The sequence below is a fragment of the Panthera tigris genome, chromosome X (genome assembly GCF_018350195.1).
Source record: "Panthera tigris isolate Pti1 chromosome X, P.tigris_Pti1_mat1.1, whole genome shotgun sequence".
Lineage (NCBI taxonomy): Eukaryota > Metazoa > Chordata > Mammalia > Carnivora > Felidae > Panthera > Panthera tigris.
Window position 1 is genome coordinate 106,556,640 of NC_056677.1, and position 139,189 is coordinate 106,695,828.

General features: G+C 44.7%; 3 protein-coding genes across 6 annotated transcripts; 2 read left to right on the plus strand and 1 right to left on the minus strand.

Moving 5' to 3' along the window:
- Nucleotides 1-30,692: 30,692 nt before the first annotated feature.
- On the plus strand, nt 30,693-57,420 carry XPNPEP2 (X-prolyl aminopeptidase 2). Its single transcript, XM_007085437.2, has 21 exons — nt 30,693-31,111; nt 33,639-33,715; nt 35,391-35,501; nt 36,645-36,708; nt 37,579-37,683; nt 37,928-38,014; nt 38,931-39,077; nt 42,028-42,129; nt 42,800-42,881; nt 43,167-43,362; nt 43,966-44,055; nt 45,320-45,429; nt 46,186-46,263; nt 47,369-47,440; nt 49,701-49,761; nt 50,971-51,040; nt 51,557-51,661; nt 52,124-52,183; nt 52,678-52,754; nt 55,252-55,341; nt 55,947-57,420. Exons 1-21 carry the CDS (start codon nt 31,063-31,065, stop codon nt 56,139-56,141), a joined length of 2,028 nt encoding a protein of 675 aa, XP_007085499.2. The 5' UTR covers nt 30,693-31,062; the 3' UTR covers nt 56,142-57,420.
- Nucleotides 57,421-65,278: 7,858 nt separating this feature from the next.
- Nucleotides 65,279-78,966, plus strand: SASH3 (SAM and SH3 domain containing 3). 2 transcript variants are annotated; one of them, XM_042973794.1, is made up of 8 exons: nt 65,281-65,533; nt 72,222-72,317; nt 73,033-73,179; nt 74,680-74,818; nt 76,063-76,211; nt 76,361-76,570; nt 76,721-76,871; nt 77,440-78,966. In XM_042973794.1, exons 1-8 carry the CDS (start codon nt 65,477-65,479, stop codon nt 77,628-77,630), a joined length of 1,140 nt encoding a protein of 379 aa, XP_042829728.1. In that variant the 5' UTR covers nt 65,281-65,476; the 3' UTR covers nt 77,631-78,966. The 2 variants fall into 2 exon arrangements, with proteins under 2 accessions (XP_007085523.2, XP_042829728.1); XM_007085461.3 differs by lacking the exon at nt 72,222-72,317 and having other exon boundaries at nt 65,279-65,533.
- Nucleotides 74,826-119,913, minus strand: ZDHHC9 (zinc finger DHHC-type palmitoyltransferase 9). Of its 3 annotated transcripts, XM_042973791.1 has the most exons (12): nt 119,715-119,913; nt 119,302-119,369; nt 117,820-118,121; nt 107,817-107,977; nt 103,060-103,218; nt 97,415-97,552; nt 96,411-96,459; nt 95,554-95,656; nt 94,217-94,320; nt 93,717-93,813; nt 89,752-89,847; nt 74,826-75,877 (listed from the first exon to the last, which is right to left on the minus strand). In XM_042973791.1, the coding sequence occupies exons 3-12, from the start codon at nt 117,984-117,986 to the stop codon at nt 75,797-75,799; spliced, it is 1,155 nt and encodes a 384-aa protein (XP_042829725.1). In that variant the 5' UTR covers nt 117,987-118,121; nt 119,302-119,369; nt 119,715-119,913; the 3' UTR covers nt 74,826-75,796. The 3 variants fall into 3 exon arrangements, with proteins under 3 accessions (XP_042829725.1, XP_042829726.1, XP_042829727.1); XM_042973792.1 differs by lacking the exon at nt 119,302-119,369; XM_042973793.1 differs by lacking the exon at nt 74,826-75,877 and having other exon boundaries at nt 88,287-89,847.
- Nucleotides 119,914-139,189: the final 19,276 nt, after the last annotated feature.

Sequence of the window (139,189 nt, forward strand, 5' to 3'; positions counted from 1 at the left end):
GACTCTTCCTACCCAGGCCTCCTTCCTTTCTTTTCTCTTTTCTCAGATGTCAGTCCTGCATGGTGGTAGGAAGGTCTCCCCGCCCACCTCTGCTCCTGCCTCTGTATACTTCACAGGTGATCCCCCCAATAAATCACTAGCACATTTAACCCCATCTTGATGTCTGCCTCTCAGAAGACCCACACTGGCAGAAGACAAAGATCCTGTGGGTGGGAACAAGAAACCTAATAGATGCATATGCCCCCTGCAGCCCAGAAAGTCCAGTACCTGCTAGCATGAAAGCATTGTTTCCTCAAATCTGGGGAAGGAGGATGAGAATGGGCTCTTCTCTCATGGCCTAGAAGGGGTCCCAGCCACACACAGCTCTGTCCCACTGAGGAGAACGTGCACCAGCTCTCCCTGTCTCAACTCAGAGGCCTCCAGTTTCCTCAAGTAGAAGTCTTGGAAAATTCTCCCCCAACGTGTCAAAATATTTATTCATTTGAACTCAAAGAAATCCAGATGTACCTCACTTGACCCAAGAGCTGTGTCCTTGAGAAGTGGAGAGCAAATTGAATTTGGGAGAATCAGAACCTATTGTCCACACCCCAGGAGGCTCACTATTAAAAAAGAACTCTGAAGTACATCAGAGTCAGTCAGCATGCCACATATCTGAGTTGACAGCAAAGTTGACAGGACAGCTGATGAAGAAGAGTCCCCTTTGACCTGCCCCAAATCATGTTTCCAAGGTGGGTATACTGTAGAGAAGTTGAGCAAACAGTAATTGCAGCAGGTTCCTGGCCTTGGGGAGCTCCCAGCCCACAGGGGAGATAGCATCCAAATGGAGAACGATAGGCCACAAAGGATGAATTTGAATGATATCTGCACGGCGATGCCATTGCTAGTTCACTAGCTCTGAAGCAGAAGTGTATTTAGGCAAGAATAGTCAGGTAGGACGCTGAGGCTGGGCACCTGGGACGGGGCTCCGGGCATCCCCACCACCACTGCACAGACTTGTCCCCTTCCTGTCTCTGTCCATCCCAGTTGCTCCTTAGTCTTCTCACTGGGCTCCCCGGGCCTGGCCACATGGTTGGCTGCCCAAGGAGGCCCTGGCGTGGTTCCGTGCCAGAGTTGGGGGTGAAGATGTGTGGGCTGGCTGGAGTGTGGCCAGTCCCCAGGGCCCAGCTGCAGGGCTGGCAGAGATACAGTGGCAACTGCTGCTGCCTCCAAAATACCAGTTGAGGTTTTCTCCTACTTTGGGGTTTAGAAACAATCTCCAGTTCTATTATGCTGTTGTTTTGCCCTAGTTTTCCTTTTCTTTGTAATAATGTTTATGGTTGTGCCTGGAGGTGAGACAGGGAGGGCAGACAAGAGCCAAAAGAACAGTGAAGTCAGCAGAATGTGCCCTGTGGTGAGGGGGCGGCAACTTATCTTCCAGCACCCTGTCCTCCCATCCCTGGGGACCGGGCATCCTCCGCAGGCCCTCCCAGGGCTTACTCTCAAGGATGAGAACCAACAAGGCTCTTCCCCTATCCCATTTCCCGCCCCCCCCCCCATCACAATTCCCCTAGGCAGTGGCCCATTCTCTCAGCATCTAGCTCTCTGCTGGTAAACAAGACCAGTCACTCTGTCCCAAACCACCTTCTCATCTCATTGGACTTCCTCTTCCTGGACAGTCTCACCCATTCCATTGGCACGGTTATCACGTGTATGTCATAAACTCCACATTTATTTCTCCAGTCCCCAGCTCCCCTCTGAATCCCACATCTACATATCCAATTGCCCTCCCCACTTGGGTGGCTCACAGGCACCTCAAATTCCACATGCCCACAACTGAATTCACCATCTGCACTCCACCCAGCCACCAAATAAACAACACAACCCTCTAGAAAAGAAAAAAAAAATCTTTTCCTGTCCAGGTCTCAGTGAATGGCACTAGCATCCTTCTAGTTGTTCAAGCCAGAAAACAGGAGGTCCTCCCAGACTCTGCCCTTTATTTCACCCACAGCCCACATCCAATCTGTCATCAACTCTCATCAATCCCACCTCCGAACTAGCTCTCAAATGTTTTCACATCTCCTCAGTGCCACTGCCCCTCTTCTAGTTAAGACCACGATCAGCTCACTCAGAGACAACTTAAACTTTAATTTGTTTTTCTGCCTCAATATTTTCCTCCCGTCCATCCAAGAGACCACCAGGTGGCCACCAGCTTTTCCTTAAAATCAAATATGATCATGTCTCTCCCCTGCTTAAAAATCTCTACTGTGACTTCTGTGTCCAATCATGTTGAGGTAAATCGTATCAGACTTTTTCTCCTAACATGGAAAAAAACTAGAAAGCTAAACAAAAGATATGAAGAGATGTTTTTAGACTTTAAACAACAATCAGTGCAGAACTGTGATCCTTGAGAAAAGGGAAACAAATGAAGTCTATCATAGCCTTTGGTTTCTGCCTGAAGGCACTTTCTGGACCAAGGTATGGGGCAGGGAACCCCCAGGAAAGCTTAGTGGTCTCCCAGAGTTAAAGAGAAAGACATGGGATTTGCAGGGCAGAATTCTGGAAAGGAGGGAGCAACACAGAAAGAGTTCCAGAAATCTACATAGGGATCCTCTTAATTGGGTTGCTGAGTACTAAGTTATATACATGTAGGGCAAAACTCCACAAAACAGGCAAGAACTACCAGAAAGCTGTAAGCTGAAGTTCCCAGAACCCAGGGCATTCAGTAGAAGCCCCAAGAAAAGTTGTATCTTAGCAGTAGGGATAAACCAGTCCTAGAATAAATGCTACTCTGGATCTGTTGTAATGAATCTTAAAAACAAGTCTGGAAAGGTTCATGGTGATAAGCAAGTAACTTAATTGCCTTCCAGAACATAGTTAAAGGAAGACTGAAACTCTAGATACTTAAGAATGAAACATTCACATTCACCTAGGATTTAATTTTTAAAAAAAGAAGCAAGAAAATGTGCTCTTCCATAACCAGGGGAGAAAAGTCACTCAAAAGGAACAGCCAGAAATGACAGAGATGATAAAATTAACAAAACGGGACTTTTAAAACAGCTATTATAAATATGCTCAAGGATTTAAAGGAAAACATGAATATAGTGGGGAAAGAAATTAATATATATCTATGTATATATTCACACCAAATAGAATTTTTAGAGGTGAAAAATATAATATTTGAAATAAATAGTTCACAAGATGGGCTTTAACAGCAGATTAGATAATGCAGAAGAAAAGTTCAATGAGTTAGAAAAAATAGCAACAGGGGTGCCTGGGTGGCTCAGTTGGTTGAGTGTCCAACTTCAGCTCAGGTCATGATCTCAAGGTTCCTGAGTTCAAGCCCTGCATTGGGCTCTGTGCCAACAGCTCAGAGCCTGGAGCCTGTTTCAGATTCTGTGTCTCCCTCTCTCTCTGCCTCTCCCCCACTCACACTCTGTCTCTCTCTCTCTCTCTCTCTCTCAAAAATAAATAAACATTAAAATTTTAAGCAAAAATAAAAAATAGCAATAGAAGCTATTTAAAATAACTCACATAGGGAAAAATGGCTGATCCAAAGTTAACAAAATGAATGGGTAAGCAAAGAGTGGTATACCAAGATACTGGAATATTATTTGTCCATAAAAAGGATCAAAGTTCTAATCCATGCTACCACATGGATGAACCTTGGAAACATTATGCTGAGTGAAAGAAGCCAGAAACAGAAGACCAGAATGTACGTGATTCCACTTATGTGAAAATTCTAAAATAGGTGAAGCTATAGAAACAGAAAGTAGATTAACGGTTGTTTAAGAATGGGGCGATAGCTAAAGAGTGTGGGGTTTCTTTGGAGGTGATGAAAATATTCTAAAATTGACTGTGGTAATGGTGTGCATATCTACGACTATACTAAAAGTCATTGAATTGTACTCTTTAAATGGGCAAATTGTATGGGATGTGAATTATATCTCAATAAAACTGTTATTTAAAAAAACATTAACAGTGGCGCCTGGGTGGCTCTGTTAATTAAGTGTCCGACTTCAGCTCAGGTCATGATCTCGCAGTTCGTGGGTTTGAGTCCTACGATGGGCTCTGTGCTGACAGCTCAGAGCCTGGAACCTGCTTCAGATTCTGTGTCTCCTTCTCTCTCTACTCTCACCTCATTCACACTGTCTCTCTCTCTCTCTCTCAAAAATAAATAAACATTAAAAAAAACATTAACAGAGCCTCAGTGACCTGTGATTCAATATCACATGGTATAACATATGTGTAATTAGAGTTCCAGGAGGAACTGGAGGCAGAAAAAAAATATTTGAGCAAATAATGGCTAAATTTTTAACTATTAACTGTAGATCCAAGAAGCTCAACAAACCTCGAGAATGGTAAAAATGTAGAAAACCAAACCAAGGCACATCATAAGAAAATTGTTGAAAACACAGATATAGAGAAAATGCTAATATACCAGCACTAGAAAAAAGATGTATTATATACAGGGGTGCCAAGCTAAAGATTATCACAGACTTCTCAACCAAAATGTTGCAAACCAAAAGATAATAAATTGACATCTTTAAAGTATTCAAAGACCTACACTACAATAAATATTAAAGGAAATTCTTCAAGTTGAAGGAGAATGATCCTGGATGGAAACTCAGATGCACAAAAAGCAATGATGGGTGCCATAAATGATAAACATGTAGATAAATATTAAAAGACTTCCTTTCCATTTTAAAATTTTTCTATAAAAGGTAATTGACTACAAGAGGCACCTGTCTGGCTTAGTCGGTGGAGCATGCGACTCTTGATCTCAGGTTGTGAGTTCAAGTCCCACACTGGGTGTAGAGAGATTCCTTAAAAATAAAATAGGGGTGCCTGGGTGACTCAGTCAGTTAAACTTCCAGCTTCAGCTCAAGTCATGATCTCATGGTTCGTGAGTTTGAGCCCCACATCAGGCTCTCTGCTGCCTGCACAGAGCCCATTTTGGATACTCTGTTCCCCCTCTCTCTCTGCCCCTCCCCTGCTCATACACACACACTCTCTCTCTCAAAAATAAATATTTAAAAATAAATAGATAAATAAATAAGATAAAGTCTTTAGGGGCGCCTGGGTGGCGCAGTCGGTTAAGCGTCCGACTTCAGCCAGGTCACGATCTCGCGGTCTGTGAGTTCGAGCCCCGCGTCGGGCTCTGGGCTGATGGCTCGGAGCCTGGAGCCTGTTTCCGATTCTGTGTCTCCCTCTCTCTCTGCCCCTCCCCCGTTCATGCTCTGTCTCTCTCTGTCCCAAAAATAAATAAAAAACGTTGAAAAAAAAATTTATAAAAAAATAAATAAATAAAATAAAGTCTTTACAAGAAACCCAAAAGGGTAACTGGCTACTGAATGCCACTAATTGTTCAGTTTATTTTTTAATTTTTTTTAATGTTTATTATTTATTTATTTATTTATTTTGAGAAAGAGAGAGAGACAGAGTGTGTGCAGGGGAGGGTCAGAGAGAGAGGGAGACACAGAATCTGAAGCAGGCTCCAGGCTCTGAGCTGTCAGCACAGAGCTGGATGCAGGGCTCAAAGTCACAAACCACGAGATCATGACCTGAGCTGAAGTTAGACACTTAACCGTCTGAGCCACCCAGGGGCCTCAACTAATTGTTCATTTAAAATGGTTAATTTTATGTTCTGTGAATTTCACCTTAATACATTATTTCAAAAAAATATGTGACTATATAAAGCAAAAATAATAACAATGTATTTGAGAGTTTATAATATATATAGAAGCAAAATGTATTACAATGCCACAAAGGACCAGAGGGGAGAAATCAAAGTATGCTGTTTTAAGGTTCTTGTACATGAAGTCACATAAGTGTATTTGAAGTAGTTTGTGACATGTTAAAAAGGCTTTTTTTTTTAAGCCCTGGAGAGGGGTGCCTGAGTAGCTCAGTCAGTTGAGCGTCCGACTCTTGGTTTTGGCTATGAGGTCATTATCTCATAGTTTGTGGGATCGAACCCTGCATTGGGCTATACAATGACAGTCTGGAGTCTGCTTGGGATTCTTCTCTCCCTCTCTCTCTCTGCCCCTCCCCTGCTCACACTCTCTGTCTCTCCCTCTCAGTGTCTCACAAAATAAATAAACTTAAAAAAAATAAAACCCTAGAGCAACTGTAAAAAAAAATACTAGCTATAGCTAAATAGCTAATGCTTGTGATAAAATAGAATATTAAAAGATTTCAATTATTCCTTGACACTTGTCCCTTCAGGAGGTGGAGCTTAATTCACTCCCATTGAGTGTGGGCTGATTTTAGTGACTTGCATATAACAATAGAATTTGAAAAGGGAAAAACAGTAGTTTACAGTGGAGAAATCTGAAAGGCATACCTTGACCAAGTAATCAAGGTTAACATCATCAGTAAGTCATGTTGATGTCACATACCCCCCTGATATGATGGATAACAAGGGCACATACCTCTATGGTATCCTTCCCCAAAATCTATAACCACAGACTAATCAAGAGAAAACACCAGACAAACACTAATTGGGACATTCTACAAAATACCTGACTCATAGTTCCCAAAACTGTACAGGTCATCAAAAACCAGAAAAGTCTGAGAAACTGTCATAGCTAGGAGAAACCTAAGGAGACATGATGACTAATTGAAATGTGGTATCCTGGGTGAGATTTTGAAACAGAAAAAGGCATTAATGAGAAAATCCAAATGAAGTCTATAGTTAGTCATATTATACCAATGTGAATTTCTTAGTTTTGATAAATATGCCATGTTTATGTAAAATGTTAACATTAAAGAAAATTGGATAAAAAGTATATAGGAACACTCTGTACTTTCTTTGCAGCTCTTCTGTGAATCCAAAATTATTTCAAAATAGAAAGTTTCTAAAGAAAATACCCAATCCAAAAGAGGGCAGAAAAAGAGAGAAAAGTTAGTGAGGTATAGATGGGAAGAATAGAAAACAAATAGAGAAATTGATGACATAAACCCAATTATATCAATAACTACGTTAAATGTAAATGTACTCTAAGCAGTACAGTTAAAAGTCAGAGATTATCCTAATGTATGAAAAACAAAATTGGCTTCATTTTTTTTACTCTCTATGGGAAGCATCTTTTAAGTATAAAGACACAGTTTAAAACAAAGATGATTGATAAAAGTACACCAGGGAAAGAGCCACTTGGTTGGTTCAGTCAGAAGAGCGTATGACTCATGATTTCAGGGTCATGAATTCAAGCCCCACGTTTGGTGTAGAGACTGCTAAAAACAAACAAACAAACAAACAAACTTAAAAAAAAGATATACCAGGGATGGTTACATCAATTTCAAAGTAAGCTTCAAGACACAGAATATTACCAAGAGTAAAGACATTTATAATCATAAAAGGGTCACTTCATCAGGACAATATAACAACCTTAAATGTGTATGTACCTAACAACAAGCTTCACAATACATGAAGCCCAAACTGACAGAACTAAAAGAAGAAATAGACAAAGTCACAATTGTAGTTGAAGAGTTCAACAGTTCTCTCTCAGTAACTGATAAAACAAGTAAACAGAAAATCAATAAGACATAGGAGACTTGAACAACACTATCAATCAACTTGACCTAATTGACATGAATAGAACATTACACCCAACATCTGCAGAAAACACATTCTTCTCAAGCACACATGGAATATTCACCAAAAGAAACCATATGCTGGGTCATAAAATGAGGCTCAGTAAATTTTAAAGGACTGAAATCATATAGAATATGCTCTCTGACCTTAACAGAATTAAATTAGAAATCAATAACAAAAAGATGTTGGAAAATCCTTAAGTAGTTGGAAATGAAATGACACACTTCTAAAGAATCCACAGGTCAAAGAATACGTCAAAAAGGAGTTGGAAAATATTTTTAAATGAGAGAAAACAAAAACAACATATAAACATTTGTGATATGCCTCTAAAACAGTACTTATGGGGAAGCTTATAGCACTCAATATCTGTATTAGAAGAGAATGGTCTCAGATCAATGACTCAGCTTCCAATTTAAGCAACTAGAAAAAGAAGAGCAAATTAAGCCCAAAGTAAGTAGAAGGAAGGGAATAATAAAGGTTAGAGCAGAAATCAACGAAACAGCAAAACAGAGAGAGAGAGAGTGAGAGAGAGAGAGAGAGAGAGAGAGAGTGAAACCAAAATCTGGTGCTTTGAAAAGACCAAACTCATTGAATCGCATGCTTTTAATGGGTGCGTTTTATTGTCTGTAAATTATACCCAAAGAATGGACGCTTCACAAAAGATGACAGACAAATGGCCACTAAACACATGAAAAGATGTTGAACATCATTAGTCATTAGTGACATGCAAATTAAAACCATCATGAGATACTAGCACACACCCATAAGAAAAGCTGAAATTTTCAAAAATAACAAAACCAAGGAGATACGAAGCAATAGGCATCAGCAATTGGTATATAAAACGGTACAACCATTGTGGAAATCAGTCTTAGTTTCTCATAAAATTAAATATAATACAAAGTTTCAGCACAGTAATTTCACTCCTAGGTATTTTTACCCAAGAGAAATTAAAACATATGCCCACAAAAAGCCTTGTACAAAAATATTCAGAGCAGTTGTATTTATAAAAACCTCAAACTAGAAATAGCCCCAGTGTCCAGGAATGGGTGAATAGATAAACAAACTGTGATATATCCGTATAATGGACCAATGGTATGTTAATACAATGGTATAGCAAATATACATTATAATTAGTATCAATATGGAACATATACTATGGTATATTAATATAATGGATATTTAACAATAAACAGAAACAAACTACTGATACCTGCTACACCATGGAGAACCTCAAAAGCATTATGCTAATTGAAATAAACCAAACATAAAAGACTAGATACTGTAATATTTCATTTATTTGAAATTCTAGAATAGATAAAACTAACCTCAGAGTGACAGAAAGCAAGACAGTAGTAGTCAAGGGTGGGGAGTGGGAGTAAAATTAATTCCAAAACTCTTCAAGGAAAGTTTTTGCAGTGATGAAAATGGTGTAAATCTTGATTGCATGGGTGATCATACATACTCAACTACTCTTACGGCTTAGAGCCTGGGAAAATGCATTTTACGTGGCCCCTGTCTATAGACACTATTTGAATCATCCAAAACCAGTGTGTCAGTATCATTCTGGTGGCCCAATTTCATGCATCTGTGTCAAAGAAATACTGCATTGCTCCACTGGCCTCACTACCCTCTCAGAGCTAGGTACCAACCAAGAGTCCCATAGGTGAGAATCCTGGAGTTCTTTGGGACACCTGGTGGGCCCCAAGCATGGTGGGGGAGGAGTCTAGAGACTCAAAAATTCCTTGAAGGGGAGAAACATGTTATCATGTCCCTTGTCAACCTGGGACCCATTGTGTACTATGGGCAGCCCACCCTGATGATATTGCTGGCCATGTCTGCTCCCAGGAACTAAAAGGGAACTTTGAAAATGTTAAGGAAAGTGTTACAAAGCACAGAACTCACCCCACTGCCACGGCAAGATGCAAGCCATAGGGCAGGGGCTCCATTTGCCCAGGTCCAAGGTGGTACTGATTACATGAATATATGTTATTTATCAAAACTCATTGAAATGTACACTTACATTTGGGTGCATTTTATTGTATATAAATTATACCTCAGTAAAGCTGAGAATAATTACTAATGGTAAAAAAAAAAAAAACCCTCTATCTCAGATTCTCAGGACCCACTTCAGATAAAATCAGGTGGTTTTTTGTCTGGACACTCTGGGAAACCCTTATCTGTTGGTTCTCATTTGCCTATAGGATCAAATCCAAGTCCTTTAGGCTGACATACAATTGCACTTCCTCAGTCCTGACCTACCCTATCAGCCTTAGCTTCTGATACTCCTTTCCCTGCCCCATGCTCCAGACACTGCACTTCGAACCAATCCCTATTGCTGAACTTCGAACCAATCCCAATCACTCTCCTTTGCAATCTTGTGCCTCTACATACTAGGTTTCCCCTGCTTGAAATGTCCTTCTAGAGCCATGCCATCTCCAGCCCAGGAATTCCCACATATCTTTCAAGGCCATCTGGCATGTCATATTTTTCTGTGTAATTTTTTCCCTAACCCCCAAACAGAGTTGGATGATCCCTCCTCCCCAGTACCCCCATGAGTCTTGGGACACAATTTTTATGACTATGACACTTGTCAACAAGGAACTTTCAGTACCTGTCTTCGGGTTTTCCTATACCAAATTGCAAATTCCTCCAGGGCAGGGACCATACCTTCTTCAACCCAGCACCTAGCACAGTGCGTCTCAAACTGCTGAATAAATGAGTGGATCAGTGAGCCGATGACTGTATCTGTTCCCTTTTGTGACTCTTTAATGGGAAGCTTTGCTAGAGAGTGTCTTCACCACAAAGAGTGACCCGTAAGCAAGACATTTTATTTTTTTAACTTTTTTAAATGTTTATTTTTGAGAGAGAGAGAGGGAGAACAAGTGAGGGAGGGGCAGATGGAGGGACAGAGAGAATCCCAAGCAGGATCCAGGCTCTGAGCTGTCAGAGCAGAGCCCGACATGGGGCTCAAACTCACAGACTGTGAGATCATGACCTGAGCCGAAGTCAGATGCTTAACTGACTGAGCCACCCAGGTGCCTCAAGCCAGAAATTTTAAGAGCTGACCCAGCACAGAAAGGAGGGGTATTTGGCCAAGGGTCCATTTTAACCCCTCAGATGATGTCCCTGATGTATTTCAGCTTGTCCAGGATCTGTATTTGTAAGATGGTCAGGGCTAGGCCTCAATCTGTGGCCAGCACTTGTTAGATACCCACTGTCATCACCATCATTATCACTATCTTTTAGTGGACACTTACTATGTGTCAAGTGTTGACACTTTTTTATATTACCTCATCTAATCTGCACAATAACCCTGGGAGAAAGGTTGAACCAACTGGATTGAACCAATATGAAATTGGCAATATTCAACCTTTCTTAACTTACAAAATGGCATTTTCATAGGGTTCAATCTAATATTACCATTCCCTTTTTGGAGCTGAGGAAACCGAGGTTCAAGGAGGTAAAGTCCCTAGCATACATTTGATCATCTAGTGAGTGGTTGAGCCCAGAGTTGAATGTTCATGCATCTGACTCCAGAGGTCAGGCTATTTCCTTCACACTGCTTGGCTTCCATCAGCTGAGAATTCCTGCTATGTCAGTCTACAGAAGCCAAGAAGTTAGACAGGGGGGACCTGGCTAGGGTTTCAAACACTCTTTTGCAAGGGGGGGATGAGCTGTCTTGCCCTGCAAATGTTAGCCTTTAGGAGTCATGTTTTCTTTTCTTTTTTTTTTTTCATTGGTTCTGTCCTTTAGAACCCATTTCCTCCACCCATGTGTGCACATGTGTGCCCTCCCTCTCTCTGGCTTGGAAGGGAAGAGCCAAGCCGCTGACTCACACACCACACCACAGTTGCCTTGACTTTGTTCACGTAGGCTCAGCCACTTAAGACTCTTGCCCTAGCTTCAGTGCTGTCAGTCAGCACCCAGAGAAGCCACTGCATTTTCTCCTCCACATGGAGATGACTGGACTAAGTGCTATTGCCCTGGGGAAAAACAGCCCTAAGAGGTTGGTAGCAACCTAAGTCCAAAGTCAAAGGTAACACCCGCATCTTAAAAAAGCATAGGCAGCAGTGGGGAAGTCCTACCAGCTGAGTCTTTGGGCCTTGGGCAGAACCAGCAGCAGGTGGTAAAGACCTCAATCCCATGAATATCTCCCCTGCTCACTTACCAATCTCTGTGAGCCACTTGCTTAGACAACAGACTTGGCAGTGTTGGGGGCTGGGAAGAGAGGAGATATGGAACAGGATGCAATGATACCCACCCTCCCCCAAGAAAGGCTCGCAATGATCCCAATTCCTGGTATGATAGCACTGACAAGGCATTGCCTGGGGCACAGCTGGGTAAAGAATGGAGACCATGGCAATGCAAACTTGGGAAGACCCTTAAGCATTAGGTGGGCATGAAGGGTCTGGCTGGGGAATGGCGGAAGAGACTAGGAGTTCAGGCAGACCCCCATTGTGTTCTGCCTTGAGATGAATGCTGGTGGTTGGTCGGAGGAGTCAGGCTGGCTGGGAGGTGGTCTGAGGCTACAGATCCTGGGCCACAGGACAGAGGAATCCAGAAGGGCTACCTCCAAGAACTTTAGAAACCTCTGGCCTTTCCTGGCACAACTAGAAAGACAAGCAAATTCCTCTCAGGATCTTAATAAAATATAGTTCAAAGGCTTATCCTCCTGTTTCCTCTCTCATGAGGGGGCTCCCTGAGATGCCTCAAAGTATCCAGGGCAGCAGTTAAGAGGCCAGGGTTCTAGTCCCGTCCTTGCTTCCTGGAGCCTTCTCCTTTCTAGGCTTCAGTGTCCCCATCTGTACAGGTGATAAGGCAGGATAGGTAGAGTGAAGTCATAGTTTTCAAACTTTTTCAGTTTGGAGCATTTTCTTTAGACACAATCTTGATGTGGCAGCTCAACATGTAACACACCTGAAAATAGAGCTGCTCAAGCCCCTTCTCCTCCCTAGGGGTTTTGTCAGAATCTTCATGGTACCTCCCATCCCTGGGTTAAAGGGTTTTAAAGATCACCGGGTTAGAGCAGTGGTCCTCAGTCTTGAGCATGCACCAGCATCCCTTGGAGGGCTTGTTAAACCATAGATTGCTGGGCCCCACCCCTGGGGTTTCTGATTTTGTACATATGGGATGGGGCCAAGAATTTGCACTTCTAACAAGTTCCCAGGTGATGTTGATGTTACTTGTCCAGAGACCACACTGTGAGGACCACTGGGCCACATTACATCTACAGACTTTCTATGATTCATGCCAAATCATTGAATATTCACATTAATCCACCACAGATAAATTTTCTATGATATTCAAGCATGGGAGAGCATGCGGCATTGTGCCTGGCACAGAGTGGACACTCAGTCAGAGCTGGTGGGATTTAATTCTAAATGCCCTGCTTATAAGTCTCTTTAGGTGTAAAGCCGTGCTAGTGGCTGCTCAAGGGATTGATGTAGGCATAAGCCTTTCCTCTAATGAATTTACAGTCTGTTGTGGCCACTCTATGCTCTGGGAAATATAAACCCCACTAATTCCACCAAAAGAGGTTATTTCATGTTAAGCATTATCCTTTCTAGACATTCCCTTTTTTCCAGGGGAAACTCCCTGGGAAGAGGGTAGCAGTTTGGTCCCTGACCACTCAGTGTTTCCCATGGGTAGGGAGCACAGCTTTTATCCTGTATGAGCTCTTCCAGGGCAAAGACCTTACCTGTACCATTCTTCCCATCATCCTCCATGGCTCCTAGTCCACTGGCTGGCCCAGAAGGCATTTTTTTTTTCAATGTTTTTTATTTATTTTTGGGACAGAGAGAGACAGAGCATGAAAGGGGGAGGGGCAGAGAGAGAGGGAGACACAGAATCGGAAACAGGCTCCAGGCTCTGAGCCATCAGCCCAGAGCCTGACGCGGGGCTCGAACTCACGGACCGCGAGATCGTGACCTGGCTGAAGTCGGAGGCTTAACCGACTGCGCCACCCAGGCGCCCCTGGCCCAGAAGGCATTTGATACAAGTTTGCCAAATAGAATAAAGGAAGCACTAGAGCCCAGGCTGGACTCAGCCCATGCAGGCCACCAATTCCCCTATCATTCCTGGCTCAAAGCCCCCATTCCCAGCCTCTGGTCACTGGGGACTTTGGAAGAGCATTCAGGAAAGGGACATCTCCAGCCATACTCACTTGGGGTTGCCACCCTGGGGGGTTTTGTGAACTAGCTCCAGAAATGTGTGGGGTCTCCCATTCCCAACATCCTCCTTCTCAGCTTCGATACTTTCTTAAATAAATTGGCACTGACCCTGATGACAGACTTGATCATTTCCTTTTGCTCCGTGATTGTGCTAAGTGACTGCCAAAGGCCCTGTTCCTGAATAGTCAGCACATTCCTCAGGACAGTGAGTGGGAGCCCATCTGCTCCCGTGCTTCCTTTCCTTTATTGTGCTATTTTAGCTTCAATTTCCCATTTGGACAAGAGTATCTTCCAGACGCTGGGGAAGAGGAGAGGGTGGAGAGAAGCGTCACAGTTTTCCTTCATTTTTCATTCATCTTCCTGGTTTCTCTGGAAAGAAATCAACAATAATCATACGATGTGCCCAGCACTACTCTAAGCTCTCTACTCTACACGTGTTCATGCACTTAATCCTGATAACACCACTGTGAGTATGGTACAAATATGATCTCCATTTCCCATATGGGGAAACTGAGGCACAGAGCAAAAAAATGACTTGGCCAAGGTCTCACAATATGTGACAGAGCTGAGATTGAACCCAGGCAGGTCTGGCTCTGGAGGCTGAGTGCTTCCCCACTGGCTCTACCACCTTGCAGGACTTGGATTCTTGAGGCTCTAGACCTGGGCCCAGGGATATCTGAGGCCATGCCCTCTTTCCCTCTTCACTGTCTGTCAGCAGGACCTAAGGTCACTTGCATTAAAAATGGAATTCCTTGTGGCGCCTGGGTGGCTTAGTCGGTTAAGCGTCCAACTTTGGCTTAGGTCATGATCTCGTGGTTCGTGGGTTTGAGCCCCGTGTCAGGCTCTGTGCTGACAGCTTGGAGCCTGGCATCTGCTTCGGATTCTGCATCTCCCTCTCTCTCTGTTCCTCCCCTGCTCTCACTCTGTCTCTTTCTCTCTCAAAAATAATTAAAGACTAAAAAAAAATTTTTAATGGAATTCCTTGCATAGCTAAAGGTGCTCCCCATCCCTTGCCAAATGACCCACTCATTTAATGTCTGAACTCCCAGATCCTAGGCCAACAGAATGCAGACTCTACCTCAGGGTTAGTTGCATGGGGCTGATATAATAACTCAAAACCACTTTGGGAATTGACTATTCATTGTGTGCTCTTCTTCTTATGCATTGCTTCAGAGTCTCACAGAAACCATAAAGCAGGTTTCAGGGAGGAACTGAGGCTCAGAGATCTCCCAGTAAACCACAGACCTAGCACTTGTGCACTCGTTGCTACGCTAAATGTTAAATGTAGGCAGCATTCACTGAATGTCAGGTGGTATCTAAACATTCTCTTGCACCGAACCATTCAATCTTCACAAGAACCCTATCAAGTGAGTACTATTATTATTCCTATATCCCAATTTCAAGGATGAAGAAGCTGAGGCATGGAGAGGTCAAGTAACTTGTCCAAGGTCACACAGTCAGGTAGTCATAGATCTGGGATTTGAACCCAGACTATTGACTTACACTGTTGGATCCCTGATGTATGCTATTAACCACTACACTATGCTACCTCTTGGCATTGAGGCCACCTCAGAGCCCTTGAGGTGCCAGGTTATCATAACCCCCCCCCCCCACTTCTTCTTCTCCTTTTCTCCCTGCTAGTCCAGATGTACTTCCAAATAACTATGACTGGAGGCTCTGGAGTCAGACAATCCAAGGTTCAAATTGCAGCTCTGTAATTCACTAGCCATGTGAACTCTCTTTCTGTGCCTCAGTTTCTTGATCTATAAAGTAGGGATAGTAATGGCAGTGACCTCATAGGGTGGTTGTAAGCACTTAGGTCAAATAGGGTAGATTCCCCCATCACTACCACTGCCTCCTCTTCTCCAAGCCAGCTCCAGCATCCTGCAGGGGGAAATGGTGCTTCACGCCCTTGCACTTATCAGTCTCACCCTCCGTGTCTGTCTCTTCCTGTCCCAAATGAAAGACAGCCTTCAGCTACAGATTCCCTAGGCTTTTCAAAACTTGGTGATTACAATTCCTCCCAGGAGATCAGAGAAATCCATTTCCCTAGCATTCTAAGCAGGAATTCTATTGTCATTTGGTAACTCAAACATGGCCAAGGTGGCCCAGCCCATCTCCTTTCCTCTCCACCCTTAGTATAGGCAAAGAAGAGACACTTTGCTGAAGCATACTGAGTGGCGTGCCATGGCCAGAGTCTCCCAGAAAGAAATTCACAATAAAGAAAGACGCCCATTTCAAATATTTATTTGGAATCTGAGAATTCCTTGCTACACCAGTAACTGCGGAAGCAAGCTTTTCCTTCTTGCCTTCTTTACAGAGGGCCTATAAGTACTGGGTAAGGAATACAAATTATCTGGTATCTTTTTCCACCTTCCTCAATGTTTTTGTCCTATAATTCTAGTCTTCTCTAGTTGTCTAGTGCCTTGTGTCTTTAGCTCAGTGGGTAGAGCACAGGGCTACCCAGGAGCAGGCAAGGCAGTCAGTATTAGACAAGGAAGGCCCCTTCACTTAGTTCTTCATTCACAGTCTGAGCCCTAATCCTGGCCTCTGACCATCCTTAATCTCCACAGGTTGAGTGTGCAATTGCAGGATGAGGTAACTCAAACCTAGAGAGGTAAAGCAACTTGGACTGCATCACACAGAAGCAACCCTCCATCCCAGGCATACCCCGACCATGAAACTGCAGCCCATGTTTTTAGCCTCAAAGGAATAGACTACAAGCATCGGGATGTATCAGGGCAAAGGGATCCCTATGATTAAGGTTCCAAACTCAAGGACAGGTGAGTGGACAGCACATTTTTGTCCCTGAGGGAGAACCCACTGTTCCAGTCTTCCTAAAGTGAACTGGGGTTGTTAAAAAGAATTTTTACCCAGGAAGAGTGATTTGAATGATGAAAGAAATCAATAAATTGCTATTGAATGTAGTCCAACCTCACTTACTCAAACTAATGGAGGTAGCCCTTCAAATTAGTGAATCATTTGTATTGTAGGTTACGTGTAAAGAAACGAAGCTTTATTGCTTTGAATAATTCACAGTAACTCCAAGTAGGCTGACAAATCGTAGCCTAATTGAGACTTGCCTTAATGTAAGGAAAAAAAAAAAAGAATCCCCAGCATCAATCATTTGTATGCAAATGGTGCTTCCAAAGGGAGTGACAAAATTTGCTGCCTAGAGTATGGAAAAACCAGCACATGGAGTCCGTTTATTCAGATGGCTCTTTCTGCCAAGAGTGGGCAAAGTAAGGCCAGGTAGGGCCCAAGCTTACTCATGGTGCTCATGAAGTGTCTTCTAATGAGGTTTTACTGTAAAAGGAAACAATCGGAGAGTGACCTTAGAGGTAGCAGGTGCAATCCATCCACTCATGGGATAAAAGATGGTTTGGGAATACTGTCACTTCCTTTCATTTTTTTTTTCCTAAGAAGACGTTACACCAAAAAAAAAGTCACCAAGGCAAGTCTAGTACTTCAGTGCTTTGTCAAAACCCGGAACAAACATTCAGGGGAAAAAAATCTGAAGGTCAAGGAAGGGAAATAAACAAGAAGAGTAAGTAAAGCATGAATCATCCATTACCACCTGATGGCTCCTTAAAAATAAAAATAAAACCATGGAAGGAAATAGAGTCCATGCCACAGTTTGGCATTTTGCTAGAGGACCTGGCACAGACTCTGTACTCTTTTATTTCACAGAAGGAACTGACCTTTGGCTTCTGCCTTAGATTGCCTTTTCCTCAAGGCCTCTCAGAGTTCAGGGTTAGATGATGCTTGCCCAGCACTGGCACCCACTTCTTTCTTGGACACTGGGAGAGAAGATGGGGAAGTGCATTTTATCTACATGTATTTAATTACTTTCGCCTTGTTTCCCAAAATCTTGGAAGTAGCTTACTACAATAAAATAATGATAAAATAAAAACAGAGAGTCACGACCAAGAGAAATATCAATAGAACTTATAAAAATCAAGTGTTAAAAAAACAGCAAGGGACGTATAGTGGTGAACTACAAGGAACTAAAAAAACAAAAGCAGTACTGAGATTCAACCCAGCTTGGTCCAATGGACCATCTCCTGAAAGAGCACAGGCTCCCCAGATGGACCTATCTGTAAAAGTGTGATCCTGGGCCAGATATCTAATTTCTCTAAGCCTCAGTTCATCTGAATCATGGGCCTAATAATAGATATTATCTATTCCATGGAGTTTTATGAGGATTCAATGTCTGTAAACCACTGATCCCCACTACCTGGCAGAGGACAAATGCTCAATAAATGGTAGATATGAGAATTGGTATGAAGACAACCTCACATTATGTGATACAAAACATTTACCCATGATGGCATGTTGTTTGATCCTCACACCAACCAGAATTTGGGCCCAGGATTACAGGGAAAGGAGAGCAGAGGAAGGGGGCAGTCCTTACTGGAAAGTTCCATCAGGAGGTGGTATTCTATCTGGATCTTTTGAAAGATAGGTAAGATTTGAGGAGATAGAACTGAAGTACAGATTAGGAAGAAGATGGCAGTTTATAGGAATGGTAAGAAGACCCTCCCTACTAGAGTATAGGGACAGGTAGGGAATAAGGGTAGGGAGGGGAAGATGAGGCAAGATGGGTTCATGGAATCGCTTGACTCTAGCCAGATGGTGAAGGAATTTGGACCCCATTGGACAGGAAATGGAGAGTCATTCAAGGATTTTGAGCAGGTTGAGCAGGGGAAGGATGTGACATGTTGAAAGGGATGTTTTCAAAGGTGGAGTCTGTCTGCTGCTGTCTGCTATGTGCAGGCTGGGGTGGAGGGTTGGGAGGAGGCAGGGACTGGTAAACCAGCTGCAGTGGCCCAAGGAAGAGACAGATGGTGAGAGCTCATGCTAAGGCAATAGGGATGGAGAAGACAGGAGATTCCACTTAGGGGAACCTGAGAGAGAGTGATTTGTAATCTACATGTTTTTCTTCTAGACTCAAAATTCCATGAAGACAGGGACCATGCATACCTTGTTCATCCCTGTGTCCCCCAGGATTTAGCATAGTGTTTAGCACATACTAGGTGTCAGCAAGTGCAAAATGAATGACTGTATTCATGCATTCCTCCATACAAACACCAAATAACTCATGTTTGCTTGCTCAACAATAAGCAATAGCACAAGGAAAACAAAATAGAAGATGGCCCAAAAAATTTCATTGACTTAACTTTCTTTCACTTTTCCTGGACTTACACTGACAGTCTGCTGTAGGCAGGTAGCCCATAAAAGAGCCAGAGCAGGCTGGGGAAGATGCCACCTAAAGCAGAATTCACACAGGCCTGTATAGGAAGCAAACCAACCAATCCCACAGATGGTTCTCACAATATAGGAACATCACAAAGCAGGTAAATTATGGATGAGAGGAGGTTTTTTTTTAATGGGGTATTTACCTTACAAAAGAATTAACTGAGAATCCATTTAAAGTGACAAACTGCCTTGCTATTATATTTAATTTGGGACCGGAATTTGACTTACTGAAACTGCATTTCCATGCAAGACAATGTAGAATAATGACAACAGCCCGGATTTGGGAGTCTGGAGACCTAATCCTTGGTCTAAACTAGTAGCAGACTAAGGTGGTTAATAGCACAGGTGCTGGAGTCAGGCTGCCTGGGTTTGCATCCTGGCTGTACCTTGGACAAGTGTCTTAGTTTTTCTGAGCTTCAGTTTCATTATTTGTAAAATGTGATAATACAACATCTGATTCTGCTTCATAAGGTTATTGTGAGGGCTAAGTGGGGTAATGTATGTGATGTGTCCGGCAATACCTGTAAGGTTTCAGTAAGTGTTAACTTTTACTTTGAATCCTAACTTAGGTAAATCATTTCTCTTCCTCTGGGCCTTGGATTCCCCATGAGCCTGAGGCTTTTTTCATTCTTACCTTAGGGACATGTTCCTTACCTATACTACAAATTCATTATCTAACACACATAAGGGTATCTCCATCCTTGAGAGTCCCTAGTTGATAACTGTGCCCTTAGAAAGACCATTGGGATTCTGAGAAAAGAGAGAAGGCCCAAGCATACACAAGACTAAGATAGATGTGGTTTCTTTAATATACTTTGTAAATATCCCAACTCAGCTATCACCCCAAAAGTCTAGCCCCTTCTGCCCCTCCCAAGCTGCCCTACTTCCTTAATCACCTTTATCCCAGGCCCTAAGGGAGAACAAGCCCAAGAGTACTCCTCTGCTCTGAACAGCTTGCCCAGCCCGCCCTGCATTTAAAATTTTTTTTTAACCTTTTTATTTATTTTTGAGACAGAGAGAGACAGAGCATGAACAGGGGAGGGTCAGAGAGAGGGAGACATAGAACCCCGCCCTGCATTTAAAATTTTTTTTTAACCTTTTTATTTATTTTTGAGACAGAGAGAGACAGAGCATGAACGGGGGAGGGTCAGAGAGAGGGAGACATAGAATCGGAAACAGGCTCCAGGCTCCGAGCTGTCAGCACAGAGCCCGACGCGGGGCTCGAACTCACGGACCGCGAGATCACGACCTGAGCCGAAGTCGGCCGCTTAACCGACTGAGGCACCCAGGTGCCCCCCGCCCTGCATTTAGAATTAGGACCCCAAGTTCTTTAGGTTTCTCTTCCCCACCCCCCACTCCAACCCAGAGAACTACAATCAGAACAACCTCTGCTGCCCTCTGCTGTCTGGCTCCAGATATGCTGGCTCCAGTTAAGTCCGCTTCCAAGCACCTATCAGTTTCTCCAGCCCCTATCTGCCACCCTGACCTTGAGAATAAAATGCAGTGTCTTCAGCGACACCCACACGCTCCCCTAATCAACACAAATACACACAGTCTTCCCTTATGCAGACCCCACATACCCAAGCTACAGCTGGTGTGGTCCATGAGTTTGGAGCTGTTGTCTTCAGCAAAGAAAGTGAGCTACTAGAGCCAGCCATATTCTGAGTCTCCTTCTTAAACATTCCACCATCATTTATTGAGCATTTGCTCTGTGCAGGGCACTATGCTAAGTGTTGCACATGCATTATCTTACTGAATCCTGGCAACAACCTTGCAAGTAGGGGAAATTATTATTATCCCCATTTTACAGATGAACTGAGACTCAGAAAAATGAATGTCTTGCCTAAGGTCTCAAAGCTAGTGTGTGGGAGAGATGTGGTAGTTGTTACAGACCCTATCTGGTTTGTCTGTCTCCATTCTCTTCTTACCAAACTAGCCCCCACACCATGGCCAGTGGTTAAGAACACAGAGTTGGGAGTTAGATCTGGATGGTTCTAGAAGCTCACTTTTTTCAGTGAAGACAACAGCTCCAAATTCATGGACCACACCAGCTGTGACTTGGGTAAGGCAGGTGTGAATAGGAAAGGCTGTGTGTGCATTTGCATTGGTTACGGAAGAATGTAGATATGGAAGACACAGTGATCTTTAGATACACTTAGGAGGTAGAGATGACAAAATATGGCGATTGATTGCATGTGAAGGCATGAGAGAAGAAAGGGTCTGAAATAAGTCTCAGGATTCTGGCTCAGACAACTGGGTGGATAAGGATGCCAATCATTGAGATAGGAACATTGGAGATGATTGGATGAGGAATGTGATGGGATGTAGGGGAAATGAAGAGATCCATTTTGGACATGGTGAGTGTGAGATATCCAGGTGGAGGTGGTCAGTGGAAGTTGGTTTTATGAGTCTAGAGCTCAGGAAAGAGGTCTGGGCTGGCATCACTTTGTAGATGGGAAATTTTCTAGAGAGAGTGAGGTGCAAGAGTAAAGAGATTGCTGAGGCCAGAGAATCAATATTGGAGGGGAAGGTGGAATAAAAGAAGTGTAGGTGGAGGACTAGGGAGCAGCAACCACGGATACAGGAAGGAAACCAGGAAAAACTATCAAGGAAGTCAAAGAAAGGGAAAGTTTCAAGGAAGGAAGAGTTCTACCAGATCAACTACCACAAAGAGGTCAGGGCCCTTAAAACGGTCCTTTAGATTTTGTCATTAGAGGGCTGTTCTGGAAACAGAATCTTGAGGGCTATTGCTGTCTAAAAAGAAAAGTCACCTTAGGGACTCCTGGGTGGCTCAGTCGGTTAAGCATCCAACTTCAGCTCAGGTCATGATCTCACAGTTTGTCAGGTCGAGCCCCACATCAGGCTCTGTGCTGACAGCTCAGAGCCTGGAGCCTGCTTCAGATTCTGTGTCTCCCTCTCTCTCTGCCCCTCCCGGGTCACGCTCTGTCTGTCTCTCTCTCTCAAAAATAAAATTAAATAAAATTAACATTAAAATAAATAAATAAACATAATAATAAAATAACATTAAAATAAATAAGTAAATAAGTCACCTTAAAACCTAGTAGCTTAAAACAACAAAAATCATTGTATTAGCCTATTATCTCTCATGGTTTCTATGGGTTAGGAATTCTGGGGACTAAGCGGTCTGGCTCAGGATCTCTTGTATAGTCACAATCAGAGTGGCTGGAGCTGAAACTCTGTGGGGAAGAAGGTGGTTGGAGCAGCTGGGAGCTGGCTGAGCATCTCTCTCTCTTCATATGGTCTCAGGGTCTCTCCAAAATGCCTCCTGAATGGGCTACCTTGAGCTTCCTCGTAACCTGGAGGTCTCAGGGTAGGCGGACCACTTACATGGCAGCTGAAGGCTTTGAAAGTGAGGACCTCATGTTTCCATACACCAACAAAAACAATCCACAAAGAACTTAAGAAAACAATTTCATTTATAATAACATGCAAAAGAATAGCTATCAATAAATATCACCAAGGAAGGGAAAGTCTTGTATACTGAAAAGTACAAAACATTGCTTACTAAATTAAAGAAGGTCTTGGAAAGACATCCTGTGCTCATGGACTGGAAGACGTAATATTGTTAAGATGGCAGTATTCCCCAAAGTGAGCTAAAAATTCAATGCAATCCCTATCAAAATTCCAATGGAGTTATTGTGCAGAAGTGGAAGCTGAGCATCAAATTCATGTGAAATTACAAGTGGTCTTGATGGCCAAAACAATCTTGAAAAAGAAGAATAAAGCTGTAGAACTCACACTTTCTGGTTTCAAAATGTAAGTGTTTTCAAATTATAAAATTATAAAACCCTTAGAAGAAAACATAGAGATAAATCTTCATGACCTTGGATTTGGCAATGAATTCTTAGATATGACACCAAAAGCCAAACAACAAAAGAACAAAATAAATAAATAAATTGGATTTCATCAAAAGTATAAACTTTTGTTCATCAAAGGACATTATCAAGAAAGTGAAAAGATAACCTATAGAATGGGAGAAAATATTTGTAAACCATGTATCTGATAAGGGTCTAGTGCCTAGGATACATAAATAAGTCTCATTAAATGAACAACAAACAAACCAACTTAAAAATGGGCAAGGGACTTGAATAGACATTTCTCCAAAGAAGACATACAAATGACCAACAAATGCATGAAAAGATGCTCAGCATTATTAGTCATTAGGAAAATACAAGTCATAAACATGAGACCACTTCACAACTATTAGTATGGTTATAATTTTTCAAAAGGAAAATAACAAGCATTGGAAAGGCTGTGGAGAAATTGAAACCCTTGTGCATTGTTGGTGGGGAATGTAAAATGGTGTGTAAAATAGTTTGGTGACTCTTTGAAAAGTCAAATGTAGAATTACCCTGTGACCCAGCAATTCCACTTCTAGGTATATACTCTAAAGAATTGAAAACAGGTGTTAAAACAAAAACTTGTACATGGATGTTCATAGCAGCAGTGTTCACAATGGCCAAAAGGTGGCAACAGTCCAAATTTCCATCAATGCATGAATGAATGAATTCCATCAATGCATGAATGAATGAATAAATTGTGATATATCCATACAATGGCATATTATTCAGCCATAAAAAGAATGAAGTACTGATAATGCTAAAATAGGGATGAATGTGTTGAAGACATTATGCCAAGAGGCTAGACACAAAAGGTCACGTCGTGTATCATTCCAGTTATATGAAATGTACAGAGTACATTCTACAGAGACAGAAGGTAGATTAGTAGCTGCCAGGGGCAGGAAGAAGGGGGGAAACGAGTATGGGGTTTCATTTTGGGGGTGATGAAAATGTTTTGGAACGATACAGAGGTGGTGGTTGCACAACATTATGAATGTACTAAATTCCACTGAATTGTTCATTTTAAAATGGCTGGCTTTGGGGTGCCTGGGTGGCTCAGTTGGTCGATCATCTGACTTCAGCTCAGGTCACGATCTCACAGTTTCGTGAGTTTGAGCCTTGCATTGGGCTTGCTGCTGTCAGCGCAGAGCCCACTTCTGATCCTCTGACCCACTCTCTTTCTGCCCCTCCCATGCTCAACCTCTCTCTTTCAAAAATGAATAAACATTTTAAAAATTAATAAATAAAACGGCTTTATGTTATGTAAATTTTACCTCAGTTTCTTTTTAAAGGAGTGTTTCTGCAAACAAGGCAGGAGCCATACTGACTTTTCTGATCTAGCCTCAGAAACCACATGGTGTCATTTTCACCATATCACAAAAATCCACCCAGCTTCAAAGAGAATAGACATAGTCCCCACGCTCAGTGGGAGAACACCTCAAAGGTCATTGGTGGTTCTAACAAGAGCACCTGTCGTGGAGTCATAGGGGTTAAAATCACACCACAGTGGGCGAGGGTCTGGATGAAAAACTTGACAAGAGGGCATAAAATGCCTGAGTCAATGAAAAGACATGGTATGTTCCAGAATAAAAACAGCCAGTCTTACAAAAATAGACATTCTCTCCAGATTAATCCATACATTTAATGCAATCTCAACTCAAATCATAACAGAATTTTGTAGGGCTTGAGGAGCTGATTTTGAGATCACCTAAAGAAGAAACTATGCAATTATGACAAAGAAGTATTTGAAAAGACAGAGGAAGGGGTGCCTGGGTGGCTCAGTAGGTTTTTGGCTCGGGTGATGATCTCATGGTTGGCGAGTTCGAGTCCCACATGGGGCTCCATGCTGACAGCATGGAGCCTGCTTGGGATTCTCTCTCTCTCTCTCTCTCTCTCTCTCCCCCTCTCCTTTTTCTCTATCCCTCCCCGACTTGTGCATTCTCTCTCTCTCAAAATAAATAAATATACATTTTAAAAAATGAAAAGGGGGAGAAAGCCTTGCAATACCAGCTCTCAAAACAAAACATAGACTATAGTAACTAAAACAGTGTGATGTTGGCACGAACAGATCAATTGAACACAACAGAGTCCAGTACAGCCCCATGTAAGCATTGCAAATCAATAAGGAAACGTATCCTAACCAATAAATGATGTTGGGACAATTGTCAAATTAGAAAAAGAAAACCATACTACTGTTGGATCTCTACCACACATATCATATCCAAACTCCAGATAAAATAATGACCTAAAACACACATGTACTCACACACACACACACACACACACACACACAAATCTAAAACTGTAAGAAAGTTTGTGGGATAATATTTTCTTTTCAAGTAGGTCACAAATCGTAGAAATTATAAAATCATATCTTGATAGATTTTTTTACTACATAAAAATTAAGTCTTTAAAATGAAAGACAAAGCTAAAAGGGAGAAAATATTTGTGGCATATAAATATCTGTAATATGGCAAAAATATAATGGAGAAAGATGTAAAATATATAAAGATCTTTTTAAATCAATAAGAAAAAGACAAATAACCCAACAGGAAAATGAGCTAAGGAAAGGAACATGTACTCAGAGATGAAAAAATAAAAGGCAAATAAAACATATAGAAACATACTCAACCTTCAGTGGCATAGGGTAAATACAAATAAAACAACAAGTGACAAATTTTCACCCATCAAGTTGATTAAAATTTTAAAAATTCATGCTATCCGTGTTGATCAGGTTGTAGAACCAGTTATTTTCATACTCTGTTAGTATGAGTGTGATCTGGTGCAGCTTTTCTTGGATGGCAGTTTGACAGAATATACTGAAATGAAAAATGCACACTTTCCACGTCTAGATGTGGATCCTAGAGAAATCTTCCTATGTGTGCAGAGATTTTCAGTTCACTTGTTTGAAATAATGCAAAGTCAGAAACGACTAGAAGGTCCATAGGTCATGGAATGTCATGGAATGCAGGGAGTTTAGGAGTTTGAGGACCAGGGTAAAAATCTGGAATTGCCTACGAGGGCAGCAGCAAGGGGAACTGAACCAGGACAAGTAAAAAGGATTGCCAAGTAGCAACAAGAGGCCTGCTGATATTTGGCACCATGAATTTGGAGTGACTCCAACCCACAGGGGTGTGATATTTTCTCCTGTGAAGACAGATAGTTCAAATGCCTTGGGGTTCACTCATTCATTCAACAAATATTTACAGGTACCTACTAAGTGCCAGGCAGTGTTCTAGGCTCTGAGACACAGCAGTGAACAAAATAGAGTCCCTACTTTCATGGAGCTTGCATACTACTGAGAGAGATGGACAAAAATAAGCAAACAGATAATAATATATTGCCAGGTAAATGCTCTGAAGGTAAATAAAGGAGAAAGGATAAAGAATGACAGAGGCCCTGTTCAAATAAGAAGATCAGGGGAGGTCTTTCTGCAGAGATAACATTTGAATGAAGGTCTGAATGAAGTAGAGTGAGCCATGTTGATATCTGGAAAAAGAGCATTCCTATTAGTAGGAACAGTGTGTACAAAGGCCCTGGGGTAGGAGTATGCTTTACTTGAACATGGAGATTGGCAGGATGGATGTAGTGGAAGGAAAAAAGTACAGGAAAGCTAAATGTGCTAATAAAAGGGAAGTTGGGGTGATGGGTTATGTTATCTGGACCAAAGAGGGAGGGAAGTGAGACTGGGGATGCTGATACATGGAGACAAAGAACATAAGTAAGTGACAGGAAGTTTTGGTGAGGTAAAGAAGCAGGTATAATAGAAGTGAGGGAGAGAGGACTACTGACAGAAGGACAAGAGGATGTGGTCAGAGAATGGGAAGCTGGAGTTCAATATATCAAAGCATGGCAATACCCAGCAATGACAGGGCCCGAAATGTTACTTTTGGTGTGGTCTGGGCAAACTTCCCAGATGAAGTGACACTTGAGGTGAGACTTGAAGGAGAAGGAGTTCACAGGGCAAGAGAGCAAGTAAGGACATTCTAGGTGGAGAAAGAAGAACAGGCAAAGGCCGTGTGGTAAGACAGGACATGATGAATAAGCAAGACAGACAGAAGGGCACTGTGTTTGGAGCAGATGCATTGAGGAGAGAAGCATTAGCTGACAGAGAAATGAAGGGATCAGGGTACAAAGAAGACAGATGGTTGGGAGAGTGCCCAAGGACCACCAAATAGAGACTTAAGTGGAATTGACTAGAACCTTGGTGAGCCACAATGGTACTGTAGCCACATGTCCTTCAGTAGCACAAGGCCTCTGAAGGGACAGCACAGGTTTCTAACATGACTGACTAAGCTTAGCACTCATCCAGGGCTCAAGGTCTGACTCACTCTGTGCCCACAGAACTAATCTAAGCTAACTGGCTCACAAGCAATTCCAGCAAGGCCCACTGCGTCTTGCTAACAGAGTTCCTGTTCCATAACCACCATCTTATTCCATGAGAAGAAGGAGTCTGCTGCTGGAAAGGAGTTGCCTGCTGAGTCCTCCAATCACAGCAAAGGGAAGTCCCACCCTACTCTGAGGGGATAAACCCCCCCCCTGCTGCCTGGCTGAGAGTGAGGTTCTGGGTCTCATCACAACAAAGGCCAGCTTCTATGAAACTGACTCTTGCCTCCACCCTCTATGACCACCCCTATGCGTATAATACACACATACACACACCATGCAGCCCAGGTGGGGCTTGTCTTTGTCAAAACAGGGCATATATGATATAATGGCCACCCAACAGCACCATGGCAGCCTTCTGGGGGCTAGAGAATTGCTTCCATCAAGGGCGTTCCTTCCAGGTTAGGGATGGAAGGCTAGACCACATTGTTGGGATTTATTTAGCATCAACTCACCAAACTTGTATTGAGCCCACTCATTGCTGGACTGTGTCTTGGGTGCTTTGGTACATCCAGTAATTTGTAAAAGCAAGCTCGTGCCCTCAGGGATGGGTGACCTAGAAGGATAGAATCAAGAAAGCAAAGGGTTAACACAAATCTTTTTAAATAGAGGCTCAAACAAAATGTTATGGGAGCCCCCAGTATGGAGGGATGAATTTGAGGGGGAAGTTCAGAGCATGGTGGATGAGGTGACTTTTGAACTAGACTGTGATGAATGGAGAGAATGTGGCCAAGATGGGTGATGAGGCATATCAGGGAGGAAGGAGATGACCACCGAACTGGAGAGATTGAATTCTGTCCTGAGGACTGGGAAGAATGGAGGAACTTCAGATGGGGGCAGCAGTGAGGCCCAATGGAGGGAACAAGGGCTGTGCAGTCCCCCAGGCTCAGGTTTGTGTCCCAGCTCTGCCACTGATCAGCTTGAACCTGGGCAAAGCCACTATTCTTCTCTAGCCTGTCTCCTCTTCTGCAGGTGAGGATCCCACTTGTCTCCGAGCATGGTTGACAGACTTGATGGAATGGTGGGAAGGGGCTATGCCCACATGGCCAAGGGCACCCAGTCTCTCAGCCTCTGAGGTCATATGAGCAATTAGATCTGAACTCTCCTTCCCATCTGCATAACTGCAGGACCTCAGGTCCCTTTTCAACGTTTCATCCTCAGTAGTATCTTGAGACATCCCCAGCAGGGTGTTTGGCCATGCTCAGATCCCCACTTGGGTCTCTGACTTTCCTGCTGCCACGGGGCTGCTCCACACTCTCTCAAGCTGCTGTTTATGTCATTACCACCAGTCAGATGCTTAACTGACTGAGCCACCCAGGCACCCCCAGGTAGGTGCATTCTGATGGAAGTTAGGTAGTCATTGTTGCCTAGGGAAGGCAGACCCAGGTCAGAAGGCAGGGTAACAAGCTTGAGGTGGGATCAGGGCACAAAAAAAGAGGCATGGACAGGGAGAACTCTGAAGAACAAATTCTCCAACTTCAGAAATTGGGCTTTAGGCTAGGCCTGGGCCTCAAAGTGAGACAAACAGAGACGGGAGGCCTGTGCAGTTCACAGCAAGACTCCAGTGACTTACGGTTCTTCTAAACTACTTTGATACAAGGACTCTCAGCCATTCACCCTCCCCACCCTGAATCATTTCTTTCTACTTCAGGCCTGTTGCCAACTTGAGTTCAAGTGCCCCAAACTGATGAGTAAAGACATTGCTTTTGAGATAAAGAGATAAACTTAGGGTGAAAGCAGGTGAGGTCATCATTGTCACCAGGGCCAACACAGGCTCCCTGGAGACAGAAACACAGGGCTGAGTACTGTGTGCGGCCTTGGTAGCCTTCAAGACCATCCCTGGGCAGAGTCCAGAAGATGGGGGAGGGATGCCTGCTTGGTTTATTTGCTTCCAGGGTTGACACTTCAGCCCAGCTGATCTTTGCTATAATATTAACTGCCATTTCAGCAGTGTTGGATGCCAGGGGTAAAAAGAACAAGGTACAGATGAGACCGGTTACATATTTGACTTAACACTTACATAGCACTTACTCCTCACAGCAAGCATGCTGAGAGCTCCACAAACATGAACTCATTGCTAAAAATTTAGTCTTGTTATTTCATAGGCAAGGAAACTGTGGGCTCAAAGAAGTGAAGTCACTTGCCTGAGACCACGCGGCTAGTGGGTAACAGAGCTGGGATTGAAACCCTGACAGTCTGGCTCCACTGGTGAAGGCAGGGCTGTTGGTCCTACAAGGCGATTGTGGTTCCTCCTGTGCATGGCTCCATCAAGTCTACCAGCTTGCCCTTCAGGGTGGCTAGTGCAGTTCACAGGGGAGTAAGGGCCTTTGCTGGGACATTTCCCCAGTCCTCTGGCTCCTGGGAATCACATCATCCCCATTCATGGAATGGGGCTGGGGAGCCAGGGATAAGACAGCGGGAGCATCAGCAGTCCCAGAGCCACACAGGGTTCTCACAGTCTTTGTCCTTGGTCTGTCTTCTGAGGCTGTGGGCTCTGCTTTTATTCCTGGAGGTGGAGTTCACTGAACCTCCTTCCTCATTTAAATTCCCCTCCTTCAAGGAGTCCAGCGAAGGCCCCCTTTCCCTCCTCCGAATGGGTCTATTTTATTGTATTTGGATGAAGTATTTGAAAGCCACCTTAAACTTGTTGCAGATGTAATCAGAGTGTAAATACATTAAAAATAAGATCAAAAGGAAATGTGTGGTTTGCCTCTCGGGACCGCCAAGCTAGACAAGTACCTGTCCATTGGGTCTGTTTGTCTCTCACAAGTATTGCTTTTTCTGGCCAAGTGTTCTAGAGGGCATTTTTTGGGAGCTGTTTAGGCACTGTGCAGCCAGCTGCCCTCTGATGCCTTGGGTGTGGACACAAGGCTGGTCTCAGCTTCTCCACTTCCCCTGTAGGGACTCATGCTGGTTAGGAGTGACCTATACTGCAGGGGAACCAAAGCCTTGTTCTAGAAGCTATGGCAGCAAGGGCATGTCCAGTTCACTAAATTTGTCTTCTGGGGACCCCCAAACTCCCCTTTTTGAGTCTTTTTCCCTCTTCAGTGGCATCTCCTGGCCCGTCCAAATGCGGTCTTCATTCTCTCTCAGATATGTGGCTCAAAGAGCCGAATGGAACCCTGCCATCCCAGACATCCCAAGAGAAAGGCAGTCTTCCTCTCTGCCAATGACTGGCAGCACTTTTACAGAGTGGGCTCTACTGAGGGGACTCACCCCAGCTGAAGAAAGTAGCTCTCCTGCTGTTACGAACTTCCCCCTTCCCTGAGGGGTGCAGCAGGGCTTCCCAAACACTAGGGAGTGAGGACACTGGCTTTTTCTGAGACAAGCCAGCTCAGAGGAGGAGGAAAGATAAACATTCATCTGGGAGCAAAAGTGGGGCTGTATCCAGAGCCTGGGGTGGGGGAGCTAATGGGAAACAGCTTGCTGGAAGGAGGGGGACAGAATTCAGGAATGACTGAGACGTGCTGCTGAAGTGGGGGGCGGGGAAGAGCAGGCTGATTGAGACCAGCTGCGGCTCCTCTGCCCAGAGATCTTTGGACTCTGCACGGGGCGGGCTTGGAGAGTTGAAGCTTCCCCACCCACCCGGATTCCCGACTCCGGTCTCCGGAGTCCAGTCCGAGTCCGGAGCCCTCAGATACAAAAGACCAGAGGGGAACTCACCATCCACCAGCTGGACGCCTCCTCCCCATCGCCAGCCCCCACCCCTGGCTGCTCCTGTCCTCGGAAGGCCTGGAGGAAGAGGCCAGGGAAACAGCCCTGCCTTTTCCAGCCCCCCCATCCCTCCATCCACCCAGCACCGGCATCTGGAGACCCCATGGCCCAAGCTCACTGGGGCTGCTGCCCCTGGCTTGTCGTCCTCTGTGGTATGTGCATCCTGGTCCTTCCCTCCCATGCTGGGAGGGCAGATCCAGCTGGAGAGCAGCTCTGGCCTCTCCCCTCTGGGTTCAGAAAGGGTTGGAGTGAGGGCTGGGACGAGGTTATCTCTTTCTCTCTTGGTCCTCCTCGCTGTCATGAGAAAGAAGAACCCCAGAGCCAGTCTTCAGGGCCCTAGAGAGTCAGGTCAAGTCTGGATTGACACCTTTCCATTTCCACCTGTTAAAGAAAAGATGATTCTGGCACTTGTTAAAAGAGTATGGGAGACTTCATTCAAAATTATTGCAATAGGGGAGGAAGATCAGGCTCAACTCTGAATACAGCAAAGATGGCTGAGGACTTAACAGCCAATGAACAGAGTGAGGGGGCAGTGGATGGAAAATTACTAAGAGGAGACATCAAGGGTAGGGGAGTTCTTGCTAAGCCAGCTTCATAGGATTCTTACTGAACGCAGGCCAGGGTGAACAGATATCAAGGGTGAAGGCTGAGGAATTTGATCAGATAGCAAAGGTGATCAGATATTCAATCTCTAAATTGACTTAGCAAGATTCTTATTGAGGACTGGGTGACACAGGCCCACCAAGGACCAGATGGACATGGAAAGCAAAAGTCAAATTCTAGTGAAGAAGAGGCTCTGAAGAGCATAACTAAAGTTTGGTCTTTGTCACTCCCATGGTGCCCTGTTTGTCCTCTTTGGTTACAACTAGATGCCCAGCTCAATGTCCTCCACACCCATTCCACCCCCAGCCTTAGGGAGGCCTCGTTGCCTTTGCTCTCTATCAGCAGGACCCCGCTCATTCAGTTGGCACCCACTTCCTGAGCACCTCCCCAATGTTAGGCCCTGTGTCAGGGAACACAAGCCTGACCTTGGGAGCCACAGCTTTGGCCTTAGAGAACAACAATCTGGGTGTTGAGACAGACATAGTCTGGCTGAGTCTTGCTTCTTATGTTAGCATCCTAGCATCACCATTTTGCCAAATATTCCCTACAGAAATGGGGGTTCATTTTCTTAGATCAACAATATGGGTTGCACCTTCCCCTTGAGTTTATGAGACCAACATAGCCATGCAGGACATTTATAGTGTTAGATGCCAGCCACGCTCCTATCTGTAACTCAAGCCGCTCAGAAGGTAAAAGTATAGTGTCTCCCCGCACCCAGGCCCTCATTACCCTCTGGAGAGACCCATCCTAAAAGTGGGGGCTGGAGGGAAGGACTATCAGAGGCCATTGGACTCTCAGGGCTAGACGACCCAGAGCCTGTGGGACTTAGCCCAATGTCTGGCATTGAGTAGGTACTTAGGAAATGTTTGCTCAGTCAATACTGGGTGACTCCTTGGGTCACACCAAATTTGGGACCCAAATTGGAAACTAAGTCTCCATATACTCTGTCCTTTCTGTGGCACCACCCTTCCTATGGTTTACTTTTTGTACTCAGATGACCCCAGTTCAAATCCCTGCTCTACCACTGACTCACTGTGGCAAAACTTGGGCAAGTTACCAAACCTATTTGGGCCTGAGCTTCATCATCTATAGAAAATAGACAGTAATATCCACCTCACAAGCTTATTGCAAGTATATAATGAGATACTATAAATTACTGAGCTTGGGATTTTCTCTCTCTCCCTCTGCCCTTCTCCCCCACTCAAGCACTCTCTCTCTCTCTTTCACTGAAAAAAAAAAAGATTCTTTCTCTCCCTCTCCCTCTCCCCCCTTCCCATCTCTCTCTCTCTTTCTCTCTCAAAAAAATGAGCCTGAAACGAGAGCCAGATATTTGGGTTGTAAGAAATGGTACAAATAGGCCTTGAATTTAAGTAAACTCAATATAGGGGCACCTGGGTAGCTCAGTCATTGAAACATCTGACTCTTGATACCAGCTCAGGTCATGATCTCGAAGTAGTACAATTGAGCCCCGAGTTAGGCTCTGGACTGAGCACAGACTCTGCTTGGGATTCTCTCTCTTCCTCTTTCTCTCTGCCCCGCCCCCTGCTCATGTGCACAAATGTGCGGGTGCTTTCACTCTCTCTCTCTCTCTCTCTCAAAATAAATAAACATTTAAAAAAGAATGCTAAGGAAACCCAATATATATATAACTAAATGTATAGAAGGGTAAAATGAAGGTGGGTTGATTATTTAACGAGATCCTCTAGAGAATTTCAAAGAAAATTTGATTACAAAATTTTAATTTACATACAACTTTTCTAGTTTGGTAAACCCTGAAAAGTCCCAATTAGATTAGAAGGGAAAAGTTGATTTAATGAGCACTAAACCCCATGCAAAAGTGGCAATCACTTGTCAATGAAACAGGTTTCTTTGATTATGACCCAGGGTGCATTCAATTCAGCCTAATTTCCTATGAAATGTGATTATTTTTATCCTAAGGTAGAGTTGGACAGCATTGCTTTTTCAAAGGATGGAGGCCCAGTGGGGACAGGGAGCAGGATTGGGGAAACATGTCCCTGTGCTCTCTAGGAGCTAACTGGTCTCCAAGTGACCCTGGATTTTTCTCCTGGTTTCTAGCTTTGGGTGCCTGGGGCCACCCAAAATCAGTGGACCTGACGGCAGAGGACGTGAGAAACTGTTTAATCAGCCCTCCGGTAAGGCCCCGCCTCAGCCCCGCCCCACAGCTCCCATCTTCTCCCCATCCCCCATTGGCTCAGTTGCTAGCCTTTGCCTCTACCCACCTTTCTCCTGACTTCCGGACTCTGGGGCCACAGTTTCTGATTAATATCCCTCAGGTCGGGCAGCACATTCTCAGGTGTCTGACAGGCACACCCCATCCTTCCCTCCCATCCATTCCCACATCAAGTTATCTACTTCCGTCTGGGTTTGGGCAGCCCCACTAGAGGGAAGGAGGAGGGGCAGCAAGGAGGGTGAGGGGCTTTAGCTAGCCTTGGCTGACGCTGGGCAGAGGCAAGGAGGAGGATGGGAGGAAAGAAAACAAAAATTCTAAAGTTACAGTGCAAAGGGAGGCACAGAAGGGAGGAGGGATGAAGACAGAGCTAGAAAGGACAATGGAAGGGCAAGAGGGAGGCCTAGGGTGTGACTACAGGAGAAGGCATAGCATATTGGAGCTGAAAGGTCTTAGCTTCCTAGCTGGAGACCAGAAGATTCTTTCCACAAGAGTAGGGCAAAAGAGCTTCTTCAGGCAGGGGGAGGCACAGGCGAAAGCTGGTGGCCTGCCAACAGTTCACTAAGCATCAGGGCCAATGGGGTACATCTGCTTGCAATGTCAAGTTTATGAGACCACTGGGGAAGTCAGGTGGGTGGGAAAACCATGTTACTTTTATATTAAAACAGACATGGATATATCATTAAGTAGAAGGCAAACAAAACAAAAAACCCACACTTTTTATTTTATTTTTTAAGTTTATTTATTTCAAGAGTGAGAGAGAGAGAGCAAGCACACACCCATGCAGGGGAGGGACAAAGAGAGAGGGAGAGAGAGAGAATCCCAAGCAGGCTCTGCACTGTCAGCACAGAGCCCGATGCAGGGCTGGATCTCACAAACCTGGGCCGAAATCAAGAGTCAGCTGTTTAGTGGACTAAGCCACCCAGGCGCCCCTACCACACTGTTTTAAAGATAAAACAGCTTTTAAAGAAATGGCTTAGAGGGGATCTTTCTGGACAATATCCCAAACTTCTGGGGGTACTCATTCACTCTCCTCTGCCATTTGGGACTAGTAGGTGGAAACTTGAAAAAGTCCCCAAGGTAGGGTTGCCTGGTGAAATACAGGATGCCCAGTTACATCTGAATTAATTTCAAATAATGAATAATGTCTTAGTATAAGTATGCCCCAAATAGTGTGTGGGACATACTTATACTGAAACATTATACGTTTCTTATCTGAATTTCACATGTAACTGGATGGGCATCCTGTATTTTTATTTGCTAAATTTGCAATTCTGCTGCCAAGGTATCCAAAGAAAGACTGTCCTTCTAGCCTGGCCCAGTGCCAGGGCTCAGATCCCTGCACCCATGCCCCCATCTGAGACTCAGATCCCATTATTGTCACAAGGAGTTTCTCTCCAAGTTCTTCAACACCTACATCTCCTCTCAGCCCAGGCATCTTATTCTAGACTCACCCGTAATGTCAGCTGCCACCCCTTTCCTCTGCAGGCAGGTCCAGCCTGGCCACACCCAGTACCTGCCTAAGGCGGGGCGGGGGGGGGGCACCTGGTGACTCCTCTGGATGCTGGGGCTCAAGCATAATTTTCTCTAAGCAATGTGTGTCTCTATGTGTGTCTTGGTGTCTTCCTGTCACATGTCAGTACCTTCCAGTTACTGTGGTCAATACCACAGCACAGCTCACAGCCCTCCGCCAGCAGATGCACATCCAGAATCTTTTTGCCTACATCATCCCTGAAACGGATGCCCACATGGTAAGGGACAGCTCATCCCCCACCCGTGCCCTCTGCTATCCTGGGTCAACCACCAATGAGAACAGGGTACAAGTGAGAGGCTGCTAAGGTTCAGAAGATGAAGGCAGAGAAAGGATTCAAAAGGCAAGGGAAGGAAGTACAAGGCTTGGACATGTGAGTTTTAGGGCAGCTGAGAGAGTCTATTCCTTTACATAGGAGAGAAGCCATCACCAAATCTCCTTGCCTCCAGGCAATGAGACTATAAACAAGTTCAGAATCAATTTTGATCAGTTCCTAGATGGCAGATCCAGAATGAATGTCTAGGGCACTCCAGCCCTAGGAGGTTAGAGCGTGGGCTAGGAATCAGACCGGAAGAATTCTAAGTTCCCTTCCAGCCCAGCCTTTTCCATAACCTGATGGATGGAGCATTGGAATGATCCAGAGTCCCGGACTACTTGAGTTTGGGGTGTAGGCTGGGGGAGGGGAGCAGACAGGAAAGAAGATGGTCTGAACAAGAACTGCTTTTCCCAAAGCAGCACCCCTGCCAACCCATCCCACCCTTTCCCCACCACCGGCTCTGCCTCCATCCCATCCACCTTTTGAGCACTAGCCTGTTTGGAAGAGAAGGCATTTTCAGTGTTAATAAGATTGCTTGAACTGGTTTTCCCATCTTGGGTAAGTATCTCAACTTCTCTGAGCCTCAGTTTCCTCTTCTGAAAAATGGAAATAATGAGATCTGTCTCAAAGGATTATGATGACCAAAAGACAATTATGTTTAAAGCCCTCTGAAGAAGTTATTTATGGTGTACTCAGTGTACCATACTAGACAGGGAAGGGTGTGGCGACAGCTAGAGGGGAGAAACCAGAAAAACCAAAAGACACGATCCCAGACAGCACAGAATTTTCATTCTGACCAGGGAGACAAGAACAGGCCAGTTCTGGACTATGGGATTGAGATTCCAAGAGACACAGTTGTCCAAAGGAAGGGAAGATCTTGAGATCTGGGGGAGTGACAGAGGACTTCCCGGAAGAGGTGCCCAGTGTGCCTGGGCTTGTAGGACTTGTTGAATCTGACCAGACAGAAAGAACTGGGATGTGGTTGGGGGCGTTCCATGGGGTCTGACTCCATGAAGAAGGCTAACAATGGTGTTGTTGATTTCCTAGAGTGAGTACATCGGCACACGTGACAAGAGGCGTGCGTGGATGACAGGCTTCACAGGGTCCGCAGGTGACAGCCATTACCCTGCCCTTATTGCTTCTGTTGGTAGACCCAGAGGTAGTCACAGACGCTCTAATATGGCCAGTTCTCAGAAGCCAGGACCCCAAGACCTAATGTTCAGTGGTCCTGTCTCCCCTCTACCTTTCAGAAAAGGGTCGCCAGGGTATACATCTCATAACCCACCAGTCGCACTTCTCATGAGGCAGAAGGCAGGACAGCTGCCACTTCCACATCTAGCCACTAGGGGCCCGCTGATTCCCTTCATACATGGCTCACCTGGGGACAGTTTTACTTAGTGGGTCCTTCTGGAACATCACCTCACATGGCCAAATGAGTCGCAAACAAAAAAGCACTTTATGGGATCCCAGTTTCTGAAGGGGCCCCCCACTCTGATCCTGGCCCCCTGAATGAAATCCACGCTTCCCTTGCTGATCCTTAAACATTCCTCCCCTAAGCTTCAAGCTTCCTTGCCTTACTCATCTTTGCCAAAGATACTGGGTTTGGCTTCTCTGCCTGTCCTCAGCTAAGCCCCTGGCTTAGTGTCCCTATCAGCCACTGAGTCTTGATACTAACTACCACACCATCTTTCCTGAGAGCACCTACATGCAGCATTGACTCTTTTGGAAGGCCAGAAGCAGACACCACTTGTCCCTCCTTAGGTGAGGCTCTCAACACAGAGCAGAGATGCCTGACCCAAGCTGGCTTCCCCTGATGCTCTCCTTAATGTCTCCTGCCTCACTTCCTTGTAATGGAGGAGGGAAGTTCTTTCCGGAGACCCCTTGTGACATTCTCGGAGCCAGTACCATATTGCCCATGCACTAACTAAGGCCACCATCCTCACCTTCACCCTCAACTCCAAATTTCTCTGTTCTGCCTCAGGAACTGCAGTGGTGACCATGGGGAAAGCAGGTCTCTGGACCGACAGTCGCTACTGGACCCAGGCTGAGCGGCAGATGGACTGCAACTGGGAACTACATAAAGAAGGTAAAAAGGTCACATGGATTTGTCCCCCAAGCTCTGAAATCTAGACTAGGTTCAAGAAAGTACAGGTAAGAGGATGCATGAAAGGCCTCTATGGGAAACTTGGGAAATCTGAAGCCATCCCTCACCTTTGAAGCTGACATCAAGGAGGACAGACCTGGCAGGATTGTCACAGACAGAAGCCTGACTGGAGAGCCTGAGACTGTCCCTGGAGGTGACTTTCCATTCTTTCCTGTCTTCCTCTTAGTTGATACAGCTTCCATAGTCATCTGGCTCCTCACTGAGGTTCCTGCTGGAAAGCGTGTGGGTTTCGACCCCTTTCTCTTCTCCATTGGTATGTTTTTCCCTCATTCCTGCATTTGTCCACAGCAACAAGGGTGACTCAGCCCCTCTGGGATGTAAAGACGCATACCTTCGTAGAAGGAGGAATAGGATGACTCTAAAGACAGAGTGTCTCAAGTTATAGTTGCAGAATATTTTGCAACAAAGATTTACTCATGGACTGTGTAATGTAAATATATTTAAAAGAATGAATGCAGATTTTTTTTTAAGTCATGAGTACAGAGACCCAACCTAGAAGATCCAGGGAGTCATTAAGATCTAACAGACATAATATATATCTAGCAGACAAATAGGCCAGGATGTTCTAGAACCCAGAGCCATCCTCTGTGCTCTGGAGCTGTACCAATTATGGCACTAGAATCACTTGGGAGCACTCTTCTGAAAGGCAGCTTGGAAGGGTCAAAGAAGTTCAGTGAGCTTCTGCGCAAAGAAGCATATTCCCCTCCCCCCAGGATCATAGGTCCCTGAGCTCTGGGACCCCAGCCAGCTGGCCAAGGGTGGGGTCTTCACAAATATGTACCAAAAGGTTCCCCCTTCAGAACTGGCTTCTTTGCCAGCCTTTCCAATGGTGTGAGCATCACCATTCTTTGGACTGTGGCACTGAAGCTCAGTTACGATGGAAAGTACTGAGAAGAGGGCCCCATAGCCATTGGTGCTTAAAAAGATAAACCTAGCCAGTTGGCTGTGAGCAGGGTTGGGGTGGGCCCAGGGCAATTAGGCTTTGAAAGCAGAACAAGGAGGCTGAGAGGACATGCTCCAAGAGAACCAGACTGCTTGGACCTGCTCTGAGCAGCTGGGCTTCAGCAGTGGAGTAGGGGGCAGAGCAGATAAGGACTAACTGCCTGAGTCACAGTTTTCCCTGAGGTGCTAACAGGCAGGGGACAAGTGACTGCTTCCTGTCTCTGCAGGTTCCTGGGAGAGTTATAACATGGCCCTCATGAACTCTAACATAAAACTGGTGTCCATCACACCCAACCTTGTGGACCAGGCATGGGGGTCAGAGAAGCCTCTGGTTCCGAGCCAGCCCATTTATGTCCTGCAGGAGGCATTCACAGGTGATTCTCTAAGCCCCTTCTCCTTCCCAACTTGAAGCAACACAGGTCCCCACTGCTGCTCCTTTGGGTGAAAATTTTGTCCTAGGAATTACCAGAGCAATGGTTCTTGAACCTTTGTGTGCACCTGAATTGCCTGGGATGATTATTTAAAAAACAGATGTCATCTGAAAGAATCTGAATCAAAAGGTCCTCAGACCATATTTAGAAAACACTGGAATAAATAGTGTTAGGACTTGAAGACAGAGGGAGCAGGAAGGGGATTTGAAGACAGAACAGCAAGTGAGGAAACAAGGGAATCAGAGCAAGATGGGGAAAAAAAGAACCCCACCCCTTTGAAGAGAGAAAAAAACATGATATGAGTTGCTTGTGCGGTAGTGGAGACTGGTTTATATTGATTCATTCAAACCTTGACTTCTGGCCCTCCTGTAATAAGATGTCTGGGGTCAGGTGGGCCGGGCTAACAAAGGAAGTATGTAACTAAGTTCAGGGTCAATCCATGATACAACTTAAGGTTCAAGTTTTGGCCGGACCACAAAGGAAAGTTGACTGATCCCCCAAATCCTAACATCAATAGTTTTCATCTTGACCTCATTGATACCATCTAAATACATCATAAAAGAACAGCATGCTCTAGATTTTGTTAAGTAGCAACTAAAATCCTGACCATGACCAGGCTATTGATTATGAATCACTGTCTTGGACACCACCACCCCCTACCTCCCCAGGAATTCTGAACAAGCCAATGGACTTGGATTCCTAGCAATATTGGGCAATCTGAGAGGCCCCTTTCCACACACAGGTCCGTGCACATTTCTTGCTTGAAAAGGAGTCAAAAGAGCAGGAGGAAAATTGCAAAATAGCAAGGATGATGAAACAAGCTAAAACTGCCCAATTTTCTTTATCTGTTCTGGTATAATTTGCAGAATCATTCTGCATCTCACAAAAGCTTTTAAAGAAACTTGCTATCCAGGACTGTACCATCATAAATAATACTCATTCCATTCAGATAAAGAAGAGAGCAGTTATGTCTGGAAGGGGAGGGGATAAAAGAGGGAACCCTTCCAAGGGACTGAGGGAGAGTTCACATGGGTTTTAAAGTCACTTCCCACAAGTGACAGGATGCTGAGGCTTCGTAGGCTGCTCGTCTTCAAGGAAAAGCCATCCAGAGCCAGAACTGGGCCTGGCAGCCCAAGAACAGAGTTCTTGAGTCACTAAGCTTACAGAGACAAGAGAGACTTTCTCTCCAGCAACTGATAAGCTTTAAAGGGGGCAAAGGAAAAGAACGGGAAAAGTTAATTATTCCAAGATACCTGTATGCATCAGACAATTTAAAGTTGCCTGCATTTGTTGTCACAAAAATGTATCACATTCATGAACCTGGACAAGATAATTCTAAGGGAAAGGAGCCAGAGTAGGCCCCATAGTGTATGGTTCCATTTGTATGAAATATCCAATATAGCCAAATCCATAGAGGCAGAAAGCTGATTAATGTTTTCCAGGAGCTGAGGGGAGAAGAGAATAGGGAATGACTGCCTAATGACTACAGGGTTTTCTTTCAGGATGATAAAAATGTTCTGGAATTAGTTCTGGAATTAGACAGTGGTGGTTGCATAATCTTATGAATGTTCTTAAAGCCACTGAATTGTGCACTTTAAAATGGTTAAAATGATACATTTTTTTGGTATGTGTATTTTACCACAATAAAATAAAACAGTCATTAAAGAGTGTCATACCCAAAGCTTTGGTTCTTGTTGGATAGTTTTGCCTGTTTGCATAAAGTTTTTTTAAATGGCATTAAGTTGCTTATGTTAATCTCTGAGCCCAGCTAGGACCCTTAATGTTTATGACCTTCTGTCAGCAAAATATGAGCTGTGCCTCAGAACAGACCCTTCATGTGCATTACAGAGACTAGGGATAAAAGATGAAAACTAAAGTCTTAGAACCAGGACACAAGCATCCTAGAAAGGACAGCTCTGTGGCACAGAGTTTAAGGACAAGTCTGGGGACTGACAGTGTTAGCAAGATAGTCCAGTGTCCATATAGATTAGGAGGGTGGGCCATGTAGTCAAAAAGACCTGGGTTGAAATCTCTGCTCCACCCCTCCACCCCTTGCTACCTACGAAATCTTAGACAAGTCACTTTACCTCCCTGAAGACTCAACATCCTTATCTGTAAATGGGTCAGATAAGAATTAAAACAATGTTCAAGGACCCGTGTCTTATTAGGCACCAGGTTACTTCAGAGTAGAGGCTCGATCATGACCCAGCCTTGTCCCTTTGCCCTTCAGCCAAGGCTGCTCTCTTGATCTCTGTTCTGCATGCTTATTTATGGATCAGAAGGTTACACCAGACTTACTATACATCAAGACACCATTCTATGTGCATTACAAATATTAATTCATTTGATGCCCAAAATAACCCTATTGATGTCAATACTGCTATGATAATCCATCCTCATTTTACAAATATGCAAAATAAGACACAGAAGCGTTAAGTGATTTGTCCAAGATCACACAACTAGTAATGGCAGGGCCAGAACTTGAACCCAGTCAGCCCAGAGAGTCCATGTCCTTAATAATTACAGAAGTGAGAGTTTGTATGAAGACAGTGTTCTATTGCTTTTAAAGAAATGGGAAGGGGTGCCTGGGTGGCTTAGTTGGTTAAATATCTGACTTCACCTCAGGTCATGATCTCACGGTTCGTGAGTTTGAACCCCACATTGAACTCTCTGCTGTCAGTGCAGAGCCTGCTTTGGATCCTCTGTGTCCCTCTCCTTCTACCCCTCTGCTGCGCTGCCACGTGCTCCCTCTCTCTCAAAAATAAATAAATATTACAAAAATTTTTTAAAAAGAAAGAAACAGAAAGCCATTGCCCTGAGGGAGCCCTCTCAGGAACAGAGTGCCAAAGGGAAAGTATGTTGCTTATGCTTTCTTTGGCTCCTTTGCTTCAAGGGAACACCTGGCAGAAGAAAGTATCTGACATCCGCAGCCAGATGCAAAAGCATCCCAAGGCACCAACTGCTGTCCTTCTGTCAGCGCTTGATGAGACGGCCTGTGAGTGTGGACTCATGGACATGGGTGGGCGCCTCGGTCCCCCCAAACCCCAAGCCTCTTGGACCTGCAACCCAGAACTCCTCCCCCAGTCACCCTATCACCACGGGTTCTGAGAGCTCCATGGCCATGGTCTGTGGGAACTAAGAAGGCTAGGGGGCAGGAGATCATGTCTGCTTAATAAGAAAACCAGGAAGCCCAGAGCACGCTGTAGGCAGCCCACAGGCCATCAGAGGAAGGGGCTGAGCACAACAGCAAAGGCTGTCCCATGAAGGGAAAGGGGCCCAGCTAACACCTGCCATCAGCCTGGCCAGCAACCCAAAAGCATTCAGACTCCTAGCTTTCGCACCTGGTGGAGCCCTATTCTGTCCCAGTGTGGCATAGGGCTTCTTACCTGACCCTGGCTCTGGGCTTCAGATATTCTGGGAACCCACTGGAACTGTGCTGGTTGCTGGCGGGGCATCTTCATTTTTCTGGGAGAAAGGGGGGTCCATTGCTCTTATCAGCACCTCAAAGCCCCCCTCCCCACCAAACTGAGAAACTTTCAGAGGCAAATGTTCAGGCACACTGCCGGGACTCTTTGGGGCCCAAAGCAAATGGTGAGGCAAAGGTGTGCAAGTCCTTGCCTTGGGCAGACCAGCCTCAAAGAGACCCCATCAATTCTCTTCCCCAGGGCTCTTCAACCTTCGTGGCAGTGACATCCCTTATAACCCCTTCTTCTACTCCTACACACTGCTCACAGACTCCTCTATCAGGTATGGCTTTTCCTTGGCTTGCTCTCCAGGACTTCCTCCAACTCCCACCCCTTGCTGCTCTACCACTTACACGGCCCTGGTACACGGCCTTCCCAGGAACCTGCTGCCTGCCCCCACAGGATCCTCTAGGAAGCCTGCAGTGGGCTTTTCCTGACCCCTTGACCTCTGTTCCCACCTACTCCAAATATGGTTTGCTTGGTTCTTTGCTGGAGTTCCTCTGACCTCCAGGAAGTGAATCAACCTTAGAGACCCTCAGGACCCTCCTCATCTTCCGTCCCCACCTAGGTTATTTGTAAACAGGAGTTGCTTAAACTCTGAGACCCTGAAGTACCTCAACTCCAGCTGCACGGGCTCCATGTGTGTGCAAGTCGAAGATTACAGCCAAGTCCGTCACAACATCCAGGCCTACGCCTCAGGAAACGTGAAGATCTGGATCGGGACCAGCTATACTACATATGGGCTCTATGAAGTGATACCCACGGTAGGTTTGCCAGGCCCCAGCCTAGGCCAGGCATCGTGCCTGCCCCTGCTCCAGCCCTGATAAGTTTCAACCTAAAGTGGGGCCACAGCCCCTTGGCCATTCAGGCAGTTGGTCAATCCCCTTCTAGGCCTTTCCTAGGATGGAAAAAGAGGGAGCAGATGTCTGTCCACAGAGAGCTCAGAGGTTGTCAAGGAGACTAGAGAGGGAACAGCCTAGTAGACCAGAGCCTATGAAGTCACCAAACCTGAGACTGGGTCTTGGTTCTGCCCTGAACTGGCTGTGCAATGACCTTGGACAAGTGACTTAGCCAGTCCGAACCTCTGTTTCCTTACCTGTAAAATAAAAGTCCTGACCTCAGAGGACTTTATCTGAAGAGATTTAGAGGAGATGGTCCATGTAAAGCCCGGTGCCTGGCACACAGCAGGCACTCAATAAATGGTAGCTGTTATGACATGATACATGCAGGAAACTCACATTGCTAGATTAGCCCATTGACCACGTTGCTTGATTAGCCCAGGAAAGCTGGGCTTTCCTGCCAGTACTTTTCAAACCCCACTGTGCCCTGGAGATGGCCCCATACCTCTTCCTCTCTGCCCATGACAGGAGAAACTCATAGAAGACACCTACTCCCCAGTGATGGTGACCAAGGCGGTGAAAAATAGCAAGGAACAGGCCCTCCTCAGGGCCAGCCACGTAAGTCGCAGGAAGACTAGCCTTTTGGAAACTCCTGATTTGATGAATCAGAAAGGAGCCTGAAGAAGCTTAAGGAAACAGAGAAGTAGACACCAAACTCCTGGGCACCTACCTGGGCTTCATCCCCTCATGCCCGACCTGGTACAGTGGTTTAGGGCATGGGCCCTAGAGCTAGAGTGTCTGAATTCAAATCCCAACTCCTCTACCTACCTCCTAGCTGGGTGACTTTGGGCAAGTTGCTTCAGCTCTCTGGGCCTCAGTTACCTCATCTGTAAAATGAGTACCATAACAGTAGTCTACACTATAGGGTTGTTGTGAGGATTAAATAGATAAATATATATGCTATACAATATATAATATGTATAAAATATATAAGTAACTTATAATTAACATACTAATTATAATATACAAGTAATATAAAATATAATATATAATCATATATACATATGTGTACATATATACATTTATATGCATAGACTATGTGTATATATATGAATATAAATATATACTTATATAAATAAATATATGTAAATATAATATAGGAGTATATAAATACATAATTGTATACATATTATATGCATATATAAACATAATTAATAATTATGCAAATGTAATTATATTGAATAATTATATATATGTGTGTATATATATATGTGTCTATATATATATATATATATATATATATATATATTGCTTTGATCACTGCCTGGCACATTCCAAGTGTTAAGTAAGTGTTAGCTGGCCTGATTTCCTCACCCTGGCAAGAGGATAGCTTGCTCTTTTGGATATTCCTGTTCAAATTAGAAGAAACGCCGCATTTTACAAAACTTTCTTATAGATCATTTTAAACGTATACAAAAGTAGAGAAAACAGCATAATGATCCCCACGCACCACCTCTCTGCTCCAGCCCTCTTCAGCTCCTGGCATTTGGTCTACAACTCCAGATTCATTGCCTACGCCCCCACCCTCCACTGCTGGCTGGTTTTAAAGCAAATCCCAGCTATCATACAGTGTCTCCTGTTAACACCCTAGTATCTCTAAAAGAAAACACTTAGGAAGTGTCGCTAAAAGATAAGAACTCTTTTTAAAACATAACCACACTGTAATCACATATAAACTTTAAGAATCCCTTAAGATCATCAAATAGTCAGTGAAACCCTCGAGTTTTCAAAGCTCAGCTCCCCAGCAGCCGCCTGATCCCCTTGATCCCAGAGCCCTGGCTGTGATCCTGCTGCAGCCCTCTCCTCTGCTTGCCCGCTGCAGGTGCGGGACGCCGTGGCTGTGATCCGCTACTTGGTGTGGCTGGAGAAGAACGTGCCCAAAGGCACGGTGGATGAGTTCTCGGGGGCAGAGCTGCTCAACAAGTTCCGAGGGTGAAGAACCACTGCTGATATTTTGACCATTTTTAAGGGTGGGGGTGGGGGCAGGGAGGGGCACCTGGTCTCCTTACTTCAGCGGGAAGACCCTCTTTGTATTTGCGGGACCTCTCTGGAACAAGGAGTAGCAGGTTTTGGCGGCGGGGGGGGGGGGGGTCGGGGAGTTGGGCAGGGCGGGTTGGATGACAGTGCCTGGAATCGCTGGAAGCGGGACACCTTGAAGGGCCACAACCCATCAGTGCCCCCTGGTGTCTGCTTCAGGCACAGACCCTGTTTCCCTGGGGGAGGCTGGCTCAGGACAGGTATGGCTCCTGGGCCGCTTGAAAGTATCAAGTTGGGGAGTGAAGTTCCCTGAGGGCACGCATGGCCCAGGCCATAAGCATACTGTAGGTTTGAGGTGCAGGATGCTGCTGTGGGGCTGGGGAAGCTTTCAGACACAAGAAACTAGGTTTCTTCACTCTCACTTTACCATAAACTCACTTTGGGACAATGGGCCTTGGTTTCCGCATCTGTAAAATGGGGGAGGAGGGGGGCAAATTGGTGTCTACAACCCCTCCTTCTCTGACCTTGAATGCTCTATAACTGACAGACTGGAGTCTGGGAAGATGGCACCAGGAGGTGGGGCTGGGAGAGCCAAATGGAGTCTGGCTGAGGTAGAGGCAGCCATAACCTTCATTTGCCCTGATTAGATATGCTGGGTCCAGCCTAGACCCTGAGCCCATCCACTGACCATTCCTGCCATGTACTTTCCAGAAAGGAACAGTTCTCCTCTGGACCCAGTTTCGAAACCATCTCTGCTAGTGGCCTGAATGCTGCCTTGGCCCACTACAGGTACAGGAGAAGGAATTTTCTAGGGCCCTGTAGGGACGGGATCCTGGGGTATATGCAGGGGCTGGGGGTGTGAAGGAAGGAATGCTCTGGGGCCCAGGCCCACATTTAAGGTTTGAGACCCTTTAGCACTGTGGAGGCTACGATGGGCAGTGGAGCTCAGTCAGGGATTGGGAGTCTTCTTGGAATTAAAAGGCCTGAGCAGTTTTCCCCACAAAAGGCTGAGACTTTGTGAACACACAGGGCTGAGGGATCTGGAAAGGAGGCGGGGCTGCTGCTGGATGTTTTTCCTTGGCTTCCTGCGAGTTGTTTATATTAGCTAATTCTTAAAGCTCTCGAGTACATGAGGAGAAAGCCCTGTTCACCCAGCCTGAACCAACTAAGGAGGGCCCAGAGGTGGGCTAACCAGATGTTTGGCTCCATAGAAAACAAACACCTGCAGGCCAGCCTGATAGAATTTGGGGGCCCAAACCCACCAGAATGCCTCAGCCTGGCATGGGCACAGCAGGAAGAGATCAGATGTCCTCCATGGGCCAGCCTGGCCTCTCCCAGAATTCCCTCCCCCAAAGTCTCCCAAGCCCACAGCTGCCTTGGCCCAGCCCCTTCTCCCCTCTAGAGAGTAGCAGGGTAGGAATTCCTTGGCCCTACCAACTCTTGCTCTCTAGCCCCACCCTCGAGGACTCTCCCTTCATATTCCCTGGCTTCTCAGCGGTCACAGAAAGAAAGAGAGCACTAGACTGAGCATCTGGGTCCAGGCCGAGCTCCTCCCCAGCTTTACTGCACAGCCTCCTGCAAGCCTCTTGGCTTCTGTGGGCCTGTTTCTCCCTTATGTAGAAGGAGACGACTGCACTGGTTTGCTCTCTGAGGCTCTCCAGGCTCCTGCATTCTGGGTTCCTTCTTCTCTCTCTTCCCAGGGACCAAGGCCTTGCTTGGTGAGGTATAGGACAAGCAGGTGTGTACTGAGTACATTAGCAGCATCACCTGAGTACTCTTCCAGGGCCCTTTGGGAAATAAGGGGTGAGGGGGTTCCTCTGCTTCCACTCGGGACCTCCACCCTGCCCAGTGTAGGGTTAGGCTATTCCCTTCTCAGTGGCTCTCCCCTTCCTAGTCCGACCAAGGAGCTGCACCGCAAGCTATCCTCAGATGAGATGTACCTGCTGGATTCTGGGGGGCAATACTGGTATGTACTCCCCACCCTGCCCTGCCCGAATATCTCAACACAGACATCCTGGGCTGCCTGAGAGCTGGCCGAAGCTTTCCCTTCCTGGGTGTGGATCCTTTGTATGAAAAAAGAGAGCCCTGGATTGAATGACCCTGAGCATTGTTCCCATGTTCATACTTGGGGATCCTTGCACGATGGGAAACACAGAAGCCAAGTCATTGGGGCTGCCCGTGCAGCACCTCTGGGAGAATCAGAAACATCTCTCCTTGCTCAAGTGAAGTGGTTTTTTTTTTTTAATTTTTTTAATCTTTATTTATTTTTGAGAGAGAGAGATGGAGTGCAAGCGGGGGAAGAACAGAGAGAGAGGGAGACACAGAATCCAAAGCAGGCTCCAGGCTCTGAGCTGTCAGCACAGAGCCTGACGCGGGGCTTGAACTCATGAACCGTGAGATCATGACCTGAGCCGAAGTTGGATGCTCAACTGACTGAGCCACCCAGGCGCCCCAAGTGAAGTGTTTTTTAAGCCTGCATATTATTACACAGTCTGAACAGCCATGCTTAGCAGCCCTGCCTGGCTGCACAAACACTGTACTCACATTCTCACCTACTCACGCACACACCAGCAGCATGCATCCTCCCTCAGCCCCTTCTCCCCACCCTGCACAGATGCAGCGACCATGTCAGGTTGGGGGTGGCGGCCAGATCAGGCCTCCGCAAGCAGCAGGTGAGGAGAGAAGCACCCTCAGAGGGTGCCCAGAGCACAGCTGAAACAGGGCACACCTATCAGCCTGGGTATGTCTGTGAATAGATATGTGTGAGTGACCATGTGTAGGGTTATGTAGGAGGGCACTCTCCCCCCCCACCCCTGCCGCCTCTAAGACTCCACAATCTGTGCATCCACCTGTGTGCTCTCATTGAAATTAGTATATAACCACGGAGTGACTGGTACCCCTTTAGATGTGTTACCTTTGTACAGTACACAATCTGAACACACAGACATGTCACCCATGCAGAATAGGCTAACTAACCCCAGTTTTTCCTAATTTGTGACCAATCATTCACACAGGAGTTGAGATGAGATGAGTCAGTAGATTTTTCCCTTCTTATCTAGGAAGCAAGTGGATTGTAGAAAAGCTTGGGCAGGGTTGGCGGGGGGCCAGGGGTGGGCAGGAAGGGGTATGCTGAACTGATGGAAGAGCGAGGAGTAGTTTCAGTTTCCCATTCTCTATCCTGTGGCAATGGTGCATGTGCCAGTGACAAAGGCTCTTCGCTTGCTTTTAGTGCAGCTCTGGGAGCTAACCCGAGAGCTCAGCCTAGCAGGCTTCGCTCATCACATTGTGCTCATCATAGTCTGGCGTTGTGCTACTGTGTACTTGAAATGGCCAATGTGCAAAGAGGAAGTGAATTTGACGGGCGTTGCTGGATTGGGGCATGCTCAGAGAGGGTGAGGCCGGGGAACTGGTCACCTCACTTCCTCTTCTCCTCTTCTGAAGAAGTCTGCCACGCCCTGTGACCTGCTCCCAAGGAGGAATCCCCAGGGCCCTGGGATTCTCTCCCCTCCCCCTTCCTAGTGGTGACCACAGGGACCATCTGGGGGAACAGCTGCTGCTGTGGTTGGGAGTCAGACTTTTTGGCTTCTGGCTTCAGTTTCCTGGGACTCTGAGCAAACCCTTGTGTGAGATCCATATTTACAAGGAGAGATCTGTGTAGAGAGTCAATGCTTGCTCGAGGCCTGGCTTCACTGAGGCTCAGAAAGGGGGATGCCTCATGGCCTCAATTGCCTCATCTGGGAAATGAGGATAATGAAGCCCCCTCTGCTACCCTTCCCAGGGAGCTGCAAAAGTGTTCTAGAAATGGTAAATAACTATGTGAATGTGTAAGAGTATGATGATCTCTCTGAACCTCGGTTTCTCCACCTGTAAAAATGGGACAGTCCCCTTCCTCCTGCCTCCCCGAAAGCCTGGTAGAAAATTTGCTTGTAAAGCTAGGCTGACCCAAGAAACTCAGATTTGTAAAATAGCCAGAATAGGTGGGATGGGGGTGGAGTATGTATGTGGGAGATCAGAAATGTCAGACAACATAGTGATTTTGAACTTCATAGCTTTCAGAGTCCCTTTATGCACAGAAGCTGAAGATGAGAAATTGACAATGGCATCTATGTTCTTCCTTTACCCCTAACCCACCTCACCACCACCCCACTCTTACCACTCAAACCCCAATGGGAAACACACGGGAAGCACATGGCCAAGCTGTGTATGCTGACTGTCCTTCTCCACAGGGATGGAACCACAGACATCACCAGAACGGTCCACTGGGGCACACCCTCTGCTTTTCAAAAGGTAAGAATTGGACCCAGAATACCCCTACCCACCTTTACCCAACGGACACCCAAGCAATCACTCCAGCAAGAACCCTCCATTTTACGGAGGCTAAAGCTGAGGCCCAGAGAGGTTAAGTAGTTTGCCCAAGGTCACACAGCAAGTTAGTACCAGAAAACCCAGTGCTCCTGGCTACTTCCCCAGAGATATTTCAGGCCACCAACAGGGCCTCAGCTGAAGCTTATCATCATCCCATTTCAGTGACTCAGTGAACAAATATTTATTCAGTGCTGTCTGTGTGCCTAGCCCCGTGCTCCGTAGAAAAGAGGAAAAAAACATTCCAGGCAGAGAGAAATTGCACGAGAAGTCTCAGAGGCGGAGGTGGAAAGGAGCTGAAGGTTTTCAGAAAGCAGTGAGGGCTGGCCCACATGGAGAAGAGGCTCTATGTACACGGAGGGGAGGGTGCTCTAGGTGGCGAGGGAACAGGGGGCCACATTCATGCTTTCAGCAAGTCGACCGTGGCTTGAACGTGGTGCTGGAAATACAGAACAAACAAGAGCTGGCCAGGCCTCAAACAGCTCAAGTTTAGTGGGTTGAGTCCAATGCCCCGGGCTGTCGTGCGCAAGATGACAAACCTGTGTGCTTGCGTGGCCACGTGCGTGTGCACGTGTGTGATGAGAGGACTTACCACATTGCCACAAGGAGTGAACAGGAGAAGAGGTTGCTGTCAGCCCACCTCCCTCCCTTTACCCGCAAGGTAAACATCCCAACCGAGCAAGGCTGACCTGCCAGATTATGAGGCCCCAACCCAAACCTGAGGCCTGAAGGAAACTCAGGGATGATCATAATAGTAATAAGGGCGCTGATCTGTATTTGAACATTTACTGTTTGAAGCACCTCATGTGCATAAGTGGGCCTACTCTTCCTAACAGCCTTATGAGCTGGTACTATGATCATTCCATTACAAATGAGGAAATTGAGGGACAGTGTGGTGAAAGTAGCTTGCCCAAGGTCTCAGAGTTTGTGAGTGGCTACGTCAGGACTCTAGCCCAGGGGGTTTGCCTCCCAACCCCGTACTGTCAGGCCTCAGCCCACCGCCATCTATAAGCGTCCCTGTGGACCAGTTAAAGAGAACCACATGGACCAAGCTCCAGCTTTCAACAGGTCCCCCTCGGAAACTCCCAGGATCCTCCCCTTACTCACCACGTTACCTCTCCCTCTCCCCATCAGGAGGCATACACCCGTGTGTTGATCGGAAATATCGATCTGTCCAGACTCGTCTTTCCTGCTAATACATCAGGTGGGTTTTGGAAACCAGGCTGGACCCAGAGCCTCAGGCCCTGATTTCTCTGGACCCAGACTGCCACCCTAGAAGGCTAGTGTGGCAGGGATTATATCACCATCCCATCCATTGTATAGATGAAAAAAATCCAGCCCAGAGAGTGAAAGCAGGTTGCCCAAGGTCACACAGAAGATTACTGGGAGAGCCAAGCCTTGAACCCAGGCCTCCTGACTCCTAATCTAATACTGCAGCTCAGTGGGGTAGGGGAGGCTACTGTGGGCTGTAGCAGTCATGGGAGGACTCCTAGAGGAAGTGGGTGTCTTGATGGATGGGGAGAAATTATAGTAGAGTCATCAGTCTAGGTAACGTAGGTACAATGTAGGATGTGCTGTAAACAATGCATGCTAACCTGCCTCTCAGGAGCCACTCTCCACAGGTACCATCTTGGTAGTTGACTCTGGGACAAGAGAGCAGGAAGGGGCCAAGCAGACAGTTAGGGTCCAGCTGACTGACTGGGGGCTATCTCTCTTCCAGGGCGAATGATGGAGGTGTTTGCCCGCAGAGCCTTATGGGATGTTGGGCTCAATTATGGTCACGGGACAGGCCATGGCATTGGCAACTTCCTTTGTGTGCATGAGTGTAAGTGTCTCTTCGGCACTTCCCTGGGCTCCCCCCCCCCCACTTCTTGTGAAGGAGATAGAACATAGGTATGTTCTATGGAACATGAAATGTTCTATGGAAATGACCGAGACCCACAGAGATGCAGTGACCCACCCAGGGTTAACCAGCTGGTGGGAGGTGATGCTCCACAGGGTAAGTGAGAAATCTTGACACCTGGCCATTCCTGCTGCCTGCTTGGCATCTGAGAGGGCCTCAGAGAGAGGAGTGGCAGGTCAAGGCCTAGCGGCTGGCTGGCATAGATGCCAAAGTAATAAAAAACAGAGCCAATGTGGTCTCTGTGCCAGCCCCAGGTAGACAAAGATGTGGTGGACAAGTGCTGCTGGAGAAAACCCAGTTTCCCCAGTTGGTCCCCAGAGCCTGCTAGTTTCTGAGCTGGAGAGTATGAGAGGGTTGATGCTCTGCCTACATCTCCTTTTCCAGGGCCAGTGGGATTCCAGTACAACAACCTCCCCATGGCTAAGGGCATGTTCACCTCCATCGGTATGGCTCTCAAGCTCTTCCACCCCCTCCCCCGCCCAAGACTAGCCCAGGACTATAGTTGAGGGAGTGCCAGCCTTCAGGGAGCATGCCAGGCACAGACCCACTGGGATCCACCACTCCCAGCGCCAAGTAGATTGTCATACCCCAATCCTAAATCCCTTCAGCTCATACCCTCATTTTGCCCTTGGGAGTCAGTTCCTGACTGTACATCCAAACACTGGAGACTCAATCAAAGGTGGGGAAACAGGACAGTAGCACACAAGGAGATGGGGGTGCCTCCAGGATCCAAGTGAGCTCTTAAGTCTTCTCTGCTTGGCTACAAGGCCTGGCAGGTTGCCTCTGCGTGGTCAGTGAGCATCTACCCAGTGGCGGGTCTGCCTGAGCCAAGAGACAGCCAGACAGCTGGGCACTCCAGCCACTCCTCAATTTGGACAGGAAACACAGGCTTGGGTCCTCCTCCTGCTTAATACCACAAGCATCTCTGTGTCTCCTAGAACCTGGTTACTATCAGGATGGAGAATTCGGGATCCGTCTTGAAGATGTGGCCCTTGTGGTAGAAGCAAAGACCAAGGTAAAATGCTGCTGAAGCGGCCTAGAGCTGTGAACGGCACAGCAGTGACTTTGGGCTGCATGGGGTATAAGGAAGGTCAAAGGAGAAGGGCATTAAATAGGCAGGCATGAATTCATTTGAAGTTTTCCTGGGCTCTAGAAAAATTCCATAACTCAGAGTTTCTCAAACCTGTTTGCACAATAGAATATCCGCATCATCAGAAGAGCTTTTTGTTTTTAATGCCAGTGCCCAGGTCCCACTCTAGACCAAATGAATCTGTGTCCCTGCCCTAAATCATTGGTCCTCAATGCACATAATAATGGCCAGGGGAGTTTGTTCGACATGAAGATTCCCTATAATAGCAGCCAACAGGATAAAATTCTTATGTATAAACTTAAAAAGACTTATATGGAGAAAATCTCTACTGAGGGACATAAAAAAGATTTAAGTAAATGGTGCTCTCTGGAAAGGAGCCTCAGTATTATGGAGATGTCATTTCTCCCTAAATTAATCTATAAATTCAAGACAACCACAATTCCAATGCTAACTGGATGCTTTTGTGACTTCACGAAATGATAGTAAAATTTGTAAAAATAAACGTGCAAAAATAGCTAAGTAGATAGGAAAATTCTGAGAAAGGAGAGCAATAAAGGAAACTAGCCTTTTCAGATATTAGCACAGACTCTGAAGCTACTGTAACTAAAACAGTATGGCACTAAAGATGAGAGAGACAGATGTAACAATGAAACAGAATAGTCAGTCCAGAAATATGTCCTCTAATTTCTACAAACAAAGTGAGAATTTAATTTATAATAAAGCTGGCATTTCAAAACAATAAAGACCAGAGACATTTTATAAATGGGCAGGGGGGACAAATGGCTAATTTGGGGGGTTATTAAAGTGAAGAACCTTACTCTTACACCTAAATAAAATTCTGAATTGATCTCAAGATTTAAAGGTAAAACCATAAAAGATCTGGAAGAAAATCTATATAAATTCATTTATAATCCCAGGGTGAAAGTGGGCCTTTCTATGCAAGACCTGGAAGCCGTGAAGGAAATTGATCAATTAAATTTAAAACTGTCTGTATGGAAACAAGACCATAAACAAAGTCAAAAGATGTATGACAAACAAAGCACGTATAGCAAAGAAAGGATGCATTTCCTTCTTTCACCATGAGCTTTTTACAAACCAGTAAGACAAAAATAGGGAAAACAGGGGGGAAAAAAAAGCAAAGGACATGAAGAGGCAACTCACTAAGATCAACACAAATGCTCCATAAATGTGAAAAGATGCTCATCTTTATTCTTAAAGAAATACAAATCAAAACAACAATAGAATACCATGTTCCACCTGTGTGATTGGCCAAAGTGAGAGATTTTGGTGATACCCAGTACTGTTGAACGTATGAGGAAACGGGCCCTCTCACACTGCTGGAGGAAATACAAACTGATACAATCTTTCTGGAGAACAGCTTCACAATATCTATCAAAACATCTATTTGAAATGCCTATCCCTTTTGTCTCAGCAATACCTCTGCCAAATATGTATCTTCTGGATATAGTCCCAAAAGGTCACCAAACTGTTTTATACATTGATGCTGATTGTAGTACTTGTACTATGGTCATAGTGAAAAAGAAGTGGAAACAGATTAAATATCCATCACTGATTACATAAATCATCATCTGCATACTATGGACCCTTACGCAGCCCTCAAAAGAGACTGAGGTAGATATCTTTGTGCTAATATGCAGTGCTCTCCTATGTTCCCTTTTAAGAGGGTGGTGAGCAGGTGCAGAAAAGCAGGTGGGATCCATTTTGTGTGGATTAAAATACATACATACACACATACACACATATAAACCTACGTACTGTATATGTCTTAAATGTTTTCAGGAAGGAAACCAGGCAGGGAGGAGACTTTCAATTTTTATTGTGTATTCTTTTGTAGTTTGAACTTTCTAAGCACAAGCAAGCAAAGGATCTCTGGGAAATGGGAATTATAGACTCTTTATTCTTCTTTATATTTATCTCTATAGGTAGGTCCATTGATAGATACAAAGAGATGTAGGTAGATAGAAATATATAGAGATATAGATTACATGGATAGATATAAAAACCTAATAACTTATCTTAAAATTACTTAAATGTAGTTTCCCAACCCTGTGCTAGAGATTCTCACTCCAGTGGTCTGGGGAGGTGGGGGTGGACCCTGGAATCTACATATTTAACAAGCCCCCTCAGTGCTATAGATGCACACACTTTGAGAAATACAGACCTAAGTCTAAATTTTAGGAATCCAGATGGAAGGACCAAAGGCGAGGTGTTAAGTGATAGACTGGGGTTTGGGGAGGGTCAAGGAGACTGTAGGATGTTCAGGCCTATCTTGAATCTCAAGCTTGACAAGTGTCAGTTCCCTGTGCCCATGGCTTGAGTGAAGCATTCCCTCCCTCCCTTCAGCCTACCACCTTCTCCTCACTCATTCTCCTGCTTTCCCACCTTCCCTGTGGCATCCCAGTACCCCGGGTCCTACCTGACCTTTGAAGTGGTATCCTTGGTGCCCTATGACCGGAACCTCATTGATGTCAGCCTGCTGTCTCCTGAGCAGGTAAGTGATCCTCAGCACTTTGATCTTTCAGCCCATGAACCACTGACTGATTTCTTCCCAACCCTGGGCCTCTCTTGCCTCTTCTCCCTCTACCCCAAGACCCTCTGCCACTTCCCCTCACCTGGGAGGGTCCACGCTGTTGGCATTTATAAGCACATCCTGAGGCATCCATCCCCTACTCACCAGAGACCCCAAAGCTTCTAGAACTCTTTGGTCAGACCAACCTACCCAACCCCCAGTAGTGAACTCCTGGGGAGTCTCTGCCACCTCAAGTCCTAGCATAAGCCTCAGTCCCTTCTTCTGTAAAATGGGGATAATTATGCTTGCCTTACTTTCATTCCTGAGCCACTCCCATCTGCCACCCACCCCATGAAAGTCACTATGACACTAAACAGCCACTGTGGTGAACTGCCTCTAAAAAGGCCCAGAAAATGCCTGTGGCCTGAGGATGGCTAGGGACCTGTGGGGTACATAAGGGCTGAGGTGGGCAGCTGCAGTACCACAGCAGGGGGCTGGATGGCACCGAGGTCTCACCTTTTGGTGAAAAGGTCTCACCTTTTGGCAGCCTGGCCTGGGGAGGTCCTAACCCCTCCTTCCCTTTGCAGCTCCAGTACCTGAACCACTATTACCAGACCATCCGAGAGAAGGTGGGCCCGGAGCTCCAGCAGCGGCAGCTGCTGGAGGAGTTCGAGTGGCTGCAGCAGCACACGGAGCCCCTGTCAGCAAAGGCCCCACACACTGCCCCCTTGGCCTCTCTGTTGGCAGTCTCCTCTCTGGCCATCCTCGGCTGCAGAGTCTAGAGGCTCAGACTCCCTGGCCAACCCTCTAGCTCAGCTCCCCTCACCCTGCACCACCCACGCCCCAGGAGCCCTTGCCAGCCCCTTGCCTGAAAACCACTGCCCTCAGCCTCCTTCTCCAGGACGAAGTTCCACAGACACAGAGCTTCTTGGCCCCGGGCAGGCCCCGTCTGGGCTTGTGTACCTCACCCTGGGTTCCCAACCCTAGCCCTGGGATAAGAGAGCCAGCTAGTCCCTTTCCTCCTGTAAGCCCAGTAGGCCTAACCTATCTACAACTTGGCAGAGCCTCTTATCACTGCCTCCTCCCCCCCCCCAGCAAAAGACCACTATAAGGCAGTACCCTAACCCCCGGGGGGTCCATGGCCCTGGGAGAGCCCTACCCTATTGCCACCCTTTGGATATAGCCAGAGTTGTTCCCGCCCTCACTGGCTCCTGACTTGCTGGTCTTTCCACACCCTTGAAGCTGCCTCTGACCACTCCAACCTATCCCTGGCCCACCAGTGCTCTCTTGGCGGCAGTGCACAGGCTGAAGGAACCAGGGGGGCCTCCAGGTTCCCTGCTGTGCCTGTAGATAGAGAGTAAAAGAAGGTGGCTGAGTGTTCTGGTTACACACTGCAACCAGGAAAGCTAGCCAGAAAAGGGGCACGTACACCAGCCTGCCCCACATGCGAGCCCATCATTTCTAAACTCTGGGTGGGTTCCGTGCCATTTGACAGGATAGGGAGTTAAGCCATAAGACTTTGGCCACCGGGTAGGAGGGCATGTGGGGAACATTCTGGAATATGACCTTACTCAAAGTTGGGAACAACCTGAGCAGCAGTGCTCAGTCACTATCCCAGACTTCCCAGCACATGGGTAGCCCTTTTCACTTTCCAAAATCCAGCCACGGTGACAATGCTGTTAAATCCCCCAGCATCCTTGGATGGTCTTTAACCTGTGTGGGCTGGTTTAACATGTGTGAGTCTGGTTTCCCCATTTTACAGATAGGAAAACTGAGCTCCAGACAGGTGGGACCTCTCCAAGGGCACACATTGTTTGGCTAGGACATGGTGGGGCCAGAATGCAGTGACAGTCCAGCTGTTTTGCCCCCTGGCACCGTGGAAAATCCCTGAACATACCTCCAAGTTCCCTGAGCCCGCTGTTGGGGGCAGGGCAGAAGGGAGGGAGGCAGAGTTTTCTTTGGTCAGCCCTGCCGTTAGCCACCTGGGCTCACATCCTGCTTGATGCTTAAAACAGCATGGCAACGAAGCCTGCCTCTGGGTTTTGCATTGTGTCTTCTGTGTTGCTGGGGACTGCTGTTACCTGTGGCTTTTGTGGTGGGAGGGGAAGGGGAGGGGGTGAGGTGGGGGGTAGGGACGTGAGGCTCGCAGAAGCTCGGTCAGGGAGCACATGTGCTTGAGAATGTGCATGTGAGCATGCGTGCGGGTACGTGTGTGAACATTCACATATTTGCGTGCATGTCACGCCCAGCCAACCGCCTCCTGTGCTAAAGGTCAGATAGCCTTTAGGAGCAGACGGTAGGGAGCCCCATGCTGTGAGACTTGTCAAATGTAGTCCAGGAAAGTTGGAAGCAGCACCCTTGCTCAGCAGAGCACAGTCAAGGGAAGGAGAGAACCAAGTTTCCAGGGCCGAGTGCTGGGTAAAGGCACCAGGCAGAGTGCCCCCGCCTATGACCACCAGGCCTAGTTTGCTAACTGTGACAGTTACCACCACTGATGCTTGCATCCAAAGACCCCAAGTCTGAGCCATCCTCACTGAGAGCCTACACCCAACAATGGGCCTCTATTTGCTGAGTCATTTACTCTCTCACCTGGTCACCCCACAAAGACAGCTTACTAATAATAAAATTAAAGTGGTCACTGCCATCGTCATCCTGACCATCATCAATACTACCAGGCACTGAGTGTTTAGTATGTATGAGGCACTGTGCTTTATATGCACTTTAAAAATTGTTTTATTTTATTGTGGTAAGAACAGTAAGCATGAGATCTACCCTCTTAATAAAATTTCAAGTGTACAATACATTATTGCATTTTCCCACTTAATCTCCACAACCTTCAGGAAGGTACTTTTATTATTCCCATTTTTCAAGTGAAGGAAATGAATGAGGCTTATAGAGATGAACCAACTTGCTCAAGGTCACTCCTCAAGGAAATGAAACAAGCAGGATTCAAACCAGTCAGATGACCCCAGAACCCACTCTCTCAGAAAAGGGCAGGTCGTGTGGTGCTCACCATCTTACAGATGAGAAAACTGAGGTTCAGCCAGGATCACACAGCTGGTGAGTTGGAACTGACACCCAACTGTTGTTCTCCACACCATCTTGCTTCCCCAAGGCCTGCCCACCAAGACCTTTCCTTTCGAGCCCAGATACTTGCTTCTGGGGTTCTGGCAGGCCATAGCAGCAGTGGGGGGGGGGGGAGGGAGCCAGACCCAGCCCAGGGCTGCTCACATGCTCCCCTTTCCTCCCTTCAGTGCAAGACCCAGGGCTCTGCCTCATCTCTTCCCTTAACTGCCCCTTCCAATCCACCATCATGGGGTTGAAAGCCCTGTCCCCAGAAGCATGGCTCTGCCACCCAGGTCCTCCCTCGCTGGGCTCCAGATAGTTGGCACACTGAGCACCCCGCTTGAAGGGCTTCTCTGCATCAGGCAAGGAAACATTCAGAGCCTACACAGCAAGGCTAACACACGCAGGAGCACTTGAGACATCATTAGGAATTGAAGATAAATAAATGCCCCATTGGAAAAGCCCCCTTTCCTAGGAGATGGGATTCTAGGCTTCTAATTCCAGCTGTGCCAGCTGTGTGTCTGTAGGCAAGTCACTCTCTGGTCTTCAGTTATCTCTTCTGTAAACTACCTATAACGCCTTCCACATGAACTTACAGTGAGCCGCCCATAAGATCCAGATGGGACAACACTCTGAGCCAGGAAGCCAGGCAGACAGCAGATGATAATGCTATTATTATTCACCCAGCATGAGTTCAACTCTTGCCTCACCTTTGGAGGTATGTAAGGAAAAAACTGGGGATCCAGACTTTTTTTTTTAAGTTTTTTACTGTTTTTTATTTATTTATTTATTTATTTATTTATTTTTGAGAGAGACAGAGACAGAATGCAAGTGGGTTAGGGGCAGAGAGAGAGGGAGACACAGAATCGGAAGCAGGCTCCAGGCTCTGAGCTGTCAGCACAGAGCCCAACGCGGGCTCGAACTCACGAGCTGTGAGACCATGACCTGAGCCGAAGTCGGACGCTCAACCGACTGAGCCACGCAGGCGCCCCTGAGGATCCAGATTTTAGATACAACTCGTCGAAACTAGACAGGCTTTTGACCAAGGATCTAATTTGTGTTTTCCCAGCTATGCTTCCTAGCACCTGGGGTTCCTTACAAATGCCGGAAGGACTGCCCCAAAAGGCAGAGCTCCTGCTAAAAGGCACCCGCATGGGCTTCCCACAAAACTGTATTGGAAGTAGTCACAGGACCACCTTCTGGGTGACCAATTTTGTGCTTAGAAGAGTCCTGGACTCCGCTCTCACCATTTTGAAATTTTAAAAAAATTTTCAACAAGGGGCCCTGCATGTTCACTTTGTACCAGGTCCCACGAATCCCATAGCCAGTGTGGACTAGGAGCTCCATGACTAAAAACAAAACAAAACAAAACAAAACAAAACAAAACAAAACACAAACACAAAGAAAAAGTGGGTTTCATCCCTTTGATGTACAGATGGGGAAATGCAACAGCAGCCCAGATAAAGGAGGGAATTGCCCCGGGTCACACAGCCCAGTGGGGCGAAGTCAGGATTAAATCCCCAGGATCCTGACTCAGCTCTCCTGCTTCTTCTCTTGCATTCAGTGTGTTCTTCCATCACTCCCTACTGCCTCTACGGAGCAAACTGAAGCCCAAGGAGATCTGTTTCAGGTCACACAGTTGTGATAACAGTGGTGATGATAAGACTGAGCTACATTTTTTGATGATTAAATCCTTTTTGGAATAAGTAAGAGCATGGGTGAGATCACAGGTACATACATACATACATACATACAATATACACAAAGAGTCTAAGTGGTGCATTTTTTAAATTATAACTAAGCCAGTCCTGTCTCTTGCCAGCCAGCTGTCTCCAGCTCCTCATGAGCTGGGACCACGGAAGGGGTGGAGCTGGCTGCCCTCACCCAGCTAACCCACGTCAGCAGTGAATTTTACCAACTCACTGGGCACTTCCTCAAATCGGTGGTTAGAACTCTTGGTGCCAAAAAGTATATAGAAATATGAAAGAATCAATGGCAACCCTTTCCTCCCTGTCCCTCCCTGGCCTCCAAGGCTCTCTGGGCTAGAAGTAGGAGGCGCTCCCTGACCCCGCCCAGCCAGCCCTGGCCCTCGCACTGGCCCACCTCCTCACTTCCTTGTTTCTTTGTGAAACAGGAACTGAGCAAGCAGCACAAGTAGGGTAGGATGGGTGGTTGAGAAAACCCCAGTGGTCCATGGCGAGGCCATGAAGGTGAGAAGCTGATTTCCCTCCCAGCAGTCCTAAGTAGTTCCAGATTCTCTTGCTTGTCACACCTTCTGTGTTCTAGAATAGCTGGGGCTGAGGGACCCTGCCCTTTGCAAGCTGGAGACATTCAGGATATGGACCGCAGAGTCATGCAGCAGAGATTCAGATGGGGCCCAGATGAGATATGGAAGCAGGTGCCAAGACAAGAGGAGAAACTGCGAGTGGGGCCTGGAGTGAACTTGACATAGCCCCTCCGCAGGCACAGAGCACTTTGTGTGAGCTGTGCGCTGGACTGACTGCGCTCTCTCTAGGCATGTAATCTGGGTAACTCTGCTCTCTCTCTCTCTCTCTCTCTCACACACACACGCACACACACACACACCAGGCGAAGTCCACATTATCACTGTCTTCACAAGAGCTCATTGTCAACGTCACTTGCCCAAGGTCATGCAGCCAATAAGTGATCTATGGCTATTTGAATCCAGTTCTACCTGGCCCCAGTTCTGGGAGGTGTCTCCTGCTCTACCTCTTCCCTAGACAATCATCCCCTAGACTGCTCAGCGACTTTTGTCCTTGTAACATTGGGACACAATCCTAGGCAGAGCAGCCGGGTCCCTCCCAGTCTCCCATAGAAACGCCCTGCAGTGAGTAGTGAGTGTGTTTTTCTCTGAGCGCCAAAGCCCAGCCTCTCCCTCGTGGTAATTGCCACAGCTGCCTGCAGGTGTTCTTTGTTTTTAAACCGGGACCTTATCATCAGTTCAGAGATTCAGAGATGACTTTCCCTCCCATCAGCCCCTGCAGTCAGGGACTCCCCAGTGCTCCTACAGCTGCAGGCTCTATATGTCCTGTCTGTGTGCAAGAGGAATGGATGCTTCCTGCCCACGTTCCATGCCCTCCTCTGCCCTTCTCCCACCTGCGATTTTGCTCTTCTCACCCTCCATGCCTAAGATTACCACCATGAAATCTGCTTATGGGCTGGGCTTTCCAAGGTGGACTTCACCTTGGAAATGCCCAGGTATTTCCAAGCAGCCATGTGGCATCTGCTTGAACATTTCTAAACACAGGAAGCTCTACTACTTAACCAGGGCTGAACTAAGTACCATCTACATATCAAAAATGTCTCCCTCGGAAGGAACCCAAACCTTCCATTTGTCTGTTTCCCATCATTCCTGGCCAACCAGAATACATCCTTTCCTCTTCATGACAGCTGTTTGAAGTCAACTTGTTTCCCCACCCCAACCCAAATATTACAGGTGTTGAGCACTCCCCAGGTTGACAGGACTCCGCTACAGATCCTCCTGCACACACACTTAGCCAGCCTTAGCTATCCAGCTTTTATGCCTGGAATCACACCTCCAGATGCCCTCCCTTCCTCTTCACTCCCACCGCCTGCCACAGAGTATTATTTTCCACTGGATGTGTATGTGTGGCTGGGAGAGGTGAGACTAAGAATCATTTTGAAGGTTTATCCAAATATAGATATCCCTCGATAGCCAAACTCTTACTCTCTGAAACAAGGATTTGGAGAGTGAGGGACACTTTCAGACATATCTCAGTCAAATATCACACCCATGATATTCTACCGAATTAGAATCTCTTCAGGAGTGCAGGTGGGGGCTGCTCTATGTGAATGCAGCCTACAGTAACCTCAGTGTCTGGCAGTCCTATTGTCTACTCTCTGAAGGTTCAAGGGGATCTCACTACCTGTGGGACCTCCCACCCCAAAACGTGCACATCCCACAAAATAGCTGCTAAATCAAGGCTTTCCTGCCCCCATGTTTATACTGGTCACATCCTTGCCATAATAATACCAGTTTAAACTGCTGATTTCATGGGGTTGTGTTGGGATGAACTCATTGGGCCAAGAACAAGCACTGGGCAAATGTGAGCTTGCCTCCCCACCTAGGATGTAAGTTCGCAAGTGCAAGGGACTTCGGAAGCTGTTTATTTTGTGTCTCCCCCAAGAGCTTAGCACAAGGTTCTGCACAGAGCTAGCTTGTAGGTCCTGTCTGCCAGCCCATTAATTATCAAGTTTGAAGTGGCCTTGTTCTCTGCACTACGGATCTGGATCACTTCTTTAGCTGAGAGCTCTGTGTACCTGGAAAGTAACCTATAAAATGCTAATGTGTTGCCCAGAAGGGAAACCTATTTAAAAAGTGTTTAGGGCCCATTAGCCAGCTGGGGCTTGACCTCAGGGGACTAGGACCCGGGCAGTCTGCCAGTAGCGAAAAGTTGGGGGAAGGCAAGTCCAGATGGAGGGTCCCCGGACTCCCAGAGCAGGGGCTGCCGATCAGGGGAGGCACATCTGAAAAGGAGACAGAAGGGCAGCGCTGACCACACTCGTTCCCTTCTGTCCTGGGGGGTTTGGTCGCCTCTCTGCACTTTGATTCAGGTCCCCACCCCCACTCCCGCCGCCTTTTCCCAGGCCTAGGCGAGGCGGCGGCCCAGCGCCCTGGTTAGCTGGCTGCCTTTAGTCGCTTTGCGGTTAGTGTGTGAGCTCGGCTCGCGGCCGGGGCTGAGCAAACAGGAAGCGGGCACATCCTGCGCGCCGGTTCGGTTCGGGGACGAGCCGTCGCGGTGCGAGCCTGGGAGCTTATGCGGGGGCTCCAGCTGCGGGCGCCCCCGGTGCCCTGAGCCCCTGCAGCCCTGTGCCCACCCCTCGCCCCGCGGGGGCCGCGTCCCCCACCCCTGCCAGGCTCCTTTCCAGGCAGCAGAGCCCGGAAGCGAGCTGGGGTGCGGAATCTGTTCAGGAGTCCGCCTGGCAGGCTGAGGAAAGAGCCAAAGAAGGATGGTTTTCAGCCTGGGGGGAAAGGACCGTGTCTTCCCTGAGCTCACCCCGACGGTTGGATGGTCAAAGGGCGTGGGGCAGGCTGGGGGACAAGCGGGGAGGAAGTCAACAAGAACATCTTGGGAACAGGAGAGGGCCAGCCCAGGATTTCACAAGTGCTACAGAATGCAAAGTCTTAAAAAGATGCACACCTTTTACCCCGGGATGCCCCTTCTGGAAATCCATCCAAAGGAAAAAAATTGTGGCTATGAATATTTACCTTAAGGATGTGCAATGAAGAGTGAAAAAAAAGTTAAGCCAACCTGAGTGCATCAGCAAGGGTTTGCTGAAATAATCACGGTCCATTCATACAATGGGCTGCTGGGCAGCCATTACAAATGGCATAGTTGAATATTTCCTAGCATGAGAAAGTCTCAATTACACTGTATTCGGTTTAACAAGGAGATACCAACAGAGTTGGGGAAATGTGACTTTTTTTTCTTTTTTGATAATTTAAAAACAGTTTGTTTAGGTATGATTGACCTACAATAAACTGCACATTTTAAAAATGTATGATTTATTTTGACATATGTATACACCCATGAAACCACCACAACCAAGATAGTGAACATATTTATCACCCCAAAAAGGGTCCTTGTGCCCGTTCTGACCTCTCTTTCCCCTCCCCACCCCCTCAAACCACAGATCTGCTTTCTGTGCAGTATGATTTTTTTTTGTAAAATACGTATAGAGAGAGACAGAGAGGTAGTTAAATGCTCAAAAATAGAAAGATATTTATTCAAACAGTATGGAAGATAATTATGGAGAGAATTTTTAAATTTCCTCCTTTTTGTGTATCCATGTTTGCTAAATTATATATGATGAATATGAATTGCTTCTGGAATAAGAAAATCATTGAAGTTATTAAAATATCTGCCACAGATAACCCACAAAGTGAACATTGTAAACTTAACTACACACGCATTCAAGAAATGCCTTGAATGGGACATTTGCTAATGGTACGAAGTTGCTTGCGAAATCATGTCTTTTTCGTGGTGATGGCTGTTGTGATGACAAATATATGGGGGTGGTCAAGGAGTTTTGACTCCAGGCATGACTGCTGTGGTGAGGACGGCAGTCAGCATGGTTGTGGCAGTGGGGATGATAGCTGTAGGGAGACGGCTGTAACCATGACTGCAGATAGAGGCAGATGGCTGAGAGTTGCTGACTACATGGGTGGTTGTTCTAGCAAGTGGCTGTGGTAGCATTGGCAATGACTGCAGCAGTGACAGTGGCGGGGATGTCGTGATGGCTGTAAAGGGTGATGACTGTAGGAATAACTGTTGTAGGGGTAAGATATTGGGGTGACTAGGTGGAATGTCTATAAAGGTGACAGCCGTGAGGCTGATGATTATAAGCTGATGGCAATGATGAGGACTGTGGGGGTAACGGCTGATGGTGCTGACTGTAGGGGTGATTGCTGTGGTGATGATGGCTGTAAGTGTGCTGATGACGGTGGGGATGACTGGTGGGAATGACATGGTTGTAGGGGTGGTAGTGGTGGTAGCAATGACCTTGGTGATGCAAGGTGACCAGGAGCATTGGCTTAACAGGCAGAGAGACATGGTCCAACTTCTGGCTTCTGGCTTCTGGTCAGTGAGATAAGAGGCGTGAGTAGGCCATATAATGTCCAGTTGATTGGCCACCTGCGGGGAGATGGAGCAGGATTGCTGATGATTGACATGAGATGGCAGAGTAGGGACTTTTCTCTGCTTCTTCAACCTAAGAGCCGTCTGCATCGGAATCTCTGGAGACTGAAGCTGGGACTTCCTTCCTCCCTAGGGGCCAGCAGGGGCTGCGATTGCTGTAAGAGCAGGTCACGTGGCGGGGCTTCCTGTATGCTGCCGCCGCCGGGTGTCCATGGCCCGCACCCCCAAGCTGCCACTGCAGCAGTCAGAGTGGCGGCCAGAGGCTCGGTCCATGCTGTACTCCCTGGACGGTGTTAGCGAGGCTGAGCAAGAGGCCTCGGTGTCTCGACACCTAAGATTGCAAGGACGGAGCGTCACCAGGTCAGAGGACCATGTTGCGCCGCAAACCCTCCAACGCCAGCGATAAAGAGCCCACTCAGAAGAGAAAGGTGAGGAGCATCTCTGAGAACCCACTCCTTCCTTCCCTCTGGTCTCTCAACCCATTCCCTCCAGGAATCTTAGAAGTGGGAAGAGCCAAAGGCCATACGTTGTGTCTGTAGGCAAGGGCCAAAGGGCAGTGGGGCAGGGGCCCAAAGGTTACTAGAGTAGCAGAACTACAGAAGAGACTTTCAAAAGCTAGAGAAGCAAGGTTATAGAATAGACTCTTAGAAGTCTGGAGTTCTAGAATTCAACTCCACAACGATGGGATAGAGACCTAAAATTAAGGGTTAGAACCCTAGACCAGAATTCAAGAATCACAAAATATAATTCTCGAGTTGAATCCCAAGATTGTACTTAATTCTCTCTCCCCTACACTGGTCCTGCCACTACTTCTGCCCAAGCGTGGCCTCTCAAGAGCTGCTCAAAGGGCCCTGCTGGGCCACCCGGTTAAAAGCCATGATACTCCTGGGGCCCCTACCCTGTGGCCATCGCCTGGACTCTGCCCCCTTGATTCAGTTCTGTTGCAGCTCTCCAGTACCACAAGAGCGGCAGCCAACTAGAGAGTGGGCCCAAGGTGATTTCTATACTCAAGAAAAGGGTCTCCAATGCTGAAGTAGAATGCACAGGGTGTACAAGTTCTTCCCAGGTGGGGAGAAATTATTTGTGAAGACTGAGAAATGAAGCTGGTGAGATGGGAAGGAGGAAAATTTCAGTGGAGGGATTTTAAAGACCAGGAAGAAAAGCAGGTGCCATGGGCAGCTGAAATATTCCTCTTCCTGGAGCGGAGGCCCAATAGAAGATTACTTGAAGACTGCCAGATCTAGATTTCCCTAAGTTGGATTTGAGGATTTCTAGACTTATTCTTTGATTCAATTATAGGATTTTCCCAGGCAACCAGCAAGTACATCCCACACATCCAGCGGGATCCTAGGACCATCACAAAGCAGGCTTGAACCAGGCCCAAGAGGCCCAGGACTAGCTCCCAAGCTACACTCTGGGGCCTCCAGACCCTCACTCTGCCCTGCTGTTTTCTCCTGGAGCCCAGGTGCCCTACGGGGGAGCCCCTTGTCAGGGGAGCAGCTCCCAAGCGGAGGCCCAGCCAGCTGAAAGGCTGAGCCCTGGGGCACTGGGGTGTGCCTCCTGCCCCATCTCAGGTCCTGGGGTGGCTGCCACTTCCGGCTGTACACTCCCCACTCCAGATGCTCCTCTAAGGTTGCAGCGGAGGTGGGCAGAGGCGGGTAGAGACTCATGAGTCTTCACACAGGCTCTGCCACCACCATCCAAGCCCTGCTTGGCGCTCGGCCCAGCAGGCTTACCATTGGCTGCCACCCCTCAGTGAGCAGGTCCACTTCCCCTTGATCTCTGGTTGATGGGGGTGGGAAGCAGAGACTGCCTTAGACACTGCTGGGCCCCAAACCACAGGGGAGCTGAGCTGGAGGAAAGGGCCTGAGAAAGAGCTGACACTTTGACAGTGGGACCCTGTGTACCCCAGAGGCACACAGAAGCCAAAAGTCCCTGTCTTCTTCCATGACTTTCCTTATCCAGATTCTGTTTGGTGACTCGGCCTCTGGGATTCCCACCACCCCCACCCCAACAGGCTTCTCCCAGGAGAAGCAAGGCCCATGTGGCACTCTGAGGTCCATGTCCTCTAGGGAGGATCATCCAGGCAAATCCCAACCCACCCCTGCCTGAGCCTGGGCCAGCCTCCAGAGCCACTCTCCAAGCCCTGCACTGTGGAAATGCCCTTAGCTTCCAGAAGGTAGGGACAGCATCTTCTCCAGGCCCGGAGGTAGCAGCACTGCTCTAGTGCTATGACCTTGGGCAAGTCCCTTCTTCTCAATGGCTGAAGTTGATGTGATGGAGGGAAAAGCACAAAGACAAATGAGGCTTCTTTCTCCTGCCCCTGCTCCTCATCCCAGGCCTGCCAAAAAAGAATGTGCTGGGCAGGGGGCAAGAAAGTGGGGTTGAAATCCTACAGGTTCTAGGTGTAGGACCTTGGACAGTTCATTGACCTTCTCTGGGCCTTGGTTCCTTCATTTTGGAAAAAGGGGATAGTTCTTGATCTGCACATCTCAGGAGGTTGTATAGATCGCCTGGAACAATCAGTGTGAGAGTGTTCTGTTATGTGCATGCATGTGCACACAAGAGGGTGCGTGCTGTAGGCATGGGTGGGCATGGGGAGCATGCTGCAAAGAAGATAGCCTCAGTCCTAGCCCTGAAGTGGAGGCAACAAGACTTGAAAGCACTAAGAGCCTGCACCAAGGGAGGACTCACATCAGGTGCCAGGTGCTGCACGTTCACCCATATCTTAGCTTGTTTGCTTCGCATGTCAGCCTTGTGACATAGGAGCAGATCTTGTCTTTATGTCTGTTTTATGCCCAAGTCTCAGAGAGGTGAAGTGACTTACCCGAGTGCACACAGACAGGAAGCTGCAGAGCAGGGATCCAAGCCAAAATTTGTCAGTCTCCAGAGTCTTAACCCCTTCTCTTTATACCCTCGTGTCCCCCTACTGATCCCAAAAGCACTAGGAAACTCTGATGAGCATAAAAGACTCAGCCCACCAGTAAGAAAGCACACCTCTACATGACACCCTTACCAGCATACACTTTGTATTTCCAGTGCTTTCTCATTGCCCATAGGCTAACTAACACCCAAGTTCTTTGGCATGGCTGGCAAGGGCCTTCCATGGCCTTTTCTGCTCCACCTCCCACCATACCCACTATACTCAGAATGTTTCTAACTCTCATTCTTGCTTAAACTTTTCCCGGCTCCTCCTGGAGAAATCCTGGCTCCCCTGCATGGAGCAACTTAAATGTGCCTCCTTCTCCATGAAGCCCTCCCAAGCCCTTCCTCCTCCATGCTTCCACCCGCTCTCCTGGAAGCTCCCTCCAAACACTGCCACAGTTGCCATTACACTCAATCCATTCCTGTACTGGGAGGCAACTCCGTAAGCTCTGAGCACAGCAACACACACAGGCTTCCAGAGTTGCAAACCTGAGTTCAAACTCCTGCTCTTGCTGCTGCCAGTTGTGTGACTCTACCTAGGACACTTCATTTCCCTGAGTCTCAGTTTCCTCAGCTGGGCAATAAGGACATAAGACAGGACCGTGGTGAGGCTGGAGTGAGCTGGTATGCACGAAGTGCTTGGCAGGGTACAGGGTACCTGGGAGGTACTTAAGCCCTTTCTTACTGGACCCCCACATATGCACAGGTCAGTGTCTAGGGCCTAGGGGGTGCTGGGTATATGGCTGGTACAATGAAGGAGCTGAGAGGGTGGTTGCAGAGACACCCAGGGAAAGCCAAGCTTCCTTAAGAAGTAGGGGAAGAAGATGCCAATGGGGAACAGTGTGAGGCTCTGAGGGGCTGAGCAGGGGAGCCTTCCTACAGGGAGCAGCATCTTTGAAACTGGAATTGAAAAGCCTTTCTATGGATGTATAATATTCATTCAAAGAAGTGCATAAATTATAAGTGTTCCACTCAATGAATTTCTATAAGGCAAACATTCCCTCACAGGCAACACCCAAATCAAGAAGCAAAGCACTTTCGTGGTGCCCAGCTGGTTCAGTTGGCAGAGCATGCAACTCTTGATCTCGGGGTCATGAGTTCAAACCCCATATTGGACATAGAGCTTACGTAAAAAAAAAAAAAAAAAGCACTTCCAACATTCCAGGAACTTCCTTCATGCCCCTGATTGTCACTACATGCTCTCTTTTCCTAAGGATCACCATTATCCTGACTTCCAACAGCATAGCTTAGTGTTGCCAGGTTTTGAAATTTCTATATGAGGAACCATATAATGTACTCTAGTGGCTGACCCCTTCTGCTCAACAGTGTATCTGTGAGATTCATCCATATGTTGGGGAGAGCTCATTGCTATGTACTATTCCCTTCCATGACTCTGTTACAATTCCTGTATCCATTCTACAGTTGATGGGCATGTGGGTTGTTTCCAGTTCCATTGGATTGTGAAGGAGGGGAGAAACTATGGGTGACAGAGAAGGGTGGAGTTTTCCAGGTGGGGCACACCCTGGGTGAAAGTACGGAGGGGGTCAGAGGAAAGGCTAAGCACACATGGACATTTGCTGAGGGGTTGCTATGTCAGCGCCTTCTATTCTCACAGTGACCAACGAGGTAGGTGCTCTTGTCTTCATTTTACCCACAAGGAAATAGAAACCCAGAGAAGTTGAACTCTTTTAGCTTTGCACAGCTGGTCAATGGCAGAATCAAGATGTGATCACTTGTGAGCTGACAGAGACTAAGGATCGGGGAGGTTAAATAACTCACTGAAGGTCACACACCCCCAGAGTTGAACTCACCAACATCTGATGCCAGAAAAGTAGCTTTTTCCAAGAGGCCCACATACTCCTCTTGGACATGGAAAAGGGGCCAACAGTGTATGGTACTACCTCCTGCCCTGGGCAGGACCCCCCAGGAAGGTCTCACCCCTTCACCTGGAAGCCAGGTGGAAATCCAAAGGGGCTCAAGGGTTTCAACCCATACATGGGTGGGGGATCATTTCAGAGTCACCAAAAGGCTTTCAAATATTTGTGGTTGTCCCTCAGGTTGGAGGTAGGCTGGGCCAAAGTCTACCCTGGCTGGCCCCCACCCCTAGTCACCTGAAGAACATGTTTAGTTTTTTCCCTGTACCTGGGTTGAGGAGTGGCCAGCAGGCCCAAGTCCCAGCACCATCCCCACGGCCATTTTGGATGGTTTTCCTCCCATTTTGAGCTAAAGCTGGGACAGAGGGGCCCTGACATAAGGTCTTGGGGGCCAAAGGCCCCCCTCCCAGCCCCCAGCCTGCAGATTAATGACAGGAAAAGGAAAGAACTGCGGCCTGGTGGTGAGTTTACTCTCCCCAACAAAGCCCACTTCCGGCCCCGTGCCTGCCCTCCTGCGTGCTTTCCTAGGCTTGCCAGCCCCTGGGGCTTCTAGGGCGACTCTCAGCCTCCTGGTCTGCACACAAGCTAAAGGGCAGTGAAGGGAAGGCCATAATGGTCCCATCGGTCTATAAATAGCAGCACAGCCTGCCCTCCTTGGGCCCAGGCCAGCCTGGTGCCCACCCTCTCTCTGTTCCCTCTTTTCCAGGCAATAAGAGGAGGAAGTTATCCAGGCAGCTGCATCCTAGCCATTCAAGAGAAGGAAATAAACAAAAGGTGGAGGAGAGAAGGGGAAAAAAGGGGGGGAAAAAGAGGAAAGAATAGTGGGTGGGGAACACCAAGGAAGGAGGATGGAGGAGACGCATGGGAACCACAACAGTCACCCTGTGGTCATGCTTTCCCCTCCCCATGCCCACTCGCTCCCCCCTTTTCCATCTCTCCAGTGTAGCACAGAAGAGGCTTTCTGACTGAGGCTGTAGGTGCTTCATTTGGGCAGCCCTCATGGTGGTAGTGTCTGCTTGGCATGACTGCTGACCTAGTTTCTGGTCAGCTAGTTGGCTGCAACCTCTAGGAAGGTGTGGCCCCTGACCCTGATTGCCTATTTGCCTTTGGTCAAGACCCACCAAGAGAACTAAAATCCCCAGGAGTCTTCGCTGTAGTCCCCAGGAGTAGGGGCCAATTGTGTGTGTGTTGGGGTCAAGTGATACTGCCCCTGTCCTGGGGGGGGATTGTCACTGGACCCCCCTTTCATAGGAAAGAGGATGTGAAACTTTCAGCTTTGTGTGGGTTTGGGGCTTCGGTTCCTCAAGCCCTTATCTCTGGTGTCTGCAGTATATCCAGCTCTATCTGTCTGGCCATCTGTGAACCCTGGTTCCTGTGTGTATCTCTGGTCTTGACTGTTGATCTTGATTCAGGCTCAGCCTTCACTTCTTGTGTGTAAAGCCTGACTCTTTACCTGCCTGGCCCTGGTTTCTGGCTGCCATCTTGCCATGCTCATGCATATACAGTTAAGAACGCTCATTTCCTGAAAACAACCTCATCAGTGCAAACCACTGGCAGGGTTTAAAAGTCCAAACACTTGAGCCAGCCCGTCATGTTAGTGGGCTAGTATGCTGAGATGAAGAAAGAAAATGGCTGCTTTTTTTTTTTTTTTTTTTTTTTTTTTTTACTAAATTAACCCCAATAGTTCATGTCCCAAATCTGTTGGCACCTTCTACTGAGGGTTTCCAGAAAGTATAATGCCAGGCCTAACTGATTCCTGGGGTGCGACTGCCTTGCTCTTCCAAGGACAGATTCATCAGGTTGGAGACATCAATGTATGTGCCATTATCACTGTGACAGGGACACCATGCTTGAATCAGATCCAGGGCAAAGAAGCCACTGTGGTATTGGGGAAGGTTTTCTCTGTTATGTAAATGTGATGCTATGGTCGTGCTGAGGTATGTCTCTAGTAGGAGATATGCTTTTGCCCAGACTCATTTAGTATTTCACTGCAAAATTCTGGAGCCCAAACTTCAGGTACTGGTGGAAATGTGCGCTTTGTCTGAGGCCTGGCTGAGGTCACAGGCTCCTGAAGTCTGGAGCTTGCCCTGGGGCCAGCATTCAAGGCTATTCTTGGCTGAAGAGCAGCAAGCAGCCAGGTACCTCCAAGTACATCTGGATGCTGCACCTCATTAGCCCCAGGTCCTCAGGGCACACGTGGGCACTCCTAGCTCTGGGCTACGTGCGGTGCATGTGTCAGGAGCAGGGGACAGCTCCTCGCTCCTAATTCTGCCAGCCTTTTTCCAGCCACTCATGGCGGCTCCTCTGCCTCTTCTAGCTCTCACTCCAGCGCTCCAGCAGCTTCAAGGATTTTGCCAAATCCAAACCCAGCTCCCCCGTGGTGAGCGAGAAGGAATTTAACCTGGATGATAATGTGAGTTGCTGAGGCTCCTCCTCCGGGGATCTGACTGCAGGCCCCGGGTGGGGGGATGGCAGGGTGGGGGAAGAGGAGATTTTCAGACTGAGGAAAGCCTGCTTAAATACAGAAGGCCCGCCCTCCCACCCACCGAAATTCTGGGCCCCAAGAACTCAGCCGCGTTCTTTTCAATCGCAAATTACAGTGGATCCTAGAACCATACGGGTTTGAATGGCGCAGGTACACTTGCAGGCGGATTTTTTTCAATAAACCCAGGACAGTACTGCAAATGTATTTTCTCCTCCTTGTAATTTTCTTAATACAATTTTCTTTTCGCTAGCTTACTTTATTGTAAAAATACAGTATGTAGTACGTATACATACAAAATATGTGTTCATCAGCTGTTTATGTTATGGGTAAGTCTTGTGGTCAACAGTAGGCTATTAGTAGTTAAGTTTTGGGAGAGTCAGATGTTATACATGGATTTTCACCTGCAGGCAGCGGGGGTGAGATTTGAAGCCCCTAACCCCCACGTTGTTTAAGGGTCAACTGTAATTATCAAATTAACTACAGATTAATAGGGCTGATCAGGTACAGGACTAGGAGGGAAGGGGATGGGGGCCTCTAACTTCCACCCCCTAATCCTCTGCCAGGACCTGAGGGCCTCCTTCTGCCCTCAGATCCTGGACCCAGGATCACCAGTGTCCCTGGACCTCCTCCTTTGTTGTCACAGATTCCAGAAGATGACTCAGGTGTCCCTCTCCCAGAAGATTCCGGGAAGAGTGGCAAAAAGCTGGGGAAGAAGTGGAGGGCCGTGATTTCCCGAACCATGAACAGGAAGATGGGCAAGATGATGGTGAAGGCCCTGTCAGAAGAGATGGTGAGGCCTGTGGTCCGGGGGAGCAGAGGGGGATGGGGAGGACGGGCACTGCTCTGGCAGGGTGTGAGCATGACCACCTTGACAGCCACTGCTCAGGTGCCATGCCTGAAGGCCTGATTCAGTACCAGAAGGAAGGTCATACGGAGGAGAGCTCACTCAGCCGTGGACCTGGCAGCAAGGCATAGTCCTGAGGGAGCAGGGGTAGGATCTGAGGATGGATGGGAGTCTGGGTATCAGAAACTACTGGGAAAGGCAGCCCTAAGCAGGGGGGCCGCTAACAGGGAAATGAGACTGCCTGAAGCAAATTCATCCACCTCAACATCTCACTTGGAACCAGCGTCTGGGATTGGGAAGACTTGATTCGAAGAGGGGCCCCTGTGAGGGAAAATAGAGAAGGCTGGCTCCAGCCCAGGGAGAAAGGGTAGGACAGACAGCTGTGGGGCCAGCACATGTCAGGAGCTGAGGTCACACAGTGGGTGTGCTGAGCTCAGGGCTCTTACAGAAGGTGCCCGGCCATGGTGTGCTCTACTGGCTCGCACTGGCTCATGCCGGCTGGGGCCAGCAACTGGTCAAATTTTCGGGAATTTTGTGAGTCAGACGTGAAACCCAAACACTGCTGAAAATGAGATTATATGAGCTTAGAATTAAACAAATATTACAAATAAGGAGACGACCGTCAATCTTCAGAACTCATAATTTCCCGACTCTTCTACTCTCTCTTACTATTCTCTAAGTTCTTGAGGGTGTTTGCATCTACAGTCTCTGTGTGGTGGCATTAGCCTATCTGGTGTGCTGCTCGGTCAGTGACTTCGTACCGGTGCCTTGACGTCGGCTGCTGCGGGGAGGATTCCCGACACAAGAATTGGCAACTGCTATGAATCGGGGCTTTTATTCCTAGGGAGCCGGTTGTGAAAGGGCCACCACCACACTGAGGTGTGGTGAAGTGGAGGAGCTGGAGTCACTCCAACTTGTTGTGGGTTCCCGTGTGGCCTTGAGGACGCTCCTCCCTTCTCCTCTGTAAACTCGGGAGGGTCATCGCACTACCTTTTGGTGTCACCGTGAGGATGAGATGAAATGGCGGGCAGGGCTGGCACATAGGAGCCCAGCGGAAAGCAGCTCCTCTCCAGCACCGTGGTCTGCTGGACTCCACCCTAGCAGCGGCGCTCAGTGCAGGCTCGGGCACCGAAGCCCTTCCCGCGTGTACGTTGGCACTTGAGGCTGACCGAGCACATTCACGTGAATGTGCAGAGTCCAGCAGACCACGGTGCCGGAGAGGCTCCTCATTCCATGAGAGAGGCAGGGCAAGGACTGTCATTCCCACTTCACAGAAGCGGAAACTTGGGCTCAGAGATGCCAGGCAGCCTGTAAGCGACAGAGCCCACGCTCGAGCGAGGCCCCACTTCTCCACGGAGCCCAGGCCCGTTTCCTCTGCACCCGGAACTGCCCCGTGTGCATCCCAGTCAAGGCCTCTCAGGGCTCCCTGCCTCCCCTCCCCTGCAGGGAGACACTCTGGAGGAGGGCTCAGCCTCCCCGACTTCGCCAGACTGCAGCCTGGACAGCCCCAGCCCTGAGAAGATGGCACTGGCCTTTTCTGAGCAGGAGCAGGAGCTTCCGGCACTTAGCCGCCAGGCATCCACAGGTGAGTAGGGGCCAGAAGGGAACATCTGCTGAGTCTGGAGAAAAGGACTGGGTTAGGGCCATGCAGGTGGCTGTCTGGGAGGGAGGTGAGAGAAAGGAACCTTCACAGTTTACCTGCTGGGAACTTTCCGAGCCCTCTCACGTTAAATTTTCACAACAACCTCATGGTGCCAGTACTATCATCCCCACTGTATTGATGTGAAAACTGAGGCTCAGAAAGGTTTTCACTTGCCCAAGGTGACCCAGTCTTGAGCTCAGGTCTGCCTAGAGGAGCTGCCACTTGCTGTCTCCAGGCCCTGGAGGGGCCCAGGGTCAGAGGAAGAGCCCCATTGCCCTCTTGGACTAGCCCACCCCCACCCTCCCAAGGGGAGGTAGAGGCTACAGCGCCTGGGCCTCTGACATCCCAGGCTGGGGGTGGGGGTAAAGGGTCTCCACCTGGGCTGGGAAGACAGCCTCTTGGACTGCAGCCCTTGGTTTGCTGGGCTCAGGGCACCACTTGGCATGTTCTAGATGTCTATGGGGTTGGACAGCCCCTCCTGGAGGAGGGGCTGCAGACTCTGGGCCGCAGACCCACAGAGCCACTGTCCTCACTCCTCAGGCTAGTTCTAAGTTCTATGCTCTTTCTCTGACTCCACAGACACCTCCCTGCCCCCACCGAAAGCCACTTATAATGCCCTCCATCCCTCCCCTCCCAGAGAGAAAGAGCCTGTCTGAGTTTCCATGTCATGTTATAACCAGACACTGAGTCTTATTAAGTAGAGAAAGTAAAATATTAGTTTAGGTTGTGGTTTCTCAGGTGCAAGGTGGCTTCCAGGAGCACTAGAGTAGGAGTCAGGAGACTCGGAGTCTAATGGCCCCAGTGCTACCAATTGTAAGTTGAGAGACCTTGAGCTGTCAATTGTCCTGTCTGGTCTCAGTTTTCCTCTTCTGTTCATTGGTGTGTTGGCCCAGTTGGTCTCTAGAGGTCCTTCCAAACTGCTCATTCTTTAGTCCATGAGCCATTTCTCCTTCTGTGGTCAACCATTTTCATGTCTGTGGTCCCAAAGGTAAAGCTGTGCTCCTGCAGGGTGGTAGAGGAGGTGGGTCAGAATCCCTTCTGCAGTGTGAGACTTGCCGGAGACCAGCATTCTTCCCCAGCATGAATCCTAGGGATTTCTAGCCACAGCCCCTGGAAGGTACCTCCCGGGTACTGCCCCAGCTGTCTTAGGACAAAGGTGACCCTCCTCCCTGCCCCATATCCTGCAGGCAGTGAGCTCTGCAGCCCCAGCCCAGGCTCTGGCAGCTTCGGAGAGGAACCACCTGCCCCACAGTACACAGGGCCCTTCTGTGGCAGGGCACGAGTCCACACCGACTTCACTCCCAGCCCCTATGACCATGACTCGCTGAAACTGCAGGTAAGGTTGGCATGTAGGCCTCTCCTGAGCCGGGAAGGCTGTGCTCATAAAGGAGCCTTCCTTGAGCCAGGGTATAAGTGTCCCTGGAGGCCAAGGGAATACCCCTCCCCTCTCCCCTGCTCCACTGTGCTCTCCTGTCCTCCCAACAGAAAGGAGATGTGATCCAGATCATTGAAAAGCCACCTGTGGGCACATGGCTGGGCCTGCTCAATGGCAGGCTGGGATCCTTCAAGTTCATCTATGTGGATGTGCTGCCTGAGGAGGCCGCAGGACCTGCCCGCCCCACCCGCCGACAAAGCAAGGGCAAGAGGCCCAAGCCCAAGACTCTGCATGAGCTGCTGGAGCGCATAGGCCTGGAGGTTTGAGCTGGGACCTGCACTCTAAGATCAAGGGAGGCACACTTGGCCCAGAAATGGAGGCTAGGGCATGGTCGGCTATGTGGGAAGGGGGGGATCCTGAGCGGGGGTGGCTTGTAAGTGGCCACACTGGTGGTCTGCCTCTGCCCGCAGGAGCACACGTCCACCCTGCTGCTCAATGGGTACCAGACACTGGAGGACTTCAAAGAGCTGCGGGAAACACACCTCAATGAGCTGAACATCATGGACCCACAGCACCGGGCCAAGCTGCTCACAGCCGCCGAGCTGCTGCTGGACTACGACAGTGAGTGGGTTTAGGAGCTGGGTGTGGGGGTGCCTTCAGGTATTCCAGGGAGGGGAGGCCTGCCCTGGCCCTGCCCTCTGAGCACACTCAGCCCCAGGACCCCTCTGCAATGGGAAGGCACTTTCCACACTCCAATTCCAGTCTCAGGCAAAGTTTGGCAACAGAGGGGTCTTAGGGATGATGGGGTCCAACTCCCTTTAGGGTCAAAGGGAGACTTAAGGCCAGAGAAGGTAAGGCATGTACTCAAGGCCTCAAAGCTGGGTAATAACAGAACCAGGAACAAGTGCAGCTTTCCCAGCTGCTAGCTGGGTGCTGAAGAAGTTTGAGCTCCTGGGCTGGGTTGCTGCCTTGGAAACCACTCCCACATGGTTCTAAGCCAGAAAGGGTGAGCAGGGTAGGGATGGTGGTGGGTGCCCAGAGGGAGAGACTGCCTATGGTAGACTTCCCAGAGTCCCTACCCCACACACAGGGACTGTGGGACTTTGGAAGGGGCCCTGGGACTTTGGAAACCCCTCCCAGCTAAGGCGTAAGCAACCCCATATTCCATCTCCTTCCTTTGCCCCGGCAGCCGGCAGCGAGGAGGCGGAAGAGGGCACCGAGAGCAGCCAGGAGCCAGCGGCAAACACAGTGTCTGAACCCAAGGTGGACATTCCTCGAGACTCTGGCTGCTTCGAGGGCTCAGAGAGCGGGCGTGATGAGACAGAGCTGGCGGGCCCTGAGGAGCAGCTGCAGGGCCTCTCCCTGGCCGGGGCGCCTTGAGGCAGAGGCGGCGGCACAGGCCAAGGCTGGGCCCCAGCAGCAAACACTGGGGATGGGCCCGGCCTCCCACAGAGGCCCAGACCCCAGAGGACTGGTGCCGAGTCCGGCCCTGCTCCCCTAGCGGTGCCCAGGGCTGCGGAGGCCGGCCAAGGCCCTCCCTGTAGGCTTGGCTGGAGTGGATGCGGAGCCACCCAAGGGCATGTCCCACCCACCCAGCCCCCTCCCTCCACCAGCTACTGACAGCACAGAACTTCCAGGCACTGCCTGCTCCCAGTCACAGCAAGTGGGACATTGCGGGCCCATCCTACCCATGTCCCTCACCACCGAGGCCCCCAAACCCTCCTCACCCTCACACCACTTTCCCCTGTCACACTGCTCCTGAAAAGGGGGGGCCAAGTCAATGTTTCAGGTACGTTTCAAAACCCTAGGGAGGCTGGCCATTTGAAAGGACCCTAACTCATCATGGGTCCATACAGACTTCCCCGAACATGGCTTGAAGAAAGCCACATGGACCTTCCCCACATTCCTTCTCCTTAACTTTTTGAGAGGTCTGGCCACTAAATCGCCATCTGACTTAAACCAAGTGCTTTCCCCAATCAAGGTCTAGGACTGGTGAAGATTAGAGTGGATATCGCTGAGGACCTTGCCAGCTCTGACATTCTGTGACGTTAAAAGTCTGCTGTCCTGTCACCTGTGGCTGAGGACACCAGTGGGGTTTACTGAGGGAGCTGAAGGGACTTTGGGCTCCCAAACGAAACGGCTCCTCCTGCTCATTTGTTCCATACCTCCCCACGTGACTCAAGCCAAGATACAACTTCCCCCAGCTTAAAGCAATATGACCCTCCCTTTCCACTCCTGGCACCATCCAACGACACTTCCCCTGAAGGCCAATGGCAGATAGATCTGACTTCCAAGGACAGAACTGCCCCTCTGAAGCCAGATGCAAGTCTGGACTCAGACTCGGCCCCCTGTAAGGGTTCTTAGAAACAAAGAAAGCATGAAGCTTGACACTGGGGAGCCCACTACCCCCAACTCTGCTTTACAAGAGGTTTTGATGTACCGAGTTCTAGAACAGGAGGAAGCTTATCTGTCGGTGGGGGCCCTCCCTTGATGTCAATACCAAGTCTGTGCCCTGAATTCCCAGAGTAAACCTTCCCCAGGGTCCAACTGGCCTGGGGACAGGGCCCACTATGTCTAGGACGGCCTGCTTCGTGAACACACTTCTCGACCTACTATGAAGAATTTTGGTAAAAGCTACCTTGGGGAAAAGGTTTGGGTGTAAATATGAGGGGATGGAGGCAGATAAGTTGGCAGCAATAAACATAGGTATAACTAATTACAGTCTCCAGTTATCTTGCCTACGGAGAGAGGGTTGGAGGGTCACACCAGTATCCTTTGAAGCTGGACTCAGCAAAATGACCTCCAATGACCTTTCAGGATCATCTGTCCCTTCCCTGAAGATGCTCACTGCCCTTGATCCTGCCAACCTAACACTCCAGTTTGAAGCACTAACTGGCTCTGCCCTCCCTGTTAACCAGCAATCCTCAGAATACAGGATCCCAGAGCCACAGGCCTTGCTGGGGTCTGAGAGTGTGGGTATCTATTTCCCTCTTCCTAGAATGGTTATTGAACAAGAGCCTTGAAGACCTCCACCAGTGAGGAAGGGCCCATGCTAGAGGCTGTCCAGGGTCCAAAAGGGAGAAATTTGGATTCCGCAGGGCCTTCCCTCTGAGGCCACCTCTTTTTGGACCCCATCCTGTCCCCACTGAAACTATAGCAACTCCTGGGAGGTGGGACAGAGACAGAAAAACTCCGTTTCTGCCTTCACGAACTGCACTAGGGATGGCAGACTGCGGTAAGAGCTGCCGCCAGAGTGAACACAAGGCTGCTCTGCTTCCAGGCTTTGTTCTCAGCTGTGCTCACACCACTGCCCTTAGTGGCTGTGGGCCACAGGCAGCTGCAACCATTATCCTCACCAGAGAAACCAGGAGTAGCTCAAACAGCCTCTAAGCTCCAATGGTACCATGTACTTGCTGCCATTTAGTAGGCACCAACTGCGGTACCAGAAACCAAGCACTTGGCCTTTATTCTCTCAGATAATCTCCAAAGTACCCTGCTCCTGCTTCCCCCCCCCCCCCCGCCCAGGTACATGCCATCATCTTCCCACTTTACAGAGGAGGAAACTGAAGCTCAGACAGGTTGAAGAAGTTGAGTAGGGAGTCCGACAACCTTTCAGAAGCCTCCTGCCCTCCAAAGGGCAATCTGACCCTCTGTCATGTGCCTTTGACACCCTTTGACCTGGCCATTCCCCTCCTAGGACTTGATCCACAGAAAGAGCCACACAAGTGCACAGATATATGGACAAAGACGCTCATAGCAGCTTTGTCTGCAAGGGTAAGCAATTGGAAGCAATGCAAATGGGGAATTAGATACGTTGTAGTTCGTTCACATAATACTGTGCAGCCATTAATCATGACATGGTAGAAAAATATTTCATAACACAGGGAAAAATCTTTGTGATTTTTTATTGTTTAATTAAAAAAATTTAAATTATACAATAATGTACAAATATTCCTGTTGTAAAAGAAGTCTGTGCTGGATCACGGGGGGCGGGGAATGAGTACTAAAACATTATTTATAGGGTGATTCCATTTTTATTTAAGAAAAGGAAAACGTACAAAAGAATAAAGACTAGAAAGATCTGCACCAAATGGTTACCAGTGAGACTAGTGTGGCGGGACTGGGGGAGGGAGGGAGAGAAGTGTTCACTTTGTACATTCTTCTTGTGTTTGGATTTTAAAAGTATCTATTATTTTATGTCTATTTAAAAAGGAACAATATTTTAAGTTTTGAAAAAAAAAAAAACTAAATAAATAGGCCCCAACCTCTGGCCTCCAATGTGGAGCAGTAGCAAAGTCATTCTCCTGCTGTCGTTTGGCACAGGCTTCTGGAAAGGTGAGGAGTGGGGGATGAATAACGCACAAAGTACTTAAAATCCACACAAACTGAGGGGACCTTATCAGAGTAGATTCCGAAACCGTTTAAAATCCTCGGGTAATACCTATCTATTAGGCCTAAGCTGGGGAAAGGAAAATATCAGAAAAAGCAAAATCAGACTGAGAAAGTGTTTTGAACTCCTCCCCACCCTAGGGAGGGGAGTGTGGAGTGTCTCAGAGCTATCAGGCCCCAGTTTTGTCTACAGGCTGGACACAGGCTGATAGCTATGCAGAGACTCCAATGATCACAAGACTTTGGGATAGGCAGCTGAGGAGGGGCAATGAGGAAATTGTACTCTACAGGCCAGGGCCTGAGGGATAAGAAAGGCAGGGCCAGGTGGGGCTACAGCCCAGGGCCCTAAGTGCCTCCATCAGGCAGGGCTGCCAGAACCTTTTCACCAGCCCATGGACATCTAGAAGATGCTAAGGGCACCCTATCCCAGCAAACCAAAGGCTGCGGTCCAATTGGCTGAGTCTTCTCAGCTAGAACCCTCTATCCCTTCCCCCAGCCTAGTATTTCAGAAGCCTAGGCTCCCCTTGGGAGGGTGGGGGTGGGCTAGTCCAAGAGGGCAAGGAGGCTCTTCCTCTGACCTTGGGCCCCTCCAGGGCCTGGGGACAGCAAGTGGCAGCTCTCTCGGTCAGGTAAAGCCTAGCAGTTAAGAGTCTCGGCCAACCTGAGTTCAAATCTTGGCTTTGTCACTTAGCTGGGTCACCCTGGATAAGTTACTTAACCTCCTCAAGCCTCATTTTCCAAATCAATAAGGTGCAATAGTACTAGCCCCATGGCGTTGTTACAAAGATTGAATGAACTATTGTATGTAAAATACTTAGTAGAGTGTCCAACACAAAATCAATGCTTAATGAATGATAATATATATCTGATCCCCCAAATTCACATCACCTTGCTACCTCCATTTCCCTGCATTCAAGGCCCATTTCACCTTGAATCCCTAGTTAGTGTAGTGACCAACAACAAAGGCTTTAGAGTTAAACTGAAGAGTCTACAAATCCTGACTCCACTGCTTACTAATTACATGACTTCAGGTGATTATATACATACATATTTCTTTTCTGTAAAATAAGAATAATAATCTATATTGCAATATATAAACACATTGAGCCAACACATTGCACATGCTAAATGTGTGCAATGTTATATGTTAATTATATCTCAATAAAAATTATTTAAAAAATAAAAATTGAATTTAAAAAAGAATAATGATCTAATAATACTTACCTCTTTGGGTTGATAGAGAAATAAATGAGATAATGCATATAAAGTTCCTGGCACATAGTAACAATAAATGGTGGCTTTCTGACTTTTTTGTAACCTCCAGGGTACTGAGCTCAAGACTGGGTACAAAAGCCGTGTCAATATGTGTTTGCAGACTAACTGCTATAGCCCACAGACAAACTGATATCCCAGCTCCCAGAGGGTTTTGGGATTCAGGGTAGAGGATGCCAGCTGTGGTGCTAAGAAGCTGGTGATGGAAAGAAAGCCCACCTGAGGAGTGAGGGGAAGCCCTGGATCTGCCCCGTTCACAGTAGGATGATCAGTCCCAAACAACAGACTTACTTTAGGCAACTCCTTTGGACATCCATGGGCTACTAGAAGGAACAGGATAAAGGCTAGATTCAAGAAGAAATAGAGTCCAGCCAGTTCCTCCCCAGTTCAGGTTTTGAAGCAACTTCCCCCTCCCTGGCCCATCAGGGAAGCAGCTGGGGGAATCAGCACATCCCACCTGAATGAATCATCCCCCTTCTCACTCGCTGTCCTTATTTCTTTTTTTTTTTCTTGGAAATATCTTTTATTGTTTGCTCAAATCAGTGTCAAAGCAAGGTCCACACTTGACATTGCATTGCTAATTTTTTTTTCAATATATGAAGCTTATTGTCAAATTGGTTTCCATACAACACCCAGTGCTCATCCCAAAAGGTGCCCTCCTCAATACCCATCACCCACCCTCCCCTCCCTCCCACCCCCCATCAACCCTCAGTTTGTTCTCATTTTTTTAAGAGTCTCTTATGCTTTGGCTCTCTCCCACTCTAACCTCCTTTTTTTTTTTTTCCTTCCCCTCCCCCATGGGTTTCTGTTAAGTTTCTCAGGATCCACATAAAAGTGAAAACATATGGTATCTGTCTTTCTCTGTATGGCTGTCCCTATTTCTAACAAGCTTCATTAGACTTCCCCAGGTACGTTGTGATCAGCTCTCCCCAAATGCCGCAATGAAGGCTGTCAACTCCACAAATTCCCTTTCCTACCCGCCAAACCCTACAGCAGTGTGGTTTGACACAGTCCCCAGCCACAGCTTCCAACTCGCAGTCATAGAGACCTCCACACTCAGGTCTTTTGCATAAGTGGAGGCCATGGTGGGGTCATTAGAGACTAAGGGCATTAAAACAAAAGCTAAAAGAGGGTTTTAAAAGGAAAAAAGGACATTGATCACTGTAGTCTCAGTGAGGTCCAACACCTTCCCCCACCCCGAGTCAGGAAATTCATGATGAGGTATGAAGTTTCCCTGGCTGGGGAAAAAGAAAGCCACAATAGAGGCTACCTTGGCTTCTCACACAACATTGGCCACATACTATAGTATTCAGCCAACAACACAATCAAGTGGGAAGGAACTGCCTCCCTTCTAGACTCAGCCAAGACTCCTCCTCCAGGAAGGCCCTAAATAAATGGAATTCTATAGCACTTTATATGTAGGCTTCACATTTTCCTATAACTTCACAGTTACCAAGATAGCATTTGTATACCATTGCCTCTGGGACCTGCCAGGGATAGAGACAGAAAGAGCCCAGGGCAATGGCCCTCACAAAGGGACAGCCAACTTGACTGTGGGAACCAGGCAAAGCAACTTCCTGACTTTCTGTGCTAAAGAAATCCAACCATCAGTTCAACCTAAGTGCAGGGATCTGGAGAAATATTTAAGAGATTTAAGTTTAAAACAAAAATCCACCACCCACCCCCACGTAAGCCTGAATATATACAGTCAGCCCTCTGTATGCCTAAAATGGAGACATCATTGGTAAAATTAATCCAAAATGGCAAAAAAAAAAAATCCTAAAATCATTGCTGGTTCTTAACTCACAAGAGAATGGGGTCAGCAATGCAATTTCTCCTAAAGTCAACCCCACCACACAGTTTTTAACAGGTACTTATTGAATATTAAATAAATAAATGAAAGGCTCATTTCACTCAAGTGACACTGGAGTTATTCAAACTCCTTTGTCTGCGCCTGGCTTATGTGGGAAAGCTCTCTGAACTGGGAGTCAGGACATTTGGGTTCTGGTCTGGGCTCTAGCAGTATATAACCTTAGGTAAGTCACAGTATTTAATTTGGTGAGAGAGCAAGAGCAAATGCAAGCACATTCCTTTCAGCAATGCCATTTAACAGAGCCTGGGTTTTATGACAAATAATCACCCTGTGTCTACTTTGGCACACAACTACAACCCTTTAGCCACACTGGAACAACCAGATAGCTGAAGATGGCCAGTGGCTGGCAGAAAAAGCAGACAGAGGGGCTTGAAGAAAGTGAAGGGGCATGGAATATCAAGGGAGGTAATTCTACACCATGTTCCAGAGTTGTAAAACCACTTCTAAATCAGGGTCCCCTCATTTCCTGGCCTGTGGTGGAGTGTAAGCTCCAAGCTCTCATTTATTAATCAAGTAGAAAACCCCCCAATACCAGAAGAAAAAGAAAGGACTTGGACAGCCAATTCCCAGAATACAATTGGCAAGAAACGTAAGAGAGAGGGGAGGTGCAAAAAATGTTTGACCTTGTTATTAACAAAAGAAATAGAAATGATGTGACACTGAGACACCAGTTTACAACTAACAAATTATCAAATTTTTAAATGAGATGTGCTGAAGCAGGCTCTCTGATACACTGCTCATAGGACTAATGGTGACAGCTTTTCTGTAAAGCAATTTGGCCATATTTATCAAAAGCCTTCAAAAGAGCACTCCCTTTGACTCTAGTGATTCCATTTCTAGGAGTCTAAGGAAATGAATCACAGATATACCCATATTTTAAGAAGTTCATCACAACATTATTTACAATAATGTAAAATGAAACTCCTGAATGGCTGACAATAAGGGAAGGGTTATGTATATGTTATAGAATTATTTTCAAAAATTCCTAATGATATGGAAAATGCTAAGTTTAAAAAAAGCAGGGTACAAAACTCTATTTATAGTTGAATTCCACTTATCTTTTAAAATGTACATGCACACTGGGGTGCCTGGCTGGCTCAGTCGGTAGAACATGCGACTCTTGATTTCAGGGTTGTGAGTTCAAGCCCCATGTTGGGGGTAGAACTTAAGGTATATATATATAGACATCTCTCTCTATATATATCGTATATATATATAGATGTCTGTATCTATATATCATATATATAGATATCTATATCTATAGATATCTATCTATAGATCTATAGATATCTATATCTATAGATCTATAGAATCTATAGATCTATAGATATCTATATCTATATACATACATTGGTATATAAGATACATATATATAGAATTTTATATATATATATATATATATATATATATATATGACTAGAAAGAAACACACCAAAACATTAACAGTGATAATTATATCTTTCTTGGTGATGAGTTGATGGATAATTTTTAAAATCTTCTTACTTTCCTATACTTTCCCAATTTTCAACAATGAGCATGTGTTGCTTTTAAAATTAAAAAGCACATTAAGTGTGTGAGGGGAGGAGGATGCTTGTTTATATTCTGAATTTTCCAAATATTTAGAGGTAGAAAGGGACTTTTGAGATAATATAGTGTTTCTCAGCCCTATCAGCCCCAATACTCCCTTGGAAGATACAATATTTTGTGATGCACACTTTGCCACTCTGAAATGATGACTTTCATAGTTAATATAACCAGCTTCTACACATAATTTCCAGAATAGCAATATAATACACTAATTACAATATGAAGGAGAAAAACAGGAAATTTGTTTATAAGATAATATGTATTTCAATACGCAAATACCTGGGCAAGACTATACTAAAAGATATGAAGTAGTCAGAGGTTCCACTTATACATGTAGATCCACTGTGAATGCAATTGCTACAAAGAAAGATAAATACAGGTACGTTGTATTGGCAACTTAAAAATCCATGAATGGCATTGTTGTCAGTGACATGATTTTCAAAAGTCACAACTCTTGGTAAAGTTCTGAACCAAATAAAGTACCCTGTTCCCTCAACTTACAGAATTGTTGCATTCCTGGAAATTCAGTGTATATATTAAAACCGTAAAAACATATTTTGTGTTGATTTGTAAAATAATTAGGCCCAGCTAATTGCACTAGGTTTTCCCACCTACATTGATGTCCTCGAGGACGTTCAAAAGTTTACAGATGCAGATTTCTAGTTCCCATTCCCATTTCCTATTTACCCAAAACATGAAATTCACAATGACTTCCTTTTTTGTGAGTTGGGCTTGCATTCTTTAAAACTAATGATATTCACAGTTTTAGCCTTTGGTACTATTTCTAAAGCCTATTGCCTAAGAATAGCAAGTGATTCCTAGAATGTATTCTTAAAACTGTCACAAATGTGTTTGGAATTATTGAAAGCACTGTTCTTCTTTAGTAGCACCAAAGCACAAGAGCAAATTACCACTTTTTAAAAACCATTTACTGTGATCCCTTGGTGATTTTCCCTAGCCTGGCCCCAGCCTCAGGAGTATAAAACGAACAGAGCTGGAAGAAAAGGACTAACAGGACTAGGCCATGGAGGGGGGAGGGGGACTAGGTTGCTAGGTTACCGCTTGAGCCATTCAGAGCAGTCCCAGAGGAGTACCAGACACAGAGGACAGGTCCCTCTCCCTGCCCCACTCAGCTGAGGGCCCTCTCAAAGGAAGGGGGGGCACAAAAGGTGGGGGAGGGGCTGGTCACTCACACTAGGCACAACAAGTAAAGAAACAGACATCCCTGTATTTCTAAAACCATTCAAGTCTCCTTCATTGATTGGCTTCACCCCAAAAAGAAAGATTTCTTTATTAAGAAATACCAGAAAGAGAAAAACCTACCACACATACACATTTGTAGGCTCACACAGAAGTGCAGAGATTTACATATTAAATTGCATTTAAGTTAGAAAATAGATTTTAAAACAAAATACTTTTTTCCCCCAACAAGGTAAAGAGATTTGGTCAGTAGGAAAAGGGGCCGTAGGGGTAAAGGCAGGAAGGTCAGGGCAGGAAGAATGGAATTTAGCTGCTATAGAATTGGAACCCACATCTACCACTGAGGAAAAAAAGCAAGGGGGGAGATGATGTTCTCTGCTAGGGCTAAGAGGGCCCCAGAGCCAAATGGACATGGAGAAGTGTTCCCAAATAGCCAAATTCCACCAACCCCCAGAAGGTTTTGAATCTGTGCCAGCCATCCTTCTGGGGAAGTGGGGTGCATAGGAAACTTAAGGGATGGAGAGGAAGGGGAGAGGTGGAAAGAATGTCAGCCATTGAAAAGAGTGAACAATTTAAGGCCTATTCCCCTGGGAAGGACCAATTCTTCAATCTCTTCTCTGATCGGAACTCAGACTAGGGACAATCACAGCTGGTGCATGGTATGAATGGGACAGATCTTCAGGCCAAGGTCTTAAATACAGAAGATTTATAAAGGAAAAGAAAGAGGGCAGGGAGTATGAAAATGCAGAAACTTAAAAAAAACTCATTTCACACTAGAGATAAGGGATTTCCGTGTTTACCATTCACCTCAGAAAGAGAAATTTTCTCTGACAGATCTCAGGGACAGCAGAAAAGTCATTGAGGTAAGTTGGGCGAGGAGAGAAATCTGTCCAAACCCAAGAGAAGACATGGGCTGAGACAGGGTAGGCTGAGAACTGACTAAAAAGGGGTTCATCTGAGTGTCAGGTTAACTGAAAAAATCTAGTAACTTCCAAACTCTCCAGGCTTGGCCTTATATTGAACTAACTCAAATCTAACTACAAGAATAAAACTGAGAGATCCAGAAAAAGAATGGGAAAGTAGAGGCAGAAAGGAGAAGAATCTGAGACAGTCAGAGCCAGTCTCCCCACTCTCCCTAAAGATTGCTAAACTCAAACCTTGCTACAAGAAAAATAGGAAGACATACGAAAAATCTGCAAGCAGCCAAACTTCATTAATTGTGATTAACTGGGAAGGGTGAGATAGGTATTGGTAAGGAGTCTTGACTTTAGACCATTTAAAAAGAAATATATACCATCGCTTGTAAAAGATCACTAACAAAATATTTCCAAGAGGGGGCCCTGATGAGCCTGCTTTAATAACTAAGACTCATTTGCAATTAACAGCATCCCTCTGCATAAAAACAATATTCTAATAAAGTGTGTTCTCTTGAGTAAATACAATCCCCTCCAACCCTCCCAATCTTGCTAACACTGTATATTGCCTTGAAAGCCCTTTCTTCATAGCCCAGCATAAGGTAAACATCGGCCCAGAATGTAGTATCGATCAGTGGAGAGTTTGGGAGCTATCTCTCCAACCCAAGGACCCCGTAGAAAATGGAAGTATGGGTAGTAACAAGCAACCCCTTCAACCCCCACCCCCAACCCCCACCCCCAAAGACATTCACACCCTTATGGTGGTTCTTGAAATGGAAAGGGGAAGGAGGAGGCAGGCAGTTTGCATTAGACACAGTTTAATCACCTTCAAATAGATTAAAAGTTCTGGTTTACACTCCCCCCACCCCTCCCCGTAAGTCATCCAGACAGGACCCTGGCTTAGAAAGAGAAAAACACAGGTGCTCTAGGAAATATAGCCACATATAATACATAAATCTTCTTCCCTGAAATAGAGCAGATCCTGAGCAGAGCTGACTGGGGGCCACAGCCCACCCCCAGGGTGAAGCGGCTCTGGGACTCTGCCGGTGGAAGTGCTGGAAGAGTGGGGCTTGGAGGAAGCCCCCGTGTGGTTACCAAGCCCAAGGTGGGCCAAGGCCTTGGAGTGGGTTTACCCGGGAGGGCAGCAGTGCTGGGCTTTCCCTCCTCACTCAGCCGAGGCCTAATGGAAGTACTGGTTATTCTTTTTTTTTTTCTTTTTTGAGGGGACATAGGGGAGAGGAGAGGAGAGGAGAGCCTCTCTGTGCCTTGGTTTCCCCATTTGTGCATTCAGGGCCTCTACAGGCCTCACACAAGGAGTCTGAGGGGGTAGTGTTTAAGTGAGCACTCAGGCTTCCTCTGAGGAAAAGGAACCACCAAAGTGCACACTTTTATTACTGCCATTCCTGCTCCTAGTGGGAGCAAGAGTCAAAAGGAAAACAAAAGGAGCTAATGAGAAAGGAGGAGAGATGAGACAAAGAGTGCGAAGGGCCATGCCATTGGCATCTCATAAATTCTTACTAAGAATGGCACAGGTATTAAAAAGGTTCCGGTAGTCTACAAGAAATGTGAATCGTTGTCTCTACTGCAACTACTTACATATATCTAACTGGAAACGGGTGGGGTTTGGGTGTTAGAAAGTGGGCAGGGGACAAAGGAGAAACTACACGAATAAATACAAGTGGAAGGTACCTGCCCCATTCCTGAAAGGATTTGCTGGCAATGTTGGCACTTTGTAGCCAGGAGAATCCTCCAACCCCACCCTCCACCCTCTTCACTTCTGAAAGCCCCAAGAATCCCTTTAGGATTCCCTGGCCAGAGTTCTCTATGACTGCCTCTGGACTCATGGCATGCAGCAGTTTGAGAGGATTTGAGCCAGTCTCAAGACCCTTTATCCCCAGAATTGGACCACTGACCCCAAGCAGGAGAGCTGGGACCTGGAGGAAAGAGAAGGGAGTCCAAGGAGACTCCATGGCTGAGGCCATGGAAAGCCAGTGCTGGGGTCCAAGAGACCCATTTGTCCAGTTACCAGAGGTGACTGACATCTTCTGCAACTGTCTTGAGTCCAGAAATTAAAAACAAAAAGCTTGCAGCAAGAAAATGCCAGTGTGCAATTGTGTGAATAAAGACCAAAGAAAAATAGTAACAGGGACAGCTCACTTGCTCTCTGTCTCAGGTTTATATCTTCTCCCCTTAAATCTCTCACAGCCCTAATTAAACACAAACAAAAGTCTCTTCCATAGATAGGCTACTTCTCAGCTTCAGTCACCTCCTGTGGTGGCTCTGGGGGCTCTGGGGGTGGCATCTCTTCAGGAGTGCTGGTGTCCTCCGGCATCTCATTTGGGCTCAGATGTTCTGTTGGGGCCTGAGAAGAAAAACATATCAAATTCAATACAAGGCTCGCCCTCAACATCCAAATGGAGATAATCCATAGACACTGAACTCTTCCTCTCAACCCATCAACCACACTGATGCTACAGATATGCAGCCACCCACACCAAACTCAGAACCAAGACTAAACTATTGTCTTCTCAGCAAAATGCATCTGAAGTTAAGTTCTAGTCTTCACTGTCTGAGGGGATAGATGTTTCCATTATTATTCATGATAATAATAAAAGGGACCACAAATAATTATGCAGACACCCCCCCTTCATAACAGAATGCTATAACATACTTGTCTAACATAGGCCTGATTCAGTGATTCTCAATCTTTTTTTTTTCTTCGCCCTAACATACAGCTCAATAGAACAGTGATTCTAAACCAAATAGGGTGGGGTGGCAAAATCTTCAGATGGTATATGTGGTAGGAAAATGCCCCCTGAGTGATTCTAAAATACTACCCTTCCCTACATTCAACTTAGAGCTACTAACCTACATTGTTACGATTTAAGATCATATTCATCAGAAAAATGATATTCAAAATGATGATAACAATTTATAAACAAGAGTTTGCTGTATTTTCAAAAAAAGAAAATTCAAAATTTAGGAAAGGCAAAGTAGAGAACAATGATCTACTTTACAAAAAATCATTCACTTAAAAGTAGGATTCTATTTGAAAAGAAAGTTCAAATCTACTAAAAATCTATTACAATAAACAAGTCCAGCAAGGTTTCAAGACACAAGATCAATATACAAAAATCAACTGAATTTCTATAGAGTGCCAATGTACATTCCAAAAATGAAATTAGGAAAATAATTTCACCTACAATAACATCAAAAAGAATAAAATACTTATGAATAAATGTAACAAAAGAAGTATAAAACTTATATTCTGGAGGTGCCTGGCTGGCTCAGTCAGAGGAGCATGTGACTCCTGATCTTAGCGTCATGAGTTCAAGCCCCATGTTGGATGTAGAAATTACTTAAATAAAACTTAAAGAAAAACCTTAGGGGTCCCTGGGTGGCTCAATTGGTTAAGTGTCCGACTCTTGATTTTTGGCTCAGGTCATGATCTCACAGTTTCATGAGTTCACAAGTGAGTGATTTGGGTTCAGGGCTGACAGTGCAGAGCCTGCTTGGGAGTCTCTCTCTGCCCCTCCCCCGCTCATAAGTTTGCACTCTCCCTCTCTTGTTCTCAAAATAAATAAATAAACTTTTTTTAAAAAAACCTTCTACTCTGAAAACTACAAAATATTGTTGAAAGAAATTAAAGAAGATCTAAACAAATGAAGACATCCCATGTTAACAGTTTGGAAGACTTTATCTTGTTAGGAAGACAATATTCCAAAAATTGATCTATAGATTCAATGCAATCCCCATCAAAATTCCACCTGGCTTCTAGAGGTACCTGGGTGGCTCAGTCAGTTAAGCATCCATCCGACTCTTGATTTTGGCTCAGGTCATGATCTCTCAGTTTGTGAATTTGAGCCCTTTATCGGGCTCTGTTCGGAGCCTGCTTGGGATTCTGTCTCCCTCTCTCTCTGCCCCTCCCCTGTTCTCTCTATCTCTCTTTCAGAATAAATAAATAAACATTAAAACTTCTTTTTAAAGAAGGTGGCTTTTTGCAAACTGACAAGCTGATCCTAAGATGTATATGGAAATTCAAGGGACCCAGAACAGCCAAACCAATTGAATAAAGAATAAATTGAATGACTCACACTTCCTAAATTCAAAACTTACTACAACACTACAGTACCCAAGACAGTGTGATACTGACATAAGAACAGATATATTGATCGATGAAATAGGATTGAGAGTCTAGAAACAAACTCTTACATTTACAGTCAATTGATTTTTCACAAGGGTGCCAAGAGAATTCAATGGAGAAAAAGCAGTCTTTTCAACAAAGGGTGCTGAGGGGTGTCTGGGTGGCTCAGTCAGTTGATCATCCAACTCTTGATTTTGGTTCAGGTCATGATCTCAGGGTCATGGGATCAAGCCCTACATCAGGCTCTGCGCTGAGTGCGGAGCCTGCTTAAGATCCCTCCCTGCTCTGCCCCTCTGCTGCTCATTCTCTCTCTCTCTCTAAAAAAATAAATAATAAAAATTTAAAAAATGTTTTTAAAAGGGTGCAGAGATATCCACATGCAAAAGAAAGAATTTGTAAGTTAACTTAAAATGGATCAAAGATCTAAATAAGAGCTAAAACTATAAAACTTTTAGGAAAAACAGGCATAAGCCTTCATGACCCTGGATTAGACAATGGTTTCTTACATATCTACTGACACCAAAAGCCCAAGAAACAAACAAACAAAAAAAAGATAAAATGGACTACATCAAAATTTAAACTTTTTGTGCTTCAAAGGACATCATCAAGTAGGTAAAAAGACAGCCCACAGAATGGGAGAAAATATTTGGAAATCATATATCTGATAAGGGACTAACATAGAGAATAAAGAACTCTTAGAACTCAACAACAACAAAAAAAATTCAAATTGCCCAATTTAAAAATTGACAAAGAATCTGAATAGATACTTCTCCAAAGAAAATAACAAATGGCCAATAAGCTCATGAAAAGATGCTCGGCAGCATTAGGGAAATGCAAATCATAACTACAGTGAGATACCACTTCACACCTACTACGATGGCTAGAACCAGAATGCCAGATAATAATGACAAGTGTTGCCAAGAATGTGGAAAAACTGGAACCCTCATACACTACTGGTGGGGATGTAAAATGGTGCTGCCACTTTGGAAAACAGTCCAGCAGGTACTCAAAAGGTTAAACATAGAGTTATATGACCCAGTGATTTCACTCCTGGATATATAGCCAAAATAAATACACATGTGTCTATGCAAAAACTTGTACATGAATGTTCATCATTGCATTATTCATGATAACCAAAAGGTGGAAACAACCCAAATGGCTATCAATGAATGTATAAATAAAATGTGGTATTATCCATATAATGGAATATTATTCAGCCATATAACATAATGAAGTATTGCTACATGCTATGACATGGATGAATCTTGAAAATATGTCAAATGAAAGAAGCCACACATTATATGATTCCATTTATATGGAATATACAGAAGAAGCAAATATATAGCAATGAAAGTAGATTAATAGTTGCCTAGGGATGGGGCTGGGGGAACTAGGAGGAAAGAGAGAGTGACTGCTGATGGGTGTAGACGTTTGGTGAGGAGTAAGGAAATGTTTTAAAATTGATTGCTGGGATGATTGCACAACTCTGTGAATATACTACAAACCAGTGAACTATACATTTTAAATAGAGATTTTACAGTATGTGAATTATAGCTCAATAAAGCAATTATACAAAAAGAAAGTTCAAATAATACCTTTTTGGGAACATATTTTATAATGTATATCCTAAACAAGACAGCTGGGAGGTTTTCCACAACATCTACATATTCTAGGGAGGAAGCCCTTCCTACCAAGTTAACCACTCCATTAACTCTAACCCGCTGCCCTGACCCCTATCTTTGCTCTGATAGCATTTTATGCTTCCTTCCTCAAGGCACTTTTCACAACATTGAGCAATGGCCTGTTTTCTTGTCTCTCATCTCTACTAGACAATGAGCTCCTTGAGAGCAGAGACATCTTTGCCTTGTTCACTGGCATATCCCTAGCACCCAGCACAGTGACTGGCACAGAATGTCAAAGAAACTAAATCCACCTTGAGGGCACAAAGATTTGAAGACAATGTCAGTGGAAAAGCAGAGACAGAAGCTGGAGCCACTGGACATGGAATTGCCTAATTGTATCTCAAAGGTGTAAATTTAGCCTACACCTTCTATCACTGACTCAGCCGTTAAGTCAGGAATACTTACTGGGCTCTGTGGCAAAAGGCTGCTACTGGTCTCTTGAGTACTGGGAGGTCGACTTCCACTTTCCTCCAGTGGCAAAATACCCCTTCGATCCAGCACACTGAAGGAGAGAGGACAGTTAATAAAGCACTTTGTATTCCCCCCTCCACCCACCCACCCCACTGAACCTTGCTGTGTATACTGGAAAACATAAACCTGTCCTTTAACAATCTAGCATTATCCTAGCACATGCCTCCTGTCTTCCGTTCTTTTTTCATTCCACAAACCAGGGAACACCACATTAACCAAGGAACAAACAGATGAAATAAGAATGAAAGGTCGTCCCTTCAAAACAACTAGCCTGTGGTCTGTGGTCCATGTAGATATAGCACCGAAGGATAATCCCTGGGAAGACCTATCTGACATGAAAAGGCCACATTCAGAAGAATGCATCAGACCAGGTAATAGGATCAGGTTGAATTGCTTGTCCCAAGAGTCCCAGGATTTTCTAGTCCTCTAAGTACCTGGGGGGCAAGGGGCCACACAGCACTTCACAGCAGTTCTTCACAATGTTGCCATGGCTATAGGGATTCTGGACACGATTCTTCCCTGTCCATGAGCCTTTGATCTGCAAGATAAAAGCCAAGGCTTGTATTAAAATTTACGTTGAAGAAATGCAGCATGAAAGGATGAAAACGTTCTGGGGATGGATGGTGGCGATGGTGGCACAACAACGTAATGTACTTGATACTATTAAATTCTACATTTAAAAATGGCTAAGATAGTACATTTTGTATTACATACATTTTGCCACAACAAGAAAAACAAATACCTGCATAGCCATAGAAAAATGTTCACAATAGAGTGAAAAATCAGAAGCTGAATAATATGTATTATTTTCCACTAAAAATACAAAATATAAGGGCGGCAGGGTGGCTCAGTTTGTTGAGCAACTGACTTTGGCTCAGGTCATGATCTCACGGTTCATGGGTTCGAGGCCCACATCGGACTCTGTGCTGACAGCTCAAAGCCTAGAGCCTGCTTCGGATTCTGTGTCTCCCTCTCTTTCTCTGCGCTTCCCCCACTTGCGCTCTCTCTCTCTCTTTCAGAAATAAATTTTTTAAAAAACATTAAAAATTTTTAAAATACAAAATATAGGGGTGCCTGGTGGCTCAGTAGGTTAAGCATCCAACTTCAGCTGAGATCGTGATCTCAGTGAGTTCAAGCCCCACATCAGGCTCTTCATTGTCAACACAGAGCCCACTTTGGATCCTCTGTCCCTCTCTCTCTTCCCCCACCCCAAATAAATAATTAAATTAAAAAATACAATATATATATTCATATAAACAAACACAGGAACAGGTCTGAAAGACTACAAATCATACCATTAACAATGGTGAATTTAAATAAAAACTGAAAAGAAACTAATGGTGACATCTAGGAGGTAAAGTTGTAACCTATTTGCTATTGTTTACTCATCTGTATTTTCCGATTTTCTATAATAAACATGGATTAATTGGTAATTTTTAAAAAGCAGGGATTTAGTCAGTGCAACTGTGCCTCTCCATTCCAAATCCAGAGGCACTAACTAGCCTTTAAGGATCTATGAACAGCTGAAGACAGTGTACCCGCTCAACCACTGAACCTCTTCTTCCCAATTCTACATAGGTACTCAGTGCCAGCCAAAGCAGTCTGCTTTCTCCTCCACACAGTGAATTTAACAGTCTCCCCACACCAGGTTGCCATTTGCCTCAACCTCCCAAGCCCTGGAGACTCAGTTCTCTGGCAGGTATAGCAGGTAATGACAGAATAGGCTTTGGAGAGGAGAATATGTGATAAGGACAAGGGAAAGTTGACTCACATCTTCATTGGTTGTCTGGTTGAGAGCCACGAGGAAAGTGTGAAATCCAGTCAGTCCCACGACGGACCAGAGTGTGAAGAAGCAAATGAGCACTTCTAGAACAGTGAGGTGATGTTAAGGAATGTTGAAGCAGCTACACCAGGGGACTCAATGCCTCAGCCCATACTCATGGCACCAATCACACCATCTTTACCTCTCAGAACATATATCACAAATGGCCAAGTATCTGTATATAATAACAGATGAATTCTAAACTCACTGGATATACGAAAGGCAAAGGACCCCTGTGTATTCACTACAAGTAGCTCTCTAACAATTCTTGTGTATTTAAGTGTTCATTTATTTATCATTAGCTCTTTGAAGAGGACATTTCATCAAAGCTAAACAATGTTGGCCATCACTGCCAATGGAAAATCCATCAAAAAATAAACTTTGTAATAAAAAATTGGTGGGAAAAACAGAATGTGACTTCTAGAAATCCCATCTGAATCTCCTTTTCAGAAATGCAACTGCTATACAAAATAAGCCTTAGCTGTAACAAAAAGGTAGGACTTCCATCAAGTGACATAAGAGGTATACTGAAGCAAAGACAGCCCACTAGAGGAGGCAGGGCTGAGACTATGATCAGAAGGACTTAGGAGGGAGGCAGTGGAGAAAGGGGTGAGAGAAGGACCTCCTTTTAAGCCCTGGCCATCTTCCATTCTGGTTGCTACCACTAAGACTACATTTTTTTTTATTTTAGACTTTGGCACTCTCTGACATCTGAAAAACGAGATGGTGGGAGAACTGCAGAGAGAAAGCCTACTTGAAACTAGTTTAAGAGGGCGTCACAGGGACATACTGCCAGGGGAGGATATGTTCCAGGAGTTTCTTTCAACGTCTCCAGGAAGCCAATTTTCAAGGATTCTGTTAAATTGGGAGGACAAGTGGAAAGAAAAATCAATAACTTTAGTAAAAAATGTACACTTACACTAGTACCCACTCATTTTCCTCCCTCCCTATCCCTTGTTACAAGCTGGCAAGAGATTAAGCCCTCACTCAGACAAGGGACTCTCACCTACAAACTGGTAGTCTCCTCACTAAAGAGTTTACATTTTCAATGCAGGACCTGGCACTGGACTAGAGAGTCTGATAGAAGCCAAGCTTCCCACTCCTCTCCCTTTTCCCTAGCCTCCAACTATGAGCACAGATGGGGAATATTCATTCATAGCTGAAAGAAATCAGAAATATCCAAGAAAAATCCTCTCTCCTGATTAACCCGTATCTCTCCCTTATTCAAAATCTAGCTGAGAACTCATCTCTTGATCAAGAGATGCCCCCTTTAACTCCACATCCCATCTGCCTTTAGGGTTACTTGGTAGTTGTGTGTGTGTGTGTGTGCGTGTGTGTGTGTGTGTGTGTGTGTGTGTGTGTGCGCGCGTGCGCACACATGTGGGTATGTATTTTCTATCTCCCAAAGTAGACCATGAGCAACTAAAAGGTATTTTGCTGGTATAATCCCTTCTATCACCTGGCACAGGGTAGGTCTTACAAGGCAGAAGAAGAAAGGATGCAGAGCCAACATACATCCTCAGTCTTTGAGACAGCCTCAGAAATGTCCACTAGTCTGGGTACAGGCCATAATCACAGCCTCAACCTTCAGCAGAGGGCCAATGAGAAGGCCAACACACTCAGTAAATACAGATGGATGTGAGCTGAGTTTTGGAGCTCCGCTCAAGAGCAGTGCTCATTTCTACCAGGTCCTAGGGTGCCTTTGCAATAGTAAAGTCCCACCAGGAAACCCAACTTCCCTCAGCTGTCCTTAAGTCTTCTCCCACTCCTCACCCCTATTCCAACAACACACACTGACTTGCATACTCACTGAGAGCCACATAGACGATGTTGAAGGCGAAGACATAGATCGTGAGGAGGGAGAGAGACAGGATAAAGAGGTAGAAGTAGCGGTAGTTCCTCTTTCCAACACAATTCCCCACCCAGGGGCAGTGATGGTCGAAGCGCTCTGTGGGAGAAAGAGAGAGTCCAGTGCCAAAGCCGCCCAAACAAAGCACACACGACATCTACATAATACCTAATTTAGAGACCCCCAGTGTCACTGCTGATTTCAACTATAAAAAACACTGGTTTCTATTTTTCACTTTTTCACTATGTTTTCATAGTCATCTCATTTGCTCCCCACAATCACCCTGGAAGTTGAGCAAAATAAGATATTCTTTTCCTCATTTTACAGTTGGAGAAACTAACGCACTGAGGGATCAGTGCCTCAATGCCTCACTGCTAGTTGACAAGAGACTTTGCTTTTCCAAAGAAAAGCCTTTGGTGGACTTACTAAGTTCAGGAAGAATAAGTAAGTGAAAATACCCAAGGAAAGTTTTTAAAAATGAGTAGTGTGGTTTTTCTTAACCTCTAGTTATTTTTTTTTTAAATGATAAAACTAGGTGGCTCAGTCAGTTAAGCGTCCGACTTTGGCTCAGGTCACGATTTCACAGCTCATGAGTTCAAGCCCCACGTCGGTCTATGTGCTGACAGCTCAGAGCTTGGAGCCTGCTTCGAATTCTGTGTCTCCCTCTCTCTCTCTGTCCCTCCCCGCTCGCATTCTTCTGTCTGTCCGTCTGTCTCTCTCTCTCAAAAGTAAATAAACATTAAAAAAATTTAAAAATGATAAAACTACAACACTTAAAATGATGTGGCATAGCTCAATGGAATGGAAAGTACCCAGAAAGTCTCTAGAATATTTAAGAATTTACTGTCTAATAAAGGCAGTTCTACAAAAACAGTGGTGAAAGGAAGTATTATTCTATAAATAACTGACACAATTGGCTACTTGGTGGAAAATAAAGTTAGATTTTTTTTCTCCTCATACAATTAATCAAAATTAATTCCAGATGAATTAGAATTACATGTAAAAACAGAGTACAACCATAAAATAACTATAAAGAATAGATGAACATTTATCCCCTGTAGAGCAGGACGTTTTTAGCATAAAAGTAATGGAAGAAAACACAGATGATAAAGAAAAATATATTTGACTCCATAAACCTTAATATGCATTTTATATATGTTAAAAATACTATAAAGAATCTTTAAACAGGAAAAAAAACCAATGGGAATGTATGTAAATTTGTACGTTAGTATATGAGAAGTCCTTACAAATCAATAACAAAATACAAATACTCCTTTAAGAAAATAGTCAAAGGGCAAAAAGAGACAGTTAACAAATACCACATAAACATATATTTAAATGTTTTCAGATTCACTAATGATTCAGTGCAATACTAATACAACAATAAGACAATTTTTGCCTATTGAAATAAGAATATAAAAATAACATCCAGTGCTGGTGAGAATAGCATGGAATGGACACTAATATACTCTTTGTGGGAGTATAAATTGAAACTTTCTGAAAAGCAATTTGGCAGTATGTGTCAACAGCCTTAATAAGGCTAACACCGCTTTGGCAAAATAAATTCATTTTTAGTAATTCCTCTTAAGGAAATAGAGATATGCACAGAAATTTAAGTTTAGCAATTTTTTACTAGTATTTTTTATTGTGGTAAAATATAAAGCATGCATTTTGCCAATTTATTCATTCTAAGTATACAACTTAGTGGCAATTACTACATTCACGATGTTGTGCAACCATCACCACTACCTATTTCCAAATATTTTCATCACCCCCAAAAAGAAACTCTGTACGCATTAAAGAGTAATTCTCTGTTTTCCCCTTCCCCCAGTCCCTGGTAACTTCTAATCTTTCTATCTCTATGTCTATTCTACATATTTCATATTAGTGGAATCATACAATATTTGGCTTTCTCTGTCTAGCTTCTTTCACTTAGCATGTTTTCAAGATTCACCCACACTGTAGTATGTATCAGCACTTCCTTCCTCATTATGGCTGAATAATATTCCATTGTATGGATATACCACATTTTGTTTATCCATTCATCTATTGATGGACACTTGGGTTGTTTCCAACCTTTGGCTTCTGTAAACAATGCTGTCATGCTCACTGATGTACAAAAATGTTTGAGTCTCTATTTTCAACTCTTTTTGGTATTGATATGGACAGAATTGTGTCTCCCCAAAATTCATATGTTGAAGCCCTAACCCCCAATGTGACTGTATTTAGAAACACGGCTTCTAAGGAGGTAACTAAGGTTAAATGTCATAAGCGTAGGGCCCTAATCCTGTAAGATTGGTATCCTTATAAGAAGATGAGACACCAGGAGTGCATGAACATAGAAAAAGGTCACATGAACACAGCAAGAAGGTGGCCCACCTGCAAGCCAGACAGAGAGACCTCACCAGAAATCAATCCTGCCTGTGAAAAAATAAATTTCTGTTGTTTAAGCTACCCAGTCTGTTGTATTTTGCTATGGTAGCCTGAGCAGGCTAATTTAGGTATGTATATATATGTACACACACACACACACACACACACACACACACACACACACACACACACAAGGGGTGGAATTGTTGGGTCATATGATAATTTTAATTCTATGTTTAACTTTTTGAGGAACTGCCAAGCTGTTTTTCACAGTGGCTATGTCATTTCATATTCCCACCAGCATTGTATGAAGGTTCTAATTTCTCCACATCCTGAAATTTAATCATTTTGATTGCAGTGCAATAATAATGAATAAAATGGAATAGTAAATAATATTTAATTATAGGAAACTGCTTAAATAAACTAGAATATTGAAAATTTTTAAAATAAACTAGAATGTAGCCATATGATGGATTATGCAGTCATTAAAATAATATATTCAAAACACATTTATTAAAGATCTGGAAAAATACTCAGGATATAATGTTAAGTGACAAAGGCAGGATTAAAAACTCTATCATGTGTGATCTGTATAAGATCTAAATAAGTGGTACTGGAAGGAGATACAGCAAAATGGAGAGTAAATTTGGGATTAAGTTTTATTTATACTTTCTGTACTCCCCATATTTTGTACAATGAACATGGATTATTTTAATGAAAAACACACAAAGAATAAAATACATCATTTTTAAAAAGCAATAAGCTATGCACGGGTCAAAATAAAGACTTCAAGAATGGTACACCTCCTGGGGCACCTGGGTGGCTCAGTTGGTTAAGCAACTGACTTTGGCTCAGGTCATGATCTCACAGTTTATGAGTTTGAGCCCCGTGTCGGGCTCTGTGCTAACAGCTCAGAGCCTGTAGCCTAGTTCAGATTCTGTGTCTCTCCCTCTCTCTACCCCTCCCCCTCTCTCTATCCCTCCCCCACTCATGCTCTGTGTCTCTCTGTCTCTCAATAATAAATAAATGTTAAAAAAAGTAAATAAATAAATAAAAATTAAAAAGAATGGTACACCTCCTGATTAAAGGGCTACAATATATCTTTTCAGAAAAGAAAAAGATGTAGAGAAGACACACACAAGTAGTAAGAATGGTACATCTCCTGACTAAAGGGCTACAATGTATCTTTTCAGAAGAGAAAAAGAAGATGTAGAGAAGACACACCCAAGTGGTTAGGGTAATACCTGAATCAAGAATTACAGATATAGCCTCACTTTAAGCAAACTTGCCATAAAAATATTGGAAACTGTAGATTTATACAGATTTATTTTCACTACATTTTAAATTATACTTTTTCTGATAATATAATTAATATACTCTCATCATAGAAAACTTGAAAAAAATAAAAAAGAAAATGAAGGAAAACAGCATCACTCAAAATTCCACAACCTATAGATAATAAACTATAAGCCTAAGCATTCTGGTGTATTTCCTTGCATATATCTTTACATATACTTATATTTTTTCAAATGTGCAACTGAGATCATACTATAAATGTAGCTTATTTCTTTTTTTATTTCATTTAGCTTTCTGATATGAGCTTTTTCCATAAGTCTATTGCATAAATGTCCCACAATTTATTTGACTGCTTATCTACTGGTGGACAATTACATTTATTGAATTTTTAATCACTATAATAATCCTGAGATAAATATTTCCATACCTAAACCTTTTACCACATCCCTGATTATTTTCTTAGGACAGGTCTCTAGAAAAGGAATCACTAGCATCAAAGGGTATACATGTTTTAATAAGGCTTTTAAGAATCTCACTAGGTTGTCTTCCAAAAACTTTGTTCCAATTTACACTCTTACCAGGGTAGGACTAAGCATTATCAGGTTTTCCTTGCTAATATTCTAGATTTTAAAAGATCGTTTTAATTTTTATTTTTTTTATTTTTAGTATGGATGAATTTTTTTCTTGTTAACTAGTTAATTGCATTTCCTGTTTCATAAACTGTCCATATTTCTACTGGAATGTTACTGCTTCTTTTTTTTAAAGCAATTTGTATGAGTTCTTTATATTTAAGAATATTAATAAGGAGAGGGAATTATTTATCAAAACCCTCACATCTGACCTTCTTGAAATATCAAGTTTCCTGGCTAATTTAAAATGAGTTTTAATTTATAAAAATCCTATCTACACACAGATTTTTACCATATAAAGTAAGATATATCTTCCCAACCTTTGCCTAAAGAATTGGCTAATAAGAAGAAAGCAATGTACTCAGTCAGGCATGTTCCATGGCATATATAAAGAATGCTAGAAGTACGCTTATTACATATATATATATATATATATATATATATATATATATATGAAGTATACATATAAGAAGTATGTATATATATGTGTGTATATATATATATATATATATATATATATACAAAGAGTTGCACATATATGTCTATTGATGGATATGTTTACTGCCTGTTTCTGATCTTTCTCAGGGTACAGCACACATGAGGCAATGCTTACAACTAAGCCACATATATGCAGATAGAAGCACAGACCCATGTATTATGCACACCTGCCACCCTTGCAGCATTAGCAGAGAAAGTTAAAATGAGTTTTAGGATCAGACCTGTTCCAGTTTCATCTTACATTAATTACACGAACCTGCACAAAGGTGCTTCACCTATTTCCTCATCTGTGAAAAGGGGATAATACCTCATGGGGTTTTACAAGTCTTAAATGAGAGAAAGGGAAAGCGCTTAGCACAGTGCCTCCTATATAGTAGTATCTTAATAAATCTTAGCAACTTTCTTCTTCTTGGGAACAGTACTTATATATCCCTTCTTTCCCCGAAGTTGCCCTCCAGTGGACTAGGGTTTTCTTCCCCCTACATAAGATGGGTTCCACTTGAAACAAATCCAGTCAAGAAAAATGCGGATCTTAAAAACAGGTAAAGTTTACTTCCCATTTACCAAAAAGTTTTTTTTTAGTAAATTTTAGACCAGAGGATATTTAAAATAAGATTTGATCTACACAAGTACAGTTGCTTTTTCACTTGTTCAGAAGCTTGCTTCCTATCTAAAGTTTCCTAACTAAATCTAGCTTATTTCCTATGTAAATCTGTCTTCCCACCCCTATTGATTTTTCCCTAGAAAAATAACCCTGACCCTCTCCAACTCAGCCTTTTCCCCAGACAAAGCCCCTTTGGTTTTACTCACCCACACAGTTGTCACAGATGCTGCAATGGGAGGCCCGGGGTGGCCGGAAGATCTTGCACGTATAACAGTATTTCAGCTTCACAATCTGGTTGTTTATCTGAAAATTCTTGATACGAGGAGGTGGTCGCTGGCCCTGGGGCACTGCACCATTGGTAGCCTCTGGAGATCAGTAAAGACAGTTACTATCACTGCTAGCTAGCCATTATTTGAGTCCAAAAGTCCCACCACTTCTCGAAAAGCAATGGGAGTACTCAATAGTGCCCTAGGGCCCACTGTTTTCTACAGACTAGCATTCCAGAGGACACTTTCAACATCACAGTGTCCCCCCAAATTCCACTGAATGCCATGCAATTCTTTTGTGCACATGTGAAAAAGGGTTTCTTCAAGTTTTGTTTTGTTTTGTTTTTTGCAGATTACAAAGAAAAGCATTCATAAAAGAAATAGAAATGGCTAAAAAATATATGAAATGAGGGGCACCTGGGTGGCTCAGTTGGTTAAGTATCTGACTTCGGCTCAGGTCTTGATCTCATGGTTCATGAGTTCAAGCCCCACGTCAGGCTCTGTGCTGACAGTTCAGAGCCTGGACCTGCTTTGGATTCTGTGTCTCCCTCTCCCTCTCTCTCTCCTGCTTGTTCTCTCTCCAGAGCGCCCCTCTCCTGCTCGCTCTCTCTCTCGGTCTCAAAAATAAACATTAATATATATATAATATATATATTATATATTCCATATATATTATATATAATATATATATTATATATTCCATATATATTATATATAATATATATATTATATATTATATATAATAATAAACATTAATATATACATATAATGAAAATACCCAAATTCACTAACAATCAAAGACATAAAAAAAAACCAACACAGATACTGTTTCTACCTACTATATTAACAAATATTAAAAAGAATAAGAATACCCAATGTTGACAAGGATGGGGAGAAGGTATTTTTATATATTACTGGTAAGCAATAAAGCAGTGGCTCCCAAAACTTTAAAGGTCTATATTTTTTGATCCATCAATTCTATTTCTAGGAACTTAACAAAATTACAAAGAGATATACAAAAGATGTTGGTGGAAGGATTATTTGTCACAGAGTCCCTTTTAATAGTGAAAACGTGAAAATAACCTCAGTGTCACAATAGGAGGTTGGTTAAGTAAATTATGATACATGCACAGGATGGAACATTATGCAACCATCTAAAATGATGTAGACAAGTGAATGAAGACACAGGACAATATTCACAATGTATTGCAAAATGAAAATGTAAGCTAAAAAGCAACATGCATAAAAATATATTATCTTGCAAAAATAAAATATATGCATGAAAAGAGAGTGGTAATACTTAGAATCAGAAAAACCTTTTAAAAATAAGAGTAATGTGTGCTTATTGTAAAAGGCTTAGAAAAAACAGAAAATACATTTAAGAAAAAATAAAAATCACTGACAGTCTCTCAACTCAAGGATACCCATGCATTTTGGTATATTTCCTTAACAGATAAATAAACATTCATGATTTTTAAAAATTTGAGATATAGATATGATTTTGTACCCTATATTTTTCACTTAACATTATATGGTGAATGTTTTTCCATGGTTGTTAAATTCTCTTCCAAAAAGATGAATATTGGCAATATAATAATATTCCATCATATGCACATCCTGTAATTTATTTGACCATTCCATATAGTGGCACATTTAAGTGGCCTCTGAGTTTTTACTATTTAAGTGATGTTGCATGCAAAAACCTAAAATATCACAGATAAAGCTTAAATCCTCTTTGATCACCACTCCAATCCCAGTTCCCACCTCCCTTCCCCAAGAATATATACGTGTGTTAAAATTAATTTCTAAAACAGAAAGATAAAAAAGAAAAGCATGTTGAAATCTGAGTAGTAAATATGAAGTTGCTGGCATTAAAATAACTAGGCCCATATTAAAAAGAAAAAAAGTTTGGGCTTAAAATTTCGGCTCAGGTCATGGTCTCACAGTTGTAAGATTGAGCCCCATGTCTGACTGTGCTGACAGCGCAGAACCTGCTTAGGATTTCTCTTCCCCCCCCCCCCCCCCCCGCCCCTTCTCTGCATGTATGCTCTCTCGCTCTCTTTTTCTCTGAAAATAAATTTTTAAAAAAGAAAAGGACAAAGGAAAAAATGCTGAGCTAAAAATCCTTCTGTAGTAATTTGTATAACTCTCTGATTATTTCCTTTAGCTAAACTCTAAGCGAAGTGGAATTACCGAGTCAAAGGGTATGAACCCTTAAAACCCATACTGCTTATTGCCAAAATGCTTCCCAGGCAGATTGTATCAATTTGCATGCCCATCCATCTGTAGCGTATGAGAATGCCTGTCTTGTTGCCCCCTAGATGTGCAGGATAATTCTAAAAACAGAATAATTTTTCAATTCACTTTGATTTTAAAAATATCTACCATATGGAATTTTTTTCCTTTTTTTGAAGAGTGGGGTAGATGCTGTGAAATCAAACAATAACAGTGTGTCACAAGTCTTAAAAGGATGATAGCTATTCATTAGAGAATGATAAAAGTACCAGCATGCCACCTTAATATTCCTTTGCATGTGCTTTACATGAGGGCACCTGTGAGATACAGTTCATGGTTTGTCCTCCCCATGAGGCACTATGATACAAGGAAATCACAGTGTTGCCTGCTGCCCATCCCCCAGCCCTCATGCACAGCATACCCAGCATAGGGCTGAATGTAGTGTTGACCAAAACTTGCTAACATAAACATATGTATGAACTCAAGAATGCAATCTTCTACACAGAGAACATGCTAAAAGGGGAGGTCAGAATGTGACAGCTCAAACCTGGGCTCTAGGCCCAGTGATCTGGCAAAACAGAACTAACCTTGCTAATACCTGCTGTGAGATGCAAAAGACAAGTCAAGGCACTGCCTTGACCTTCAGTTTCTCCATATGTGAATGGAAATGGGATGATAAAAGAATAATCCAGATGGAGAAAAAATGGCACACACAACTCTCCCTCCTATCTTCCTCCTAACTACCCCAGCTTTACCAGGTCTCCCCTGAACTCCGGCTGCACCAACACACCTGGCCTCTTCTTTCTCCCCACCATACCCACCCTCTCCCCATCCCTAAGTAGTTCAGACGTGCACAAGCCTATGTCCCCTTGGCTCAACTAAAACAGGATGGAATTTTTAAAAAAGAAATTCAGGGGCGCCTAGGTGGCTCAGTCAGTTAAGCACCGGGCTTCGGCTCAGGTCATGATCTCACAGTCTGTGAGTTCAAGCCCCACATCAGACCCTGTGCTGACAGTCAGAGCCTGGAGCCTGCTTCAGACATGTGTCTCCCTGTCTCTCTGCCTCTCCCCTGCTCATGCTCTGTCTCTCTTGCGTGCTCTCAAAAATAAATAAACATTAAAAAAATTTTAAAAAAAAGAAATTCAGCAAGAAGCCAGAGGTAAATGCAGCTAAAATAAACAAAAGAAATACAAAAGCTTTCAAACCACTCTAAGAGTATCAAACCATCATACTTTACACCTTAAGCTTGCACAATGTTGTGTCAATTATATCTCAATAAAACTGGAAGAAAAAACATCAAATGGAAATGGGAGAAAATATTTTGTTAATAATAGCATGCATATAAACATCAGGAATAAACTCAATATGAGAAATACAGAAACTAGGCTTTAAAACTATAAACATTTTATCCAAGGGCATAAAACTCAATCTGAAAATAAAAACACAACATTTTCTTAGATAGGCAGATAATATTATATAAATGTAGATTCTCTCAAAAAATATAAATGTAATGTAATACCTATTATAACCCTGATAGATTTGTGTGTTTTTAATTAAATAAAATAATATTAAAATAAAAAAACAAACAGTCTAAAAATCTAGAAGCATATTGGTGCTCCATGGGCATAGCTTTTAGTCTTACAACTTCCGGGTCCCTTTCTTCTACTCTGTCTGGCTTGGATGCTGACTCAAGCTACTTGGGTACTGGACTTGCAAACAATTTAGGGAGGCACTGATGTTGGGTCTGCTGGGTTCCCAGTCCCTGCTAGTACTGGTATCACAGCCTTCTTTCCCAGTATGAGCTCCTAGGATATTCCCTCTAGCCCTGGGATCTTCAGCTTTAATTTGTGGAGTCACCCTGGCCCGTGGCTGTTGTATCACTTTATCTCTGTCCCAAAGAGACCTGAAAACTAAACTGTAATCAGCCTATAACTGCTTCCATTTCCTTCCTTTACCTTCCTAGAATTCTCAATGGTTCTTGGCACCATGGCTGTCTCCTCTCATCTTGTGTATTCCCTTAAATCAGGAATTCTTGGTGGGGCCCATGAATGTGCTTCAAAAGATCCACAAGTCCCTGAAATTACAGCCACAATTATATGTATATGTAAACATATAAGAATATTTTTTATGAAAAGAAGGCTTATAGCTTTCATCAAAAAAATCGAATGCGTTGATGACCCTTCAAAAGTAAAAAAGGCCATCCTCTTGGGAACAGTGCAGCAGGACCTTGGTAACAAACCCCTACTGAAATGCAACCCAACACAAGAAAGTATGAAGCATATGGCTTTCAAATCTTGCTAAACCTGCCTTACCAAATTCATAGGGTGGTCATGATCTCAGATTCAGTTTCTTACAGGGAAAAGGCTAGAAATGATTCTTAATCTGCAACTACATGATTCTATTCCCTTAGTGATTAAAGTCACCCACTGCACAGCATCTTGCCAGCTGGTTAGAAAACTCACCTATCTCCATTTCTATGAAAGCTGCTTCATCTGGTAGGGCCCGCGGGATCACTCCAGGGTCACTGAAGCTGGTCCTCAACAGTGTAGCCATGGAGAAAAGGAAGAGCATGGCAGCAAACACAGGGATGGCAGGAGACAGCTGGACAGCCAGGTAGCGGCATCTGAAGAAAGCAGCCAATTGAACATTTAGTTATACCTACCCTGTATTGACCTCAAATTGTTACCAGCATGTCAATCGGGTCTCCACAAGAAAATCGGCAGTACCTTGAGGGAAGGGACCATGTTTTTTCTTCTCTTGAATTACCCATAACCCCTTATATATGGTTCTGCACATAATAGGAAATCAACAATTATTTGATTGGTGGACCTATAACCTAGAGAAGACAGTCTCAAGGGACTTCTCCTATCACCAAGTCCAGTCCCTCCTTTTGGCCTGCTGAAAACCCCATTTCCTCTGTGCCTCATGAAAGGCTCACACCTATTAAGGTCAGGGAAGCAACTGAGCCTGGACTTGTAATTACCATAGGTTGCTCTTACTCTGGGAATATGTAGAGCTTTTCAAAAACACTCATCTAGCATTAGGCCTGAGCTCAAGGAGGAGGAAGAAAAGATGAGGACCATTTATGAAGCAGGGTCCCAGTGTCAGACAGAGGGTAGGTCTGGCATGCTTCAAAGCCAATGAAAAGTTTCTGGGCTGCTGACTGACTTTGAAACATCCATTCTTTTCTCTCCTCAATGAGCTCTGCTAGTAGGTGCCTACTGACGTTAGGCAAGGAAAATCTCCTAGCACCCCTTCTCAACATAATGTTTCCTCCCCCTTTCCTCATAATTCATCTGGAAGACTACCCCTCTTCCTCTCTGGATATCCCAGCTCTACTCATCTTTCAGGTCCCAGAGACATCAATGCCATCATTGTCATCATCACAATTTACTGAGCATTCACCATATGCCAGGCATTGCACTAAGCCCTTTATATGCACCATCTCATTCAATTCTCACACTAAATCCACAAGGTAGATTTGATAGAGAGAGGTCTTAGAGAGGTCTTGCCTCCTCTGAAAGGCCTATCCTAAGCTGCACTAATCTCTCCCTTCTCTACCGCTGTCATCCTCATTGCCAGAGCCTTGTATTGTTTCCTAGCTGTTTTTCACTATGTTGACCTCATCTCCCCCAGCTGGACTTCATAAGAGCAAGAACCTTGTCTTTTTTGGAGTGGGAACATTTGGGGTTGAATTGTGGTTCTACCAGCTCCTAGCAGGGTGACTTAATTAACTTCAGTCTCCTTATCTGTGAAATGAGGATAATAATAGCACTACATAGGGTCATTTTGTGGATCAAATGCATGAATATAAATAAAGTACTTAGAACTGTACCTGACACATAGTAAACTTTAAGTAAATGCCAGCTGTTAACAATTACCATCATGCTTCTTTATGTCCCAGAGCTTAATGCAAGTACGGGAACAAAGAAGCTACCAACAAATACTTGTCACATTCAACTGAATTTCAAACCAAATAAATAGGAATATGCGATGAGAGTTATCACTGACCTATTTTTATTCTCTTCCTCCTGGGAGACATTTTTTCATTCAACACAGAGATCTTCTCTTAGAGGCAGACTATAAGTGGATGAGCAAGGACCAGAGGGAGAGCAGAAAAAGTACGCTAAGGAAAAAGGCTTACCTCATCGGCATGGGGATTAAGCAAGCTGCTGTCCATTCAGAGCAAACATTTAACCCCGGGGTTATACATTCGCTGTAGTTTTGGAACAGTCCCCATGAGATCCTCCCCTTGCCTCCCCGCCACACACACAACTGCATGAAGGGTGCAAGTCAACTATAATATTAGGCTGAGCGGTTTGTCATAAAGGTGAACATATGTAGCAAACTTGCAAAATGATGTTTGTGGCTTTTTGTTTGCCTGCTTATTGCCTCCTTGGTCTTAGTCTGCTTTTGTATGACTTATTTCTTTCTAAAAGCTAAGGGTAGGGGACAAAATTTGAAGAACTGAAGGATCTGACTTAGTACAGAGTAATTAAAGCCCCTGCATATCACTACCTTGTGGATTACCCTCTTTTCCATTGTTCCACCTTCAGTATACAGATAATCAAGAAGTGAATTCAGAAACAAAAGTCACCTCCACCTACCAGGGACCCAAAGGACACAAGAGAAATACAAGACTGTTTCACAAGCAAGCCAAGTAAAATTACCACACTAACAGAAAACAGCGATCTTTCTAATCACTGCCCATTTCTAAGATCACTCTTGAAAACAAGTAATGTCTCTAGAACTCAAACTGCTCTGGGTGTACAGCATCCAATAAATAGACTTAGAAAAATCAGAGCCAACCAATCAGCCACCAAAGGGCTTTTAAATTGTCTTATTACAGGAAAAAAAAAATAGAGAGGAAAAAGGGGCGCCTGGGTAGCTCAGTTGGTTGAGTGTCTAACTCTTGATTTTGATTCAGGTCATGATCCCAGGGTCATGGGACCGAGCCCTGTGTTGGGCTCTGCACTGAGTGTGAAGTCTGCTTGAGATCCTCTCTCTCTGTCTGCACCTCTCCACCACACTCTCCCTTTCTCTTTCTGTCTCTCCTTCTCTCAAATAAAAAAAAGAATACCAAATAAAAAAAGATAGAAAATATATATACATCTCTCTCTCTCTCTCTCTCTCTCTCACACACACACACACACACACACACACACACACACAATGTTAACCCCATGCACAAAGGACCTGAGATTAACTAAGTCCCATTCCAACACCTGCTTGTCAACCAGACAAAGAACAACTTAGATTTGAATTATGCTATGCCATCAAGGATAAAGGTCTCTGTAATCTCCACATGGACTATCTTCTGCACCTGCTAAAACAATCCACTCTGTGTGTCAACAAGTACACAACAGGCCCATTGTATTGTTCTCCAGAGATGAGGCTACTGGCAGCCAGTTGTCACTAGTGAGTGGGTGTGGCTGAGAAGGCAGATGTGGAACCAACAGGCCTTTCCACTCCAAGTAAGAGGAAACTAAGAGAGCCAGTGGCTAAGACTACTGTAAACTATAACATGTCATGTCTGTCTTTAGCAGTTATGATCAAAAATATCCACATAGGTTAATACCATAATTGCAGTAAGCTAGGGGTCTGTCTCTGACAGGAATAGGGTATGTGAAGATTTGGTGGTAATTCCCAATATTGATCTGAAAAGTCAGGAGTATCCTAAATCAGTAATTTGTCTTAGTGAAAGATGGGATCTGTCATCCACAAATATAGGCTGTTTTTGAAACCCCCTAGTACTTTCCATTCATATCACTTCTTGGAATACTAATATCCATACACTTCTTGAAACAGAACTCTCTTTTGTCTTCAAAGTGCCAAGAGACTTTCCCCCTTCTAGAGGGTTTAGTGGTTGCTTTTCTCCCTTGTAAATTTTATAAATGCTACCATGTCCCCACTAAGTCTTCATTTATTCGACCTGAAGAGATATCATTATTTTAAGCCATCTTCTACCAACTTCTTGATTGGCCTCAGGCTTCCATAGCTAGGCTAAATGACTGGACTTCCACATGTCCCATGGGCCACATGGTGGTACTGTCTAGCAGTAACCAGCAGTGCCAGGCTGGGCTGGTGTGTCATGTCCCATCCCCCATCCCTAGCATGGTAGTTCATTGGAGGGACAATGATAATGACACAGACTTCAACTGATGTGAAAAAACTCAAAAGAGATTCATAAGTGGAACCTGTAAGAAACCAGACAGATTCCATAGCAGGGCTCTGCCTCATAGACTGGGAGTGTGGATTGGTGTTCTATACAATACTCTACCTCTAAGTCTCCCCAAAAACTCAGTGCCAACAAGTATTTATGGGCCTAACAAATGAAGAACAAGAGAAAATGGGAGTTAATATTGTTATGGAAAACATAACTAACATATGAAACAGCTACAGAATAAGATAAGACCAGTAATTAAGGGTTAGGATGGTGATTCATACCCTAAGGACTATAAGTGGTCAGAGAAGAGCTCTCTTGGGAAGCTGGTGGCTGTTTGAAACTGCTCCCATAGCAGCCATTAAGGGTGGATTTAAGCACAGCTTGGAACAGCAGAAAGGGCCCAAGGATTAGAGCCCCATGATGGCCCTTAGCCCCACATAATGGCAATAAGCCTTTGCTATAAGTTCTCACTGATATGGATCGTTGTCTGTCCTTTTACATACTACTTACCTCTAAAGCATAGTAAACATATAGAACCACCTATAAGACTGACTCAAGGGTCTTCTGATGACACTTCAGAGTCTGCTGATAGGGAAAAAGTTTCCTTAGACACTAAAAACATAATTGAAAGTCAGCCCCTGACTGCTATGTGAAGGTCAAGGGAAGATGTATAACCCTGTTTTGTTCCAGTAGCAATGGGGAAAATTAACCAAACAGGGACATTTTCAATTTTGAGGCAATAAACCATCCTCTCACTGAAGAGGGCCAAAATCTGTAGCCAGGCAAGCCCGCTAAGTAGTTGCTAAATCTGTTATAATAGCAAATTTCACATTTCAGTTATACCAAAAGTAACAAATTTCAAATATAACAAATAAAATATTTCAATTATAATATACTCCTGCCTAAAAATTTAGAACAATTCCCCACTGCTTATTAATCCCCAAACCCCACAGGCCAGTATTCCAAGGCCCTCCATTAGTTAAACTGGCCTTACCTAATCATCATCATAAGATTCTTGTCTTCTCATTGCTCCATCCCAGAAACATACCCCTAATTACACTGAATTCACTAGCTTCTTGCTATTGCAAAATGAATAAGGTGCTTCCTTTGTTCTTAAACACAATACTAGCAGGCATCTCTGAGGAACATTTAGAAGGTCTCTTCTCTCCTTCAATAAACATCTCAACTGATGTCGGCATGCTGGGGGACATCCCTGTTCTTTGTGCTTGCTTTTCCCAAAATATAAAATCACTATACTCAGTTAAAACTCATTCTCAAAATATGGGAGATGCATTCGATAGAGACTGACAGTGTGAAACTCATTATCACAAAAAGTAGTAGAGACTGAATATACACAGATAAATTCTGAATGATGGAACTGCAAAGAAAGGAAAGCATACTGTTCAGAAGACATAACTCAACCCTTCTGCAGGGAGCATGCTTTATCAGGAAGTTGAACTTAGCCAAGTACTATAACAGATTGGTATCAGAGAGACAACTATGATGTTCTAAAACTATCATTTGGTTGGCCAAATCATAGACATAATCTTGGGCTAGGTAAAGCACAAGATAGAACCTGCAAAGAAAAATTTTCTGGAGAATGTTCTCTTGGTTAGAGATCATGATAAAGTCACTTTTCCCCCTTTCCAATCTCATCTAAGTAACTTCAGGAACCTGGATCTTGTCACTATAGGCACAAATATTCTGCCAGGTCAGTTTGGCTTTTGTCTACATAGCTCTGTGTCTCCTCAAACCTGGCAACTTTGTGTTGTCAGATGACCATTTCTCTTTCCTCTGTCTGCAGGGACATGATGCCCCTTTCATCAGGATCACCCACATGGTAATGAGGTAGGGAGCACATATTGCTTAATTTTTCTCCAAGCCACCCTCATTCAGGCAGCAAGGACTCTGAGTGGTCACTGAGGTGATGACCCCTCATAACTCACAAAGCTTACTTTCTAGGTTCACACTTAGCGATGGGTTTCCCTGTTCCTGCAAGGCTACCAGAATGCCATGCCAGGATGCTACCAGTTTTCTACAAAGATACCTTCATTTCCTAGGAGCATAGCTGGGGAGGCCCAAATAACCTAGATGCCACTAGGTAACATAATCACTAGCTAGCAAGAACCCAGAATATGCTGGTCTAGCACTTGGCAATATGCACACTTTAGTAAACCTGAATGTCTTCTGGATTCCATATTCAAAAGGTTACAATGAGATGAAAGGTAGTGTGTCATACAGAGGTATTGGTTGTCCAGCTGATCTTGGTAAAGTAACCTCTTCTGTGGACCTGGTTTCCTCACCTGCAAAAGGATGGAGATAGTCTCCAAGGCCCCTTCCAGTTCTACCATTCTATGATTATGTGAGTCAAGACATTTAAAGTGTATCCAGAATGTGTTATTAATTCAGTAACATTTACTGACCATCTATGCTATGTAAGGCCTGGCAGAGGGCACTGTGGGGGCTACATAGACATAGGAGATAGTCCCTGACATTGAAAGAGCTCAAAGTGCAATAATCATAGAATTTAGAAATCTAAGAAATGTCATAAGATTATGTGTTAAATGAGCAGTATGTATGATTAGTCCTACAAATGCAGGAATTATTAGAAAGGTTTCATGAAGGAAAGCTCAAGAAGGGACTTGAAAGAAGCGGTAGAATTTGGATAGGCTAGAAGTGGGTCAATTACTGAGCAGCGTTACAAAGCTTTTTTCAGTTCATCCAATTCAATGACTCCTCTGTACGTCAGAAGCAACTATGTGTGTCAGTCCAACAGGGTTTGATAGTGCCTTGATACAATTTCCTCTACATACAGCACAATGAGGCATAAGCACTGATCATAGCAGCAAACTGCTTCTACTTCAGGTGTCAAAAGTCACATAGTCATTCTTGCCACAAGAGAAGTCTGGGTACATTGACCCCACCAGTGATCTGGTCACAAAGTTAAAAGAGATAGCGAGAAAGCCAATTCCAGAAAACAGTGCACTTGGTCCTTCCCCCTAGCTTTATCAGGAAGTTGAATTTGACTACCTACTACAATAGTCTTTGAGTGGCTGGACACCTCACAGTTGTCAGCGTCATTCTGCTATAATGTCCTGACATTACCAGCCAAGCTGGTGGCTACATGTTTACACAAGCTGGACAGGGTTTGGCCAGAAAAGACTGAGAATGGCTCATGTGGTCAAAGCTGAAACTGGCATATACACGCACATTTCCTAAATGCCTCCCCCTAAAGATAAATTAAGAAATCCTTTTCTTAAGCACTGCACAATTTTCACTCTGCTTTTAAAGTCAATACTTTTACCATAGATACAATTACATTTAAATATGTAAATGTATTTAAATACAGCTACCTACTGGTAATCTATCCTTTCCTTTTTGTGTGTATTTGAATCTTCCAGACAAACACAACAGTTACGCAGAATTTCAGACTCTCAGAGTTGCAAGAGGCTCAGTGATAATGTAGTCCAATTTCCCATTCCAGGCAGGAATCCACTTTGTGACAGCAGCCCTTAGAGGTGGCCACCCAGTATCTTTGGAAACACTTATAACAACACAGAGCTAACTAGCTCCTAGATGGACAACCTTTATTCATTTTATGTATTCAGCCTACTGTCTGTCCAATGAAAATTACAGGCCCCTCCTTTGAGAAGTCTAAACATATAAAGGCAAAATCCAAAAATAAAAAGATATCCACTGGCACCACTAATGCTGCATGTTTTTCATCAAGGGGTGCCCACATGCCTGACCAGATTTCTCAAGCCATCTGGCCGACCCAGGGCTGTGCCATGGGCAGCTATAAATCAACTTGCACTTGTTCCTAAGCACCTGCTGCAAGTGAGACCCCACTACTAAAATGCAGGTCCAGATGTGCGGCAAGATCTAGACTTCCCCAAGGCAAAAATGCAACAGTAAGAGGATGTGGAATCTATGTTCCTAGACAATTTAGGGACGAAAATAGACAGCCCTCTTCACTGGTGGTTCAGACACCCTCACCAGCCTGAAGGCAGGGGACTGGATCAGCTGATTTCCTGAGGTCTCCCTATGTTCTAATACTAACTAAGGGGCCCGTATCCTGTCCCCCAAATCCCAACCCCCACTGTGTGGTTAGTAGTGAATTATATACTCCAAAGGAAACAGTCAACCAGAAAAAGATTTCATTCTTCAGAGGCATGCTGGTGTCCTTTGTACAGCCTGTCAACAGCTAGGCATAAAGCAACCACCACCTAGAGTGTGTATGTCTATATGTGACAGACACACATGGACAGACACACACACACATATGCACGCAAACAGATTCAACCACTCTCAGTAAAAATGATTCATTGCCAGGGTCCTCTCCCCTTCGGTCAGACTTATGCTTCCCCATTCCACTCCTTAGCTAACACGTTTACTTCCTTCTCCCTTCCCCCACTTCTCCCTCCCCCAGCCTTACACTAAAAAATATTTACTCTATCACACAGACAGCTGTAACTCAAGGCAGTTTATAAACAACCTCACCCTTCATATCTGAGGGCAAAGCACAAGAAATAACTTGGGGAAAAAAGTCATCTTGGTAGAAAACTTAACCTGCCTCTGTCAAACAGTAACTTAGCTAATTATAAGCTTCATCCCACAGGCGGTTTTGTTCAAAGGCCTTTGGGGCCTAAGTGGGACAGATCCAAATCAGATTCTGTCTGGCTCCCAGATACAAAAAAGGCCAAACGCCAATAGCTCCAAATTCCCAATTCCCCTGGACAGTCAAACCAGAGGTTTTCTGGACCCAGAATTACCAGCTCACTCACACCATAGAAACAAATCTCATCTCTATTTTAAATAGTTCCAACCTCACAAATTTAACTCTAAGATGGAGGGGAGTGGCGGCAAAAAGAGCTAGTGATTCAGCAGGGTAAGGACTGAAAGACAGGGAGAATGATAGAAAGCAGAGTTCAGCTCTGCACTTCCAAAAAGAAGCAAGGAAAGAATAAAGCAAAAAAATATTTTTTTTTGGAGAGAAGGCTGAGAGGGGACAGCATTTTATTAGTGTTACACGTATGCCTGCCTGATTGCACATGCTCACTTGTACCACACACAAGTACACACATATACACACGCCACCGTAAACCTAAGACTGGGAAAGCAACTAAGAAGCCATCTCCAACCTGACTTCGCCAAATACTTCACAAAGTCAGAAGCAAAAGAGCCTTTGAGAAAGAGCTTCTCTGACCTTCCTTTTCTAGCCCTGTTATAAACTTCCCCCCACCCCTGCCACTGTTGCTCAAGCCAGCTGCAACCATCAAAAAGTCTGGCAAAACAGCCTGAAAAATCACTCTTGATGCACTGGGAAAGCCTGGAGCCCTTATAGAAGGACAAAAATGAGCTCCAAGAGATCAGAGCTCATTTTGATTACCCACAAAGGCTAGCCAAGGGGACCCCCTCCTCCCTGCCACAGCCACACCCCAGCCTGGGAGCTCCCGGGGTCATGGTAGTGCATGAACTATAGCAGGCTCATATCAGGGGTGGCTCACAGTCTACACACACACCTCTTGGCTCCTCAAGGCCCTCCTCATAATAATCCCAAAGCAATTAGCATTGTTCCCATCCCTAGAGCGTACAGCATTCTCAGCATACCCAGTAGTCAAGCCACAGTACCCTAGAATCCAACTGGTCACCTCCCTAGAGCAGTGACCTATACAGGCTTCAAATGGTGACTCTAGTACTAGCTATTATATCAAAGAAAAAAACAACTCCAAAGCTGGTATCAGACACACACAGAATACAGAGTTGTTTATGCTGAGTGATCTAGAGTGAAACTCACATTTAAAAAGCACATATGTGCCACACATGCAGCTGAGGCTGGAACCAATCTGCAAGTTCCCAGTTCAGTTGGCTTTTCAATTTAATAGCTAGGAGAGGTGACCCAGAATAACAGAATAGGTGAGTTTTGTGGTACAGAGTTATGACCATGAGGGCTGCCCCTAGGCCCAAGAGGGATGGGGAAGATGGAGTCTGTCACTAAACTCCTAAGGAGACCACTGAAAAGGAGAGGTGAGTAACAAAGACAAATGCCTTTATTTCCCAAGTGTGCCAGGGGTAGCCCCAAATCTGTGCTACAAAATTGGTATCAAAGGTCTTGGGTTTTTAATGAAGCACATACCCTGTTAAAACCACAAGGAAATGAACTCAGTTAGCATAATCTATAGACATTACTCAAGAGGATAGTGGTATCCAAGGACCATCCACAAACTCTCCAGAAAGAAGGTTCTTCCCCTGGACTCAAAGTGACTATAATCAGGCAAGTCTACTCAATAGAAACTCACTCGAAGGCGAAGAAGAGTGTACATGTCCCCAAGATGAGGAAGAGGGTCAAATAGAAGATGCCCTTTTGCCGGGCCATCATGACTCGACCATCACAGCAGAAGGTGTTCCTGCCTGGGAGTTTCTCCCATTTCCGTGTCACCTTCTTTCTCACCACCATCACAGACATGATTGGAATTCCTGGTCCACAACGGGCTTTGTGATTACAAGAGAGAAGAAACAGAAGCTGAGCCCAGCTTTGAAATCACGATGCCTGCTATTGCTGCCGCAGGGTCAAACATCATCAAAAGTCCAATTTGTAGCCCTAAGAGAAAGCACAAAAAGAAAAATATGAGGCAGGAACAAGAAAATGCAGTTCAACCCTCCTTTACCAGAGGTGGAAAAATGAGCACTGCCTAAAGGGGTAGTGGTAGGGAAGTGGGAAAAGTTTATTTCCAATCTGTGTGTATCCTCTAAAAGGAGAAAAGGCTAAAGGTTCTCAAAAAAGAAGGGGGTTACCATGTTTTCTTACTATGGATTTAATAATCCCTATATTTCCAATATAATACTGATGATTTTATCATCATAGAACCTTGGAACTAGAAAGGATTTTTAGGGTGATAGCCCCAATTACTTTGTTTTGGAAACAAGTAAAGACCAAAGAGAGGAAATCACTTGTCCAGGGTCACACAGCCGCAAAGCTAAGCCAAGAAAACACGTCTGCTGACTTTCAGGCCAGGGCACTTTCCACTGTACCACAGTGTTCTATAATCATCAGTAAGAAGACTCAAAATAATGGTAGAGTTTCCCTCCTTCAGGAGCCATTCCCTCCCCTCCTCCATTCACCTTCTTTCTTTAATTAGCCACTCAAATATGAATCACACCAGGGAACAAGTCACCCTCTGGCAGGGCTAGGAGGTTCTGGACACTCTGTACACATATCCAGGTTGTATTTACTCAAAACAGATTTCCCCTAATCAAACCCTCTGTAACTTCCTGAGTCTGGGAAATGAACCAATCTTGCTAGTCTAGCCTAACATTTGTGGGAATCTTAATGAAACCACATCACAGACCTGTAGGTGAAAGGCTGACTTAAGCAGGAGAGTTCTGGAATGGTTGGGGGTGGGGGTGGGTGGACATGTCAGCAGCTAAGAAAAGTCATAAAGGTGCTTGCTTTCTGGACATTCCATAAGTACCATCACCACTTGGCATCCTGAACCCCCAGGCCCAGGCTTTCTCAGCCACTGCCACCCTTCTCTTCTCAGGTGTGGTGCTGTGGCCTCTATTTACTGACACCACATGCCCCACGCTGGCAAGAATGAGGTGGAAACCTGCAGCCTGCCTGACTGATGAGAAACAACCAACCCGAAATCATTACGGGCTGGAGAGGGCAAGGGTCCAAATAGAGACTAGGAGATGAGCAGGGAAATGAGAAAGCAAGAAGCCTTGGCAAAGGGGAGGGAGCACCAGAAGGGCAGAGAACACTTCCTTTGTGTAAAACTAACCTGGAAAACAATCTCCTCCAGATAAACCGGCCCAGCGGGAGAAGGGAGACCAGGAAGGGGAGCCGGGCCTGGGAGAACAAAGATCAAAATCCGTCGAGAGCCAGCGACCGGCCCACCAGCCTGGGGCCCGAGGCCCGAGGCCCGGGCGGGCGGCGGGCGCGGCCTCGGGAGGCCAGCCCTGCCTCCGCCACGCAGCGGACCACCGCCCGAGGCAGGTTGGGACGCGCGCCACCTCCCCACGTTCATACACACTCACACACGCCCCGCCACGTGTAGTCAGCCGCGGTCAGGGGCTCGGCGGCTGCCCAGCTGAGAAGGCCAGTGCCAACGTCCGCGCGGCTGGGTACAGCGGAGGGGCTGTTAGCCCACCATGCGGCCGAGCCCAGGAGACCCCAACCCCCACCCCTCGTTACCTGAACCCTGGAGACCGAACTCGGCGGGGAACTGAGGGCAGGAAGTGGACTGTCCCAGGGGACCGCGTCAGCCGCCAGAGGTGGCAGCGACTTCTCCTCCCCAGCCCGGAGGCTGCCTCCTCCTGACAAGGGGCCCCAATGGTCGGGGCCCTAAACCAGCTGTGGCAACCGCCCACCGCTGGCCGAATGGAACGCTCCTCACGTCACCAGGTCGTTCCAGTAGTTGCTCGCCCCCCATTGGCTGCTCGGCCTCGGCGCCTCCGCCCCTGCCACCCCTGCCCCGAACTACCATTGGCTACCCCGAACGCCACTCGACGCTGCCTCCGCCCCGTTCCCCCACCCATCTCCCGGCTTAGTGCCCACCTGCCAAGCCACTGCCAGCCTCCCTTTGGGGTCCGAGAGCCAATGTGAGAAGCGTCGCTTTCTACTGATATAGTTACGCAGACACGGAGGTGAAAGGTATTGCTGATGGGACAAGGAGAGACAGGGAGGGGTACCAGCCTCTTACACACACGGCGAGACGCTGAAGCAACACTGGCTCACAGATCCGGGTGCTCACTTGGGCTCACCCAGGGCTCATACTAGGTCCGCCCTGGGCCTCTTCGGCCCTATTTGCATGAAATCAACCGCGACCCGGGATTTTACTCGTTTTTGGCATAAAGACAAGTCCTCTGCCTCCCAAGTCCCATTCAGTAGTTAGGGACTTCACCTCTGTCCCAGCCACCTGGCTTTTGGAAGAAAACACACATAAAAAGGAACTTGAAAGGGTCACCTGTCCCCAGGAACATAGAATCATTTTGCAGTACCGAAAACAAATAATCGACGAAGTTAGAAAAACTCTACTGACAGGACTTAAATTCTTCCAGGTAGGTAATGAAGTAACATTGTCAAGAAGGTTGTCAATTACTGTTCGTTTTGGAAAGCTTATGATAATTGAGGAGGGCGGGGATCCAAGGCAGAATCCCCACCCACCAACCACATTGATTTTTTTCCTTCTGCCACTCTCCCCTCTGCAGTTACTGCCACAATGAGCCACTGCTACTGATCTGAGTGAGTCGCATCCTTTAGAAGTTCGAGATTGGAGTGGGGAAAACAGTTGAGAACCAGGGAATTAATCTTATACAGAGGACTTTAAAAGGCATTAAGTCTGTTTTCACTAGTATGGCTCTTGGCTTCCAAATATAAGAGGAAATATGACAAAGGGCTGAAGGTGGCCTCTCCTTACCTGTCACACTGTTGGGGACAATGCCTAGATTGCTACCCATTTTCCTGAGCTTGAATAAAGTTTCTCTACGGTGAGAGTATTTGTAATTAGTACACAGGAGACTGCCAAAGCTCTTCCCAAGGCAGAGTTTTGGTGTGTTAGTTGAAGGACCATGTACATGGTCAGGAACTAATTCTCCTTTACAGTATTTGGGTCCCACATCATATGAACGAAAAAAAAAGCCATCTAATGATAATTACATTGGACACTTTCATGGCACCACCCTTCAATCAAAAATTTAAAAGGATTAAAAAATCACTAGGTAATTCTCTTATGAGAGAGATGTGTTATAATTAATTTGTAGGGTAAAGTATATCTTTATAAAGCTTCTATTGTTCCTTAGCACTCATGCTGATTATAATCACTGCTTTATTCCCTATAAACTGTATGATCACTATAATTGCCTCCAGTTCTCCCCTTTGATTCCTGGAAGGTGCTGGTATTGCACACGCTTGGCTATCAAAGGGAGAGGAACTTCCCTCGGCCCCATCGGACCCCTGGATTCCCAAGCCTGTACCCACTAGATGCCCTTAGGGATAGCATGTGTATCCCAGCTGCCATCCCCCTGACTGTGGAGCAGTCAAAAATAAATCTCTGCAGCTTCCAAACATACTTTGTCCATATCTCAGGTGCAGGTGAAGCTCAGGGAGTCCTGTAATCGATGTGTTACAGCAGTGCATTCCTGGGCTCTGCCCCTCCCTGCTGTGGGTCACATCCCTCTGGGATTAAGTGGCTGTGTAGGTCAGGCTTCTTTTATTACAATCTGTTATTACTTGTGTTTACCACTAAAAGAAAAATAAGGAAGATTTATATGGACAAACATTCTGTAGCACTTCCTTCTATGTAATTACATCATTTTATATAATCCTGAAAGTCTTAATGCACACACACAACTAAATTGTGACTACAAAATGAGATTGTTTCTTTTCTCTTCTCAACAAACCTCCCAGACTTTATGTATCCAAATGAGGGTTGGTTCCTTTGAAGGGGAGTTACAGCCATGTGATGGGCACTAGAAACACCACTGGAATAAAGGCATCAGCTTCCATTGTGTGGTATACATTTTGGTGTGCTTGTTTAAAAATATCTGTCTCCATGGAGCACGTGGGTGGCTCAGTCGATTAAGCATCCAACTTTGGCTCAGGTCATGATCTCGCCGTCTGTGAATTTTCGGTCCATGAGTTTGAGCCCTGCGTCGGGCTCTGTGCTTGACAGCTCAGGGCCTGGAGCCTGCTTCCAATTCTGTGCCTCCCTCTCTTTCTGCCCCTTCCCCACTCATGCTCTCTCTCTCTCTCTCAAAAATAAATAAACATTTTAAAAAATCTGTCTCCATATTTATGGATCCTGCATTAGTGTGTATGGATGTGTAGGTATAAAGTGCGGTCCTGAGAGCTGCCAGTGGGTTGCAGCTTGCCTGTTAGTGTTCCTCCAGGTATTTCTTCAGCAAACACCCAAAGACCCCTTTAGTACTTCATGCAAGAACAGACCCCCCAAGTCAGCCCCCATCCTGCATTCAAGCTCATGATGACCCTTTTTCTCTATTTTCTCAAGTTTCAACCCCACTATGTCCCCTTGCCCTCCTCCCCACACACGTGTCCCATCCCACCCCACCTACCTGACCTGCAATCCTCTCCAGACTTTCTGGCTATAAATAAATATATATTTGTAGAATGAATTGATGAGCAAAAGAAAGAGCCACAGGATGCCCTGCCCACACGTAACCAACTAGTTCTTAGCCAACAGCTATTTCCCTAAAGCCTGGGCTACTACCACTAACATAGAAGAAGCAGAATGGTGTACCTAACAGAAGGCACAAAAGCTTTATTGCCAGATAGACCTGGGTTCAAATCCTGACTCTTAGTAGCGTGTATAAACTTCTGTAAAATAGAGGTGCCTCGGTGGCTCAGTCAGTTGGGCGATTGACTCTTGATTTCGGCTCAGGTTCATGATCTCATGGTTTGTGGGATTGAGCCCCGCGTCGGGCTCTGTGCTGACAGCGTGGAGCCTGCTTGGGATTCTCTCTCTTCCTCTGTCTCTCTGCCTCTCCCTCTCTCCCTCCCTCAAAAATAAACATTAAAAAATAAACTCCTGTAAAATAGAGTTAATGCCTATTTCATAGAGTTATAAAGGAGATTAGAGATAATGTGTACTAAATGTCTGGCATATAGGAGAAACACAATCAATGCTGTATGTTATGATGACATCGGTACGTAACTACCCTCTCTCACCTCATTCCTTTGTCTACACTACTGACTAGGGGATAGAAAGGTAAAAGGAAGGAAACCTATTCTTTACTTTGTTGAACCCATGTCATCCATGTGCCTCCATGTCTTCATAACCTCTAAATTTGTCACTGAAGTTAATCCTTACCTGACTGACCTCTTGGCTCCCCAATCCCAGGGGCACCCCACTCTCTGACTAGGAAAAGCTTAGGCAGTAATCTTGTTCTAGTCAAATGGCTGTTCTCTAGCACCATCATCCTCACCTGTTAAGTGAATCCTCAACATTGCTGCCACATTATCTGTTGCAACAGGTGAGAGATCAGTGGAATCTCTTTCATTACACACCTCCTGTATTCATAACACTGTGCTGGCATTGTTGGCTCCTGTCAGAGACTGAAAAACACCTTTAAGATGCCACTGTGTGAAAGCCAAACATACAGAAAACCCAATAAAAATGCCTGGGGAGGCAAGGAAGGTGATGTTACAATGCAAGTGAACTGCTCATACCGAGCCTTTGTTTCAGTCTCTGATACCTGTCTGCTCCTGCCAGTTCTCAATTTTGTTTCATCTCTAGTCTGTGGATTTGTGACTCCATCCTGAATGGTTTTAGGTGTTGTGGTTAAGCCCTCAACACTTGCCCTAAGACTACTCACTCACCAATAAAGACCATTTACTGAGGACCTCTTCTGAGCCAGGGATTATGGTAGGTGCTTTATATAAATGAGGTTCCTAGATTGTGGTCTAAACTTGATATCCAAGTGAGAGCATCTGATACTGACCCGGCACAGCCCTAGTCTCTGACACTACCCAAGCCTCTCATTCCAGGTGCTGACCTCAAGGGATTGTGTTGCCCAATATATAAACTGGTTTATCATTTAATCATTAGGTATGTATTGAGCACCCACAGTTTGCCCAGCCTATACTAAGCAGTATAGGAAATACCAAACAAGTATATGACATGATCCCAGCCTCTAAAGAACCTGAAATATTCAAAGACAGAAAAGACCAGCTCATGTGAAGTCATTAAATATAAATAAAAAACAGCGCAGAGTCCAGTTCTCAACTATGCACAGTAGAGTCTCCAACCTTTTTTTTAATGTTAATTTATTTTGGGGAGAGCGCAAGTGGAAGAGGGGCAGAGAGAAAGGGACAGAGGATCTGAAGCAGGCTCTGTGCTGACAGGCTGACAGCAGCAAGCCTGATGTGGGGCTTGAAATCACAAACTGTGAGATCATGACCTGAGCTAAGTCTGATGCTCAACCGACTGAGCCACCCAGGTACCCGGAGCCTCCAAACTTTTAAGAAGAGCTTTCCTTGGGGCGCCTGGGTGGCTCAGTCGGTTAAGCGTCCAACTTCAGCTCAGGTCACGATCTCGCGGTCCGTGAGTTCGAGCCCCGCGTGGGGCTCTGCTGACTGCTCAGAGCCTGGAGCCTGTTTCAGATTCTGTGTCTCCCTCTCTCTCTGCCCCTCCCCCGTTCATGCTCTGTCTCTCTCTGTCTCAAAGATAAATAACGTTAAAAAAAAAATTAAAAAAAAAAAAAAAAGAAGAGCTTCCCTAGGGGCGCCTGGGTGGGTGAGTTCAAGCCCTGCATAGGGCTCTGTGCTGACAGGGCTCTGCTGACAGCTCGGAGCCTGGAGCCTGCTTCAGATTCTGTGTCTCCCTCTCTCTCTGCACCTCCCCCGCTCACGTTCTGTCTCTCTCTCTCAAAAATAAATAAACATTAAAAAAAGAAGAGCTTGCCTCAAAAGTTTGTACCCTCTCAAATAGTGTTAGAAGAGTAAATTAGCAATTTTTTTCCAATACGGCTATTCATTAGTATCTCTTACTGTTTTTACATTTCATAACCATTGACCCAACATACCTACTTCTATCCAGAAATACTAACACAAAAGCTCAAAGATATATGTTCCAAGATGTTTATGTTAGCATTGCATGTAATTGCAAAAGTTATCACACAAAAATTCTTTAATGATTGCATTGGAGTACTATGAAGCTATTAAAAACAATGACATAGAGCATATATCAGAAAAGAGCATACCATTATCTTTGTATATGTGTATATATTTCAATAAAAATTTTACGTTAAAAAGTTAAGCATGTGCTGATATGCAAGTATGCCCAATATATATCAAGTTTAAAAACCAAGTTTCTAAATGTTTATAAAACCCAAATTTTTTTTTTTAATTTTTTTAACGTTTATTTATTTTTGAGACAGAGAGAGACAGAGCATGAACGGGGGAGGGGCAGAGAGAGAGGGAGACACAGAATCGGAAGCAGGCTCCAGGCTCTGAGCCATCAGCCCAGAGCCCGACGAGGGGCTCAAACTCATGGACCGCGAGATCCTGACCTGAGCTGAAGTCGGACGCTTAACCGACTGAGCCACCCAGGCGCCCCCCAAATTTTATTTTTAAAAAACCTTGGGGCACCTGGGTGGCTCAGTCGGTTGAGTGTACGACTTCAGCTCAGGTCATGACTGCACAGCTCCTGGGTTCTAGCCCCGCTTCAGGCTCTGTGCTGACAGCTCAGCCTGGAGCCTGCCTTGGTTCTTTGTCTCCCTCTCTCTGCCCCTCTCCCGCTCATGCTGTGTGTCTCTTTCAAAAATAAACAAACATTAAAATTTTTTTAAAAAATAAAATTTAACAAAAAAACTTATTTTGTGTAGGTGTATATATGTATGATTTTATATGTGTGTATTTTAAAAGTCTGGAAGGATATATAGCAAACAGTAGTTACCTCTGAGGTGTGAGGGTGCTGAACAAACTTTTAAGTCTTATTTAATACATTTCTTTAATGTCTGACTAGTTACAAAGAACATTATTAATTTTAGGACTTAATAAATTAAGATTTAGAGGAACCTGGGTGGCTCAGTCTGTTAAGTATCCAACTTCAGCTCAGGTCATGATCTTGCCATTCCTGAATTCAAGCCCCGCATCGGGCTCTGCACTGACTGTTTGGAGCCTGCTTGGGATTCTATCTCTCCCCACCCCCACCCGTCCCACCCCTCTGCCCCGCCCCAACTTGTGCTGTCCCTCTCTCTCAAAATAAATAAATAAACTTAAAATTTTTTTAATTAAGATTTAGGAGCACCTGGGTGGCTCAGTTGGTTAAGCATCCAACTTCAGCTCAGATCATGATCTCACATTTCATGAGTTCCAGCCCCGAGTTGGGCTCTGTGCTGACAGCTAGGAGCTTGGAGCCTGCTTCAGATTCTGTGTCTCCCTAGCTCTCTGCCCTCCCTTGCTTGCGCGCTCTCTCTCTCTCAAATATTAAATAAAATTTTAAAAATTAAGATTTAAGGGGCACCTGGGTGGCTCAGTCAGTTAAGTGGCCAACTTCAGCTCAGGTCATGATCTCACACTTTGTGGGTTTGAGCCCCACATTAGGCTCTGTGCTGACAGCTCAGAGCCTGGAGCCCCTTCAGATTCTGTGTCTCCCTCTCTACACTTCCCCCATTCATGCTCTGTCTCTCTGTCCTTCAAAAATAAGTAAGCATTAAAATTTTTTTTAATTAAGGTTAAAAAAATTATTGGGGCACCTGGGTGGCTCAGTTAGTCAAGTGTTTGACTCTTCATTTCAGCTCAGGTCATGATCTCGAGGTTCATGAGACCAAGCCCCACATTGGGGTCCACACTAACAGAGCAGAGCCTGCTTGGGATTCTTTCTCTCCCTCTCTCTCTTCTCCTCCCCTACTCATGCATGCTCACGTGCTCTCTCTCTCTCTCTCTCTCAAAATAAATAAATAAACTAAAAAATGCCATTTTCCAATAATTAAAGCAACTAGAATGTGGAATGATGTAGAGCAATCAGTGGAGGTTGTAACATTGGAAATATAAAGAAGAAAATGTAATCAAGGCCATTCCTTGGCTTTTCACAGAAATATATCTATATAATCATAATAAGGTAAAAAGTATCTATTGGTTTTCAACTTTTGGAAGCCAAACTACAGACAAATCACATAAAACTTAATTATGATTACAAAGTATAAAGTAAATATTAACAAACTTAATGTAAAAGCATAGCATACAGAAATTGGAAAGTAGACAAAATTAGGCGAGGTGGAAAATTGTGTGGAGGCACTAATATTCTAATTTTAGAAAGTGCATAATCAAGAGATACTATCTATAGATGATGAAACAAGAAATAGAGACTTGTGTTTCTTATATAAAGGCACAAAGGTAACCAAGAAGACATACAAATAGAAAGATACACATTAGAATGGTTGTCTCTGGAGAGATGTACTAAATAGAGGAACTAATAAGAGTGATGCATTTGGAGGAAGAGAGGAGTGGTGCTGCCATGTAAGTGAGCGAAATCCCACCTATCAGAGCAGCAAGTCACTAGATGTTTACAGCCAGTAAGCCAAGCTCAGACAGTATACCCATATCGTTTAGAGAAAAGGGATTATTGCAATACTCCCCTTACTGGTCTCCTTGCATCCACTCTTGCCCCCTTTTGTTCTATTGTTAACATAGCAGCTAGAGAGATTCTTTTCAATGTTAACTCAGATCTTGCCACCCACAGTTTGTCGAACGGCTTCCTATGTATGAAATAACAGAAAAAAATACATATTGGTCTCTGCCCCCCAGTTCATGGCACAGAGCTAAAGCCCTTCTAAATTCCTAAGTGGTAAGAGCACTACCAGCATCTTTTGTACTAATGTTTGGTCTTTGACCCTGGTTCCTGACACAGGGCTTCTGAAACCCTTGTAATTTCCTGGATGATCGAAGCATCTTTTGTTCTAATGAGGCAACTCTGGTGGGCTCTTGGATGGCTCCTGGATGAGGGATGGTCACTAGAAACATCAAGCCATGATTAAAAGCTAGGAATTTTCAGCCCCACCTCCATCAAGAGGAAAAGGGAAAAGAGCTGTAAATGGAGTTAATGATTGATTATGCCTATGTGATGAAGTCTCCAAAAAAATTCCGGGAGTATGGGATTTGGAAAGCTTCCTCGTTGGCGAATGCATCCATATACCAGGAAACTGACACATCCCAACTCCACAGGGACAGGAGCTCCAACACTAGGAACCCTCCCAGATCTTGCCCTATGTAGATACACCATCTCCATCTGGCTGTTCATCTGTGATCTTTATCATATCCTTTAAAAACCTAGTAAACCTAAATAAGTGTTCCCCTGAGTTCTGTCAGCTGCTGTAGCAAGTTAACAAAACCCCAGGAGGGGGCCATGGGAACCTCAGATTTATAACTTGTCAGTCAGAAGCGCAAGTGACAACCTGGACTTGTCATTGGCATCTGCAGTGGGAGGGGGGACTGAGCCCTTAAGCTATGGGATCTGACGCTATCTCCAGGTAGATAGTGTCAGAATTGAATTCAACTGTAGGACACCCAGCTGGTATCACAGAGGATCCTGTGTTGTTGAGGAAAACCCCCGCACATCTGATGTCAGAAGTGTTGCAAATGTGACAGTAGTATGAGAGTAAAGGAGACACACACAGGAAGGGAGAATGAGACTTTTCTAACACACCATCTCACTCAGAACAGAAGCCAAGCTCATTACAAGGGCTTACGAGACCTTACACAATCATCTACCTCACCATCTCCCAAACCCTGCACCTCCTGCTACTCCTTGTTCATTCTGTGCCAGCCCCCGTGGACTTCTTGCTGATACTTGAACAAACTGGATATGTTCTACCCAGGACCTTTGCACTGGCTGTACTTTCTGCCTAGAATGATCTTTCCCCAAATATTTTCATGGCATGCTCTATCACCTCCTTCAGGTACTTACTTAAATGTCCCTTTCTCAAAGAGGCTTTCCTTGGCCACACTATTTGAAATTGCACTCCCTCCCCAAATCTCCCTATGTTCTTTCTCTGATTTATTTTTCTCCCATAGTACTTAGTGTCTTTTCACATACTATACATTTTAATTATTTATCTAGTGTATTGTTGCCCTCACCCACTAGAATGTAAATAAAAGCAGGGATTTTCGTGTTTTTACCACCTTTATCCCCAGTGCTGAGGAAAGTGATTGGCACATAGTAGATGCTTATTAAGAGCTAAATTGCATCCCCCCAAAATTCATATGTTGAAGTCCCAGTACCTCAGAATGTAACTGTATTTGGAGATAAGGTCTATAAACAGGTGATTGAGTTAAAATGAGACCATTAGGATGGGGCTCTGATCCAGTATGACTGGTATCCTTATAAGAAGAGGAAGAGACACTAGGGGTACAAATACACAGGGACAGTCACATGAAGAGGCACCAAGAAGGTGGCCATCTGCAAGTCAAGGAGAAAGGTCTGGATTGGATCCTTCCCAGATGGCCCTCAGGGGAAACCAAGCCTGCCAGAATCTTCATCTTGGACCTCTAGCCTCCAGAACTGTGAAAGAATAAATTTCTGCTGTTTAAGCCTCCCAGTCTGTGCTATTTTGTTATGGAAGCCATAGCAAACTGAGTGCTCAATGAATATGTGGTTTGAATGAAAGGATAAACAGGTGGATGGATATGGCAGGAACATTAGCAAAACCCAAACCAGAAACAGTTTAAAAGTGGTAGACCTCAGGGATGGGAATACAGGTGAAGAGGAGCTGGGCAGGAGATAGTTGCTTTCTATTATAAGTAGGTCCTTTGGTACTATTTAACTTGTATCTACGTGAATATATTACTGGTAAACAGTCTTTTTTTATTTTAAAAAATGTTTATTTTTTAAAAATCAATAAAAGTTAGCTAAACCTCAGGCATACAAGGATAATATCTCTTTCCCTGTTGTCAGACCATAGCTTCTTCTATGGCCTGTTTTATCTTCCCCAGTTTGTAATCACCCACCTATCTTTTCTCCAGTTGACGCATTTTCTTCCTGGTAGACTCAGTCTCTTTTCCTCCCAGACTCTGGTGTTCAAAGTCCTTTGGCTTCAGCACTTCTTTGTTTGAGAGACACAGGAAGTATGGATACCCCTACTTCTCTGCCATGTTCCATAGCTTCTTCTATGTAAACAAGACAATTTCAGCATATTACTCCCCAAAATTCTTCATCCAAAGGTAAAATGTGTGGTCATTTCAATAGGAATTTGACTTTTTCCCTAGGTAGATCTATCATAGCTCTTAGATGGGATGGTCACCCTTCCAGTCTCTGGAGCACTGTTCGTATACTTTACTGTATTTCATCTCTGTCCTCGACTTTTTTTATTTATTATTCTATTTATTGTCAAGTTAGCTCACATACAGTGTAGTCTTGGCTTCAGGAGTAGATTCCCATGATTCATCACTTACATACAACACCCAGGGCTTATCCCAACAACTGCCCTCCTCAATGTCCCTCACCCATATTCCCCACCCCCCAACCCCAACCCCATCAACCCTCAGTTTGTTTTCTGTATTTAAGAGTCTCTTATGGTTTGCCTCCCTCTCTGTTTGTATCTTATTTTTCTTTCCCTTCCCCTGAGGTTATCTGTTAAGTTTCTCAAATTCCACATATGAGTGAAATCATATGTTATCTTTCTCTGTCTGACTTATTTCACTTAGCATAATGATTTTGGTAAACATTCGTAAATATTAATTCATTTTTTAAGTTTATTTCTTTATTTTGAGAGAGAGAGAGAGAGGGCAGAGGAGGAGCAGAGAGAGAGGGAGAGACAGAATCCCAAGCAGGCTCTCTTAGCACAGAGCCTGACATGGGGCTTGATCTCACAAACTGTGAGATCATGACCTGAGTCGAAATCAAGAGTCAGACACTTAACCAAGCCACCCAGGCACCCAAAATGTTAATTCTTAAAAAGCAGTTTTACAGAACAAAAAAAATATAGGTTTATGAGGCTTTATATTACTTGTTCTAAATCCAGGACAATTTTGCCCTACAAGGGACATTTGGCAATGTCTAGACATTTTTGGTTCTCAAATCTGGGGAGAGTGCTATCGGCGTCAAGTGGATCAAGGCCTGGGACACTGCTAAATGTCTTACAGTGCACAGTACAGCAACCCACAAAATCTCAATAGTGGCGAGATTACATAATTGTGTGGATGATAGAGCCATAACAAGTCATTAAGGAAAGTTATGGCTATTCGAATTAACCTCTGACAAGAACATAATATAGGAAAACTACCATACCATGCCATAATCTATTGTTTGATGCCTTTGTTAGAGAAAAATTCTGGACTGAATGGTAGTTCTGGTGGCAGTGCTAGGAACATGGGAGGCACAGTAAACTAGAAGGACTGACTGACTTCTGTCCATAGATCCTCATACAAACCGTCAATATATACAAATGCAAATGGCCATTCATCCTGTATTACCTCACTCTCACTGTACTGCCTCTTCCTGCGATCTAACTCATCTCCTCCACTCTCCACTAATCAACACTCAACACTCCTTTCTTTTATCCCAAACCTGAATTCCAAGATTTCTCCCAGACCACAACTCATGCTGGTATGCCTTTTCTGCACCTTTCAGCCAAGATTTCTTTCTTCTTTTACCTCTCTCATGAAATCTTCTCCATTCTTTGGAAAAGAGTGAATAATTTCTCACTGGTTCCATCTTGCATAAAACAGAATTCCTTCCTTGCTCAAAAACCTACCAAAAGCACCTACCTTTTCACACACACAACTAAGTGACTATTTAATGTATGGATCTGTTTGGTGTTTTGATTGCTGTGTATTCATGATAAAAAATGTCTGTGCTAGTGTTATGTCCAGTTAGAGGTGGTGTAGACAAATGTCTGGTCATCTGCTTTGGGAATATTATTTCTAAGAAGTGTGAAAAGAATCAAGGGCAGTCACTGTTCCACGCTATTGTTCAGAACATTGGTTTTGACCTCAAAGAGCAACACTTTCGTGCTGGCAGGTACTGGGAGCCTGCTATGGAAGGGGAAAAGTCCAGAATCAGTGCACTGTGGAATATCGGTAGAAGGAAACACAAGAGACTGGTAACAGTGGTTGCCTTTAGAGATGGAAACTGGAGAACTTAGAGATAAAGGTGGGAGAGAGACATAATTTTCAGTATACAACCTTTCTTAACTTTGGAATTTTGCTCCATGTGCATATACTAGCTATACAAAAATATTAATTTTTATATCAGTATATTGTACAAAACTACAGTATTTGTATCTTAAGCCAAACTTCTACCCAGCTACAAATGGATGCGAAAGTATCATGTTTTTTATATTCAAAACTGGGGCATTAAGGATATATTCTGGCAATCTGTTAAACTCTGAATCCCACACTGAGAAAAAGACTAAAAAGAAATTGTCTGCAATGATATGTTCCTTATTGATATGATTGTCTTTAAATTACATGGAAATAGGCAGAAGAAAATTGACCTAACTATAGTGTTCTTATACCTCCCTAAAGCAACACATTTAAAAATAATTGGAGGTCTGAAGAAAATGCAGTGACAAAATTTTATTTACATTTTAATGTAATATATAATTGATTGACCAGAAGTTTTAAGTACTTTGTATTCTTGATGACAAGAGAAGACCATTTTATCCAGGAATAAATTGTTTTCTGCCTTTAGTTTGGATGTAATAATCCCAAATCCTTTGGAAATAAAAAATGCTTTATCGAGAACTCCATTTCCTCAAATTCTCCTCATTTCCCCAGTGACTATAATATCAAATGTCACACATTTAAAACAAAACAAAAACATGGAAATGTCCCTTGTCCAGACTGAGCCTCTAGTATGAAGATATACTCTTTTTTTTTAATCTGACCTGTAAGACCCTTCCGAATTTAAGCATGTCTAGCACATCTCTGGCCATCCAAGGTAAATGGTCATCATTCTGGTGTACCTTCCCCTGGCCACTCCAAAGAACTGACTTGAATTCCCATTGATGAACCTCACCCTCCTGGTACCTCCCATCACATTTTGCTTCTAATCTTGAATTAATCTGCACGGCAACTAAGCTGAAGACTGATTTTCAAAAGGTGACATGAGTGTGTTTTAAAAAACGTGGTTCTTAACGCCTCTTCTAAATGAAGGAGGAATCAGGCAAGCTAAGCTGAATCATCTAAACCAGGCTATCTATCTATCTGGAGATATTCAGCACACCTCTGTCCTTGTACACTGTGTGTTTCTGTTCTGGGTTGAATAGACATCCCATCGGTTATTATATTTACCTGTAGAAATTTAATCTCTATTATTCTAAGATAAAAAGAGGCATCTCTCCACCCTTGCAAAGTCTGTTTCTATCTGGTAACAGCTTCACTGTTTGTGCATGTACACTGATATATTTGTCTGCTAAAGCCGCCATAACAAAATACGTAGACTGAATAGCTTAAACACAGAAATTGATTTTCTCACAGTTCTGGAGGCTAGAAGTCCCAGATCAAGTTGCCAACCAGTTCAGCTCCTGGTAAGGGCTCTCTTCTGCTCTTATGACCCCACTTAACCTTTATTACCTCCTTATAGGCTCTATCTCCAATACAGTCACATTGGGGGTTAAGGCTTCAACATATGAATGGGGTAATGTGGTATTCAGTCCATAACAACTGAATTAACAGTAAAACAGACTGTTTTATATTTTAGTAAATTAGCATGTTATCTAAGATACATGCAGAAACGTGTATCTACCCGCATATATACAAACATCTAGAAACGGCCAAGAGGCAAAACAAACCAGTTGTTTTGGAATTAGTGGGGATGGTGCATAGAATGCGCTTAAGGGCAGGAGGAAAAAGGGTGTTAGGGAGAAATAGGAAAAATCAGTTGGTGGGATAGGAAAAGAGGAACAGCAGCCCTCTGTACTGGCATTCTCTAACCAGGAGAACGTTAAGATTTTAGTAAAGTCTTGCATCAAAGCAAACAAATTCCACAGGATTGAATAGGATGCTTTGAATCTCCACTCCTCCTAATATTCACTAAGGCAAAGCTCTGCCAGGCAGGCTAGGATATGAACATTGCTTAACCTGTCCCTTCCTGATTTCAAGCTCACAGGAGAATAGCAACTATGTCCCTTTAACTCAATCTCTGCAGTATTGCTAGGCAAAAAAGCATTTAAATGCTTTAGATGGTGATGATTATGGAGGAAAATGGAATATAAATGGCTACTGACAAGTTTCATTGTTACAACTTTTATAACCCCATTATTTAAGAGATGAATATCTTCATATTCCTAAACAAGAGGTAATCACATGTCTAAAGCTTCTTTGCCCCTCACTTATTTTGTAAAAATGCTATTCTCATTTATTCTCAGTCTTCCCCCCTCCCCCCGCCGGTGTGCATTAGTTACTATGGAAACATTGGGATACCATAGTTTGAGTGTATCAACATTCCTAAATTCTATTAGAATATGAAGCCAATTTATATTGTATTGGGAGAGAGAGTTCTCACTCAGAGTTATAAATGAATACAAGACAAAATGAAATGTATGGCACTGCCATGCAAACACAGGCCTCACTTAGCACCACAAAATGGGTAAGGCTCATCTCATCTGCCCACTTTGTGTACCAGAATCCTGACAGTAGTTATCAATGAAATTGTCTTACTCTGTTCATGCTTCTATAACAAAATACCATAACCTGGGGTAAGAGGACTTACAAGCAACAAACATCTATTTCTCACAGTTCTGAAGCCTGGGAAATTCAAGATCACAGCACCAGCATATTTGATGTCTGGTGAGAAACTGCTTCCTAGACAGCCTAAGTCTTCTCACTGTGTCCTCACATGGCCAACATGGCAGAAGGGGCAAGGGAGCTCTCTGAGGTCCCTTTAATAAAAGCAGTAGTCTTATTCATGGGAACTTCACCCTCATGACCTAAGAACCTCCCAAAGGTCCCACCTTCACTGTGGGGGTTAGGTTTCAACACACGAATTTGTAGGGGACAAAAACACTCCATCTATAGCAGAGTACTAAGTACAGACATTTATGTTTGCTAAGTAAAGACACATATATAACGACATCAGTATGGGTTCTTTTTTTTTTTTTTGCTGTAACTAGCATTTATTCATAAACAATTTATTTGTTTCGTTTCCACTTTGACTCAAGAGTTTTTAGAGTAGTCATTTTAAATTTAAAAGTGACCAGATTTTTTTGCTGAAGTTTTATTGTTAATTTCTCTTTTTTTTATTTTATTGTGGTAAGAACCTTTGCCCACGTGTGTGTACCTACTATACATCTCAACCACAATGTACTGCATACAACTAAAACTGAATTTATAATCTCTCTTGAGCTAGATGCTCCTCTTTATTCATTTTTGGGTTTTTTGTTTGTTTTTAAGAGAAAGAGAGCACAAGTGGGGGAGAGGGGCAGAGGGAGAGAGAGAATCTTAAGCTCAGCGCAGAGCCTGACATGGGGTTTGAACCCCCGACCCTGGGACCATGACCTGAGCTGAAATCAAGAGTCTGACACTCAGTCGACTGAGCCACCCAGACGCCCCTCCTCTGTATTCTTTGCTTCAGTTGTAATACCACATCTACTCAATACTCAAGCTAGAAAATCTACAAATCAGCTTTGCCTCCTCCTTCTCCCTTATTCATTAAATTGGATCATCACCAAGCCCTACAAATTTTACCTCCTAAAAATTCTTCAAATTTGTCCCCTTCTCTATATTTCTTTTTGTAAGTTTATTTATTTATTTTAAGAGACAGAGGGAGCACAAAAGCAGGGGAAGGGCAGAGAGAGAGGGAGAGAGAGAGAACCCCAAACAAGCTCTGCGCTGTCAGCACAGAGCCTGACTCAAGGTTCAAACCCATCAACCACGAGATCATGATCTGAGTCAAAGTCAAGAGTCAGACACTCAACCAAGTGAGCCACGCAGGCGCCCCACCCCTCCTCTATATTTGTTGACATTGTCTATTAAGTAATGCTATGAGAGATAAGGATTAAGCTCACTCCCACAACCCCACCTCTCATCCATCCTTTCCAATATAGTTTCAACATTATTATTATTTCCCCTAATGGTTATCTTTTTCCACTTTAAATAATATGCAAAAACTTACATTTCTTGTTTGATCAACCATAGGTAGTTTCTCTTAACTTCCCACTTTGTAAGATGAAGATATTAGTGTTCTATATTTCCCTCTCCCAACCTACGTCTGTTTTTTCACATCTCTATTTTCACACTTATCCAAGCCATCATCTTGTCAAAACTCCTATTTGGTCTCCCTATTTCCATTCTCACCCCCTCTTAACTCTTCACACAACAACCAGAGTGACTTTTTTTAGTGTAAATCAATGTCTGCTTTTGTCAATGGCAGACTAACTTGTTTCAGACTAACCATCCCATTGAGAACAACTATAAAAGCTGAACACACAAAACCATTTTTTGTCACATTGAAGGGCCATCAAGGCAGTGAGAAATTGAGAGAAGCCGAGATTCTGGAGAAGAGAGAGAGAGGGGGAGGGAGGAAAGATATAAGCCAGACATCTGGCTGCATTTTTGCTTTTAAGGCATTTGGCAATGTAAAAAGTTGTGGATTGAGAAGCTAAGAACCTTAGCAAAAAAACAATACAGAGAATAGTTCCCGAGAGTCTGAGAAGCTGAGAAGAACTTTCAGAAGTCTCAAGAAACTGAGAGAAGGAAAGTGGAGTTGAGTGCCCATGAAGGAGAATCCTGGTAAATACCACAGAATTTCAGTTGAATCTCCCAAAGAGTCACAACCCAAGAGTAAGAGAGAATGGGAAAAAGATCAGCCTTCATTAATATGGAAGCCCAGTCTCAGTCAGTGATCAGATTAAAGTGATCTATCCCTACCCTGAGTGCTTGCCAGAGTAAAAAATAAATCCCCTCTGGAGAAAGATAGCATGAATCAGCACCTCAAATTATCTTTTTAACTCTTTATGTGGTGCCCAACATTCAATGATCAACCATAAAGTGTGCAAAAAGATAACCACTGACAAAATCAAGAGAAAAATAGACAATAGATACAGAGCCACAGAAGATCCAAATATTAGAGTTCTCAGGCATAGATTTTAAAATAATTGTAGTTAATATATCAATAAAATTAAATGACATAATGGAGAACTACAGCTATAGAAGATTAATTACATATAGAAGAATTATATTAAGAAAAATAGGAAACAGGTTTCCCCCTTTCAATCTAGTGAGATGGCCTGGGAGCAGCAGCACTCTTGTCTTAGCTCAGATTACTATAACAAAATGTGATACACTGGGGGGCTTAAACAACAGAAATTTACTTCTCAAAGTTCTGTAAGCTAGGAGTCTGAGATCAGGGTGCCAGCACGATCAGGTTCTGGTGAGAACCCTTTTCCTGGTTTGCAGATGACCACCTTCTCATGGTACACTCATATGGTGGAGAGAGCGCTGGTCCCTTCTTCTTGTAAGGGCACTGATCCTCTATCCTCATGACCTCATCTAAACCTGATTATCTCCTAAAGGCCTCATCTCGAAATACCATCACATTGGGAGTTGGGGCTTCAACATATGAATTTTGTGGTGACACAAACATTCAGTCCATAACAGCCCTAATAACAATGTGCATATCTAGTGCACAGATCTTGGTTTTTAAACACCATTCCCCACTAAAAGGGACTGGAGATCCTTGGAGAAATGATTAGTCCTAGGAATAGGGCACAGAAAGCATAAGACAAGCTTGAGCCTTCTTTTTGTTCCTAAAAGTAAAGAAGTGCTCAAAGAATAATGGGAGAAATATTAAAAGGACACAAAAGCCAACCTAAAAGGGTTCCCATTGGCTAAATTTGAGCATCATAGTAAATAATGATAGTAATATATTAAAACCCATTGAATAAAGTATGAAGTTATGAGTCCATACTGATATGAATGCATGAACGAATGAATGAAATGTTTTATGAGGAACTAGGGATAGATATAGATATATAGATATACAGTTTCAAAGTACCTACCCACAAAACACTTATTATTTGCAAAGGGAAAAAGAATCACCCTATATTGTAGAAGCCTGGAAGACACCAACTTAATGCAATGAAGGAACAAAGCACCACTTCTGTGATATTCCTGCCAAAAACTTATAAACCAAACATAACCACAAGGAAACATCAGATAAACACAAGTCATGGGACATTTCACTAAATAACTGGGCTGTAATCTTTAACTGTCAAGGTAAGGAAGTCAAGGAAAGACAGAGTACCTATTGTAGATTGAAGGACACTAAATAGACATGACAACTAAATGCAATGCTTCATTCTGAAATAGATTATTTGACTATAAAGGACATTATTGGCAAGTTGGCAAAACTTGAATGGGTATCTGAGTATTGAATAATAACAATATATCAATGCTAATTTTCTTATTTTATGTTTATATTGCAGCTTTTCAGAAAATGACCTCTGTTTTTTAGGCAATACACATGTAAATATTTTGAAATGATAGAGCATCATGTCAGTTACTCATAAAAGGTTCAGGCAAAAAAGTTCTTTGTACTGTACCTAAAACTTATCTGTAGGTTTATTTCAAAATACTTTAATGTCCTATTAGGTTTTAAAAAACATGATGAATTAAAGTTCATGACATTAACAGCACACAACAACAGCTCAATTTATAAGGGAATAAATTGATTTGAAGAATTGAAGGGTCCTTACATTAAGCAGTATTTAAAGTGGTAATAGCAGGTAAGTTCTAGTCAAAACTACATGTTTTTAGACTAACAACTAAAAGAATAATAAAAGAATGTATTACTAGTAAACTAGAAGATGAAAAATAGAATAAAAAGGACACATCATACTTAGTGGCTGACTTCCAAAGGATAGATTATGGGAAAAGGAAAATATAGTAACTTCATGGTGAAGTAAACTGGCAGACACCATCTTAATCAAGGTTAACATGACCAGTGATAAGTCATGTTGATAGCATATGCCCTCTGATATGATGTGATGAGAAAGGCACTTCATCTCTGTGGTACACTCTCTCAAAATCCAATAACCTAATCTAATAATGAGAAAACATCAGACAAACCCAAATTGAAGGACATTCTACAAAATACCTGACAAAATCTGCTCAAAATTGTTAATGTCATGAAAAAGACTAAGAAGCTGTCACAAATCAGAACAGAGTAAAGAGACATGACAACTAAATGCAATGTGGTATTGTAGATTGGA

Coding starts and splice junctions, on each gene's coding strand:
- SASH3 (XM_042973794.1), top strand. CDS start 65,477: ATGTTGCGCCGCAAACCCTCCAACGCCAGCGATAAAGAGCCCACTCAG. Junction 76,212..76,360: donor ATGACTCGCTGAAACTGCAG/GTAAGGTTGGCA, acceptor TCCTCCCAACAG/AAAGGAGATGTGATCCAGAT. Junction 76,571..76,720: donor TGGAGCGCATAGGCCTGGAG/GTTTGAGCTGGG, acceptor CTCTGCCCGCAG/GAGCACACGTCCACCCTGCT.
- XPNPEP2 (XM_007085437.2), top strand. CDS start 31,063: ATGGCCCAAGCTCACTGGGGCTGCTGCCCCTGGCTTGTCGTCCTCTGT. Junction 38,015..38,930: donor CCCCTTTCTCTTCTCCATTG/GTATGTTTTTCC, acceptor CTGTCTCTGCAG/GTTCCTGGGAGAGTTATAAC. Junction 55,342..55,946: donor GCCTGCTGTCTCCTGAGCAG/GTAAGTGATCCT, acceptor TTCCCTTTGCAG/CTCCAGTACCTGAACCACTA.
- ZDHHC9 (XM_042973792.1), bottom strand. CDS start 117,986: ATGTCTGTGATGGTGGTGAGAAAGAAGGTGACACGGAAATGGGAGAAA. Junction 97,553..103,059: donor CATCTGTGACAACTGTGTGG/GTGAGTAAAACC, acceptor TTTCTCCCACAG/AGCGCTTCGACCATCACTGC. Junction 75,878..89,751: donor CCCCAGAGCCACCACAGGAG/GTGACTGAAGCT, acceptor ACCACCCTGCAG/GAGCACAGCTTTACCTTTGG.